The 103,635-nt window shown below is 36.6% G+C and overlaps 4 protein-coding genes, 1 long non-coding RNA gene and 1 pseudogene across 13 annotated transcripts; 3 read left to right on the top strand and 3 right to left on the bottom strand.

The window, feature by feature from the left end:
* Positions 1 to 5,327: 5,327 nt before the first annotated feature.
* On the top strand, positions 5,328 to 11,838 carry LOC131434197 (transient receptor potential cation channel subfamily A member 1-like). Its single transcript, XM_058600851.1, has 2 exons — positions 5,328 to 5,604; positions 11,587 to 11,838. The coding sequence occupies exons 1-2, from the start codon at positions 5,470 to 5,472 to the stop codon at positions 11,836 to 11,838; spliced, it is 387 nt and encodes a 128-aa protein (XP_058456834.1). The 5' UTR covers positions 5,328 to 5,469.
* A 4,723-nt stretch (positions 11,839 to 16,561) lies between these two features.
* Positions 16,562 to 35,117, top strand: LOC131434196 (transient receptor potential cation channel subfamily A member 1-like; annotated as a pseudogene).
* Positions 35,118 to 43,585: 8,468 nt separating this feature from the next.
* Positions 43,586 to 68,134, bottom strand: LOC131439131 (zinc finger protein on ecdysone puffs). Of its 3 annotated transcripts, none has more exons than XM_058609789.1 (6): positions 67,990 to 68,134; positions 65,560 to 65,865; positions 60,395 to 60,537; positions 46,182 to 46,729; positions 45,437 to 46,108; positions 43,586 to 45,310 (listed from the first exon to the last, which is right to left on the bottom strand). In XM_058609789.1, exons 2-6 carry the CDS (start codon positions 65,821 to 65,823, stop codon positions 45,024 to 45,026), a joined length of 1,914 nt encoding a protein of 637 aa, XP_058465772.1. In that variant the 5' UTR covers positions 65,824 to 65,865; positions 67,990 to 68,134; the 3' UTR covers positions 43,586 to 45,023. The 3 variants fall into 3 exon arrangements, with proteins under 3 accessions (XP_058465772.1, XP_058465773.1, XP_058465774.1); XM_058609790.1 differs by having other exon boundaries at positions 45,443 to 46,108; XM_058609791.1 differs by lacking the exon at positions 60,395 to 60,537 and adding an exon at positions 54,510 to 54,595.
* A 7,385-nt stretch (positions 68,135 to 75,519) lies between these two features.
* LOC131438255 (uncharacterized) lies at positions 75,520 to 78,273 on the bottom strand. 6 transcript variants are annotated; one of them, XM_058608129.1, is made up of 5 exons: positions 78,151 to 78,273; positions 77,170 to 78,086; positions 76,476 to 77,003; positions 76,116 to 76,420; positions 75,520 to 76,052 (listed from the first exon to the last, which is right to left on the bottom strand). In XM_058608129.1, exons 2-5 carry the CDS (start codon positions 77,735 to 77,737, stop codon positions 75,525 to 75,527), a joined length of 1,929 nt encoding a protein of 642 aa, XP_058464112.1. In that variant the 5' UTR covers positions 77,738 to 78,086; positions 78,151 to 78,273; the 3' UTR covers positions 75,520 to 75,524. The 6 variants fall into 6 exon arrangements, with proteins under 6 accessions (XP_058464112.1, XP_058464111.1, XP_058464110.1 ...); XM_058608128.1 differs by lacking the exon at positions 78,151 to 78,273 and having other exon boundaries at positions 77,170 to 77,783; positions 77,842 to 78,108; XM_058608127.1 differs by lacking the exon at positions 78,151 to 78,273 and having other exon boundaries at positions 77,170 to 78,108.
* A 4,750-nt stretch (positions 78,274 to 83,023) lies between these two features.
* LOC131435684 (uncharacterized) lies at positions 83,024 to 85,757 on the top strand. The gene is made up of 4 exons (XR_009230526.1): positions 83,024 to 83,123; positions 84,833 to 84,905; positions 84,974 to 85,221; positions 85,277 to 85,757. It is a non-coding gene; the product is annotated as an uncharacterized LOC131435684 (long non-coding RNA).
* Positions 84,369 to 101,745, bottom strand: LOC131435683 (uncharacterized protein CG5098). Of its 2 annotated transcripts, XM_058603826.1 has the most exons (10): positions 100,745 to 101,745; positions 90,334 to 90,488; positions 90,126 to 90,266; positions 89,771 to 90,063; positions 89,261 to 89,711; positions 89,106 to 89,196; positions 88,084 to 89,039; positions 87,077 to 88,015; positions 86,561 to 86,981; positions 84,369 to 85,013 (listed from the first exon to the last, which is right to left on the bottom strand). In XM_058603826.1, the coding sequence occupies exons 2-9, from the start codon at positions 90,397 to 90,399 to the stop codon at positions 86,595 to 86,597; spliced, it is 3,324 nt and encodes a 1,107-aa protein (XP_058459809.1). In that variant the 5' UTR covers positions 90,400 to 90,488; positions 100,745 to 101,745; the 3' UTR covers positions 84,369 to 85,013; positions 86,561 to 86,594. The 2 variants fall into 2 exon arrangements, with proteins under 2 accessions (XP_058459809.1, XP_058459808.1); XM_058603825.1 differs by lacking the exon at positions 84,369 to 85,013 and having other exon boundaries at positions 85,911 to 86,981.
* Between the last annotated feature and the right edge of the window lie 1,890 nt (positions 101,746 to 103,635).

The following is a 103,635-nucleotide window of genomic DNA, read 5'->3' as shown; positions in this document are numbered from 1 at the left end:
GTGCATTTATATGCAGGGTAGTTTAATTGGTAAAACAATTTCTTCGGTTAGAGGTTAGCTGCGGGTTCGAGTCCCTTCTCTGCGGTAGCATTTTCGCGGTTGTCATTGCATAATTGCATTCGCATATAAATTTTCCAATCTGCTTCCCCGATAGATACTGATCATATTTGAAACTAGCTCAAGACGGCTCTACGTCTTAACAAAGACTAAAACGGAAATGCATTGTGTATTCCTCCAAAATTTCATAACTCTCTGTCGCAAGGAATATTCTCATAATTCTGAAAAAATGGGTGTGCTTCCTGAATCTAAGAAAAGAAATAAGCCCGATGTAAGTGATTATCTTAGAATAACAGCGACTTCAAATCCTACATATCTAACGCTTGTATATTATGTTTGAGCTTGAGTGACTACCCCTGATTACTAATCCGTTACTGATCGGAATTAGCTGAAATTGTACATAGAATTTTTAGATGATCAGACCTGGGACTGGCAAATCATCCTTCAATGTATATCTTCTGGTAACCCCAGAACTCATTGATCAGTACCCCGAACGTAGATCGTCGAAACGAATGGGGAGGAATGTTAGTCCAACACTTGTTGCTAGAGGCCATATGTACTACTACGTACTCCACAAGTGTCATGGATTTATGGGCTTCCCGAGTAAACGCATCAAAAATATCCGATGCTGAAGTCCCGGAAAGTCTTGATCCACAGTTCTTTCCGTAGAAACTAAAAGATAATTTTAAACTCTATCACGGCTACCATTTCCTAACAACGATTGATTACTAAGGAGTGTATCGAAAATTAGTTAGCAACATTGATTATTGAATAAAAAAGCGAAAAAAAACATATTTTGACATCAGTTTTCGATATATTGCAGAAAAAATTACATTTTTATGCATTTCACTGATTATATTGAAGAAAATCCTAGTTTTTGTGAAATGCTCGCACTTTGGACTTGACATTCTTCATTGAATTCTGCACAGTTACTTTTGTGACTTTCCTGGTGGCAGCTGTCCAGTTTTTTTGAACTCCTGCATGTTTTGGGATACTGCACCTTCCTTCCGAGAGTGCCGCTTGACAATTGCCCAATACCTTTCAATTGGCCGAAGATCCGGGCAGTTCGGTGGGTTGATATCCTTTTCCACGAATTGTACATTATTTTTTGACAACCACTGTAGAACGGAGTTGGCGTAGTGAGCTGAAGTCAAATCCGGCCAGAAGAGAGGAGGAGCCTTATGCTTTCTGGTACATCGATTTCGTATAATATTGCGGTCCGGGCAGCGCTCGAGAGTCTTCCTTGGCGTAAGTTTCGTCGTCGATCAGGATGCATCCGTCTTTATTCTGTAGAATCTGGTTATACAGTTTTCGCGCTCTTGTTTTGGCCTGAACTTGCTGTACCAGGGACTTTTTCGGCACCTTCTGTTTCTTGCACGTTTTCAGGGAGTTCCGAACTTTGATCCGTTAAATCATCCTGATGCTTGTGTTGAACTGCTTGGCCAAATCCCGCGTCGACGCCGATGGGTTTTTCCTGATCCTTCATGTAAAGGGTCTTGCCGAACTTCTCGATAATATTTTTGACACTGGTGTGGTGCACTTTCACCCGTTTTGCAATTTCGTTGTACGTGACACCACTTTCTGAGCACCAAGTGTGCAGAATTTTCTTTCGCGTCTCTGGATCAATTCGACTCATCAATGAAACGATAAACCGTACCGAAACCAATCGATTGCGCTGCTGTTATTGACATGTAATCAAACATATCACCGCAAAACACGCTGCAAAAAATTAAGCCATTTCAGAATAATAACTGTTTGAATGTTGCTAACTACTTATCGATAAACTCCTTACAGTATAAACGAGTGAAGAGGATTTAGACAAAGAGTTGATTATCTAACTTGACATATTGAAATCATCCGAAAGCTTTATTTAACATATAAAGTATGTGTATTAGGTATTCTATAAATTATAAAAAACCATTTTGAATTACTAAACAAAAGTCAACCGATTTCACGTGCGTCGTAATTGTTCATTATATCCACTCTGTTATTACTATTAACCAATGGTTAATTGGTGTGATACGTGATACATCTCCTAACGGTTATGAGGAGCTAGGTGACAAAACAAACAAGTATTTTCCTACTATTTATTCAATATACCGGTCTATGTTATCTCTGCTATTAGCTTCTGTAACATTTAAAGACTAGCAATAACTTGAAATAAGAAAAAACAAGAAGCTCAGAAGCAAGATGGACATAGATAAGAATTCATTTTGTGGTAAAATCATGAGAAAATATTTTTGCAGAAAAATTGTTCGTTGAATGAAAAAATAATAAAGTAAAATAACCAAGCAACCAGGTGTAAAACGGTGGAAAATCTGATAACTGAAGTAAAAAAGAAAATCCTGCAATTGGTAAAGCTTTTTTCCCGACGAATTCACACGGTCTCTAAGGGCATGTTCAGAAGTGTTCTAGTTCTAGATGCATAATTCATGTCAGTTACAAAATTTAAATCTGAATTTTATAACAAGAAAAACTGGCAGCCCCAGCAGTGTTTTACTCGTGTTTTAAATATACAAAAAAATAGAACGGTCTCGTAGACCGTTTGACAGAAGAACTGGTCGAATAAATAAAACTAGAACGGCTTGCTGGGGACACGTTTGTTCCAGTTTCTGTTCTATTATAGATCTTCCATATAGAGGTCGTCAAATGGTGAGATAACTAAGTCCTCACAAGTTCCTATCTCATGTCTCCCCGTGTGTCTATGATGACATTTGGTCAACAGAACGGCGTCGACTGGGTTTATTATGAGTAGTACTACGTACCTCTGCGCAAAATATAAATTTGTTTTCCTTATAAGTTATCATTTTCAAAGTAATCTTTTACCTAAATATCAAGGTCGTCACAAGGTGAGCTTGGTCCTCACTGGTTCCTGTTTCATGCTTACACGTGTGTCTGTGGTGACAATTGGTCGATGGAATGCGTTGATGGCAGAATGAGAGGATGAGAAATGACATATAAATTCAAGTAATATAATATCATAGCATATCGCAACATTTCATTTTATTCATTCTATTGTTTATTATATAATTCATTGTACTATATTATATTGTTTTTTATTATTATTTTCATTATTATATTTATTGTTATTATTATTAATTTGTCATCAATAATAATAACATATATTATTTTTATAGATGTGGATATTATTATTGTTATTAGAAGAGAAATATTCTACTTCCTGCAGTATTGCGAAGATAGAAGAGCACAACTGACACTCTACATTAACTGTTATTTTATATATTGTTTTATAATATATTATATTATATTGTATGACATTGTATTATATTATATTAAATTAAAATATATTATTTTGTAATCTATTATATCATTTTATGTTATATTAATTTCTTTACACTATGTTTCATTGTATTTATCAATATAAAACATTTTGAACGGGGGCGTAAAGGGGAGGGAGCATCAGGGCATCGGACGAATTGATGACTGGACAAGGGATTGTGGATAGCCAGCCCAAGTCACTTGAAGGAAACTTGAAATGAGTCTGACGCGCCCTTCTCAAACAAACCATCAGGCGGGTTCAAGCATGTATAGCGATATACTTCATCAATGTACTGGATATTATGGTTGGAAGAGCATATTTTATTCCCGCGGAATACGAGTAAGTGACTCTACTTACATATCCGCCCAATCCTTTTTGTTCCCTTTTCGGTTACAGCTATAGTAATAAGGTGAATGGATGAGTCATATCGGAGCTACTGTAAGTCTACCCGCATCCACTGGCAAGTCCTTGAACTGATGGTGGCTTCACTTCACATCACATCACATTATAGATCTTCCATATAGAACTTTTAACTGCTGAAGGCTCTAACGCTTGTATTTTTTTTAAAGAAAAACGGTACATTTTCCGAAAAAATTTGAAACTGTGCCATTATGTTCTCACAAAGTGTGCCAGTTGACTAAAAGCAATTAGGTATTGAGTCACTGTCAAAACGAACACGTTTTGTTTTGCTGTCACATCACGTTCGAAAAACCAATTGCTGGTTTGTCAATTGGAAGCCAGTGTCATATACATTTAGTGAATTGAACATTTCGAAATTCTTGCCAAGTCAAGCACTGTTTAGAAAAAGAGTGCTGCTGTGTCCCATCAAATTCTTGTTGAAGCTTACGGGAACCTGCTCAATCGGTCGCGACTTGTAAACGTTGGTTTAAACAATTCGAAAGTGGTTCGATTTTGTTGTATGCATAGAACGCACAGGTCAGCTCAACAAATTTGAAGACACCGAATTGCAAGGATTATTGAACGAACACAATACCCAAACTCAAAAACAAAAGTCGTAGAGGTTGAACGTTAGTCGTCAAGAAATTACAAATCATATATACACCATGGTAAAGATTTAGAAGGTAGGAAAATGGATTCCACGTGAGCTGAATGATAGACAGCAGGAAAAGCGAAAAATCGCTAAGCGAAAGTTTGTTTTTTTAGATGATTTCTAACTCTTGCCATACCGCCACATTTATAAACTTGGCCCCTTCCGATTATGATTTGTTTGTCATCGATGTCCTTGCTGAGTAGCATTTTACTATTTATGAAAAAGTAAAAAAATGAGGAAATAAAAAAGAATTGTGAAGTATCTTAAACCTATTACTTACAATCAACATGTATTTCCATTTAAAGAAAACCCAGCATTATTAACTGCCACAACTGGAATATTCTGTTTATAGAGTCAGGATTTTTTTTTTGTTTACCACATTTTATCATTCCAACAGTCGGCCTCATATCTGCCGGGGTGAGTAATTATATGATAGCATGGGCCAGAGCATGATTGAGAGCAAAGTTAATCACTTTTTTAATACTATCTTTGAACTTTCTAATCATCGCGCGACGTTTCCAGTTCCCATGGCACTTTGATAATGGATAGAAATTTGACATTGCCGTGCATTCCTTCACCATTATTATATTCCTTTTTTCATAACTTTGATACTCTTGGTAATCAAACCCAGCTAGGACCAGCTGCTATTTTCTAAAAAAATAAGTTTTTCAATCTTGTATAACGTCAATGTTCTAAAGCAGTTGTTTTATATTTGGCAAGTATGTCGAAAATTCGCATTCATCAAAGGTTATAATCACAAAGTTTTTGTATCTGGAAACCATCAACCAATTAGATTCAATTATATATTGATTATCAATATTCTGACAAATAACAAGAACAACAAACCGGTCACCGGTCAGATTTTTCACGTTCAGTACAATTTCATCAGAAATATTTTTACCACTTTACTGATCTTCTTCAGTGTCGTGATGGCAGTCAAACAGATTGCTAGTATTATTATCTAGTGCACAATTTTATACATTTGGTGTGAAGGCATAATAAAGGTTTCGAGTTAGTGAATCGCCAGTATCAAATGAATTGAAGTGAAGTGACAAATGAAGAAGTAGGTGTGCTAGTTGTCATGTACGATAAAAAATCAATCATACAAATGATGCACAAAAATCTACGTTGGCATGGAGTTCCAGCAGCACTGAAAATACCTTCGAACTGGAGTCTTGTCTACAATAACCGATTCTATCCGGAGTTAGTTTTGCAGGTGAACATTCGAGATTAATTGGAAATATTAAAACAAATTTAAATACATTTTGCTAGAAACTTCAGTTCAGTTAGTGTGGATTGGTTTAGTTTTTAGAAGTTTTAGTTTAGTGGGTGTGTTTTATATAAATCTACCAACTCATTCAAATACATCATAAAACATTTAAACAATGGTTTCAGAGGATAACAGTAGTAGCCAGTTGTCGTGTCTTAGATTCACGATATGAATAGACTACTGAGTTCGATTCCCAGTTTATGATTCATGAATCGATTCAAGTTATGCGTGGCATTCTATCTTTTCCAATCAAAATATTTTATATCACGTGTGCCTAATGATATTCTCATTTTTAAATTGAAGATTCTATCTTGATAACTAACTTGATAAGAAATTCTACATCGATGAGTTCGACCAATATGAAACTAACTTTGATTGCTTCATTTAAACCATGTAGTTTTTACCGACTTTTCCCTAGAGCAACATTGATGGCCAGCAAATGTATTTTTTTTCAAATTCGTAGAAAACAATTAGCAAATAGATATGCCCTGAAGCAGAAATTTAACTTGCGTTCTCCAAATAGCCAGTAGGGTACGAAAAAAATAATGAAATTTACACGACATGTAAATCGATAGTACTATATGAAATAGACATTAGTTGAATCGGAAATCTGATTTAAAACCATGACCAATGTAAAATTAAACTAGAATTGTAAAATTAAACTAGAATTGATTTTTATTGATTTTTCAATAAACAAGACTGTACATATTCAAAAACGCTTAGTTTTGCTTTCAAAGCATATTGAAAAAGGAATAACTGTAGAGTAATTTTCCGTTCAATTGATGTAAGTTCAAAATATTTTTTTAACTGCCCACCTCCAGCTTTGGCTGTACGAAGACTCACTAGCAGAATTCGACACATTTCTGACGGAAACTACGAAACTGTTTCTGGTGCCAATCACAATTTCTCAATAATAAAGTGATAGCACACCCTACTAGCGATTGGGGGCGCGCATGTTCGAGTCCTGTACAATGGCATATCTTTTGCCAATCTTTTCTATGAATTTTTAAACAGTTTTTCCAGTTTTTAACAACCAATGCTACTTAAAATAAAGTCTGTAGTTTAGATAATTTTAAGTCGAACGGTGTATGATCAGAGCTGCTAAATGTCACTATCAACGAGCAACTTTGCACGACGAAGATTGGACAGTTGATGTCACTGGACTGCTGCCAACCAGGCTCTACCAATCATCATATATTGAGTGTCTGAGAGCCGATCTGTCATAACTTAAATTCTCTTGATATTATACTCACCAGGACGCTCATTGATTGCCGATGCGATTGATATTATCTTCATTTCTCTGCTTGATTACGATGTGACTGAAATTACGATGTGACTAAATATTAATCAAGCAGCATAAACATTGAATTAAATTCATGTACACCAATAAACTCAGAAATCCGATGACTTTTTGCAAAGAACAATGAACTTTATCAATTTATGCTTCACTTCATTCATTCAGCCTTCGCTTGTTATGTAGTTTTTGTAGTACAAGGTATTCGTTTTAAAATGCATGAATACACCATGAAATTTGGTCATAACATTTTTTGTTCGCATGAAGGCATTGAACATGTTTAGAGTACACTAGTATGGTACACATACCATTCGAATCAGTTCGTCGGAATCGTGAAATGTATGTGTGTGAAGTAAGTTCTTTGAAACTGGTAAATTTTTTTGTCTGGTGTGCATATCTTGTTGGTTGATTACCAAATAAAATACTTTCAATTATACAGGGCCCCGGTTCCGGTTTCCGAAGGCACCGGGAAAATAAAGACAAAAACCGCAAAAACTGGAAAAGTCTTCGATTTTTCGCAGATGACTAAACCGATGTACCACCGATGTTCAGGTTAAAATCAAAGGTCTTGTAGTGTCATGAATGATGAAAATTTTCCGAAATTATGGTTATATTCAAAGATGGCTTTTATCGTATCAAAAAACGCTCACTAGCAACTCTTCACACGATTCAATCAGTGCCATCAAAGAGAGACGGATATCATCGCAGAAACAAAAACAACCGGCATGGTTCATTTAACATAGAATAGACACCAGTGCGAGAGCGAATTTCTCCCGATGACCCGATGACAATCAAAGGTTAGCACGCTGCTGTGTGGATTCTCTCTAAAGCAACAAACGGTCGATTATTCTCGTTCCGCGATCCGATTGGCAGTTGATAATTGCAATAGAATCATTTTAATTTTGCCGCTTATTCTAACTATGTGTATATAAGCTTTGTATAAGTTGTGTCTATGAAAATGTATGTGAAAGCTCCACACAAGGGTTTTGAAATATTGCAACCTAGTATGCGAATCATCAAGTCGAATCATCGATTGGATTTACTGCGATAATTGTCAACTTGCGATTCTCTCTTGGTAAATTCCACACAGCACCGTTCATTACCAGACTGTAATTTTTTTAAAGGCCGAGAAATACTCAGAGTATGAAGTGGAGAGAAGAAATGTAGAAAAATCTTTCACGGTTCATGCATTGAGAAACACGAGTTCTTGTAGCATCTTCTACCGGATTGAAAATGTTGTATAGATATAGATAAATATCGAGTAGCTTCTGTCAAATTATCGGTAATCACCAACACTGGTTATATTACTTACAAATAGAATCCTAATTATTCAAAACTGAATTATTTTTAAAATTTTAAACTCAACTTAAATGCAAGGTCTTTTCTCATGCACTTTCCTCTAGTCACTTTCCTACTTAGTTCCTCAATGATCTATGACCCAAAAATTAAGCTTTCTTGGAAAAGCTGTTTTTGCTTTATCAGAAACAACATCTAAACATTGGAATCAATTTATTGTATTTTTTTGGATATCGTGGTTACCATCTAAAAAATCACGTTTTAGGGCAGGGCCGTATGATCTCAGATTTTCCACATATCAAGAAATATTTTAGAAAACGGTGCTCGACGACGACGATCCATTAAAATAAAATCCTTTAAGGTTTACAACATTGATCGAAAGCTTATTTCAAGCATACAAAGGAATTTCAAAAAGAGGAAACTAAATTACCCCCAGTCGAATTCGGTATTGATAAGCAAAACAGTTTCAAATTTAGTCACACAAGCTAAAGACTGTCCCAGAAAGTATGAACGCACTTTGATTTCGCTGTAAATAATTCACAAGTGTTAGATATTCAAATTTTATTCGATATACTGATAATATTAGACTACAACAACAGAATATTATTCTCAACATTTGCTACTTAGCCATTGTAGACTAGCTGGCGCACCTTCTTGCGAATGTTCCTCATTAAATTCCGTACAGACTTCTTGACGACAAGTTTTGACACTTTTTTCCAATCTTTTTCGAACTGTTGAATGGTTTCGGCCGAGACATGTTTCCTAAGATGTGCCTTCGTTAATGCCCAAAATTACTCAATTGGTCGAAGTTGTGAGCAATTTGGTGGATTCATATCTTTTGGGACGAAAGAGACATTTTTGGTAGTATACCATTCTACCGTTGATTTCGAGTAGTGGCAAGAAGCAAGATCTGGCCAGAAGACAACAGGATCCTTGTGGCTTCGAATCATGGGTAGAAGTCGTGTTTGTAAACATTCCTTGATGTATATTTCGCTGTTCATTGAAGCAGTGGTGATGAAGGGTTTCGAAATCTTACCGCAGCTACAAATTGCTTGCCAGACCATAGCTTTCTTACCAAATTTTTCGACTTCGATTGATGTCTCGGACTGGTTTAACACTTGCCCTTTTGCACCGTATAATATTGTGGTCCCGGCAAGGATTTGTAATCGAGTTTCACGTAGGTTTTGTCGTCCATGATTATGCAGTTCAAATTTCCATCGTATTGTACAGGTTTCGAAACCTCGGCCTGATCGATGCTTTTTGTTTCGGACTACGTTTTGGTTGTTTCTGCTTCTTATAGGTTCGAAGATTCAAACGTTCTTTAGCACCAAAAACATTTGACTTCGAAGTGCCCACTTTTTTGGCCACATCCTGAACTGAAACCTCCTTCTTTTGCTCGAACGCCTTCAGTATACGTTTATCCAACTGAGGGTTAGCAAGACCTTTTTTTCGACCCGTTTTCGGTTTATCCTCACCGAACTTCCTGATTGCATTTCGCACGCCTTTTCACTTACTCCTTACTATTTTTGCTATCTTTCTCAGTGACAGTCCGCGTTCTGTGCATCATTTGAAAAACAATTTTTCGACGTTGTTCTGCTGAAAGTCCACGCATTTCGAAACAAACTAATGAAAACGAATAAACAACTGTTAGAGAAGAGTGTAAATAACAGCCATAAAAATTGACAGATTCTGAACCATTGCGAAATGGCAGCGATTTTTCTTTGCGTCCATACTTTCTGGGACAGTCTTTAATAGGATCATATTTTTTTATTATTATTTTTATTGTTTGATTCCATCTGACTGTAGTCTACATAAAATTTTACCTTATATAATATCGATGAACTATTTTTAATCCGTGTGGATGTAAAAATGCGGATCATTGATGTAAACGGTTCGTAAAGTCCAAAGGTAGTACGATGGAAGCGAGGTACGAGGAAGGATCCATGGTGCAGAGATCTGTATGGCACTCGGATGCATAACGATGACAATAGATTAGGACTGTTCTCCATTCAAAAGCTTTGCAACAAATCCAGCCTGTTGGATACAACGACGTCGTTGAAAAGTTTCCACATTTAGCAGCTTGCAGCGAGCATCATACGGTGGTAGATTTATCGGGTCACGCCAATACAATTGAAGCATTCTCCAGTATTTGCCGAATGAGAGAGCAGTAGAGAGCTTCTAAATAGTACGGATCAGATTTTTTTTATATCTTCGTGATAAACCATAATTATCGATTAGCTTTTGCGATTACTGTCGATCGATGGAAATTAAACATAAGCTTTTGATCAAGTAGCACACCCAAATCGGTAAATTTGTGAGTTCTTGCAGAATTACACTATCAGTCTATCGATGACATTAGTCGAATCTTATTGGCTGTTTGGTACGATGGTAGTACATAATCATGCATTTCGAAATACTTACGAACGATTAAATAAATCTTTAAATCATCAGTATACGCTAATTTACATCCAGGCCTTAGAATTAGTAATATGTCGTTGAAATATAGAAAGAACAGTAACGGACCTAGGTTGCTTCCTTGGGGTACTCCGGACGAGTTAGAGAAACTGGAGGATTTAGTTGAGACAAGCTAGAGTTCTGCAAATCAAGTATGTTCCCAGCCAGGCCCGTGCACAGAAATCATTAGGGGGGGGAGGGGCTTAAAAAAAGGTGGGGGATCAAGGGGGCTGGGGATTCATGGGAGGGAGAAGGGTTCAAAAGGTGGGAAAGGTGCAAAAATTTAAAAGGAAAGTCAAGTTATTTGCACTTTTATATAAACAGTACTCTATTATTCATGGAACTTGCTGTTGACAAATCTTTCATTCCACCCCCCCCCCCCCCTGCGCATGGGCCTGATCCCAGCCAAATAGTTTACTTTAGCCATGTAATGATTCTAAACGCTAAAAATAGTTTGCGAGGTCTGCTGAATTACAATAGTCAAACTCAACCCTGCAAAGCCTATTCACTACGTAACTTAGAATATGAATTGCATCAAACATGCTTAGCTTACATACAACCAACTCGAACTTAAAATGATGGGTTGAATAAAGAACTAATTTCACTAAGCCCAACAACATTAGAAGAAACCGAAACCCTTAAATAACTGACGAATTGAAATCATTATCTAGTGATCAATATTGTATTTATTGGCTTTCAACGAAAAGTATTTTGATCAGAACTTTGAATTGAGGCTAACCTAATCAAACAATAAATTCGTTGATTTTCTTTGAACATGAAATACCATTTCAATATTTAGCAAATTTTTTTTCTCAGCCACAATGAATTTATCTGCGAATATCAACATCTAATCAATTCATACTTTGACTTCTTCATTTCCACAGGCAGCCCAGAATGGAGATTTGGAGGAATTCAAGCGACTGATTGATGGCGACCCCAGACGGCTGATGGTGAAGGATACCAGCGGGCGTACGCCAGCACACTTGGCGGCTGCCAAAGACGATGTCGCCATTCTCAGTTTCATTTATGACCACGGAGGTGACTTGAACGAACAAGATAGTTCCCTGAATTCGCCGCTCCATGAAGCCATCGAAAATGATTCATTGGACGCAATAGAATTTTTGTTAAAAATGTAAGTTGGTAAATGGTTTGCAATGATATAGATCAGGCGCGAACTCAGAAAGAAAGGGCTTGAACCCCTTACCAACCACTCCCATCCTCTCCCGCTACCCCGGTATACGCGCCTGGTATAATCGAGTATTACCACTCAGGTGGACACCTACAAGTTTTCAACGAAAAACAAACATTTATTTAAGTGATGTTTTAAATATAAACTTCAGGAAATGCGCCTCCTTTGTAATAGATTTTACCTGTTTCCAATTCCTTATTTGAAATATTAACACTAATAAAAAAATCGCGAATATTTGTGATCCCTTTTATGCTTTATGTAAATTCAATTTCTTCGGTGATGACACAATATTACATCTACTAACATGTAAATATAATTTTAGTGTCTGCATCGATGTAAACTGCAGCTAAAATAACTGTAAAATTTATTATATGATTTATCTTTACATGCTTTGAATTGTAAATTTAAATGAATTACGACGCTCTTTTTATATCTTTATAGACATAAATTTCCATGATTTTTTCTAAGTGAGTACATTTCTCTTTTGTATTATATGAACGATAGAAGATTTTGTTATGGGGGCATTAGGAGTTTTTTGGCATTGAAAATTCCTTTCACTATACGGAGCTGGATGTCAATAAAAATTTCGTCAAATTTTAGTGTCATAGTTTTAAACGCATATAACTAGGTCACTTGTAGATGCGTTTATATGATTTAGCTATTTCAATCAGTTCGAAAACATTTAACTTATGTCGTTTTCAGTTGAGAAAACTGAAACTGACTCAGGGTATTTTCATCAAACGAGCAGTTTTTACGAAACTGAGTTAGTTTCGCACTTAGCAAAGATTCAATTCATACGGCTCCCAATTGCCTACCTTTCGGATCGCTTTCGTTGCTTTTAATATTGGCAAATGACTGGCTGAGTAATTTCAAGTGATTTTGCAAGTTTTTCTTGCGTTTGCAAAGGGGTCCTCCGGCTAGTTCTTCGTTTTCCAAATCAAAATAGCCACTTCTATACCGTGCGAACCACGTCCGACAAGGCTACTCAGTATGACTGGAATTAAAATCAATTTACGTCATCTGTAAGAAAACGGCACGAACTTATTGATACACCCATTAATAACAAGAAATAACATGAAATTAACTAGAATGGAAATTACGGGGATAAGTAATACCTATATATTAAGTAAAGGCTATATACAAACAAAATTTTTCATCAGGCTGATTTTCTTCTGATTCTTCGCCACCGAGGAATATGACATTCATCAGTAAATTAATGACTAATGAACCGATTGACACATTATTCCATTGAAACGGACTGTGTAGTTTTGCGGCCTAACATTTTTTGTTTGTTTTGCTCTCGTTTGCTCCACCTTCTTGGTAGGAAACATTTAATGACGTAGTAGAGCAATTGCACCAGAAATCACTATTTTTTTAAATAATGTAATTGTATTTTATGATTTCGCTCTTATCTTGTACAAGCAATTCTTATGGCCATAAAAAACGTAGCCATTATTATTTAATATCGGATTGCAACATTTCGAATTGGTGTAGCCAATGTTTTGTGCACGTTATTTAAATGAAATGTTCAAGTTTTACCCATTCATCTTCATAACTGACGAGACAATCGAAGATGATCGAGAAAATTTAATGTTCGTGCACTTAGACCACCATTTCGCGAATGAATTGAACTTTTGGCTAAAATTTGGTATAATAACTATCGAATATTTTTTCATCGAGTAGTCAAATTTAACTAAAACAAAAGCCCAATTAAAAGTTTGACAGATGAAAAGTTATTTGGATTAATTGATTGCAATACAGCGAACGTAACAAGAACTTCTAGAACAACTTAATACTTTTGACAATGTATTGAAACCTCACTATCTTCTTTTACTGTAAGTATAAAATATATTACACAGAAGTAATTTTTACTCAAGATCTAAGATAATAATTTTTTGAGAGATTTGTTTTCAATGTCGGAAAATAACTGTCGAACTGCCAAAAATAACCATGCTATAGGGCAGGGTTATATTTCATAACGACAAACTGCTAACTGCTTGACTGTCAAATTTTAACTAAAAGTTAAAATAATTCGCGATATGGTCCACAGCCTTAGTGTTACTAAAAATACTTAGTAAGCGGTCTAGATAAATTTTGTTTTTCAAGAAGATGATATTTAAAGACCCTAGACGAGCGTGATAATGTACTATTTGTGTTGAAAATTATTTTTTTCATATTGTTCTTAGTATTGAAAGTCGTTCATGGGGTAGTATCATAAATTCTCAGTTATTAAAGATTCACAAGCGGCAATGAGATGCAATGATTCTCAAACTTCTTTACCGGATGAGCGATAGGAAAAATGAAGCATTTCACACCGCAATTGAATATTCATTATTTACACACAATGCATCCCTTCCCTACGACTTGGAATATGAGGAAGTGCCGGAATACAATAAAATTGACTTTGAAGAAGTCAAGTGTAGACTAAGTATAGTAAATTGGCGGAACATACTGAGTACAGAAGTAAATGTCGACGTCGAAGTAAACAAATTCTATCACATTATAAACAAAATATTAGCCGAAACTTTGCCCATGAAAAGAAGAAGAAAAAATCATAACAGCAAATTACCTGTATGGTTCAATTCACAACTAAAACATTTGAAAAATAGAAAACAAAAAGCACACAAAACTTACAAACAAGAAAAAAGTGACGCACATCTTCAAAATTACTTCAATCTATGCAATCAACTCAAAATAGCCATTAACACAGCACACGAAGAATACAACCGCAAAATTGAAAACGAAATAAAGACTTGCCCTAAGAACTTTTTTAACTACACAAAAACTAAACTAAAAGGCAACAATTTTCCATCTCAAATGCATCTCGACGAACATGTAGGGAAAAATAGTACAGAAATCTGAAATCATTTTGCAAATTTTTTCCAAGAAGTATATACATCTTATTCAGAAACTGACCGTGACCGTGAATACTTCTCTTTCATACCTACATTTTCCAACTCCATCTCTGTAAACTATCTATCAGAACATGAAATCTCGACAGCACTGAAAAACTTAGACGCCTCAAAAGGGCCTGGACCAGACAGTATACCACCAATATTTTTAAAAAATTTTCCTGAAGAACTTACACTACCACTACAACTACTGTTTAACTTATCACTTAATAAATGTACTTTTCCTAAAGCATGTAAATCTTCCTTCCTTGTACCAATATTTAAATCTGATGCAAAATCCAACATTCGAAACTACCGTGGAATAGCCATTATCTCATGCATTCCAAAATTATTTGAAAAAATTGTAAACGAAAAACTTTATCATCAACTTAAAAATGTAATAACAAACAAACAACATGGCTTTTTTAACTACAACAAACAACATGGCCACTCAACTACAACAAATCTCTTAGAATTCATGACATTCACTCTGACTGCAATGGACGCTGGCAACTACGTAGAAACTCTTTACACTGACTTTAGGAAAGCTTTCGACCGTATTGACATTAACATACTCTTCGGGAATGGCTCAAATCATACTTAAAAAATCGTGTACAGGTAGTCCGCTTCCAAAATATTCTGTCTGAACCAATTAATGTAACTTCTGGCGTACCTCAGGGTTCTCACTTAGGGCCTCTCCTTTTCATTTTACATATAAACGACATTTCCTTCATACTCAAACATCTGAAAGTGCTTATATATGCAGACGACATGAAACTTTTCATGGAAATTAAAAATATCAACGACACTGTAATATTCCAGAACGAAATCAATCTATTCCACATTTGGTGTTGCAAAAGTCTACTCCAACTCAATGTAAAAAAATTTAACTCAATAACTTCCAGTAGGAAAAATGAAACTATATCTATAAACATACATCTAGGAAATCAACTTGTAGAAAAATGTAAAATTGTACGAGATTAAGGCGTAATCTCAGACTCCAAGATCACTTTTGTGGAACACTACAATACCCATAATCAATAAAGCAAATAGCATGCTGGGCTTTATTAAATGCTTCAGTAATAACTTTCAGGACCCATACACAATTAAAATATTGTACAGTACATATGTCAGCCTTTTTTGGAATATTGCAGCCTAGTATGGAATCCATACAATATTATTCACGAAAAACGCATCGAATCTATTCAAAAACAATTTCTTTTATATGCACTTCGTAAATTAAACTGGACAGCATTTCCTCTACCATCATATGAAGCACGCTGCATGCTCATCAATATTCAAACACTAAAAGAACGCCGCGACCTTGCAATGCTTTATTTTATCAGCGACTTTATTTCTCAACGCATTCAATCACCTTCTTTATTATCGCAATTAAATTTTTATACCTAGCCGTTAATTACGAACCAGGAAATTATTTTTAGAAAGAAACACTAGAACAAATTATGCAAAATATAGCCCAATCAATCGAATAATGCGCCACTACAATCAATATTGCGAACAACTCCTCTGTCCAAAAATGAAATGAAATTCCAGCTTAGTCGAAGAAATAATGCGTAGTATCTAAGTAAACATTGTAAACCATTCAGTCAACATTTGCTTGACGAAATAAATAAATAAATAAATAAATAAAAGAAAATGGGGTTTCTTCGCAAAGTGATACAAATGAACAATTTTACTGAAAAGACTTTAGTTCCTCTAAGACGTATTTTTTCACAAATTTCCACTTCCACAATGCTAGACATTTACTTTTTTTCGAATATGTCTTTTCTCAGGTAAAGCTAAGCTGATGGAACATTAGTCTGGCTGCATTGACTGATTTTTGCAAATTTGTTTTGTGAATAAAAGAAAATGAGACTACGTAGACTTTGCATTAATCAGAATTATCACTTCTAAACCGTGCAAACCACATCTTGCACGTTTACTCAGCTATACAGTATGTTCACTATACGCTTGAAACTCGGTTCTCGGTTGAAAAGTCGGCTTTTACACAGACTGCGCAGCTTTTCTTTTTGATTTAGACATACATTCTTCCAAAATCAGCCATCTGCGGTTTTGAAAACAATTGAAAATATGAACACTGCTAATTTTGAACTTTGATCCCAGTACAATGATATTTTAACACGTCAATTTTCTACCCTCTTCCAGACCCGTCGCAACAAACATTCTGAACGAGAAAAATCTTGCTCCTATACACATGGCCACTGCCCTCAACAAAGTCAAGAGCTTGATGGTTATGGGCAAATATCGAGACACCATCGACATCCAACAGGGCGGGGAACATGGTCGCACCGCACTGCATCTTGCCGCCATTTACGATCACGAAGAATGTGCACGCATACTGGTAAGGGAATTTTAGGTCTCTAAGATTTTGAGAGAAAAAGCTGACACACTTCTAGTTTTATCGTGCTTTGCTATTAAATCATCGCGAATAATCACATAGATGTTATTCGCTTTATGAAGTCACACAGATAAAAATATTTTGTGAATTTACATTTATTTTCATGCACATATTTGGAGCAGGTAATTGAATGGAAAGTTACATTACAAAGCTAAGCAGTTTGTAAATATACAGTCTTGTTCTATGAAAAACTAAATGAATCCAAATGTAATTTTACATTAATCATGATTTTAAATTAGATTCTCGTTTCAACTGATGTCAATTTCATAGTACAATCGGTTTACATGTCGTGTAAGTTTCATTTTTTCTTTCTGTGGCAGTTATTCCCACAGTTCAATCAAAAAATGAATTTTCAATTTGATTTGAAAATTTCTTGCCGCAGATCACCGACTTTGATGCAAATCCTCGACGTCCATGCAACAACGGTTACTACCCAATCCACAAGGCAGCGAAGCACGCTAGTTCGAAAACGATGGAGGTGTTTCTGCAATGGGGTGAGTCCAAAGGCTGCACCCGTGAAGAGATGATGTCCTTCTACGACTCCGAAGGAAATGTTCCGCTTCACTCAGCAGTGCACGGAGGTGACATCAAAGCGGTTGAGCTCTGCCTGAAGTCGGGAGCCAAAATATCCACTCAACAGCACGACCTTTCCACCCCCGTGCATCTGGCAGCAGCGCAGGTACAGTATTTTAACTAGTCGCAAAAAAATCGTTTGTCGATATTCAATTAAATCTAATGAGTACCAATACATTTTTTTAATTTATTTTTTATTTTGTGTATTTTTATTAGGGCGCTGTCGGAATTGTTAAGTTAATGTTTTTGATGCAACCAATAGAGAAATGTATTAGTTTGCATTGTGTCGATATACGGAATATGACCCCATTACACTATGCAGCTATGTTTGATCATCCAGAAATAGTGGAATTTCTAGTTCAAGAGGGAGCTGACATCAATGCATTGGATAATGAAAAACGCTCTCCGTTGTTATTATCAGCTTCCAGGGGTGGATGGCGTTCCATTTTGGTTCTCGTCCGCCTTGGTGCAAATATAACTCTGAAAGATATAAATTTAAGAAACGTACTCCATTATATAATTATGAACGGTGGCCGGGTGGATGAGTTTGTCAACGAGGTCAATTCATTTCAGCCAAAAACAGCTTTCCAACAGTTGTTGAATGAAAAAGACAAAACAGGATGTTCTCCTCTGCATTATGCTAGTCGTGAAGGGCATATTCGTTCTGTGGAAAAGCTTATCGGACTCGGAGCTTGTATTAATCCGAAAGATAACAACAACGAAAGTCCAATACATTTTGCAGCCCGATACGGACGCTATAACACAGTTCGACAACTGTTGAATTCAAGAAAGGGAACTTATATCATAAATGAAAGTGACGGAGAAGGTCGTACTCCATTGCACATCGCATCCAAAGAAGGTCATACAAGAGTTGTTCAGCTTCTGTTGAATAGAGGAGCGCTTCTTCACAGGGACCACAATGGACGCAATCCACTGCATTTGGCTGCAATGTCCGGTTATACACAAACCGTGGAGTTACTGCATTCAGTGCACTCTCATCTGCTGGATCAAGTGGATAAAGAAGGGGTAAAACTTGAAAAACTAGCATCGTTTTCTATACAACAAAAAATATTATTCCAGAACACTGCCTTGCATCTAGCATCTATGGAAAACAAAGCAGATGTTGTAACTCTTTTGCTAAGTCTAGGTTGTAAATTACTGCACAATTGCGTCGATATGAGTGCGATAGATTACGCAATTTATTACAAGCATCCCGAAGCAGCACTGGCAATGACAACACACGAAACACGATCATCCGAGGTCATAGCACTCAGTTCTGACAAACATCCATCGGTAACGTTGGCACTGATTGCATCGATGCCGCAAGTCTTTGAAGCTATTCAAGACAACTGTATTACTGAGGCAACTTGCAAGAAAGATTCCATGAGCTTCTACGTAAGTCTTAGAGTTAGAATCGCTACATTTTAAATCACAATTAATTGAATTTACTGTTTATTGAACTTTTTCTACTTTAACAAACACGTTGCATTAGTCCTAAAATATCACGAATTTGCTTTAAAATTATATTATTGAGACAAGAAATAAACTTTCTAACTTTGCTGTACCAAGCATACGTCTCCATATAACTCGGCCCATGGCTGCACGTCCTGTAGATCGCCCTTCACTTGATCGATTAACCTTGCTCGCTGTGTTCCCCTTCTTTTTGTCCCTGCCGGATCAGATTCAAGAACCATTTTCACTGTCGTCCAACATCCTAATGTCATGTCCAGTCCATCGTAACCGTCCGATTTCAGCTGTTCCTAAGAAGGTTGGTTCTCCTAGCGGCTGTTACAATTCGTGTTTCATACGCCGTCTCCACGTTCCGTCTTCCATCTGCACTCCGCCCTAGATGGTCCTCAGTTTTTCGCATGTGTTACGATATATCCATATTTAAATTTCTAAACCCATATGTAAAAATGCCTTAAATTGAAGCGATTGTGCGTAATAATGTTTTTACGTGGAACAGTGAAGTGAGTTTCGAATGTTGCACTCTAATTGTATATGTCAAATGAAGTTTTTTGTATCTTCCAACCTTCCGGGCTAAGCCGTCCGATGTACTACTTGTATTCGGTTTTTGTTTTCCGAGTGCTCAAAGTATTCAGTGAGAGTGTCGATTTCGCGAAGTCGAATGAAGAAAACAGTGATTTAGAAAAAAAAATTTCATTAAGAAGTTTATATTTCGTTTATGCCTTTTCTCCAATACAACATCGTAGTTATACCTGCCAATATAGAAAAGACAACCGCGACTGAAATTTTTTTTGGTAGTAGTTTGCCATCTAGTGGCTAGTAGTCATTTCGGTATTAACGTTTTTTCGGTGACAGTGCGCCATATAGCTGCAAATTGCAGAACCATTTATGTTGGTTGAAAACGTTTTATTTCTCTAATTCAACTAAAAATTAGTTGAATGGAAATGAAGTGTGCCTTAGCTAAGAAATGATAGCACGTTAAATTGGTGAATTCAACTAAAAAAATAGTCATTTCAACAAATATTTTATTATTATTAAGGGAATGAGAATTAAAAAAACTAAATTAACAAAATAAGATTTTTTTAGTTGTCTCTAAAAATAACTAACTAAAATCAGAAAATCAACTAATTTTTTCGCCAAAATGCTGATTTCGGTCTTTCTGTGTACAAATACCATAGCTATTGGTGATAGACGACGATTGCAAGGTAGTTACAGCAGTCAAGCTTATCTCACTTTGTGTACATACCACTTCTTCCATCCATTCCTGCGGTAGAATCTCCTCTTCCCAAATCTTAGAAATCATCCAGTGCAGCGATTTAGGCAGTACCTCTCCTCCATGTTTAAGCAACTCGCCAGGGGACTGATCATTGCCCGTCGCTTTGTTGTTCCTCAGATTACTGATCTCCTCGCCTATCTCCGATAGATCAGATGCTGGAATAGATCAAGTCGTCGGCTGAGCGTGCACCCAGATTGATTCCTGTTTCGCCATTCAGCTGCTCGTTGTAGTACTGCTTCCACCTGTCGATCTCCTCACATTCGCTCGTGAAAATGTTACCCCTGGTATCTATGCACATTTCAGTCTGTGGCCTGTTGGTTCTTCGTCCAACTGCTGGCATTCGCCGTCAATCCAGACCTTTCCTCGATTCGATAACCTCGTACCTACTACGGTTGCAGCAGGCGGACTTTATATTCCTTCAGCCATATTCACTAAATCAGTGAAATTCAAGATTTATATACGAAATTAGAAACAAAACAAACCAAACTGTACTGTAACAAAGATGCAATATGTAAAATAGTATCACTTAAAATGTAAATTATACAGAGATGTAAAGAAAAAAGTAAATAAAGATTAATTTAACTGAACTGAAACTCAGCCATATTCATGAATCGTAGCACTAAATCCAGCTGATGCGCGTAGTCCTCGGCAGTACGATCGCTTCATAGCTGATCGATATTGAGTCTCGGCGTTCATGCCCGGCGAGTGTTGTGCACCGTCGATAGTTTTGAGCGCATATAATCCGCAACAATATAGTGGTCAGAATCTATATTGGCACTGCGGTAAGTGCAGACATCGATGACATCGATGAGAACGTGGTCGATTTGGTTTTCCGAATCAAGTGATCTCTAGTTGGCTTTGAGAAGGTCTTAGTTATAACGATTTGAAGAAAAACGGTACAATTCTTCGAAAACTATGAGTAAATTTATTACTTTTAATCTGTGAATTCATATTCTAGTATTTTTATCATATTTATTTCTGGAAATTCTCAAATATGTAAGAAAACTTATTTAACCAGACAAATAATATTGCGAGGTCTCAGTCTCAGAATAGAACTCTCAAAATTACGACGCAATGTAATTCGGTTCACGCTGTAAATTTTGTCTAACAATTTTATTTTAACTACAGATCAAATATTCCTTCAACATTTACCAAAAGTCCCAGGAAGAGACAGCTGAAATCAGGAGGACACACATCGACTCCAAATGGCGTGAGCCCCCCCTACACGTGGTGAATGTGAGTAGATTTTAACGTTACCCCTTCAGCTTTCTTCTAACAATTTTGACCAATGAAATATATAACTAATGTATCTGTTTTATGGTTTTATACCTAATGGAAAACGAGACTAAAATATTTCACCTCGAATGGGTGATTGGTCATCTAGATCGGATCGAACGAAAGACTGAAAAACTTTTGCAATTCTCAAATGATTTCAACCAAAATATATTCTTAAGACTATTGTTTCACAATTGATTTCGACTAGCTTCCCAAAACTAAATCAATCAAAAGACATTTAACGTTTGCTGTGCGGTATTATGCCGTCATCTTGTTGGAACCAGAAGATCATTTATCATTTATATGCATTTCCGGCAATTGAGTGTGCGAACATCCACCCATACCGATTGTCATGGATTACATTACCTGATCTGAAGAAAATTGCCCAATAATGTTTTCGAGTAAATCAGCCTAAACCAGTTTTTTCGTGAATAAGTGGATTACCGATACCCCAATGACGAGAGTAAAATTTGTGAAAAATACTCCATTGAACCTGAGCTCGAATTGTACATTTGAGGATAAACATTTTCTATCCTGTCGTTTACCCGACAGAAACGTAGTGACATTTCAAGATAATCCTTATTCGAAAACAGATAGTATGGTTTTGGAATTCCTTGTACACACTTAAAATTTCAAAATGCGGAACTGTTCTATTTTTTTTCTATTTTAAATCGGGTGAAATAACAAGGTGAATAGATATTCAGAAATGTTAGTGGTAACCTTCTCACGAATGTAAGGAGGTCAAAAAGTGGAAGTAGTACACTGATAAAAAAACACACGACAGACTCATGTGAAGATAAATTACAATTTGATTATCTTTTCATATCACACATTCCCCATGCTATTTCAACATGTAGTTCATGTGTAAAATCACTTGAACGCTAGTTTCATTGCTTCTACACTCAACTAAGATAGGGTAAGGGCTCCCTATTCCATCTCATTTGTAAGGACGTGACCTCGAAAACCTTTTAACCTACCGTTAGTGTGATTGGGTGGCAGCCAATCAGTGATAGAATGTGCGTATTGAATATCAAGGGCCGTTTCTTCAATTACAGCATCATCAACGTGCACTGCCCACATGAGACGAGACCCGGTGACGAGAAGGAAGCATTCTACGCGCAGCTGGAACGAACCTACGACAGCTGTCCACGGCGGGATGTAAAACTCGTCATCGGCGACATGAATGCAAGGGCGAGGATGCTGCAACACCGCACTAGAGTGAACGAGGAACGATATAGACAGGCGCGGAACAGACAGAACACGGTTTTACGGAAGAAAAAGCGCCACCAGGAAGACCAAGATCGCGATGCGATGGAACAGCTGTACCGCGCAAATGACACACGGAAGTTCTATGAGAAGGTGAACCGCTCACGTAGAGGCTACACGCCACAGGCCGAAATGTGCAGAGATACCAGTGGTAACCATCTCATGAACGAACGTGAGGTGATCGACAGGTGGAAGCAGTACTATGACGAGCATCTGAATGGCGAAGCACAAGATACAGAGAACTGTACAGAAATCAATCTGGGTGCACGCTCAGCCGACGACAGATTCCCAGCCCCTGATCTGTCGGAGATAAGTGAGGAGATCGGCAAGCTGAGGAACAACAAAGCCGCGTGCAATGACCAGTTGCCAGGCGAGCTGCTCAAACATGGAGGAGAGGCACTGGCTAGAGCGCTGCGTTGGATGATTTCTAGGATTTAAGGGGAGGAGATTCTACCGCAGGAATGGATGGATGGAGTGGTATGTCCCGTCTACAAAAAGGGCGATAAGCTAGACTGTTGCAATTACCGCGCAATCACATTGCTAAACGCCGCCTACAAGGTACTCTCCCAAATCCTTTGCCGTCGTCTATCACCAATAGCTAAGGAATTCGTAGGGCCGTACCAAGCGGGATTTACTGGAACCCGCGCCACTACGGATCACGAGACCTGGACTATGTTGGCAGAGGACCAACGCGCCCTCAGTGTTTTCGAAAGAAAGGTACTGAGGACCATCTATGGCGGAGTGCAGATGGAAGACGGAACGTGGAGACGGCGTATGAACCACGAATTGCAACAGCTGCTAGGAGAACCACCTATTGTACGGACAGTTAAAATCGGACATCTACGATAGGCTGGGCATGTGATAAGGATGTCGGACGACAGCCCAGTGAAAATGGTTCTTGAATCTGATCCGACTGGTACAAGAAGAAGTGGAGCGCAGCGAGTAAGGTGGATCGATCAAGTGGAGGGTGATCTCAGAAGCATTCGTGCCTTGAGTGGCTGACGACGAGCAGCCATGGACCGAGTTATGTGGAGACGTATGCTTGATACAGCAAAGGACACCCTAGGCCTATAGCTGATATCCGATCAACAAGGGATAACAAAATTGTATCTGGGGTTGTTTCGTTTTTTCTATCTAAATTAATCATAATCTTGGCCTCGTTAATAGTTGAAATAACAAAAATTATAACTCAATTTAACCTAGGTGATAACAAAATTGTTACAAACCTTGATATGTAAATATCAATATTATATCTAAATTTGTTACAAATTTAGTACGACTTTTCAACTGTTATTACCCATTTTTAAGGGGGAAAGGCTTTATCGTGACAATCTAAAAATAGATTTCGCGAAGTAAGATGAAATTGCATACCTTTAGGCGATTTGATTTACGATAAAAAAAAACATGAACAGTTAAGCGACTGGTTTCGAACCGGGAAGTTTTGAGTTGCCAACATACGCTACGGTTGCATCGGGGCATGAGAACCAACTGAGGTTGGGAGGATATATTGGCATCATATAATAACTAGTGTAAATCCATATTGCTACAAAAATAATCTATCGCTCTCCGCCTCTTTCGTCGTTCCCTTCCAGGAGGCATAATAATGACAAAGGGACTATTTTAGAACTATGAACAAGCTTTTTTTTGGTACTGAAGAATAGTTGTAAATGAACGGAAATGATTAAATTCACTGAAACAAAACTACCTTATAGAATCTGAGGAAATTACCTAATGAATGATAGTTTTTCATTTTTTTTCTTTGTACCAAGAGGGCCGACTTTCAATTCGAATCAGTTCGCTCGTTCAATTGAAGTAGTGAAGACACGTGTATGTGTGTCGATTGGCGGGTATATTTGATTAAAATGTGCACTTTATTTTCTCGGAGATGGCTGAATCGATTTTCGTAAATTTAGATTTGAATAAAAATTCGTTTGAAAGTCAGTGAAAAATCAGAAGTGTATAGAACATCGATTCGAATAGCAAGTTTTTATGGATGATGATCAACCAATTGCCTATTAGTCACATTAGTTTGCGATATCCGCAGCCAGAAGCCCCGCAAGTATTGTTCAAAAACCATCAAAATTGAACTTTCATTACGGTTTGATTGTTTGATATCTACCTAGATTAACTCACAGAAAAATGATTCAAATGGAAAGTCTCATAATGCGGGTCGGTTGCTTTAAACTCTACATTGCAAATTTCGAATCCCAGCTGATGGTTCCGGATTGGAAGAAATCAAAATACTACGAAATGCGACTATCATAAATTTATCAGATATGGATAGATTGAACATTTCAAATCGAAGGTATTATGGTGCAATAAATCGTTTTAATCTGATTCATGAATTTTAAAATGTTCATGCAATGATATAGATGACAACGGGCAAAATTCGATATCTGCAATTAGTAGATCTTATTAATTGATGACCTAACCAACTCATTTCGATTTTACTGGTTTTGAATCCAAAAATTGTGAAAATGATTCGATATCATATTGAAAAAAAAATAAATATAAAAAATATAAAATTGAAGAATTTAAGCATTCATTTTACTCCAAGCTTGTGAAAATCATCTCTTAGGAAACATTGCGGATTCAATGAACTGAGTCGAATGCTATATCACTATTTGAAATATTTATTAGTCGAGTTTTGAAGCTTTTGCCTTACCTTTCTTTGTTCATAAGAGAAAATGCGCAAAATCATCTTGAAAAATATTTATTTTCAATTTAAATTAATTTTTGAATAAAAACTTTACACAATTTAAGTAGGAATTACTTAGGAATGTTCTCAAATTTAAAATTTAGGCTATCATTTCAAAATCAAATATCAAATTACTGTTTTCAAAAGCATCTTCAGGTATGTGAAATTGGAAAAAAAGTTTGTTACTGCTCTTTATTGAAGCATAACATTTTTCGGGTTGAAAGTCAAAAACATGATCGACAAAAGTGTTTGAGCTCTTTCTTTTCAATTCTCTAGTATAGTTTTACCTGAAATGTAACGGCCCTTAATATAATATCTGGACTTGCTATAATCTTAATAAAATGTGAATGTTTGCTTCTGATTTGGAATCATATTTATAACATAATGAGATATAAATATTAAGATCACATATAATTTTGATAGAATCCTGTTATGCTCTGTTGATCGGGTAGGTAAGGTAAGGTAAGACCTTAAAAATTTGATTTAGCCACTAAAATCACTACGATTTTTTCATATTTCTGCTTAAATCGCCTTCACATTGGGAATTGATCCACATTCCTTGGAAATTAAAATAATATTTAAAAAATCAGCTAAAACACTTCTTATATGTTCACTACTCTGCTCCTAATTTATTCATCCTATTAATTAGCAATGGCGACAGCAATCAAAACAAAACATTGCACTATTACACTCTCAGGTTCAAAATATCCGATTTCTTCTTAGAAAAGGGCCTAATGCCAACCATGTGACAACACACGATATTTTTAAAAACAGTTTGGAATCATTTCGACGCTTAATTTGTTTTGAATAGTTTTCGTTACCTTTTGTTTTAAATTTAAAATTTTACTGTGCAGTTAATTTGGAGAACTTAAAAAAAAACAAAAAAAATGTTACTATTTAGGCGTTTGCCTTTCTCAAAACAAAATGCAGAACCAGATATGCCCTTTATACAGATTTATCTGTATTGTATAGATTTTTGCGTTCGCATACTGATTTAAATCAGAGTACAGCTTTTATACAGATTTTCTAAATTTAATAGAGATTTGTAAAGGATCAAAAAAAGTTAGACTTTTGTCTCTGAGTATCTATTAGTATTTGATTGCAGTACTTCTTTAAAAGTTAATTAATCAACGGATAAATCACATGTTAACATGGGAATCTTTTGTACAAATATTCGATGATAAACATTTATATTAAAATTTTAAACCAATTTGAACTGATTCATTTGATTAGTGAAAACAGACAGAGTAGATACATATTTTCTATGAAAATATCTGGCATCTCTGTACACAGCCGATGAAACACACGTTATGGTGACGTATAGCGGAAAGAAACCAGTGCTACTAGATTTGCCACAATGGTTATTTCATCAGTATTTAACACGCTCTTTCTGGTAATAATCGAAGCCGAAACAGTTTCATTGAAATATAGATATCAATAATATAATTAAACTAAAGTCACGGATACAAAAAAAAACTTGTTGATGATAATTTGAAGAAGAAAAAAAATTTGTTGTAACATTATGAGAAAACTTGGCAACTTTGCGAAACCAAATGAGATTAAAACAAAGCGCAATCAATTAATTAAACAACTGGCAAATGAACATTACTAATTATGAAGTCATCCAGCATTCAATAGTAGTATAATTGCGAGAAATAGTCATCATGTGTTGAGACGAATCGGTTACTAGATATTTAGAAACATGACGAACCTGTAAATCTTGAGACGGAAATGTGTCCTAAATTGAAAAATGAGTTTGTTTTAAATGAAAAAAACGATAATCGAATAATTTGAAACCATTTTTTCAAATGAAAAAAGTGACAATAGCTTGAAAAATCATTTTGAAACATTTCATAGTTTGGTTCAGGTACGTTGTAAGATATTATTCATGTTCAAAGTAGTGAGGTGAAAAGATGAGATGGAAATAGGAGCTCAGATGAAATAGGGAGCCGTTACCCTACGTATTTCCATTGAATGTAACATATTTTCCAATTGATTGTGTTTAAAACATGGTCTAAATGTCCCATCTTTCCCAAATAGATATATGTATGCAACGTATTCATATGAACAATCGTGATTTAATTGATATGTATATGTAAAATAAAGAGACAGTCATGCGAAATTCATATAGAATCTGGCGTCATGAGCATTTTTTGTCATGTTGAAATGAATGTGAAATTAATTGTACCATGAAGTTTTCACACTTATTTTATGCTCAAATAGAATTCATACGAATTTTATGTGTTGCACATATAGTCATACCGTTTTTGAAAAACATGAAAGTTCCCTTAAATTTTACTATGAAGAATTTTTAACTATTTCGTTATAATACTTACGTAATAGTGACAGATAGATACCAGTATTTCGAATGCTATTTGCATTCATCCTCAGTGTACCAGTTTAGAAGTCTGTCTGATACACTGAGGATGAATGCAAATACTGAATAATGTTGTACCACAGATAACAGATATCCGGACTCGCATGTGAAATGATGACTTAACCAATTTCAACAACTTTAGGATCGTTTGAATGCTAAAAAGGTCATTGATCCAGTTTGAATTTCAAATGATTTCCAGTTCTGGTTCCGGAGATATAATAGTATAAATGGGATAACCAACAGCTCGCAGTTCTTTTATTACCGCTCAATTTCGTCAGAGATGGCTAAACCGATTTCAACAAACTTTGGGTCGGTAGTAAGCTTACTATTGATTCATTGATCAAGTTCGGAGATCAAATGGTTTTCATTTGCGGTTGCGGAGATATAATGATAAAAGTGTCGTAACTGACTAACTGCTAGAGAAAAAATCGAGTATTTATGTGCCAATTCCTACCTCTAATAATTATATTACTATACTTAGCAAAGTAAACTACTGATATTTTCTATATATATTTTCATGTTGTGCTCTCCAAAGGCGATGGTTACGCATCGACGTGTTGAGTTGTTGGCCCATCCGTTGACCAAGAAATACTTACAGATGAAATGGAATACATACGGAAAATACTTTCACCTGGCAAATCTTTTATTTTATAGCGTTTTCCTGTGTTTCGTGGCACTTTTTACATCTCAACTTCTACGAAGCAGTGTGGTTCCCAACAACGTGAGTATCAAATTTATCAAAATTCCTGTATTTGACACTTGGCACAATCAAAGCAGACATCCTGCTGTAGGATCAAAATGTAAGGAAAATGATTAAAATGATTATTGCAATGTATCTGCACTATATTAAGGGTGTTTACCTGTGCGAGGGCGGTATTTCGAACGATCTTTCGAGAATTTTTGTTACGAGAACCAATTAAAACATTAGAATAAATTTAACTTTATTTTTAAGGTTGATGCTTTTATTATGATAATAAATTTTCCAATAGTATAACCCGAAGGCTTGTATTGATTGAGAATTATCTAAAACACAAACAAAAATCTAAAAAAAACTTATTTCCCTTTATGCTGTATGGATCGATAAAAAAGGCATCATCTCACTGCTATGTGGATAAAGCATTCAATCTCCAATACATGAATGTAAGAAAATTGCTTAATAGAATTAATATCTTAAAGATGCGAGGATGTAAAAGAAAATCGATGTTTCTAATTTTTTACATTTTACATACATTACGCTTCAAAATCATTCTAAAAACAATAACTTTTAGAGTGGAAATCATCTATTCTTTGTTCCATATATGTACTTACAACTTCGAGTGAGCATTCTTTTATTCTAATCTTTTTGTTTTCTTCTCGTAACTGAAATCGTAGAGTACAACATTCATCGAGGAAGAGATTCATCAAACCCTATACGTTCCCATTGCAACCCAGAATTCTACTAAGTCGTCAATAGAACAAGTCATGAAAATCAACATCAGCACATTGGTTTCTGGATTTGCAATCATTATCTACATATTGTGTAACGTAGTTCGCGAAATGTTGATAGAAACCCAGCAAAGGTGGCGCTATCTAACCGAACCGGTCAACTGGATCTCGTGGACTCTGTACATTTCCGCTCTAATCATGGTGTGGCCGATATTCAACAACGGAATATGCTACAGTGAAAATATTTCCGCTGCCTCGATAACAGTATTTTTGTCGTGGTTCAATCTTCTACTGTTTTTGCAACGATTCGATCAGGTTAGTATATGAAAGAAGTATTGCTTTTTTTTACATCGTTTATTTATACCCGGCTTTACCCTAGCAGTATTGCTTGTTACTACAAATATCAACCAAACATAACTCCAATAGAGGAGCTGAGTCGAATGTTAGACAGGTTCAATGATTCAACTTGTTTTGATTATAATAGATTTTTTATTATAGCATTTACTTTTTTACAAATCTTATTAACTTCTGCATGGAATTGTTGAATCCTACTAAAAATTTCTCGCTCCGCTCCACCAGAATTCTTAGTCCCTTCTCATGGTAGGCTTCGAATATAATCGTAGATCATCAGCAACTGATGAACCGAAGTTGACGTCGTTGAAATTGGAAACGATTTTCACTGTTAAACGACGATACCCAAATTTTGGTTAAATAACCGGTTACTCTTTCTGGATTCATAGTGATTAGTGACTGATTCATTATCTACTTAAACTTTGTTGTTGATTGTAAAAAATAGGTGACGAACATTACCAAAATTGCATGACAAAACTTTGGGCATTTTTTCATTTACCTTAAACATTGAGGTCAGCCCGGTGCGCAGAAATCATTCAAGGGGTGGGGGGAGGGATTCAAAAGGTGGAGAAGGCATAAAAATTTGAAAGAAAAGTGCGTCATCCACAATATTGACACTGTAAATTTTGAGAACGAAGTATAAATTGACAAGTTATTTGCACTTTTCTATAATAGGTTTTCTATTGTTCATGGAACATAATGTTGAAAAATCATTTATGGGCCAGATTGAGGCCATCGCTCTTTAGTCTTTTAGTTATGTAATACGCTAGTTACCTTTAAATTGCAGAGATGCACTTTAGTTGATTTTGATAGGTTCCGACCCAAATTTAGAACACTTTATCTTGGATCGTTTTGGTACAAAATGTCAATCGCGTAGATAATAACGTTAGAGAAGGTCTGTGCGTTGACACAATCATTGTCTAGAATTGCTTTCCAATCAATATGCATTAGAAATTCAGATTTGACCAGAGGGAACGGTGAGGCACTAATTATGGGTGCAACATCTGCTCTGCCCGGGTTGGTGGTTCAATGCATAGAGTGCTGGTCTTTCAAGGCAGTTGTCGTATGTTCGAACCCCGACCTAGAAGGATTCTTAATGTTACTAAGATTGTAATACTAACAATGCTATGATTTTGTACGCTATAAGTCGACTGCGAAGTCTGTTGAAACAGGAAAGCCAAATTTTTTAAAAGGAATGTAATACCAGGACTTTTTACATCTGCTCTGCTGGAGAAACATAGATCCATCATTCGGTCGTTGGCGCAATAAGTTAACACTGTAACCATCGAGTAAGGTCGTAATCAGTGGCATATCTCGAGAGTGGGGATGGGCTAAGGGGGCACTCGCCCCGGGTGCAACGTTTTAAGGGGGGCGGCAAACCAATCCTTAGGACCTTTTTTTTTTTTGCTCGACCAAGTCATCTAGCCGGAGTTGGAGTTCAGTTTTTTTTTTTGCTCACTAAACCAACTATGGGGGCGGCAAATCTTATTTTGACCCAGGCTCAACTTTTTTTGCGAACCTACTTTGTAAAACGAGGTTTTGGATAAAGTGAAAACGATTTCCGGTTTATTGATATTCCTTGAAACCCTTACAATATGGGTATTTTCGGAATGGATTTGATGTGTTGGTACAAGAAAATTAAGTTTTAGGTCGTACCGAAATCCAAAATGACTTTTGCATTATCGATATCACTTCAAAACCCTCCCGATATGGGTATGTTCAGAATGTATTTGTTGAATGAGTGTCGAAAAACATTGTTTGTAATCCAAAATGGTGACTTCTGGTTTAATTGATATTCCTTGAAAACCCAAGTCAGTTTTTAAGTAACCATCCTCACTTGAAAGTTTCACGCCACAATCGAAAGTTAAAAAAAACTGCACGAAACGACCGAAATTAGTTCTGCGCCTAATTCGTATTAGGACATTTGAATTAGTTGATTTTTACAACAAAATTTCCAAAATAACTGTGATATTAGTTAAAATTGAGAATTTACGTTGCTGAAAAAAAGTCTTATTTTTAGAGAATGTGTTTAGTTGGCGAATATCCTGGACACAAACCAGAAATATTTCAATCCAACACGAAATTCTCATTGACAACTAATTTTGTTATTAAAATCAGAAAATTTGTTTCTATTTATCTATCACCATCATTACTGAAGAACAGCACAAAGAAAACACAAATTAAATTGGATTTATTAACAAGTTTATTAGCCAGAAACTCATGAGAAGTGTCAAAACAAAACAATTCATTAAAAAGCTAAACGGACAGTCTTGTTGAAACTGCTTGCAAACTGTTTTGTCTTTCACATGTGTTACGATATATCCATATTTAAATTTCTAAACTGATATGTAAAAATTACGTTAACTCTTAGTGGAAAGTGTGTTTATTCAGAATTTTTGCGCGTTTGAAGCGATTGCGCGTAATAATGTTTTTACGCGGAACAGTGAAGAAAGTTTCGAAAGTTTGTTTTCCGAGTGCTCAATGTTTTCAGTGAGAGAATCGATTTCGCGAAGTCGAATGAAGAAAACAGCAATTTAGAAAAAAAATGTAGAAAGAAGTTTATGTCTTTTTCTCCAATACACCATCGTTATTATACCTGCCAATATAGAAAAGACAACCGCGACAGAATTTTTTTTCGGTTGTAGTGTGCCATCTAGTGGCTAGTAGTCATTACGGTGTTAACGTTTTTTCGGTGACAGTACGCCATATAGCTGCAAATTGCAGAAGCCAATTCAACCATTTATGTTGGTTAAAAACAACATTTTATTTCTCTAATTCAACTAAAAAACTAGTTGAATGGAAATGAAGTGTCCCTAGCTAAGAAATGAAAGCACGTTGAATTGGTGAATTCAACTAAAAAAAATAGCCAATATTTTAATAATAATGAATGGAATGAGAATTAACAAATCTAAATTATTAAGAGTAAGATTTTTTTAGTTGTCTCAAAAAATTACTAACTAGAATCAGAAAATCAACTAATTTTTTCGCCAAAATACTGATTTCGGTCTTTCCGTGTGGCATTTCACTTTCCTTATATTAGCATTTATCACATTTAAGATAATATGTAATCATCAATGCTCATTTTTAGGCTGTGAACCATTTCGCGGTTATTTGAACTTTTGGTGGAAATCTGACACTCGAGTGATTATTTTGTGTCGAGTAGTTAAATTTAACTGAAACTGCGGCCCATTTCAAAATTTGACGAACGGAAAGTTATTCGGGTTTATTTTCCACTGGAAATAATTTCAACTAAAGAATTAATATTAGAATTTTCATTGCAAGATTTTTTTCAGTGTTGGAAAATAACTCTCGGTTACTTTTTCAACAGAGCGTATAAGCAAGTGATGGTTTCTCTTTGTTTACTTTCTCTTCTAATAATTACCAAGCGGTTTCCACGTTTATCACTCAACTCTTTGCATGAAATGATACCAGAAACTTTCAAACAGAACAGTGATATCAAAGAAAATCTTATTAATCACATCACAATAATCGAAAGAGAGAGTGATTAAAGAGAAACTGTCACTTTCTTATACGCCCTAATGTAAAACCTGTGGTTTTACAGAAATATCTGTGAATATGTTAACTCTGCCACCGTATTGGTCCGACCTTGAACTCCTTCTGGATGCTGGGATCACCATGAAGTGCAGCGAGTTCATGATTCATCCTTCACCAGTTCGTAAGAATATTTTTGGATTAAATCAAATATTCAACAGTTGATTTGGGAAATTACAATGGTTTTGCGATGAAAGCGATTGAAGGATGAACTTTCTACACGCAAATTCAGATGACATAATTTCGAAGGTGTAGTCAAACGAAAATAGACTTTGTATTAAAAAGAAACAATAACTATTTTATTTTATTTCGCGTTGATTAGTATGCTTAGCAGTATCCAAATTTCGCAATGACCGGAATTTATTGATTTAAATTTGAACCAAATATAACTTCTTGCATTGACTATGGTTTTTATTTTCATACCTTCAGATTGGTATCTACGTGGTAATGTTCTTGGAAATTTTGCAAACACTCATCAAAGTGTTAGCAGTATTTTCAATTTTGATAATCGCCTTCGGTCTTGCTTTCTACATATTGCTGTCTAAGGTAAGTATAGTAATCGTAAAGATAGTTTTTTGTAATCTTATCTCCACACACTTTCAATTTTTGTATGTGAAATTTTGTTTGAAATTTCACGAATAAATATTTTATAGTAGTTAAACCCACAGGCAAATCCCTTTTCGTTCCCGTCGATTCCGATGTCATTGCTCCGAATCTTTTCGATGATGCTGGGCGAAATAGATTTTGTTAACACGTATGTGGAACCATTCTATAACTCGGAGCTGCCATTCCCTACACCTTCATTTGTGATACTCTGTAAGTAAATTTATTGTTCTAATCTTCTTTGCAAAGAAATACTGCTAATATCTCCATTTTATCTTCAACTACATAACGTATTCAGGTCTCTTTATGATACTGATGCCGATTTTGCTAATGAATTTGCTAATCGGTTTGGCGGTTGGTGATATCGAGTCAGTTCGTCGAAATGCTCAGTTGAAGCGATTGGCTATGCAGGTCGTTTTGCACACGGAGCTCGAAAGGAAACTGCCACAGATGTGGCTCGAGAGCGTTAATAAAATTGAACTTATTGAATACCCCAATATGAAGAACAGTAAGCTCGGATTCCTGGATTCCGTTCTACGGAAGTGGTTTTGTAATCCGTTTGACGATGACGGCAAAGGTAGGATAAAATAAATGCTTAAAATGTAATAAAAAATGTTAAATTTCTTTACTCTATTGTCCGAAGGTTTGGACTACGTATTAGACAATCAAGAGGATTTCATTGTGACCGCATTGGAAAAACAAAAGCGAAAGCTACGGGAGATTGAAACTTCACTACACGTTCAGCACCAATTACTACGACTAATAGTGCTGGTTTGTAATTAAAGACAATGCTCCTCCGTTTACCAGAAGAAGGCGCATCCAAACTGCACGCTAGTGTTGTTAACAGAAATTTTCCACTTATTTTTATTTTTCACTTCAGAAAATGGCAATCCCAACAGAGGAGGATGACATGGACGAAGGCGTGACTACCAGTGAACATAATGGACTACTTGTACTGCGAACCTCATCGCGTTGGTCATCACCGAAGATGAGGAGGAAACTACGAACAGTACTGCGATTTAGCAAATGTAATAGAAAGTGAAAATATTTCAAAGTGTACAGTCTACGGTATTATTCCAAAAAATATACAATCTATTCAAGTCCCAGAAACATTCGAATAACAATTGAGTTTTGAACAAATTGAGTTTTTGAACGTATTTCAAACAAATCAGTTTCCTTGACTAAATTTCAAAACAAGGGTGTACGGAATCAAACCGCATTACTTTCAAGTGACTGTAACTTTTTACCTATTTGATATTTTCGATTGAAATTTTGGATGAAACTAATTCAATGTTCAATGTTTACATTGTGTAAGTAACAATAGTAGTTTTGTAATCGTTGGAGTATTAAGAACAGCAGCGGCATAGCACTATTTCTCTCACGTTCCTTGAAACCCCGGATTTCTACGATATCTCGTGATTTGGATCGTTACAAGGAACGTTTAACTGTTGATCGGAACGAAAAAAGTGTCAAAAATGGATCTCCGTATAGTGAAAAGGATCAAAAGTAAGTAGTTCAAACTTTCAAGAGGATTCCAAACAGCTCTGTTAGAGATGTGGCGAAAAACTGCAGTTGAGTAATACTTCAGTGCAAAACGCAAAAAACACGAAAGAGTACACATGTGCAAAATTCAAAAGCAACCTAATCGCAATTAACGGCCGAATACGGTGGGAAAATCACGTACACGAAAGCTCAAAACCGAGATGTTTAAAAACCCGCATTGTCTCATTATGGATGACGAGACGTACGTGACAGCAGACTACCGGGACTCCTGTTTTTCACTGCTCATCATAAGTTTGATGTCCCAGAAGACGTTGGAAAGCAGAAGATGTCAAAGTTTGCCAAAAAGTACATGATTTTGCAAGCATTTTATTCGTTTGGAAAGCGGACTTCAATATCAACACCAAAACCGAGTATTCATGGTTTGACGGTCATCTGCAGCCGAATTCCGGTGACAAAAGAAATTTATCAAAGTTTTCTTGAAGAGAAGAAAATCTTCAAATGTCTTTCTCTTCACAAAATTCACTATTATTCTCAATGAATTTATCAATTATGCTCCTGTCACGAAATTTTTTAAAATATAAGAAATTGGAAGGAGTTTTCGCCTATTTTCTTAATTTAGAATTCCCATCAAGTTCAAGAAGAAATTTTTTTTATACTTGAAAAAATGAGCGAATAGTTTTCTCTTAAACATTTTTGCGAAAGAAATTCAGAATGCATTTTTTTTTTCTTTTAGAGATTAAATTCAGTAAAAATATTAAAATTTTTTTACGTAAGAGCAATGGAAGTATTCTTTGTGCAGTAAAATTGGCATACGAAAGAATGGTACTGCCGGCAAGAAAAAATTAAACAACTTCTTCGCCACCGTCGATTTTTTAAGGATTTTAGCAATCCGTTTGAAATACTGGATGGTAACTTTTAGTAGCTAATTCGAATGACTTAATATTTGGCAGAGGAGCTTTTTAACTTGTTAGATGAACACCCTAATGCGAAAATACTATAACAAAACCGTTCAATCTACAAGTTCTTACAACGTTGAGATAGTTTGACTCAGGTAATATTGTAGAACAATCAACTGTAGTGTTCACAAGATACAATATAGTAAATTTGCCTACTCTTTATAATAAAAATATTATGGGTTCTCATAAAGCAGCAGTCAAGCAAGTAATGATTGTAACAGAGGAGTATCAGTTGGAAGTATTTGTAAATATTTTTCTGTTTTGAGCCTCGACTTTCTTGTTGATTTTCCCTTTTCTGGTTTTTCTACCGTATTCGAAATAGAGACGATTGTTCACAAACACGACCTTATTTAATAAAACTTTACTTGTTTTCTTATCTCTATTTGAAGTTATAAAAAGGAGAAAATCTTAAAACGCTTTCTCTTTACAAAATTGTCTTTTCTTCTCGACGAATTCCGAACAATCGACGAGAAAGATATAAAGTTAATTGCTAAGAGAAAATGTAGTACAATAATTCTCCACTAGATGATTTTCGAATGTTTCCTCTAGGTGAATAGAACACAACATCCTATGATCCACAACAAAAGCGTTACAAATGAAATTTGGGTTCTTATTCATTAGGATAAATGAAGCATTTTGGCCTAGCGCTCATATTCCTGGATGTAATCGAAATGAAATACATCGAGTCCTAGTTCTTTAAAGATTATTCCATTCTTTTTCATATTAAATATGCATAAGTAATACATCCGCAACCCTTGGACAACTTAACAGCTCCCAACATCGAGAATATAAGTAAAAGTTTTGGTTCTCTGGTCCCACAATGGCGTCGTGAATGGAATAACATTTGAAAATTACGTATCTGATTTTCGACAATCTGCAGTTTAAATTTTTATATTTAAATAAGTAAAATAAATTCTAGCGTAAAATAAATTGCTATCGTTTCTTGACTTTAATAAAATAATTATGAAGATAAGTTACTATGGTTTAGTATAAGTATAATTTTTCTCTTTTCATCAATAGAAGGTTTAAAAGTAGTTCATCACATTTCAATGAACAATGAACGTGAAGTAATTTATTCTACTGAATCTTGAAGAACAATACTACTAATTTGCAAACCAAGATTAAATCTATGGTTCCCTTATCTTTATCCGAGTCGTTATAAGATCATCCGATGATAACAACCACTCCGACAAATGGCTACTAATTCTTTGCGTGTTCATCGATAGGACTAAGGCTGTGAACCATTTGGCGATCAATTTTAACTTTTGGTTAAAATCTGACACTCGAGCGGTTAATTTGATGTTGTCAAAAATAACCCTGCTCGAGAGCATGGTTATTTTTGACAGATCGATGGTTATTTTCCGACACGGAAAAAAATCTTGCAATGAAAATTCTAATATTAATTCTTTAGTTGAAATTATTTCCAGTGGAAAATAGACCCAAATAACTTTCCGTCCGTCAAATTTTGAAATGGGCCGTAGTTTTAGTTGAATTTAACTACTCGACAAAAAATAACCACTCAAGTGTCAGATTTCAACCAAAAGCTAAAATCAACCGAGAAATGGTTCACAACCTCAATACGTTAGGTACTCTTTAGTCACACACCACATTTCAAAAAACACTTCATTTCTAACTCTATCAATTACTTTTAATAGTCATCTTTTCAGAGAAAACGTTAGGGAGAGTGAATTAAAAGATAGACAAATTACAACATACGCATGTTTGTAGATTTATGACGGGTGTTATGGATGAGTTTGTTGCTATGCAGCGCTGTTTGGATAAATTGCAATATTTTCATTTCATTCATGCGTGAGTCACAATATGAAAATTACGCTCCTTTTGAATATATTTCTGGAACCATACACAGTAACCGTAAATAACGTAATGAAGTACTGGTTTCTCTTGTAAACTTTTTGTTTCGTAATCCATTGCACCCGTATTGTTTAGGTACACTAGCGCCGTCCTGAATTCAGTGGAACACATATGAAACAGGCTCATTTCTGTCAGGTTGTGTATGGGTTGTACCTCCGTTACCCTAGACGGGTACAAGAAAAATACATATGCTTGATGAGACTTCCCCGAATCTAGCTGGCGCTCGTTCTTAACTAAGATGAATGTATATAACTGAGGAAAATGCACTTAGTTGTTGGTAGACCGGAGCAGAGAGGACTCCTATTAAAAGGGTGGTAATAAACTTTTCAGCCAAATATTTAGACCTTCGAAATAGCTTCTCAATGCTGCCACTCTTCAAAAAATTTACGGTGTTAACAAATTTCAGGTGTTAAAAAAATTCTTCCTGAACTTGACGAGAATTCCAAATCCGGAATACAAGCAAAGACATGATATAGTTAGTCTCCTTCGTGACAACGCTCGGCCTCATATCGCAAATGTCGTATTTGAAATCGTTTGAATGGGACATTTTGCCGCGCACACCATTTTCTCCGGACATTGCTCCCTCTGATTACTGGTTGTTTCCCTCATTTTGTGCATTGTAAATTCACATATTTTCATGAAATGAAGAACTAAGTATGTAAATCACTGAAAACAGTATGAAATGAAAAACTTACACATTGGTAATGTATTTATTTAGGAGATAAATTATTTAGATTTTTTTCTAAACACAATTGAACAGAATAATATTGATTGAATCACCGACCTCGGTATTGAAGCTTGATTGATATTGATCTTCTGCACCTTCTATTATTCCACGAGTGTCTAATGCCGTTTTCGTTTATTTATCAGAGCAGCCCGAAAGCTGACCCAGAGTCGCATAAACAATGTTTGATATTTCATTTTTTTTTTACGTTTCGCATTCAGCTCATCACGTTTACGTTTGATATGTTTGTTTTAGCAACCTGAGGTCGCTCTAGATCGGACTCCAATCGCGTAGTTTCGCTCTGATAATTTTCTCGGGTCGCACCACGCATCCATGCAAGTTTGTTTTTTTTTCTTTTTTTCATAAGTTGTTGTTTAGGGCGCGTACCACGTGTTCGTTTTACTCGGAGTCAGACTCGCCCGCGTCTAGGTTCAAAAACGAAAACGGTATAAGACTTCCTACAGCAAGCTTCATGAACTGAACAATGTCAATTTGCAACATTACAAACAGGAATGTTCATTGTAAATATAACATGAGTTTTGTAAGTATACTTACGTTAAACAAAAACCAACAAATGATGCACAAAATCCAAGTCAACAAGTAAAATTTCAGCCATTTTGATTCAAAATTTTTTCATACAGTAAAATCACTTAAGCTCCAAGTATGTGTTCTATCACTTAAAGGTTATGGGCGACACATATAACTTGTACAGGGATCCCATATGTTATCAACAGTCAAATCATGCATTTACGAGAATAATCCCATGAAACTGAAAAAGTTTATAACTTCTGCCTGTGTTGTGCCGCTGGTCCTGGATCCGAACGCTTCGAATGCATACGACAACGACAGTAGTTGGAAATATGACCCAAAATGATTGCGTCGAACAATTTTGGCACAGACATACTGTCCTGTTGTGAACGACACTCGAACAAACATTTTGCTATTGCCGTTTTTGTTTTTAGCGCTGCACCGGTGTAGTGTAGCAGTGACTATATTCGCTCCAATTTGGGTTTAATTAAAGCATCCTTCTCTTCCCTACACAGGTGCAGTGCCAGCATTAAAATCGAAAATGCCATATGACTGCTATGCTTTCTATTTTTTTTTTTTTTCAAAGAACAAATTTATCATTTGATTGCATATCACCTTTACATTCGAGAAGAAATTTGTTGATAAGCTCTGAACGATGATTTTCTCGTTGAATACTCTATGCCAATTAGTAGATATATTCAAGCGGTATTGATAATACTAGCCCATGATTATTAACCATCAATAGCATAGTCAAAATGTCGAGTATTGGCAATAATATCACCTCATGTGAAAGCCACTAGTCATTTGGATTGACAATAATATTGATTTGTGTAGTCCACATACTGACAAGAAACAAGACAAGAGCGGACACTGTGTGCCTAAAAATTATATTATATTTTTGATACACGCTGGTGTAAGATTCTTGTCTACACAGGGGATGCAAAAAGCGAAACATCGCACAAAGAGGAAAGCGCACTTCTTCTCAGTGTCGAATAGACAGAACTTGAGTGTGTGCTTGTAGTTAAGGTACACGCAGAGAAAAAAATGGCAAATATAACCAAATTTAGGTTTTACGCAACGATTTTTTTTGTTAAAATAGTGACAAAAGAACATCTGGTTTAATATAGAAAATATTGCTGCTTGAAATTACAAAACATGATAATCAATCATACTCAGTGTGTTAGTTTGTGTCAAACGACATTTTGATAAAAACAACAAATATTTCAGTTGTGCGTTGCTGTCAATTTCTTGACAAACAAAATCACAGTGAATTCAATATGAAAAAATTGTTATGAATGAACGAACTTTAGATAAAGTTAAGAATTCTTGAGTTTTAAAATCACAATCATTCCAGTTGAAATAAATTACCTAAAATTTAGCTATTTCAACTAACGCTATTGTTTGTTGAAATCATACATTTTTGTTTGTTTTTAAGAATAAAATGATTTCTACCAAACTAATTTACAAGGTTATATTTTATACTACTTTTATTTCGATTTAAATTGGTTAAAAAATTTCTAAAAAACAATTATCTTTAATTGTGAAATTTTTAAGACATTTACTCGTTTCGTCATTCCCGTTGCTACACGATCGATTTATTCAGATACCGCAGTCAAGCCCTTTATTTTTAATTTTATAGCATCCAAACGATTCGGTGCTCCATCGGTCCGGTCAAAATAGAGAACCTGTATTAAACATTTTGTGTTATGTAATGTTTTGCAAATTTCTAACATATACTTAATTATCAATACATACACTTGAATTGTTGAAACCCCCCTAGGAAATGAGAGAAGCAGATCAAATTTTACTTATAAACGCGTACAAACTTTTTCCGCGGGAGACAAAAATGCTGTGGTTTATACGCGCGAGAAAAATTGTTCTGATTTATATGAAATAAAACTAACATTGTTCATTTAAACAGTAAACTTAGTTGTATCATTATACAAATAATATCATGGATAAATTGAACCTAGTTTTTTCTTGATATAAAGGTATAGCAGGATTGAGTCTACGAGGACATTACCGATAACATTAACCAACTTTTATTGACATGTAAAAAATAGTCAGTTTATTTCAACAATAAACTCAGCCGGATCAAACATATTTTTGGTTTGGTTAGATCAAAATTTTTATTCAAATCAAACAGAGATAATTGTTTTTGTTAAATGGAGAAATTGGTTTGTAACAATCATATTCTAGCTTAAAATGAATATAAATCAAATCTAAAAATCTATTATCTGTTTTGTTGTTTTAAACATGCTCAATTTCTCCGCGTGTAGCTGGCGCGAGTGAAACACATTCTCTTCGCATGAATCGCTCTCAAGCGCTCTCGCCTAAATACACCCAAGTGATCACTGGTGCGTGATAGTGAGTGAACACTTCTGTGATTTCATTTTTAAATTTATAGAAGGTAACGATGGCCTTACTATGACAATCTTTTTCGCAACAAGGAAAAACTAAACTTTAACGATAAATTACGCTTTTTCTGATTATGCGTGCCCCACGCTTCTCTTATGCGAACCATACACCAGAGTCCTCACCGGCGTGCAGTCTTCGGAGAAAATATCTTCATCCACCTCAGAGAATTTCAGAGCTATGCTCTAGCAATTTATGTCGTTTTCGCTTGAGAACACTGAAACTGACCCAGGGTAGTTTCATCAAACAAACACTTTTCACGAAACTGTGTTGGTTTCGCACTTAGCGACAAGGATCTTCGCAAACCTGACATAAAAACTAGGTTCAAAACTGACTCGATATTCAGTTCAACAACGTTGAAACTAGGTTCGAAACTGGCTTCGAACAAACGGTTTGACAGCAGTTAAGGTGGAAACTGGGTTAGGTTTCGCATCAGGCGAAAACGACATTAGTGTGATCGAATGCTAGAATTGAAAAAAAAATAAACACTCGCTCTCATGATGCGTGCATACTTTATATAACAGTGGTGTATATGTGTGAAAGAGAAGAGCTCTCGTTGATGTTCACGCCTATTCAGTACGTCGATCGATTCGAAATATTCCGATCGAATGTGCAATTTCCATTCTGCATTCCGTTCAAGTTGTTGGGTATGAACTCGAATATCATCCGTCCGAGTTGTTCAATTTTCGAACATTACTCGATCGACTTGCGTACGTATTACTTATGTTCAGTTTAGAATCGTTCCAATTTGTTTATACATGTGTGACGGCTTCATTTAATAAGAAATTCGAACTCGAACGTAAGTGTAGATTCGTTCGTATCACAATTCCATCGGATTGCAGAATCGGGGTGAATGAGATTGAATATCATCACATAAAATCAAAAATGATTACGCGAAACCAAAGAAAGTTTTTTTTACAATTTCTAATTAACAGTTTATGTAACTGGCCCTTATTACCGTTCTCACTTCCACTTTCACATTCACTTCACTTACATGTCACTTCACTTGATTTTCCCTATGACCAGTATCGCGCATAGTGAAGTGATCAGTGTAGTGGAAAAAAACTATTTTTTTCGACAGAATGTTGGTGGCGTGATGTTCATAATGACATCAAGTTCATCCAAGTAATTACTTTTGTCTCTGAAGCGACTTCTTTAGTAAGGACTTAAATTCACTTCAATCGATTTTCACCGTAAAGTGATACCGATAATAAGGGTCGCAATCACTTCACTTGTTTTCACCGTGTAGTGATACCGGTAATAAAGGCCACTGATTCTAATATTCAACCAAATAATTGAAATTATACGAGTTCCCCATAGCAGGCTGTGTGAAATTCAATCGTTATCCTAAGAACGGTGAAACTTCAGTTCAGGTAAAATTAGTTTTGCGTTGGATTACCAATAGCTCGAAAAAATTGAATACAGAGATAATTTTCAAATGGGACTAAATTCACCACGACAGCTAGTACACGTATAAACAGTAAACGGATTTCACAATCTATGACGAAAAAAACATTTACAAGTTTGTTTTAAACTCAGATTTTTTTATTCGGATTTATTTTTGTCAATCACTAGAAGAAAATTCTCGGTTTCACAATTATGCACAGCTACAACTGGTACCTGTTTGTATGCTTCTACGTAATGTCATTGTTTGCTATAGTTTCAATTTCCGGCGATACATATCTAGATTTAGGTTTCACTTTGCTAGCAACGAATTACTTTGAAATATTTTCCAACGTATTCGAGCGGCATCTCACTCAAGACGATGCTTCTAGTTTCGCTCTGAGTCTCAACATATTGATCACTACGAACATTGCTGGCGGTACTTTCCATTACGGTTCCATTTGATCCGCAACGAAAAGCTCGCGACATTCAGCGTTTGTGTTACCTAAGGGTTACATTGGATGATTCAGCTTCACGTAATCGGTCGTCGAACCGGTTGCGACATAGACTCATTTCTCTTGAATTTACGATTTAGTACGCTGTTGAGCTTAATTTGTCGTGCTGTTTGTTCAAAGTGATACAACTAGTTTCCCTATTCGAAATTCGCTGAGAGAATCGTTAAGTCTGATGCTCAATATTGTTGAGTGTTTATGCTGTAACTACACAAAGAGAAGCAATTATTTTGTTTGTGGAGGTTCCAATATGCCTCACAACAATGCTACTACATTTTCTGGTGGAATACAATTACATTTGAATTTTTTTTTTCATATTTTAGGTAGATTACTTAACGATACCGAGAATTTAATGTATAACTTTTAATTTGCTTTTTGCTTACATTTGAGAGAATATAATATGTTTCATTAAATATTGCGTTTAGCTGGCAAATCAGCATAAACGTACACAAGTATCCATAAATTACTAGTAAATATGTGAAAATGTGCACTCGTCTTCCTGGAGTATCGAGGACAAAAAGAATCATTTTGTGTTTATTTTTCTGCACGAATGCAAATTGTCTGTGCATACGTGAATTAGTACGGGAAGCCTAGACGACACAGAAGCCTTCGAGTGCACATTTGCTAGAAATATTCGCTTTTTGCCTTGAATAGATTATTTTTTTTTTTGTAGGTTTCGTTTTTATTAAACATTTGTTCTATATTTTAAAGCATGCGTCATCATTTCTCCTGCATTTTGTGTTAGAACGTATTGAGGAAATTATGTTTAGAATAATACAAAAACCAGTATACAGAAGTGCTGTCCTCTTGCTATGATAAGGTGTAAAGGATGAAGTCAAATGCAAACTAACACACAATGTGTTTTTATGAAAACAGAATCATAAAAAGTTATATTTGCGTCATAGCATTACGTGATGAAATAGTAGAGTTGATTAGCATGAAAATAGAGTAAGTAATAATTTGTTATTTCATTGCAGTGAATTAATCGCTCGAAATACACTTTCGATTGGCGTCAAATGCAGAAATTGATGATAAATCTGAGTTTAATTTTTTCTGCATATTTTTTTTAGTAGCGTCCACCATAACGGCCGGGGCGACCGCCACGTCCCCGCCGATTATTCTTGGCAGGAGTTTTCTCTTCCGCCTTTTCTGGTTTTGCTTCTGCTTTGGAGGAATCGTCAGTCTTGCTGGCGGCCTCACCGGAGGAAGCGGTAGACTTATCATCGGCAGAAGCAGTTGTTTCGGCTTTGTTTGCTTCGGCGTTTTCCGTCTCCATCGGTTCTAGCTGAGATTCGCTAAGACCGTTGGCTTCCTCACTTTTACTGTCATCGGCCATGCTGGCATCGCCAGACTCTGTGAATGAACAAAAAGAAATTTTGTTGGTTAGTATCAAAAATTTCCAAACAAAACAAACAATCGAAAAGAACACAAATGATGACACAAGAAGCGAATCCTCCAAACACACTTAAAAAATCTAACCTTCACCTGTAGCCTCTGATGGATCATACAGCTCCGAGTCCTTCTTGTCAGCATCGCCATTCTCATCAGTTTTCTTGTCGTCAGCAGCCAATTTTTGTTTCTTGGCGGCTTCAGCCTCTTCCAATGCGACGGCGGCACGCTTTTGAGAAATACGCACTTCCATGGCCTTTTCATTCAAGAAACGAATGAAGGCACGGTAATGAGAGTGCGTGCGTGCGTGAATCTCACCAGTAGCGTCATTATCAAAGTACTTGTGACAGATGCGACACTCGTGACACTCGAGCTTGCCGATCAAGCTCAACCCGAGCGCACGATTCTTGTTGTACCGTGGCAATTTGCTGTCGATTTCCGGAGCAATTTCATCGCCAACCTTGTAGTCAAGAATACAGTCGGCGCTCTCTTCATCCTTAATAACTTCGTCCTCTGGAGTATCATCTTCAGCTTTGGATTCATCCGCCGCCGCACCCTCTCCTGTGGTTGACTTATCAGCAGCTGCGTCCGTATCCGGCTTGGCAGCTTCACCATTCTCGCCAGATGTAGTCGCAGTTGCCGAGGCTTTTTCAGCTTTTTTCGCTGCCGAAGCGGCAGCCTCTTTGTCCTTCTTTTTATTTTTCGGGGCCGTTTCTTCACGAATGTCTAGCAATTCATCATTAGCAGTGGAGATAACCAATTCTGAAAACAATAACGAAACCATTAACTGTGCTCTTCTATTTGCGTATAACAGATACGACAAGACGATACATACGTTTTGCTTTCTTCTCGATGTCAAGTCGACTTGGTTTAGTCTTGCAATTCTTCATGTGAACCACAGACAGCAAATGGTCATCATACTCGGTGCGGTTGTGGAACTCTAGTTCGCAATCGTCGCACTTGGGATGCAAGAACTTTTTCAAATCCAAGTGCTTCTCCGAGCGACGATGTGCGATGATGTGGCCATAGAAGAAGAGTTCACACATCGGGCAATACTCGCGCATTTTGGAGTAATTCTTAGCCTTGCCCATGCGCTTCAACCGATCGATTTCAATCGTCTTCAGTTGCTCGGCGATTCTGGCCTCTTGGCGAAGCAGAGTTGCACGCATGCGGTAGCTTTCCTCGATGCTCTCCTTCATCACCCGATGGGTGCGGCCGGTGACGTGATTCTCGAACGAGGTCGCATCGTACATGTGCTTGTCGCACATGTGACAGTACAAGTACTCGTTCGAAACGTCGGCGTAAGGCGACGATTTGTTCTGTTTGTTGTTTCCACCAGCATTGTTCGAGTTGCCTTTCTTATTTGCTCCCTGCTTGTTGTTGCTGGCGACGAGAAGTAGGGAATGTTTGATAGGAGATAAAATTATCACATTTACGTCGAATTTATAGAGAAACAAACGACAATTATCCATGATTCGCTTTTCATCGTTCTCAGCTTTTTCTAACTAGATTTAAAGCAGTGATTGGTATATGTACAGTACAAGAGATTATGGCAAAGGGCATTCATTTAAAGAAAACTTTCTTTTTCCGAACTCGCAGCTGCAGTACAAAAAAAAACACATGTATAAAAATTAATACCTTGCTTCAAAATGAAGCATTCTCCTTTTATTACCTGGGAAGTTTTTAATGAGTTTAATCAAATCGTGACTAGTTTCAACAAACTTCACTAACAAATAATACATAAAGCATTTCAGAAAAAAATATGTCTGACCCTTGTGCAAATAAAATTTATGAAATTTTGGGTAAAATTAGTTTATCGTAGCTCGGCTAAAGACCTAATGGTTAAACCCGAGGTGAAATAAATTTATATACAATAGTTTAGACTGTAACGTTTACATGTGTAAAATTTCGTCAGAATCTACCAAGTGATTATCTGAGATGGCTCCCAAGCAAGAAGTGCTTCGGCATAAAATTCTGGACTCGGTCGCAAAAAACCCAGCGGCGAACTGGTAACGGAAGAAAAACGAAGACACACAACCCCGTGAACGCAAGGAAAAAGAGGTATTACTGCAAGCGCAATCCGAACCGTTCGATTCCGAACGTGGCCAAGACGACCAATTCTTCCTTCTGGTTTACACAACATACAATGAAATGAGTCGGACTTTTTCAAAATCTTCAAGGCACGGAAGGCGCCCAACCGAACTGATAAGCAGATTAAGGTGGCCAAATCCCGCGCTAGGAAGTTGCACCGTGAGAGGTTGATGAAGCGAACGCCAAACAAGGCCTGAAGTTTTTCGTCGACGTAAATCCTGCCTGGGTGTTCGGGAGAAGTTCCGGATGAAAAGTTCGACAAATTTGCCAAAAAATGCTTGGCGAGGCAAACGATTTGTGGTTGCGGCAAATTCAGCACCGGCATCATCAACCCCCAATAGTATACAGAATAACGTTTGTTGTCCTTTCTCTGGTCTCACGAAGGTGACAATCTGTTTTAGCGAGATTTGGCATCGTACCGTTACACGGAACCGATTCAAAAGCCCAGTTTTACGCTCTCAGTTGATAGCTCGTTAAAAATGTACAGTATAATAATTTCCCTAAAAGAGAGATAAAACTTACAAAACCTTTCTATTTATAGGCACTATGCGCAAAAAAATCATTTATAGTGATAATTGCCATGGTAATGAAGGATAGTTAAAAAGAACATATCTCTTCTGCAGACGAGTAATTCATTCTCGGTAGGAATGCTCTTTTGAAGTAGTTTTATATGTAAGTGATCTGATCTGCACTTTTCTGCGTCTTTTGATAAATTATTAATAATGCGAAAAACATGAAAATTGGCACTTAATTGAACTGAAATGATAGGGGCATAGTATTTTCGAGGAAGATGTGTTGCTTTAAATGATGAATAACTTTGTATAACATGATAAACTCATCGGACTTTAATACATAGATTACTTACAAAAACTGCTACGGGACCTTTTTCAGAAAATACTTCATTTCAAGCATTCTGCTTAAGTTGCTGGAATAGAACCTTCTGCAAATTTGTTTGAAATAAATTTCTGAACAACTTTTCGGAAGTTAATTAGCCCCTATGTTGACCCTGAGCTAAAATAATATTTTTATCCTACTTCTAGAGGAATCACGGCTTTTTTTTTTTTTGAGCAACTTTATTGAAGATACTGACCTCGTGAACCAGGTTTTTAATGTGTTAGCAATTAGAAGCGTAAAATTGGACTTTTTAACCACTGTACAGTGATGTAGTGGTAAAAGCCAACACCGAACACCTTGTATCGAAGAAGGCGAATCCGCCAAACTTCACAAAGCAGAGAAGGTCTTCAAAAACGACAAGGTTTTAAAAATAGAATGGATGAATGTGTAAAACAGATAACGAAAGTATTGCACAGAATTTGATGGTTGCTCAACTGCCAGTACTTGCAAATCAGTCCCATATGGGAAATCGGCATGTCGAGAAAAAGACGATCAAAATTTTATTTCCGATTTTTTTTTATTTATTGTGCTAAAAGCAAAGCCTTGGTATTACACTGTGGAATTTGACCTGTTTCAACAGACTCCGCAGCCGATTCAGAGTGTACAGAACCATTGCTTGGCTGGTGCTACGGTTCTACTGTCACTACGAATCCTTTCAGGTCAGGGCTCGAACATTTGCTGTGTTACCTAATGCTAAATCATGGTATTATTACATGAAATATCAGTAATACACTTTTGCTATTGCAATATTGCAACAAATGAAATGATTGAAATTTGCACTGAATGGGAATGACATGCGGGTACTTTGTATATTGAGGATAGATTTTATTCCTCATGCTAACTCAAAATTGACAATATGGGACTAATATGCGAGTATGGGGGGGGGCAGTTAAGTTCAAGGTGCATTTACCCTAGAATAGAAGGTTTAAAAAACCAACTTTGGAAAAACATAGCTATTGTTTATTTATTCCCCAAGTTTTAGAAATATTCGAACGAAAATTAATTTTTTGATATCAATTTTGTCAGCAGTATTTTGTTTAGTACGGTCCTTCGGCCAACTAGGGACATGCCCAAAAGAGAGCATGCTACGAGAAAATACGCATTATTTAGTCCGGATAGTTGATTCAGAGATGTTGATGACTTAGTATGTATACAAAATTTAAGTTAGTAGTGCCAAGTTGTATGCAGAATTGCCAGGTTATTTTTTCAAAAATCTGTCAAAACTCATAAAACAATTATCTGGATTTCTCCGGGTCTACTATATACAAGGAAATTTTTGCCGGGCTTCATTTTCAGTGATAAAAAAGGTCTCCTCACCTATCGTTCAGAGACCACAACCGTAAAGATCTAGCGAGATCTGACAAAATCTGGCAATGCTGGCTGTATGGCCTATTTTCATGAAAATGTTTGTCTGTCATTAATCCTAGAACGTTCTATCTATTTACGGTTCACGCGTAAATATCGCACACTGCCTTTGCATAGCGTGGTTGTTCGATTACTGCTTCATTTGACAATTGTCATGGAAGAATTACAAGCGTCTTTAGTTTTCTACCGCATTACAAAGTGGCAAGGCCAATAAGTTGTCGAAGTTCTCTAAAAGTTCTTAGTTTGGCAAGCTATTTGTAGTTGTGTTTTGAAGTGACAAACCTACCTAGATTCAACATCATTGAACTAAAATTCTGGATCATTATTAAGAAACTATTTGTCCCAGGTTGGCGGTTCAATGCATAGGGCACTGGTCTTACAAGCCAGTTGCGGTATGTTCGAGCCCCGACCTGGAAGGATTCGTAGTGTCAGTAGGATCGTAGCACTAGCCATACAATGGTTCTGTACACTATGAATCGGCTGCGAAGTCTGTTGAAACAGAAGGTCAAATTCCTCTACAGGAATGTAATACCAAGGCTTTGCTTTAGATAAACTACCCAGAGTTCTTCGAATTTGCAATGGAATTATTTGAAACCGACAAAGATCGATGTTGTTGGGGCAGTATGAGTATTGTGAAGATCAAATAATGCACTGAAGAAAAAACTGACTGCTTATGGGGTATGATATCAGATGTAACAGTTCGCGGTAAGTGATACTGAAGATTGTGGAATAGATATTCGCTTGTGTTTTTCAATACAACGATATAACCATATACTTTTGGATGGGAAGATTTGATTAAAGTGATTTCGTATCACCGATACCATAGAAGAATTCGGCGCTCTGCACGTCGAGTAAATCTGTCAATAACTTTAGCAATAAAACCGCTGCGACGTTGCAACTGAGACAGCAATTTGTTTTCAACTGCCATTAGCATTAGCCACTGAAGCCTCTCCTGCAAGTTCTCACAGAGCCAAACGAGACTAATACCGTTTACGTTTATTGATCAGAGCAGCAAGAGAGCTGGCCCAGAGTCGCCCAAAGAACTTTTGAGATGTTCGTTTTAGCAACCTGGGGTCGCTCTAGATCGTACTCCAATCGCGTAGTTCCCCTCTGAAAATTTGCTCGGGTCGCTTCACGACATCCATGCGAGTTTGTTTGTTTTTTCTTTTTTTTATGAGTTGTTGTTTAGGGCGCGTACCACGTGTTCGTTTTATTCGGAGTCAGAGTCACCCGCGTGTAGGTTCAAAAACGAAAACGATATAAGATAACAACGAACCTCAGAGCTGAGCTGAGTAATTCCTTCTCTTCTTGAATCTGTACAGTAGCTCAAGTGCACGAAAAAGACTAACACAGCGACAAAGTTTATGTTGGATGTATATGAGATGAATTTCGGTGTACAAAGCAAAGTGCTCGAGTTTAGTGCGCCACGCATTGGCTACGGTAATGCGATAGGAAAAGATCGTAAGACTGTCATTGACTAGTAAAATCAAGTAGCTTAGGGTGAATTTGTGCATATTGTGCTGTGGACAAAATCGTTCTTTATTTCATATTCATTAACGAAGATATAAAAAATATAATGCGAATGGGGGACGCGGTTAATTCCTTCAATTTGGCCGGTTGTGCAGTGCACGTGGTGCACATGAGGACGGCACGCCACTGCCCATCAAAATTACAATATGTATAAAATGAGACAATTTCGTAGAACTTCGTAACTTTTTGTATAACATAAAGCTTGCTTCATTTAGAATTGGAACAAACTTTTGCTCATATTGTGGCGCTCCTGGTAGACGGATTTGGAAGTTCTTGGCGCCCACGTGTCGGGAATTTTGTCAGCTTCACGTATGATTTTTGACATTCCGCAAATCGACTGTACTTTGTGAACAATCAACATGGAAGCCGAAAGAAGGGGAAAAATTGTGCACAGTTATTTGGAAAATCCATTGTGGTCTGCATCTAGGCTAGCTAAACAGCTGAAATTGCCCAGAAATACCGTATGGCGCGTTATCAAACGGTATAAGGAAACATTTGCGACGATTTGGAAGCCTCAAGCCAATCGTCGGAGTGGAGCTGTCACGACCGGAAACTGCGTGGTAAGATTTTGAAGACGGTTAAGAGGAATCCTAATCTGTCGGACCGTGATTTGGCCAGAAAATTCGGTGCTGCCCATAGTACCGTGAGGAGAACTCGACTCCGGGAAGGAATCAAGTCGTATCGAGCTAGCAAATAGCCAAATCGCACCATAAAACAGAATAGCGTAGTCAAAATTCGTGCTCGAAAACTATATGACCAGGTGCTGACCAAGTTCGACGGGTGTCTTCTGATGGACGATGAAACCTATGTCAAGGCTGACTTCGGGCAAATCCTAGGTAAACAAATTTTACTTGGCAACGGCTCGGGGGATGTTCCAGCCAAATTTAAATTTGTTTTTGCCGACAAATTTTCAAGAAAATTTATGATTTGGCAGGGCATTTGAAGCTGTGACCAAAAAACGAATGTTTTCGTTACAAATAAGACAATGACATCGAAACTATAACAAAAAGAATGTCTCCAAAAACGAATTTTGCCGTTCATTCGATCCCACGACCATCCCGTAATGTTTTGGCCAGATTTGGCAAGCTGTCATTACAGCAAAGTCGTTCAAGAATGGTATGCAGAGAAAAGGGTCCAGTTTGTTCCGAAAAACCTTAACCCACCCAACTGCCCCAGTTCCGCCCTATTGAGAAATACTGGGCAATCATGAAGAGAAGACTCAAGACAAAGGGAAAGGTTGTCAAAGACATCAATCAGATGACGACCTGGCAGAATAAGATAGCTAAAACGATGGACGAACAAGGTGTGCATCACCTAATGAGCCGTGTTACAGGAAAAAATCGAGAATTCCTTCGAAACCGTGACGAATAATTTTATCCGTACTATTTCTTAAAAGTATGAAGAAAACGCTACATTTGTATAAAAAAAGATCTTGGCTTCAATAATAAATAACTGAAATACAGACAATTGTCTTTGTTCCAATTCTATCTGAAGCAAGCTTTGGTTTGTTATATAACTGTAAAATTTATTAAAAATAATAAAAATTAATTTTAATCAAATTTGTGCATTATTTTTGGGGTATATGATAAGTTTCAAATTTTCTGAGGTTACACAAAACAATTGTAATTTATCCTATTCTCCCACCCCCTTTTTTACAACGGACGGATAATTTGAACAGAGCGGCGAAAATTCTCATACCTCACTGATCAACTCTGTTTTGTAAAATTTTGTGAGAATATGGGAACCGTTTTTGCAATGAGATTCTGTTCCTCATTCGGGGTTTAGTAATATGTGGTCCAAATTGATGTGCTATTTTCTGAGATTTCTTTTAAATAATTTAATGATGATTTTATGCATGCCAGGCAAAAGATGCGTCTCAGATTGCAACCCTAGTAGCACATCATACTAGTAGTTCAATTCGGCCTAATAGTAAAATTATTACCTACATTTGGCACAGATCAGGTCAATTTCTATCAGACCTATGTCTTCTGTTGTTCCAATTGCGACATGAGAAAAGGGAGTGTTTCAGAGTAATCGAAAATTCGGTTACTCATCGGTTTAAACTAAAATGCAGATTAGTGGAAGACTGAAAGTATTTTTAACTTCTAAAAAAATTATTGGAATTATTTCAAACAATAATAATGTCAACCATTTGACACTAATATGAATTTAAAATTTATTACACACTTTGAAAAATATGAAAGTGAAAATGATTTACACTGTTCCCGGTTAAGATGCAATTGTAAAAACAATGTTTTCTCTACACTCTGCTGCTTCTGTCCCACGACTGTTCACGAATAAGCTGAGAACAAACGAGTTCAACACAACCTATTGAACTTGCCTAATATTTAGCAACAATGTTCCGTTTATATTGGATATAACACTCCAAAAGAAAACATACTTTATTCAACCAGTCGATAAACTGCAATAATCGAAATCAATCATTGACCCATTTATGCGTATATGAAAATATAGACAAGGTATTCTCCACTCTCATTTGTTTCTCATTTTCATGCTCAACCAGCATGAACTGGCACGACCCGTAGCTGCAATTGTTGTACCGCGTTTGGTGAGATTTTTCATCTACATGCGACTGATTTGCAATTATAGGTATATAATGCAGCGAAAAATATTGATTTAATATGAGAAACTTGAGAGTCAAGCTTGTAGTTGTTTTGACTATGGATTCCTTTCCTTATATACAAGAATGGTGTTATAAATGATGCTACATTTTCCATTCCATTGATGTGGAGTGAAATGGAAGTAAAGTTCATCCTTCTCTGAACAGTATGTATCATAGTAAGTTTTATGTGATTGGCCAATTGTATGGAATGACTTTTGAATTTTGGATACTATATTTATGATGAGTGTATCAAAAAATCCGATGCTGTGAAGTTATATGGATGTGGTGGGGGCTGGCTGGATCCCGAGAAATTATCTAATTCAGAACCAAAATTTAGACATCGCAATTAATTAAACAAAACAAAACAGTCATCGAAACATGTGACAAGAAAAGTAAATATAAAACGCTTAAAAACGTGTTTCGAAAATAATTGAAAAAGCGGGCGACCGAAGCAAACAGATGGAGTGTAAAAGCGTTGATATGGTGAGAACAACATCGAACTTAAAGCCAAATACAAATATAGTGCAGAAACGAACGGTATGAGAGGATGAGAAATATGTGTCATTTTTTATACACAGTCGCGCTTTTACTTTTTTCGTTTTTTTTTCACCTAGAAGAACAAAATAATGATGGATACAACTTTTATCTTACATGTATTACCTGTTCTTATTTTTATTACTACTATTACTAGACTGAATTGGATTTCGTCTTTGATATCCAAGATTTAACCTTGAAATATAGTCATTCTGAAAAGGACAAACCGATAAAAGAGAAATATAGGACACAAATTAATAAGAATTTGGTTTAGAAGTTGCATCGAAGAAGAAAGGAAGTAAACAAACATTTACTACTGCAAAATGGAGGAGCATATTTTGACGAAGACAAAAGGAAATAATAAGTTTGAAAAACGCCAGTAGTGGAAATAAAATCCACTAATTGGAATCGAATTTTAGAGATTATTGAATTTTCTGATCTTTTTTTTTCTATGTGAACTGGAATATTGAACCGAACGAATAAAAACTTTCGAAAGCAGAAACAAACCGCGGTCCTACTACTTGATTTTGCAAGGTTTTGCATTCAATTTTAACTGGAATCCAATATATGTCTAGCTGCAGTTGAACAGGCGAGCGATGATCTTTTTCTGACATATGAATAAAACAAAAAGTACTACATACCTGAAATAAAATCAATGTATGAAATGTTCTTGCACAGCACACGAATGTATTTTTATTATTCGTTTCTATTCAAACTTTCAAAATCAAAATTGTACGAAACGGTTTCTAAAAACTCAGTAGTAAAATTTGTCAACGTGCATTGGAAAATTCCATGAGCCGGTGCGTATGAAAACACCATGCCGGAAATCAAACTTTTCACCATAGGTTTTAAGTTACTTGCTGGCCCACAAATTTTTCAACGGATTTAAATTCTACGATGTTTTAAAGTATTATAACATATTTTTTCCCATTTTTTTTAACCAGAACATTGAAAAAAAAATTATTTTTTTCTAGAAGTGAATAGAAAGAAAAGAAACATTTTTTGTTGGTAGTGTCTATATACAATAAGCTTAAGTTTATTGTACTATCTACGATCTGTGAAAGTTTCATTCAAATGTTTATTTGTTAAAGAATGGTATGAACTAGTTGAAAAATTGACGAAAAACTTCATTTCACAATAACCTTCATCAAAATTACATTTTTCAACGTTTCTTCCAAAAAGTTATTTTAATGATCAAATAGAAGCAAATTATCAACACTTGAACAAAACAATAATATAATTTTTTTTGCGATTTTACGAATTCTGGCCGAAAAAGAATGTCACGCTATGGTTCCCCAACATTAAACTCTAAATTTGCTAATGTACAGAACCCCCACTGAAACCAATCACAATGTCATTCTATTCGACCCCTTCATATATACTCAGGTCTCTTTTTACGCGGGGGATAAGTAGTACGTAACCGCAAAAAGAACCGCTTGGCTTCTGTAATCCGCGTAAAAAAACCTCGAAACTAAATATTTTTTTCGGTACCAAATATCTTAGAAATGCATGAAACGTCGAGATCTGGTGTAATCTAAACCAATTTTTTTTATATCGACATTTTGGGACTTTAGAATGGTCTCAAATTCTATCGTATCTTCGAAAATTCGCGTAGAAAAAATCTCAAAATCGAAGAAATTTTTTGTATGCCAAATGTCCAAAGCTGGTGTAATGTAAAAAAAAATTCGAAAAGAAAAATTTTTTTGATGGCGTAATAACAAAAAAAAATTTTTTTTTGAAAAAACAACTTCAGGACTTGGTAACTTTTAGGTAACTTCGGAAATTAGCGTAAATTATGCGGTACGTATACCCCGCGTAGAAAATAACTTCTGTGTAACATTAATCTCACATTTCGTCTTCGAATCAGCGAGTTGACATTAGTAGCTCAACATAAACTGCTAATGCACCAATAAGACGAAGACGAAACATAAAATATTGAAAAAACTCATGAGTGCTTAACACAAATCGAATACCTTTCCGGTACCAAAACTCCCAAATTAAATTTTCGTATATTTTCCGATGAATTGTTGGAAATATATACGTGTGACATCAATGGAGATAATAGATTCGCCTTTTATAGTTTGTTGTATTACTAAGATTGAGATTTCTACAGAATCAAAATTTCTAACCTATATTATTTATTTTTGAAGAATTTATTCGAACACGGGAGCCTTTTTAGGCAACCTTGTATACAAATGTGATTAAAAATGCACCCCTAGGAATTTTTATAACCCCAAAAGTTTGTCACAGACAAACAAAACTTTAAAAAAAACTATAGTAGCTCTTGATTAAGTGTGTCAGTTTATCAGATTCTCTTTCGTTTTGAATGATAAGCTTTCTAACTAATTTGCTGCTTACTCCTTCAAACCCATCGTCTCTGTTAGAGAAAGGTAATGAACCAGCATAGCGTCTTAGATCCTTAGCAAGCGGAATAAAGCACCGCGCGCTATTAATTGAGATTTCATAATTTCGTTTTTGGCTTGATAAGACGTAGAGCAACCTTGAGCTATTTTTAGATTTGATCGTCATCTAACGAGGAAAACAGATTGGAAAAATGGCATGCGAATACAACTATGCAATGAAAAACGCGTAAAAAAATACTACCGCAGAAACGGGTCGCAAACCGGTAGCTAGCTCGTATCCGGGGAAATTGTCTTGTCAATTAAACTACCCCGCATGTGAAAACACATGAATAAACAGCCTAATTGACTAAAAGAACCGAACATGCTTCGCTGTGCTCGGACGCAATGGAATTCATTTATAGTCATGTCTCTATGGCAACCCCTCCGCCATAAATCATATTTATTGACAGTTCAGCGGTACTGTTTACAAACAAGTTTAAACAAAATCGAGGAACACATCTCAAACAATCATCTTTACACTTCACAACTAGCCACTTTTATTCAATAAATCTCTGAAACGAATCGTTAACAAATGTTTTGAAACTCTATTTAGGCGACAACAGACAAACAAACAAAAAAGTCTGTTTACAAACAGTACCGTTGAATTGTCAAAATGTGTTCATCCGATTGAGGTTAGCAGTGACGGTAAAAAACCTAATAATAACCTAATGATTGAACTCCGTGACACCCGAACACAGCGGTTCTTTTAGTTAATTAGGTTGTTTTTTATGCGTTTTCACATGCAGGGTAGCTCATTGACAAAACGATTTCCCCGGATATGAGCTAGCGGATTCTAGTCCCGTCTCTGCGGTAGTTTTTTCACAATTTTCATTACCTAGCTGTATTCGTATGTAATTTCTCCAATCTGTTTCCTCGTTAAATGCTGACGAGATTTCATTGTTTTATAATTGAAAATACACAGCTTTATTCATTCTAATCGATGCGTAGAAATATTTCTAATCAGTAGGCAAAATAATGTAACTAATTGAAACAAAATTGACTAAGTTGTAAGTTTTAACAAGCTGACCACATTTCTGAAATATACCACAAAAATACTGTGTGAATTTCTAATAGGCACAAAATTTGGCTCCACATTTAAACCGTTCCAACTAAAATCGTATCAAACTTTTACCGAAGAAAACCGAAACAACAACTCATAACCCCTAACATTTTTATTCAAAACTTGATATTGAAACAAACCCACGACGCTTCAGAACAAATTGGCTTAAGTGGTACGTCACCATTTATGTTAGGAGATTTGAGCCTTGCAAGCGTTTGCTAAACTTAGGTTTTGATAAGAAATTTTCTCTTAAAAACGAGAATCAAAAGTAATAAATTTGCTCATAATTTGCAAACTTCTTTCTAGAAGTAGTCGTTATTGAGACAGTTTCAACAAATTAAAAAATTTAATTACCCTAGTTATTTAAGGATGCCTTTGTCATATCATCAATTTTGTCATAAATATTTCTGTGGGGTTTTTCAGAATGCTTTCCAGTAAATCGAATAACAATGCTTGTCCACAGACTAGCAAAACCTACCAATTGAACCAATTTTCGAGCCCAATTTAAATTGTTTCACCATTTTTGCGTTGGCGCTCTTAATGACGGTTCGAAATTTAATACACACTTCACCCTGAAATCCCGGAACCGGTCATCAGATCCGAATAAAATTCAACATCAGTACTTCCGTTTGAGTTTGTGAAAATCATTTTCATTTTCTCAAAGGTCGGTGACTGAGGAAATGAAGCGGAATCCGTTTTGGATTTTCGATCTCTTTTTTCGGTACTTCCGAAGCTAAGAGCCTGTATAACTGAAGTCGGTTCGTTTGACCACCAACGAACCAGACATGCACAATTGAAGAATAATATTGGTTAATTCTAAGGATATTGATCGTTTTTTCAGTCATTTGAAATTGAGATTTTCCTACTAATGAGCATCTAATTCACAATAAGTTTGTGGAAATCGGTTCAGCCATGTTTAAGAAAATTAAGTGCATATTTTTTGTTCATACAGATATTCTGCGATCAAGACGAATTGATTCGAATAGTACATGTACATGATACTCGGCGGTCCTCTGGAAATGGGTTCGAATGTCGGTTTTTACAATGATTGTATAGTTTTGCTATATGAGAAGGGTAAACATGTAATCCGAAATATTGGCAATTCCTTGAGCTTTACATTAGATTTGACTGGTCGTTTGGAATAACAATGACAACAAATGTTTTTTTTTTTTAAATTGTCGTCATCTTCCCTCTAGCAATTGTTTGTTCCATTCAGAATAACTTATTGTTTGAAGTTTTTTATTCAGTGTATACTTTTTTGAAGTGTTCAATTGATTTTCAACAACTTGGAGGTCGTTTTTGTAGGATCCAAAGTTTCCGAGTTAAAACTATCTTAATATATTGTATGCAAAAATACAGGCCGCCCATGAAAATAAAAACAATGAAGAGTTAAACTTGTCTCTCGGCATAACACAAAATTTTTGTCATACTGAAAACGTATGTAAAGTTTCATCTCAATCGTAGCATATGATGTTTGATGACTTCCCACCGATTTCTGCAATCGCTCGGTTATCAATGTTATCACAGGAATTTGATTCGCGTTTCGTTCGCCCAAAATGCGCTGTGCACATTCTTATCTCGATACTATTATAATCAAACCAGTATAAGTTATAAACGTTAAACGTTCATAAATAAGTGAATAATTTTCTGATTCAAACAAAATAAATTTTCATAATTAACGATTGATTTTAAACATCTAATATCCATTACCACAATAAAATGGCACGAATGTCCCCTGATAATATTTTCATATAGACTAGGTCAATGATTGATTGATTGATTGGTAAATGTAATAAGTAATTCCCGAGGCCCTCCCTTCAAAGTGGTTATTTAGTAATGACTAAACGTCGTCGGCGGATAGACCGATATATGAAATCTGCCCTTTGCGTACTGTACATACATAGCAAATCACTATCTATCTATTTTCTATCGTGGGATTGTTGCTGCTCTTGTCTACAACCACCATCTAATTACGGAAAATTGAATGATCCTCTTGAGAAATAACTATTAAGTTATATAAAAACTAATGAATATTATGAAATGGTCTTACAATGCCGCGGTAGTATTGATTTTTGAAGTACGAATCACGTAACAAATGCAACAACAATCGCCCCGAGACGGGATTTGCACTTTCTACCATAGTTGTGTTCACTAAATACGAACGATTCATTAACCTAAAACTATCAATAATCAATACATTTGCTTGCTCTCTTCTCTTGCAGAAGTGGTTCGTATGCAGTTTTCTTTGTTCGGTTTAGGTAGACAAAATGCAGGCATTCGAATTTGTGATTAGAGATTGGAAAGCGGGTGCAGCAACTGCTTGACGATTTTGCATCTGTCTGTGACGTAGATTCTGGTGAAACTATAGTAACGGAACATTTGGTTACTCGTCGCATACGCGGTTCGGAAAATGCCTGCTATAAAAAAGCACTTCTTCGCAGGTATTTTTGGTACCGTAGTAGTTAGTCTGCTTGAATATCATTGGAAGAGAAAAGCTGAATCGGAAAAGAAGTGTTTTTTTGTTTGGAAAATTATTGAAAATCTCTTACCTCTCTTTCTTGCTCGAATCTTTAGCATCTTTTTTATTATGGGAATTTTTGGCCAGAACATTCTTGGAACGGGTGAATGCATCCGGTTTACGAATGCCACCTTTATAGGGGCCGTTAGTGTTACGGTTTTTGCCGTACCGATTCTGAATGGAAGAGAGAGAGAAAACATCGGAGAGAAGAGAATAGAAGAGATGTTTTATGGAAATCGTTTTGTATGTTTTTTCTGTTGGCTTGCATTGTGTTCGTATTGGTTTAACATCTATTGGTTTTCGCTAAGACGCCTGAATGATGTAGTGGAAAGTTGAAGTTGGAACATCTAGAATTGTTTCCAGGAACACAATGCCGAGTTTGTTTTCTTTTTACGAAAGTTTCCAAAAGAGTAGAAGTAATTAAAAGTTTGTTCTTGTTGAACGGATACATAAAAAAATATTAGAAACATTTGTACTATTAGTATTTAATTATCATTAGAAAAACGTGATGGATGCGTAACTGAACTATAGCTAGCTTAGCCTACTTGAATGTATCTGTATTCTGAGGGAGGAGCTAATAAAATGTACAAAAACAAAAACCTTTTTTCCCTTTATTTTTTTGTTGTGAAAAATTCAGTTAAAATGGAGATATTAAATGAAAGATCAGAAAATTGAATATCTTGGTTTTGCCAAAAAATAAACTCAAAGCAACAAACGAAATTGGAAGATTCGACCTAACAATCGGATGTAGCTGCACATGGATTTCACGTATCTTATTACTATGCAGAGCCAATTTTTTCTCATCTTTTCTATTTGTAAAGAAAACTTTCAGTATCCAATTAGAAATAAAACGGGAAAACATCTGGTATTCGATCGACAATCCATACAAGAATAAAATCCAATTCAATACCCAAGTGGAAACAAGTGAAAATGACGACTTTATACAAACTTCGCAGGTACTAGAAAACGAGAAAATAATGCACGACGATGTACTACTTGACTCGACTCAGGATCACCCTATCAGATATTGGAAAGAGCTACAAGCAAGGGAGAAGACGAGAAACATTAATATCGGCTAAGGAAGGAGCTAAGCACGATGTTACTGAGAATACGTTGTTTCTGAAGGACATTTTTCAAAGAATACGAAATTCTGGAAGAATGAAACAAACTAAAAAAAATAGAATCAACGGAAGGATGGAAGCAGACCCGACGAAGACTAATTAAAGTTTGAAGCCCTTGAAATGCTTGCTTGTTTTTGCCAACTTGGAAGGCATCCAACCGAAAGGAAAGGCAAAACATAAAGGTCACAGTCCTCACAACAAATTTATACCGCCAGTGATCACCAAACCAGAGTTGAATGGTTATGGACGACGAGCAGCCATACATCATAGATTGACCATGATACATCAGCGAATAGTTTATTGTTTGGCAGGCGATCTGTGAATCAGTTTTTGTAATGACTGAACCCAAAGAAACAAATTGAGAAATCAAATGATTGAAAACTCACTGAAGAGATGTTTTTTTTGTGGAATACACCTAAAAACAGAGTTTGAATCTGTGTTCTTAAGCTTTCCGGGCATACGCGTAAACTATTTGCTGAGCTGTGTTAGACAACAGAAACGAGTGGGACCAATCAACAGTTACCAGCGTAATAATATTGTTCAGAATATGTTTGTCGACAGACGGAAAGAAGGAAAGACTCAGGTCGTCGAAGTATCCGGCTATTTCAATCGGAATATGTCGCAATCATCTACAACCGCACATCGAACTAAGAAACGTGCCAGATTGTTGAGACAAGCAGGTGCCACCAAATCGTAACGATTAGCAAAACAAGTCGGCCAGCGTGCGGTTCGCTGAAGATGTACAAGTTTGAGTACAAGTAAGAACAAGCTTTCAGCACTGTTCCAGTAGCTTGAAGGTCGACATTGACATCGGGACCAAGACCATTAGTTAGGATTTTTTTGGGGGAAGGATTAATCTGTTCTGGTTTAGATGGATTTGGCATTCTGCCATTACGGAAAAAATACCACGGAGAACGAACATCGTCCAGGTTACCCAAGGACAACAAGTCAGAGCTCCGCCAAATAGTAAAATATTAGGCTATCGTCCAGTGTAGCATAGAGATAACGTGAAAAACAGTTTTATTCAATTTTTATTAACTTTACGTGACCGATTGAAAAGCTTTTTTGTTTGCCAAAATAATTTATGATAATTGGATCTCGTTGTAACCCGTTTTGCTTAGAGGAGCGAAGAGTAAAAAATAAAAATAACAATTATCAGGGAGATGTTGAAATACGCACTGATGTTGAAATGCGCACTGATAAATTATGATGAGAAATGTGACCAAAGAGGCTGTACAAATTTGATGATGGAAGAAATAAAGCGAAAGACCAACGAATTCAAATTTACTAAAAAGAAAGTTTGAGTGAATATTTTTTTCTCGTAATTCTGTATTCCTCAAGTTTGATCGATTCACACACAATCTTGTTCGGTCATAATTAATGTCAGTTTGAAAATTCAAATCTACAACAAAAACAGAAAGACCCAGCAGCATTTGACTCGTGTTTCAAAAAAATATATATACAGAACAGTAGCGTATAAAACAGAGTCTTGCATTACATATCTTTTGCGGAACTCGGCCTTTCAGTTTCAAAAGACTTTGCAGCTGATTCATAGCGTACAGAATCAGTGCATGATTAGTACTGCAATCCTACTGACACTAAGAATTCAAAAGCAGCGTACACTAGTTCTAACAGTAGAACTGTTAAAATAAAGAAAACCGAGCGACTTGCTGGGGATACACTTTCAATTCTATTATTAATTTTCCATAAAGAATTCCTCAATTCTTAAGTATGCGCTTAAAGAAGTCTAGTCCTTCTTAACCAGTCTTGAGTCAAATAAGAACGCCCACGTGAATCGCTTGTCACTTACGTAAATGAACTAGCCAAAACTATCCAGCAACCAGGTTCACTGTGCTGGTAAGCATTGCCAGGAAACACGGAAAAAGAATCAAAGAAACAAAAAAAAACTGTAAAACCTCAGTACTATTGGAAAGTAAATTCACAGTAATAGTACAACTACTCAGAATCACACTTGTCATCTACATCATCAACTTTAAGCGATTCAACAAGGCGTCTAACTGTGTGTACATTATGTTTAAACGTGAAAGCGATGCACTTGCATTCGCTTCGGTTAACAACGAGGTGCACAGCGTTGAGTGTGACAACATTAAATGCAAAATCCCTGTGCAAATGGTGGACAATCCCATAGAAACACGCGTGCATAACCTTCCCCCGCAGGCCACCGATAAGTTCGTTCGGGAGAATATGTCGCAGTACGGTGAAATCCTTTCCATCGAAAGGGAAATATGGTGGAATTTTTTCCCCGGCATCCGGAATGGCGTACGAGTTGTGCGTATGCAACTACGTAAGGCAATTCCATCTTACATCATTTGTGGTCAAGGTCTGACATATCCGTGTAAAACGTTGATTACCTATGAAAATCAGTTGGTTATATGTCAGTTTTGTGAACAACCTGCACACTACGGTAAACCTTGCACTGAAACTGCGAAAAAGACATCTTCAACCAAAGACAAGGTCAACCGTTCAACAACGAAAACTAGTGAGCGCAGTACTCATGTTCCACCATCAAACTAACCAGCAACTGCAACCAATGTACAACAAGGCGCATCTAAAGCAACTAGCAACGAGCTCAAGACTACGAACAACAAGGAAAACGAAACGAAGACGGACAGCAACAACGATACAACCGATGAGGCAATGGATGACGAGACGAGCCACGAACAAAGTGCCCCTCAACCCTCGCAGGAGAAAAATGGAAGCTCTTCTCCTCCTAGAAAAAGAGTGACAACGAGCAAGCAAGTGTTATAGATTGGTACAAGTTGTTCAAAGAGGACCGAGAACTCGTTGACGACGAACCACTACGTCCAGGATGGCCATCAACATCAACTGAGGATGAATAGTCAATAGAATCAAGGAATTAGTGTTTGAAAATCGACGATTAACAGTCGAAGACCTAACTGGAATTGTTGGATTTTCAGGAGAATCAGTAAAAACCATTTCGAAAGATCATTTGGGCCTGAAAAAAGTCCACTCATTGATTCCTCGTGATTTTTTCGCCAAAAAATCAACCAATATCGTTCCGCAACCACCGTATTCGCCTGATATAGCTCAGTGCGATTTCTAGCTATCCAGCAAACTCAAACGAACGCTCCGGGGAAGGAAACCGTGTTGAGTCAGTTGAAAACATCAAACGTGAATCGCTATCCGCATTTAAGGCTATTCCGGAAATTGACTTTAACAACTGGTTCGAGGATTGGAAAAAAACGTAGCGACACAAGCGTATTGGAGCCGGAGGGATTACTTCGAAGGGGACATAGATTTGGAGTAAATAAAGAATTTAGAAATTACGAACAAAGTCTTACTATTTTTTGCCCACTGTAGTACAGTAATAACAACCTGAAGTCCAACGATGATCAGACGTTGTTTGGATCTAAAAATCATGTTTTAAACTGACCGGAACTACAGTTCAATGGCGTAGAAATTTGATTGAAACCAATATGACAGGTTGGGAGAGTAAATGTCAAGAACCTTTGGAACAGGAATTTGTTTTTAGAAGATCGAAAACTGCATTAGTCTGACTGCTGATAAAAACCTACTTGTCATACCAATATGCGAACATAATCAACTACAATCAACAGAGTATAATAAGCCATTATGCGGTGAAACCAAACCGGATACAAGTTTTGAAAAATGAGCAAAAACTGCAGGAAAAAATGTATTCTTATTTGTATGAAAAATGTTTCTTTTCTCGTGAAATCCATGTGATGATCATCTTGATCGGTTCGAATCTCCATTTACAAACTTCGTTAAAATACATCTTCAAGTAAAATTTATCCACAAAATTTGCGATAGCAATAGCTAAACTAGGAATAGAAACAAAAACATACAAATTAACCGAAGAATGAAACCTCTATCGAACAAAAGCAACTAGTATCAAGCAGCGTTGTCCTCGCGAGAACCTGAACCACATCATGCTTGAAGAATGGTAATACTTTGCCCTCCCCCTTCTTATTAATTGATCCCTCGCGGAGACACCACTACCTCTCTCTACCCATTGGAAGTACTTGGAAGGTTATTTATGCCAACAGTCATCACTGGTACACGTACTACTTACCCGTATGAAGTTGAATCCATTCATATCGTCGAATCGGGACGATTGGACGCCGTCCAGGAGTGACGGCGGAGCCTGGTTAGAGTTTTGATTGCGGAGTAAATTATTGATCAGACTGTTTGCTAACGTGAGGGCGTCATTGTTACCGCGGCCCCCGCCCACACCCGTGTCCCAAGGATTGATTCGGCCTGCACCGTAGTTGTTGCCGAAATTGCCACCACCACCACCACCACCTCCATTGCGACGGTTGTTGTTGCGGTAAGCCATTGTTGCACTTGGATAGCTTTTTGTTTCAAACTTTGGGAGTTTCTGTTGAGATAGGAAAGAAAAACGACAACGGATTATAATTCGTTCATTGTCAAATCATTTAGAATTGCTGTCCAGACACCGGTGTGTTTTACACACAAGTTAAAAAAATCGGTAGTTTTAATATGAAACTATGTATCATACATCTTATGTTCCTAACTGATTCTTGAACAGGATCATGCGCAATAGCACCACGTTATGCAGACTATTAACTAATTCTAATCAAGAGCCGGTTTACTGGAACGATTGATTCGAAAATCCAATCAGTAATCAGCCTATGAAAGAACTTTTCAACAAACTTTAACGTTCAACTTCTTGGGTGAAACATGGAGATTTGTGGCAACAAATTGTTCTATGCGAACTCTCACATACGTCTTTTTCTTCTCTATAAGCCGTTTTAAAATTGCTTCGTTTGTCAAACGCTCCGTTGAAACTGGATGTCAACATATTTTGGTACTCATGCGTTAGTCGGGCACAAGAATAAAAAATACGGCGTCGTCGCACCGTTTGATGCATGTGCTACCCGTATCTTGCTGGTAAATATTCCTAGACTGGACAAACGACGCGGTGACAGATTTTTATGGAAGATCGTCGGCTACGCCAATGCTTGGCTTCGGTTATGAGGCTGCGCCACATTGACCGGTTATTCGTGAGACTGATTCACATTGAATACATTCACATGAGGACACGAATGTCGCGATAGTGTCAATTCACATAGAATATATTAGACTAGTGCAAAGCCGCAATTGACACTTTTTTTGTTTCCGTACACATTATTCATCAACAATAAAAAAAAGACAAATAATATTTAATCTGTACTGAAAAGGTTTCAGTACAGCACCTAATTACCAAACTTTGTTGTTTAATGCTTTGTCGTCTTTCCAGCTATTTACATTCATAAATTTTTCCTGGAATAATTAACACATCTAATCACTATATAAGCTGGAAATCTATTTCCAATAAATATTGAAACAACAACCACGGAAACCACCGGACTTGCCTTCATCGACATGGATTCTTATTCTATTCTCCTTACATGTCGTCTTCGACTCATCAGTACGTAGCAGTTTATCCTATTCCCTTGCTTCGGTGAGAAACTTTTATCTAGACAGAAGAGGGAGGAAGACGCGCGCACACACACACGAGTCATACCGGCCGGTTTTCTATTGCCTATTTACCTATACACCCACAAGAAGAAGAAATCGCCAAACTCATACAGCGCTAGCTGACGCACAATTATTTTATATTCGCTACTGAAGAGAATAATTTTGAAAACTTTTTATACAATCAATATAATTTAGGACAGCAACATCTTTCAATTCAACTTCTTCAAAAGAAAACCTAATACTTAGAGAAGTTTCAACTAATATGCTTTTGAGCTCTGAAACCTTTTACCTGTACTCAGGTAGGGTAATAAGTTAACTCAATGAAATGGATGGATCAATGGCTTTATTTTATAAAGAAAGCCGATGAAAAACCTATCACTAGTCGATTATACCTATATTTTATGATTAAACGAGATGGCACATACACAGTAACGCGGTCAATTTCCAAACGGCTCTATTGAATCTTTCTTCGCTTTTATTTGACGGAACTGTACAGACTGAGCAGCAAGAGAAAAAAAAACTTTCTTCTAGACGAATGGTTTTCAGTGATCTAAATACAGTTGTGATTCATTCAAGTATCAAATGACTTATAGCAAACAAGCCTACCTATGCCGAGAAAAAAAGATTCTATAACATTCATGCAAAGAAGTATAAAACGAAGTCAAAAATCGATTTTTTTTATGCTTCTGCTTAAACGTTAAAGTGGGATTACGCCCTCTTTGAGCATTTTTATTTCCGGAACCTAAACAATTTCGTATCACATCGAGAAAATCACGAAATTCGACATCTTCTCTACTCAGTATTGACTAAAACTACCAAGCAATAGTATTGCTGAAACGTCATCAGTTTTTTATGATGGAAGAAAATTTCTCGCAAATGGAGGCCATCGTTGTAAATTTCGATCGACCGGGTGACTTTACCCGAGCTACTTTTCCGACCCGCACGGGTAGTTAACAAACCTTTTTACAAATCACCGATGCTTCGACGCGTAGAAAAAGTGTTTATAGATGTTATTACTTACTTCTTGACGAAGAAAATTCACTAGAAAAAACTGAGACACTTTCTTTGAAATTTACTTTGAGAGAAAAGTACTTGACACCGTGAAAGAACAAAATCAATTGAAGCCGGAATGAAGCTTGCAAGTATACCGGAGCCGGTTGCAAATACACGATCAATAAAAAGAAGCCAAATACAAGTTGACAATACACTGACAAAAACTGGCACGACACTGCTAAGAAACAACACTTTTTTTTCGAAAGTATTTCTCTAAATTAAATTTATGTTTTTAGTCGCGCAAAGAAATCAAATGCGGTCCATCTGTACTTTAAAAGTTTAGCACATCAAAAATAAAGTGTACCATCATATGACATGTGCAGGTATCATCACATTTATATCTTAAGTTTGGAAATGTTGATATCGAATGCTTTAAACATGAGACTAAAATGTGTAAATTTAAGTCTGTTGAAACAGAAGGTCAAATATCACTACAGGAATGTAATATCAAGGCTTTGCTTTGGATTCAAGCTACCAAGCGAATTGGATTGACGGTATTGACGATACTTTAGATTGACAATTAAATTGTTACGTGTAGAGTGGCACCAACTCGTGGACAACTTGACAGCTCCCATACATCGAGAATATAAGTAAAAGTTTAGGTTCTCTGGTTCCACAATGGCGTCGTAAATAGAATAACATTTGGAAATAGCGTAGGGTTATAGAGGTATTTTGGCCCACTTTAGGATTGATTTTATTTTGGCCCACTATATAAAAATATCCACCAAATGTTGTAATATCTTTAAAAACCCCTTCCGCAATAGGTAATTTAATGTGATTAGCTTCAAATTGATGCAAAATGAGTTACTTAACATCGATAAAATCCGATGAAATCGATAAAGTTTGATAGGTGGGCCAAAATATATGAAGTGGCCAAAATACCTTTGTTACCCTATCTGTTTTTCGAAAATCTGCGGTTTAAATTTTTATATTTAAATAAGTAAAATAAATTTTGCTAGCATTTCTTGACATTTATAAAATATTTATGATGAAAAGTTAGTTAGTGGTTAAGTATAAGTATCATTTTTCTCTTTTCGTCAAAAGAAGGTTAAAAAGTAGTACATCACATTTCAATAAACAATGAACGTGAAATAAGGTTGCGTTTCCATTGATACGACTAAATACGTTAGGTACACTTTAGTCACAAACCACATTTCAAAAAACATTTCATTTGTAACTCTATCAATTACTATTTATAGTTGTCTTTTAAGACCAAAGAGAAGACGTTGGGTAGAGTGATTTAAAAGATAGAAAGATTACAAAATACGCAAGTTTGGAGATTTATGACGTGTGATATTGATAAGTTTGTTGCTATGCAGCGCTGTTAGAAAAATTCACAATTCATTCAGGAATTCTTGCGTGAGTCACAATATGAAAATTACGCTCCTTTTAAATATAATGCTGGACCCATACACAGTGACCGTAAATAACGTAATGAAGTACTGGTTACTCTTGTAATATTTTTGTTTCGTGATTCATTGCACCCGTATTGTTTAGGTACACTAGCGCCGTCCTGAAAACAGTGGAGCATATATGAAACAAGCTCATTTCTGTCAGGTTGTGTATGGGTTGAGTGGCACAAAACGGCTCATCAAGAGGAAACTGTTTAATACGTGCAATGAAATTTTCTCTCAATGTTCCAATACTAGGTTGAAATATTTAAAACTCTAAACGTTTGATATTTTCGAAAAATACAGACACAAGTTTTCAAGCCAATTGGTTTGACGGTATTGACAATATTTCAAGCAAGCATCTGATCAAAATGAATTCATAGCTTTTTGATTGAAAACACTTTTTGATTGATATAACATTTATCTAAGTGCTTTCAAATGATAAATAATTGCTGTTATAAGGGGAGAAACTTTTCAGAATGAATAATTATCTCCATTGGCGACAGTGATCGCGAGGAATGTGTTATTTATAGCAGGGAGCAACCGGAATAAGAAATATTTTTCAGGAAAAAGAAGCCAGATGTCAGGTGCTGTCGTAGAGTGCGCCGTCAGTGTCCTTTTCTGTGTCGGAACCCTTCCGTTCCGGGCAGCAAAGGCAGTGACAGACCGACTTCAGTGAAAATTTAAAAAAATGAGTGACGACCGACACTGAACAGGATCGGATATGTGTGAATAGTCCTTTATGCGAATTCGAAAAAAAAATAATGCAATTATTTCGGTTGGGGGGGGAGGGGTTTGGGGCTAGTTATGTTTCTATTACTATCGAGATTTGTTATGCCCCGTTTACAATACTGCTGGCTGCCAGCACACTACCAGCATAATGTAAACGCTTGCCAGCATGAAAATTTATGAACGTTCTCAATTTCATGCTGGCAAGCGATGCTGGTGAAGAAATTCAAGAAAGCGACGGAATGAAAATATTGAACATCTCGTTAGTATGTAATGTTTTTCTCAGTTGAAAGCATTCGTTAGTATGAAGAGGTTCAATATCAAAACTAGGAATGATGATTTAAATATTTAAAAGTCTTATTTCATTGTCTTAAATCATTTTTTAAAATTTTACCAGCAAAAAACTCCCATCAATAGTGTAAACATTGCCAGCTGCTGGCGTGCCAGTATGCTAACACCACAGCATGCTGGCAACCAGCAATAGTGTAAACGCTACATTAACGATTGCGGCCGATTATAAAAATTTGAGAAGACCAGTAATTTTAAAATGAATCAGTAAATTTTCACGGAAATTTGTATTTGGTTCAACTATCAGTACGAAGGCCAAAGAATCTCAATCATATTTTGCCCGCTGGCAGCCGTTATTGTAGCGTTTACACTATTGCTGGTTGCCAGCATGCTGGTACCAGTATACTGGCACGCCAGCAGCTGACAATGTTTACACTATTGCTGGCAATTTCTTACTGGTAAAATTTTAAAAAATGATTAAAAACAATGAAATATGTCTTTTAAATATTTTAATCATCATTCCTAGTTTTGAGATTGAACCTCTTCATATGAACGAATAGCGGCCCTTACACGAGTCATTAAAAATGTCATTACTAAAATATAATATCATTTTAATGAACGTGTAATGGTGCACTAATGCCGAGAATTCTAACAAATTTGAAATACATCATTACTTAGTCATCATTTAAAATGACATTTTCAATGCTCGTGTAAGGGCCGCTAATGCTTTCAACTGAGAAAAAACATGACATAAGCGGCCCTTACACGAGTCATTAAAAATGTCATTAATAAAAAATAATATCATTTTGATGAACGTGTAATGGTGCACTAATGACGAGATTTCTAACATATTTGAAATATATCATTACTTAGTCATCATTTAAAATTACATTTTTAATGCTCGTGTAAGGGCCGCTATACGTACGAGATGTTCAATATTTTCATTCCGTCGCCATCTTGAATTTCTTCACCAGCATGCTGGCAACAACCAGCAGCTGGCAAGCGTTTACATTATGCTGGTAGCGTGCTGGACCCAGTACACTGGCACCAGCATGCTGGCAGCCAGCAGAAGTGTAAACGGGGCATTAGCCAGCCGTCTGGCAGCCAAGCCAATGCGGGTCTTAGAAATAATAGCGAACCTTACACGATCATTAAAAGTGTCATTACTAATAAATAATGTCATTTAAATGAACGTGTAAGGTGCAGTAATGATGAGTTCTCCATGCAAATTTGAAATTTCATTAGCGGCCCTTACACGAGCATTACTTTTGTCATTTTTAATGATGACTAAGTAATGATGTATTTCAAATTTGATAGAAATCTCGTCATTACTGCACCATTACACGTTCATTAAAATGATATTATTTTTTAGTAATGACATTTTTAATGTCTCGTGTAAGGGCCGCTATTACTTAGTGACCATTAAAAATGACATTAAAGGACTATTCACACATTTCAGTTCCGTGACGGTTCAGTGAAAGTGCCTTCAGTGCGCCGTCAGTGTTCTTTTTTTATCGGAACCCTTCCCTTCCGTTTCCGTGCTGTTTCCGTTCCGGCACAGCCAATGAAATGACATACCGACTTCAGTGAAAATAAAAATATATCGGTGACGACGAATTTGAGTTTGCCGGACGGACGCTACACTGACGGCGAGCTGCACTGAAACGGCACGGTGCCGGATAGGTGTAAATGCGCGCATAGAAAACGAATGAAATAATATCAGTATCCGTGCACGGTGTCGTGCCGGCACTGAACCGGACCGGATATGTGTGAATAGTCCTTAATAATTCTCGTGTAAGGGCCGCTAATATAACACAGTAAGTAAAGGGTGCTTATTTAAGAGCTTTAAATTTGATTTAAAACACATGCAAAGACATCATATTAACAAGATATCCAGCTCTCGCATTTCCCGAACAAATCATTGGCAACAACATTTTTTGCGAGCGTGGCGCCCTCGGGCGAATTCGCATCAAATCTCGTACACAGAAGTAGGGAAGAGAAATGTCAAATTCGTGCGCGCCAAAATAGCAGCACTGCGCACACATACAATTGACATGATATGTTGAATGTGACACCGTGCGATGGCGTTGCTGAACTGAAGATTGATTTCGCTCCAAGCTGACAGGGTCTCACACATGCCAAATTTTGAAAAAAAAAAAACATTTTTTTTTATTTGTCGGATAATTTCTTGGTATTCAACATTTGAACAGGATTTCGGGCATATGGTCGCCACGACTATTTTACACAAAGGTCATTCTGGAGGTCCAATTTTCGACCAGTTTTTCAAACACTTGAGGACGTATTTCAGCAATGACATGTTGAATATTGGCTTCCAACGCATTAAACTTTGCTGGTTTATCCACATAAACCAACGACTTCACGTATAAAAAACCTATTTTAATCCACCTAGTGGTGTAATGATGCCTTTCTCATATTACTCATTACATCATAAATATAATCGTGAAATTCGCAAAAACAACTGTTTATTGAATAGAAATAGGATAATTTGTTCGGATCTAATCTCACAAACTCTATAAAACCTGTTTACCCTGTAGTTCCGGAACCGAAAGTAGTATCCACAACAAATTAAGGAATTCCGTATGAAACTGTAAGACTTTTCTTTTGAACCTATAAGTTTGTGAAAATCTATTTGGCCATCTCCAAGAAAAGTGAGTGAGATCCTTTTTGTAGTTTTTGATCACTATTTCCAATTCTCCCGAAACCGGATTCAGATAAACGGAATAGCCGAAGTTGGTTCGTTTACTACCAACAAATATGACCTACAAATTGGAACAGTTTTGAACGTAGTTAAACCTATACTTACTATCTCATGTTATATTTCGATTAAACCAATTAAACGAAATCTAACAAACGAAACGAATTTGCGTTTTTGTTACTTCTGCATATGTAAGTCAAGCTATGCAGTTTAGGATTACTATTATTATTATTATTATTATTATTATTATTATTATTATTATTATTATTATTATTATTATTATTATTATTATTATTATTATTATTATTATTATTATTATTATTATTATTATTATTATTATTATTATTAATATTATTATTATTATTATTATTATTATTATTATTATTATTATTATTATTATTGAAATCACTACACAACGTGTACGAAATAGAACAAAGCACGCCTTGTTCATTTTGTGTTTTCTTCTTCTTTCGGTGTTGTACATATTGTCACTCTATATGGCGATTTGAAAACTTTGACACTCATCGCCCTGCAACTGCGGAACCGGAAGTCGGATCCGGAAGAAATTTCACACTAGGTTTAAAGATAGTATGAACTTTAATTCAAATCAAGATTTTTGAAAATCGGTTCAAGCATCGCAGAGAAATCGAAGTGAATTTAGTTTTAGGAGTTTTTCTTCTCCACTTTCGGTGCTCTCGGAACAGAAAAAGAGGGAAACAGTAGTGCCGAATTAAGTTTTCATGCCGACAAACTAACAAGCTCTGCAAACTGATAAAGTGTTCCAGAATTTTTTAGGAAATTATAAGACCTTTCATTTGAATCTTAGTTTGCAGAAATCGGTTGAGTTGTTCCAGAGATAATTGAGTGTAAACTTTTTCTCAAATTTACACATATTATCATATAACTCCGGAACCGGAAGTCACATTCAAATGAAATTCAATAGCAAGCTATGGGACCATAAAACCTTTTATTTGAACCTTAGTTTGTGAAAATCGGTTCAGCCATTTCTGAAAAAAGTGAGTGCATATTTTTTTTACTCTTTTGGTACATATCATCCTATATCGCCGGAACCGGAAGTCGGATCGGAATGAAATTCAATAGCAGGCTATGGGACTATGAGACCTTTCATTTGAATCTTTGTTTGTGAAACCCGGTTTAGCCATCTCTGAGAAAAGTGAGTGCATATTTTTGTTACATACACACACACAGACATTTGCTCAGTTCGACGAGCTGAGTCGAATGGTATATAACATTCGGCCCTCCGGGCTTCGGTTAAAAAGTCGATGTTCACAGTGATTGCATAGCCTTTCTATATGAGAAAGGCAAAAAGCGTTTTTCAATAAGTCAATTGTTTCGGCCGCAATATAAGTGGCACCATTGGCAACAAAAATTCATTGATCATGGTTCTGTATCGATTTCCTTTCACGGTAACGCGTCGTTCTTCCTCATTTTCAAAGAAATAAGGACAGATGATTCCACCAGCCCATAGACCGCACCAAACAGTATATTTATTGGGATGCATAGGTATTGTCGCTGAAGTTGAGGTCTGAAAACGCAACCAGCGATAATTGTTTTTATCACGTTCATTGGCCAATCCATAACGTCGCTACTAGTGCATCACTACATGAATAAAGCGCGGTGCTTGCGACATCATATATTCCACATCGAACGTGATAATAATGATTGTCGCTGGAAGTATTTTCCAGTTTTCTACTGCAACGAGAATAATTCTTGAACGACGTGTGGATTATTTTTGCTCCAAATACGACAATTTTGCTTGTTGACGTATCCATTCAACCAAAAATGCGCCTCATCACTGAAGAGAATTTTGCGCTACAAACAATTTTACTAGAACACTGATTTAGAAAATAAATTTCCACGATTTGGAAGCGTTGTTCTGGAGTTAACCGATTCATGGTGATTTGCCAAACAATACTGAGTAGAGACGTCACTTTACACTGTCAAACCAACTTTCAGACAATACAGTAATCCATATTGAAAAAATAAACCTCCTAAAAACCCCTTCATCTCCGGAACCAGAAGCGACAGCCATTTGATCTTCGAGCTTGATCCCCAATTCAATAGTAGTTTTCAAACGAACCTAAGCGTGGTAAAATCGGCTCAGTCATATCCGAGAAAATTGAGCGGTGAAAAATCTTTGAAAAATGCACACACAGACATTCTTCTACCTCGTCGAAAAATTATTTAACACTACGGGTCTCCGAGGCTTTGTTCGAAAGTCGATTTTTCCAGCAATTTTATTGCCGTCTTATCTTTTATCCTAAAGCACAAAAACGTATCGTATTGAGAACTAAAATTACAAGGAATTTAAGAAAATAAAACAACGGTACATTTATCAAGTTTTATTACCCTTTAATTCTAACTCGAATCTGAACTTTTTTCCGATTTCAAATTAATTGTCTCAGACAAAGACTCCTCTTGCTCGGGAGAACTGTGCAATATAGGTTTGTTTACCCTAGCTATAAAAATATTCTGTAAGGTATCATTATTGAAAGCAGACCGTTCGGAGGTGAGTAGCAAAGCTAAAGCGCTGAATGCTCGTTCTATGGATACCTGGTTGGACGGAATTGTATATATAAGGGTGGCGATGTCGTACAGCTCTGGATGAGTCAATCTTCTATCAGTCCAATATTTCCACACGTCCAGCGAATGTGGTTGGCGTGGACTTACATCGAGCATTATAAGTTGTTCTTCTAAACTACATTCTTTCTGACTCGTCGATGAACTTGCCGCAGATAGAGCTCCTCCGAACATATCTGTGAGAAAATCGTCCAGCTCATCTTCCTCTCCTGCGTTTGTGTTGTTGTTCGGTGAATCAGAAAGTGGAGTTTCGTTTATTCTACTGCTTATATCGCATAGCTTTTTGTGTGTAGTTTTTATGAATTGCTAAGGATAAATAGAAAAAAAAAATAAGAGAAGTTTTGTGGACAATCAATTTGCGTTACTAACCCGTATCTCAACTCTCTCATTAAGTGTAAACACATTGGACTTATGGAAGTTGAACCGTGGATCCAGTAATAGTGCTGATTTGAGCGGCATGTTCTCTTTCAACGTGTTGAGTCTCGTTGTTAGTGTGTTGCTCAATTCTACGGCTAACGGATTCGACACTAAATTAACTTTCCGAATAGTATCGAGCCAAGCGAGATAAAAGTCGGACAATCCAACATGTTTTTCTTGAATTTTTGTTGTTGCGGAAAACACAGGTTCGAAAGCTTCCGTGAAGTCATGAATGAATTGCCAGTTTTTCGACAAATCTAAATAAAAAATTATTAAACATTGATTGTAATTGAATTTACTGCTCAGGTTTACCTAATTCCGAATGTTTTTTGCCCATTTCCACGTAAAATGAAAAATTCTTGCTAAAATGCTGAATCATAAGAAAAGCTCCACCCCAGCGAGTCTTAGCATATAATGGTGGTAGCACATGGGAACCATTTCCGAAATCGTTTTTATATGACATTTTCCTACAGGCTTTCGCAACTTTTGTTATTTCGCGAATTTCGGTATCCTTACTTTTAGTTACGTCCGTTACGGAAAGTTGCATTGTATGAACGGCACATGTGATCAAATTAACTGAATTTTTGAATGCATTGAGAATATTCGACAAAATATTCGATTCTTCTTGATCTTCTTCCAATCCATCCGCGTTTTCTGATTCCATTATTAAATTATTTGGGAACGTTTTCTGCAAATCCTTGACGGTAGACAACATGTTTGCACCATTATCGCATGTGATAGAAAACACATTTTCTATTCCGATATTGTAGTCCTTGAGAATTTCCAAAATTTGGGACCTTAAGTACTTTCCTGTATGCTTTCCATCAAGCTGAACCATTCCTAGAGAAAATATTTCAAATTTTAGAAACAAAAAATTCTAAAAGAAATACAAGACAAAATACAAATTTCTATTATTCAATTGACGCATGTAAATGTGTCGCTTTTTAGATGATAACATAACATTTTTGTAGAACGTTACTATAGTTACTTACTTGACTTGACTTACCCAGAGTTCTAACGACTGGAACGTCATTTTCAGCATATTGTGCATTTATACTCAAGATATTGAAGCCACATCGTGTTGCTGAATCAATTTTCAACGAAATAAGTTTATTTTGTACTTCTGCTGAGATTATTCTGCGAATTTTCGACGCGGTTATTGCAATGTTCCTTAATATCGTAGAAGATGTAATCGATGGTATGTGCAGAGCCTCACAATATGGGTCTACTAACATTTTCATTGCTTCCCAATTCATTGATTCTATAGGGAGCCCATGATTCGTTACCAACTTTGAGCAAGCTGCCTCAAGAGTACGTTGATTCATTGTTACTGAATGCTTTTTCGGTGCCTTAATTTTTTTCATTGGCTGTTCGTCCTCATCGAAAAACCCATACTTCAGCGCTAAGTCTGTATGCCTTGTACGAAAATGTCGCACCATATTTCCTGGATCGAACCTTAGCTGTATGTATTTGCAAACATCTGAACTTATTCTGCAAGCAGTTTGCGTGTCATTTTTTTCTACATAGTCATCTACCATACTACAAAATGCTCGCTTCACTTTTGTTAGTTCCATTTTTTCAATCAAACGCTCACCGACAACACATGAAACTACTTAAGAACTGCGGGTTCCGTAAAATTTAATTCATTCAATCGAAACCAAATGTACCAATCACCTACCTATCAGTTGACTGTGGTAAACTTCACATTCAATACCACTCGCTGACGTACTGCACAGAGAGCACTCAGGTCATCATTCGTTGCACTGTCAATTGAAACTCAATTAAAACGTCGTGAGTTACTTCCTTGAAATTACAAAATTATTTAATATCTTCCTCAACTGACCGAGAGAGCCCCTGTCAAATGAGCTCCTGGTGAACCAGTTGGTTCAAGATAATAGATGAACGGTAAACCACTCTTGATAGCTGAAATGACAATCAGAATGTACTTAAGTTTACTAGTTTTTCTTTCAATTTTAGATATGAATACTTTGAAATACAAAAAAAAAATTGGAAAACATTGATTTACACTTGCTAATGATAATTGGACACCCAAGCAGAGATGCCAGGTAAAAATTTCAAATATCTGCAGACAGGGTCTGTAAACTGAAGTATGACACGCAAAACTGACTTGGTGAGCAAAAAAAAAAAAAAAAAAGGTCGCGGAAATTTTAAAAGTCTGTAAATATAGACGAAAGTCTGTGAGAATTTCAAAAATCTGCAAAAGTCTGCGAGAATTTTAAAAGTCTGTAAAAGTCTGCACAACAAAAAATGTCTGCAGCACTATACCCCAAATCTGCAGATTTACAGACAAATCTGCAGACCTGGCATCTCTGCACCCAAGTGCAAACAGCCAGTGGCTGTCAGCCACCCTTTGTTTAGTATACCCAGGGATGCCAGGTCCTTTTTTTCAAAAATCTGTGATCAAGCCAAAAACCTGTCTGTGAAAATCTGTGCCCGTTTCACATACCATAATAGCAGATCGAGGTCTCACTACCAACACACTCTGTACCTTTTTCCTCTACCGCTCTGTACTTTTTGGTGCTAAACTGTGCTCGATTTCAAAAATCAGTGAAAATCTGTGATTTATTCCAGAATCTGTGAAAACCAGATATCATTTTCAAAAATCTGTGAAAATCTGTGTCATTTTTAAAATCTGTGCAGAAAATTGAAAATCTGTGAAACACAGATTAATCTGTGAACCTGGCATCCTTGATTATACCGGCCGGAAAAATTTTGTCGTTTTTTATGTTCATGCCTATAGCTGCCCTTACACGTGCCAATATTATTGTCAATCCAAAGTATTGTCAATACCGTCAATCCAATTGACTTGGTAACTTGAGTCCGCATTTTTTGAACAAATCAAGCGTTTGAAGCTTCAAATATTGCAACTGAACATTGAAACATTGAGAGAAGAGTTCATTGCACATATTTGACAGTTTCTTCTCTGGAGAGAAAGTATTGTCGGATTGATGAGCTGTTTTGATTTTTTGACAATATTTTCATTAATCCAATTAAGTTTCCATTACACGATCAAAAGTATTGTCAATACTCCTTGTATTGACAATAATATTGTCACATGTAAGGGCCGCTTATTAGCGACCCTTACACGAGCATTAAAAATGTCATTTTAAATGATGACTAACTAATGATGTAATTCAAATTTGTTTGAAATTTCGTCATTAGTGCACCATTACACGTTCATTAAAATGATATTATTTTTTATTAATGACATTTTTAATGACTCGTGTAAGGGCCGCTATTCACTCGGACTTACTTGCCAACCAGAGATGCCAGATATTTTCATAGTAAATCTGTATTGATTCGAATAAATATCTGTATTTATCTGTATTTGCTAATAAAATGAAATTTCTACAATACAATTATGTTAAAAGGTGTTATACCAATAGATTATGGTTATTGAGTGGTAGATTAAATTTCATATCTTATATTATATTCATCGACGAAATTTAATAGTTTTTTTCCTATCAACAACAATTGAATTATGGTGCCAAATACTTGTCTAATTTGAAAATGTTCACTTCATAAGTTGAGATGGATTCCCAAAACCCAATATGCAACGTCAATTCAGGTAATACAACTGTCAGTCTGGCAATAGTGTTTCATGATGCCAAGACTTGTCTAACTTTTAAGCTCAATTTTAATATAAATGGATTTCAGTGTTCTTCATTAAATATCTGCACAAAAATATATATTTCAAAAAGTGATTTGTACGTTGATTCCTAAACGTTTATCTCGTCATTGCAATCAAATACTCATAGATAGTTTAATTTTTTCCTTAATACTTTTGGTGAAATCTGTATAAATCTGTATTAAATTAAAGAAATCTGTACTCTGTATTAAATCTGTATGCGCATGTAAAAATCATGGCATGGCATCTCTGCTGCCAACATCTGAGGCCAGGGATGCCATTTATACAGCTTTTCCGGTACTAAATATATTTGAAAATTTTATACAGATTCAACCAAAAGTAGAAATGTATTTTTTCTTTTGAGCTGAGGTGCACAGATTTTCACAGTTTTCTGAAATCGATCACAGACTGGCAATGAGCACCAAAAAGTCTTTAATCTGCTAGGGAAAACTGAGCGAAAATAAATATCCGACAAAGCGGTTGGAAGCATCCGCACTTAGATTTTTTCCCGAGTTTCGCAAAAGTTTGCCAAGATTTGAACAGCCGAGTACTCGGCAATCTTTAAAACAACTGAAATTCTCGGTATTTTGCTTTTCCGAGATTTTCGGTTTCGATAAAACTATGAATTACCGAGATCTTCGTCGCTTTTGGAAATAAATTACCGAAATCATTGGTGTTCAAGCATTTGAACTAATGCCGAGATTTTAAACTATTAAAATAAAATTTTGAATATAAAATACACATTCCAATTAAAACTCGTTATCATTGATTTATTTATTTCAACATTATGTTAGCTGTTGAACTAATAGACTTGGAAATGTAAAATAAGAAAAAAATTGTCCCATGAAGAAAATATTGCCAAACAAACACGCCGTATAATGGATGCACTTCAATGTTATTTACAGTAGAGAACATAATTCGATTTTCCGAAAAAAACATCCGATTCCGACTACAACGAAAGTAATGGCTCAATAAAACATTGAATATTTCAAGAAATAAATCATACCGGAGTCCGATCAATTTCATGCAGTAGATTAGCGTTGCGGGGGTCTTTATCCCGTAAGAATGCTCTGGGGGATTTCTTGTCATTTAACAAATTTGTTCCTAATAGCACGAAACATATCGCTATATTCGGATTCAATTTTTATTGGCAATTAATTCCACATATGAACACATACACTTATTTACATCACTCAGTTTTGAAAAATGGCTACTTTGATGAATCACCGAATTTTCGGTTGTCCAAGATTTCAGTAAGTTTATATCATTAATTTGCTGATTTCGGCAAAACGATCAATTGCTGGTAAACACGGCAATTTACAAAACCGAATATCAGTATAACATTTTGAATTGCCGAGAAATTGGAAATAATAAACCGAGAATTTTGGAAAAAGCTATCTTAGCCGAAATTTCAGTAAAATATCGCTTTGACGTCGGCTTTCAGCATTTTTTTTTCGCCGAGATCAACATTCGGTTTTAAGTGTGTCGAGACCTTTTTTCTGCTCACCAAAATGATTTTGATTAGCTATTATGTTACGGAAAACGTGCATAGATTTAGCACAGACTGTTTTTTGGTTTCATCACAGATTTTGGAAAAAATGACCATGTGAAGCCATGTTACTGTGGTGACATTCGCTTAAAAAAATAAACCATTGATTTTACAGTATAAACAATTGATTCACAATTAGATCTATGAGATACAGTACATTTTATTGTATCTTGACCAAAAAAAATTCATTTCCAACGATTTAATATATTGTTTCTACGATTCACAATTGAATTTATTGTACACGTGGTGTTTGAAACAATATGCAAACTGTACATTTGATTGTTTTCCAGGAAAATATGTATGAGATAATCTTACGATTTGAATTGTTACGATACTTATGTCGTTTTCGCTTGATGCCAAACCTAACCCAGTTTCCACTCTTACTGCTGTCAAATTGTTTGTTTGAAGCCAGTTTTGAACCTAGTTTCAACGTTGTTGAACTGAAAATCGAGTCAGTTTCGAACCTAGTTTGCTGATGGTTTGCTCAAACCCCTGTTGCTAAATGCGAAATCAACACATTTTCGTGAAGTGTTTGTTTGATGAAACTACCCTGGGTCAGTTTCAGTTTTCTCAAGTGAAGACGACATTAACAACCTATACATTCTATTGTAGAAAGTATGTGCACAATTTATTGAATAGTATATAACAATAAGGGAGAGTGGTCGGTTACCGGCACCCTTTTCTTTTAAGCTTATAACTTCTGACTAAGTGCACATTATGCGGACATATATACATCAATGGAAAGCTAAACTTCCTTACTAACAACTGAATAAGAAACTAAGTTAATTCAATCGATAGAAAAATTTTTATTATCAATTTAAAAAAGTGATAAATTTTGGTCATTTCAAAAAAGATGTTCGGTTACCGGCAACCCAAGAAATTTCACTAAAAATGTAAAAATATAAGTAAAGACTGCAGTTCTTCAAAGAAAAAACAGATTTTTTTTTTCTTTTTGGAAACGTTTTGGACAAAAGTTTTCATTGTCTGATTATACCTTGGCTCTCTTGGTCGATGATTCGGATGGTGGCACCTTTGGTGTTGATTTGGCCAGTCTTCCACGTTTTTTTTTAACCGGAGCATCTGCTATATGAGCAGCTAGATGTCTCGACAGCAGCCTGCATATCACTAACAATTTTTCCCGATTTGTCGAAAAAAAAATGGAGTGCCGGTAACCGAAATCGGTAGACATATTGAAAATGATAAAACAAATCTTTGGTCGCGAAAATTTCCATAGCATCCGGTATTAAATCACGAAATAGATCGATTTCACCTCATAAATATTCAATCCACTCACCTTTTCGATTGATGCTTTTCAATAAAAGTCATAAAAAAATTTGTTGATTTTCACGCAATTAAATTTGTTTTGAGCGCTGCAAAAAGTACAAGCTTATGTGTGCTTTGGTATTCGGCACAAAAAGAACGTGTTACCAAATACAAATTATAATACGGAGTACTCCGACAAATTTTCAAGGACACATTTTGCATCGTGCGGTACATTGTCATGATACACTGTCAGAGTGACAATGTACTTTAACGAATTTCCTATAAAACTAGCAACACTGTAGAGTAAGAACAAGTTCACTATAGTTACTGTTTATTATAGTGAAAAATATGTAAACACAAGCGAGGTCAGAAGAACTATGGCATATTGTCTTTCGCTAAAATTTTTATACTTGTTGAAAATGTTCTTCATCTCTGTTTCGTATCTAGAATACTTTTGCAAAATTTATTTTATTGGTATATGCTTCAAATCTCTATAACGGTATGTACGATCAGGATAATACAATGTGGTTTAATCACATTAGATTACTTTAAAACAATTTGCGTATCGTCAGGTTTTGTAATTTTAGTATTTTTCTGCACGTTAACGGGAACTAGTTTATTTCCCGATACGCTCATTCTTCTGGCCTCGGTTTATTAGCCGGCGATATTTAGACTGATTGTTGCTGTTTAATACAGCAACGATAAACAAACAAGTTTTTTTTGCACCGTAGCAACTAGCATAAAGCGTTGCCAGAAACGATCTTCTTTCACATTTTCACACTATCGCAACGAAAGGGAGATATTTGCTAGGCTTACTTGTTCATGCTGTGAACCAAACATTGGCGATTCGTTTATATGGGACTTAGGGGTATTATTATTTGTATTTGGTGTTACTATTACACACACATGACATTTACGGGAATGACGCTATCTGCTTTCTGTCAAAAGTTACGGTGGGGTGCCGGCAACCGAACATCTTCCCCTATATTAAAATAGTTTCCAATGGTCAAAGCAAAATTGTGGAAGGTTTTGTAACAATAAATCTATTGTATGGGTTACCACTGGTAATCGTCCAAATGCAATGATCAAAACAATGAGGACGAATGACCATTTTTTTTTCAAACAGCGGTTAGGTGAAATGCGCAGCTAACGGAAACGGATATCTAATGGAAAGAAGCTGTTTGTAATAACAAGCTATATCAACCTCACGAAACATTTTTGCGTCCGGATTGGGTATACATTTCAATAATGAAAACCTTAAAATAATATAAACCACCGGCATAGTCCGGCATAGATTGTCCGAGTCTTACTTAAAACTGTTTGATGGTAGGTGTTTCGTGATTAAAAGAAACTAATTTCAAAATGACGAAAGTTGAGTTCCTCGCATCATCCGGAATACCGCAGGGAAGTCACCTCGGACCGTTATTAGTTTTACAGTACTTCGATGATGTCAATTGCGAGGAACTCAGAATAGCGAAAATTGAGTTACTCGCATCATCCGGAATACTGCAGGGAAGTCATCTCGGACCGTTAATATTTTTACAGTGCTTCGATAATGTCAATTTTGCTCTGGAAGACTCTCGCTTATCGTTTGCTGATGATGTGAAGATCTACTACTACATCATTCTCAACTTACCTTATTATACCAAAATAAATAAAACAAAGGATAAAGGAGTAAATAAAATGAAAAAAAAACCTTTTTTTCTTCTCATAGTTTTATTGATTTTGCTGGTTACTAAAATTTTTACGAGAATTTAATATAGATTTTTCTCCAGGATAGACATTATTCAATAATGTATACTACACATGTGTTTTTTTTTTGATACAGTTTATCATTTTATTTAATCACATGCATCCAACAAGTAATCAACTTGTTTCTTTTTCTTCCAAAGTAAATTGGTTTCGTTCAATATATGTCGATATTGTTGCATTTTTATTTTCAGAAGAAAACATCCTAGCCTAGTCAAAAGTATATTCAATTACTCCAAGATATTACTAATTCTATTAAATAAATTATTTTGCTCACAATTATTCCGGATAGATATCGTCATGAAAAGTACTTCATCAATCACGATCACGCCAAATATCTTTTATATTCGTGGGTTTCTAAGTTAAAATTAATTAAAATATCATACATTAGCTGAATATATTTACAAGCTAAAAATGTACATTTATAATTGAATTGTGACTTTTCTTTTTGTTTTCCAGATACATTTGTAAACATCACTTTTGTATATCTTTCCAGTGACCTGAGGCCCGCACCGCGCGTCTTAAAAGAAGGGTGAGAACCAAACAAACAAAACGTTTCTGAGATACTCTCAAAATAATAAACAATACGTTGCCAACCAGGAAAAAAACTCTCTTGTTCGCCAATGAACTTAACACAAACCTAATACAAAACAAACCATCTAAAAAAGAACGTGTTACTATTACACACACATGACATTTACCGGAATGACGCTATCTGCTTTCTGTCAAAAGTTACGGTGGGGTCCCGGCAACCGAACATCTTCCCCTATATTAAAATATTTTCCAATGGTCAAAGGAAAATTGTGGAAGGTCTTGTAACAATAAATCTATTGTATGGGTAACCACTGGTAAGCGTCCAAATGCAAAACAATGATGACGAATGACCAATTTTTTTTCAAACAGCAATTATGTGAAATGCGCAGCTAACGGAAACGGATATCTAATGGAAAGAAGCTGTTTGTAATAACAAGCTATATCAACCTCACAAAACATTTTTGCGTCCGGATTGGGTATACATTTCAATAATGAAAGCCTTAAAATAATATAAACCACCGGTATAGTCCCGTTAACGTTGACGAAAATTGACTGATTGTCCTAGTCTTACTTAAAACTGTTTGATGGTAGGTGTTTCGTGATGTAAAGAAACTAATTTCAAAATGGCGAAAGTTGAGTTCCTCGCATCATCCGGAATACCGCAGGGAAGTCACCTCGGACCGTAAATAGTTTTACAGTATTTCGATGATGTCAATTGCGAGGAACTCAAAATAGCGAAAGTTGAGTTACTCGCAACATCCGGAATACTGCAGGGAAGTCATCTCGGACCGTTAATATTTTTACAGTGCTTCGATAATGTCAATTTTGCTCTGGAAGACTCTCGCTTATCGTTTGCTGATGATGTGAAGATCTACTACTACATCATTCTCAACTTACCTTATTGTACCAAAATAAATAAAACAAAGGATAAAGGAGTAAATAAAATGAAAAAAAAAAACCTTTTTTTCTTCTCATAGTTTTATTGATTTTGCTGGTTACTAAAATTTTTACGAGAATTTAATATAGATTTTTCTCCAGGATAGACATTATTCAATAATGTATACTACACATGTGTTTTCTTTTGATACAGTTTATCATTTTATTTAATCACATGCATCCAACAAGTAATCAACTTGTTTCTTTTTCTTCCAAAGTAAATTGGTTTCATTCAATATATGTCGATATTGTTGCATTTTTATTTTCAGAAGAAAACGTCCTAGCCTAGTCAAAAGTATATTCAATTACTCCAAGATATTACTAATTCTATTAAATAAATTATTTTGCTCACAATTATTCCGGATAGATATCGTCATGAAAAGTACTTCATCAATCACGATCACGCCAAATATCTTTTATATTCGTGGGTTTCTAAGTTAAAATTAATTAAAATATCATACATTAGCTGACTATATTTACAAGCTAAAAATGTACATTTATAATTGAATTGTGACTTTTCTTTTTGTTTTCCAGATACATTTGTAAACATCACTTTTGTATATCTTTCCAGTGACCTGAGGCCCGCACCGCGCGTCTTAAAAGAAGGGTGAGAACCAAACAAACAAAACATTTCTGAGATACTCTCAAAATAATAAGCAATACGTTGCCAACCAGGAAAAAAACTCTCTCTTGTTCGCCAATGAACTTAACACAAACCTAATACAAAACAAACCATCTAACGTCCAGCGGCTCAGGAGTTCGTGTTGGAGTGCTGAGCACAACACGACTTGAACTCATCACCCAATTTCCAGTTATTCTTCCGTGCGCAAACCACGTGTGCTTCTTCGTTGCAACCTCGGTGCAAGCAGCTCACCATGGCTCCGTACAGCGAGCAAAGACGACACTGATGCCGACAGCAGTTCCAAATAGCTGCTTCGAGACCGACGATCCGAGTACCGACGATGTGCACTCCCGGAGCCCAAACCAAACATTCCTCGTGCATCCAAACCTCATAGGAATCATCGCCGGCCTTTATCATACCGTAGAACATATCCTCTATCGGTCCTGGGGCAACTGAGTTCGTTGTTTCACTGGTGCCGGGTGTGACGTCATTGATTTTTCTTTTTTTCGACTTCGGCTACAAGAAAAAGGGAAAATTTCGATCATACCGTATCATTCAAGCACAAAATCAAAAGATTATTTAAAAAGCAAATACATAAAATCAAAGCTTACCGGACACACCATTTTAGACGATTCCCCCGAGGCCGTCAGTTTCGAGGCGAGACTGTCTCGTGTCCGCTTAATATTAAAGAAATCTTCATCCGTTTGACTCTGCTCGAACTCGCTTGACTTGGTACTAATGATATACGGTCCGAACAGATCCCCTAGACGGGTTTTGTGCGGTCCCACCTTGCAGAACACACACATCCAACTGGTGTCGGTAGTGTCCGCATCGTACTTGGTGCTTAGAGTGCTCACATGCAGGCCTCGAATTTTGCTTCTCTCCGTACTGTTCATACTAGTCGTGAATTTCTTAGTCTTGTTCTGTGCCTTCTCGGTGTCGTCCTCGTTGATTGGGGTGTTTATCACCACATGACTGCCGTCGGATTTAACCTGCACAAAAGGTCCTTTGTGTTTACCATTGGGATCAATGAGACCACTACAGTCGCTCGTCTTAAGCTTGACATTTTTGCTAGCCGTAGAACCTGAACCATTTCCTTTTTTTCCATTACCCTTCGCCGACGATTTCTTGTTGAACTTAGAGCTAAACGAGGCAGCCCTTTCCTCAGCGGCAGCAAAACTTGTTCCCTTGTTTTGGTTAGGTTTTTTCTTTAATATTTTTTTCTTTTTATTCGGAGATGCTCCGGAATTGCCGGAAGCTTTTCCAGAAACAGTTTTTTTCGTTGCCGGCGTAAGAACTTTTTTCTGCGTTCCACTGGTACTAGGTTCGGGTGAATCTTCGGTAGCTTCAGCGGAAGAAATTCGGAGATCTGTAATAGCAGATTCTTCGGTTTTTTCAGATAATTGTACCAAAATATCCGTGGGTTCGCTGCTTTGCTTTGACGGTGACGACAGCTTCTTCTCGGTGGTGGTGGTGGTGGGCGATGTCTTCGAACATGATGGTGAAGTTTCTTCGATTCCGGCAAACATTTCCTCTAACTTGTTTTCAATCTGTAAAACGTAAGAGAAAAAAACTTATTAAAACCTAATCGAATGACCAGTTTTGGGGGTGTCCAAACCTCTTCGTAACTTTCATCTGCTTCGTTTCTAGATAACTGCGATTTATCACTTTCTGCAGTTAAGGAACCCTTGGCTGGCGGCAGAGGCTGACTATCCATTGGACCATTCATGCTGCCACTTTCGTTGTCATTTTTCATAAGCTCAGCAATTGCATCCGTCGTCGGTTTCGGTGCGGTTGGAGCTGGAGCAGTGTCGATTTCAGTACTGGATATCATTGCTGCTATTTTATCGATTGTCTCACAATCATCCGAGTTCGATTCACTGTCCTTTCGAGCCGATTCCATAGCGGCCGCAGCAGCCGACAGCACACTAGAGATTACCGAGCTCACTGTGGGCGGTTTAACCGATGCACCAACACGGTCGCTATTGCTTTCGCTCAAATTTTGCAGGTGTATCCGCGTACTATCGGACAGATCTGTAATATGGGGGCTATGACTATTATCACTCGCAAGTCCCTGGCTGAGACTGCTAATTCCTTCGAGAGTAAGTGTGGCAATATCATTCCGAACCGCAATGTTAGGCCTCATCGGATCTATTCCCTCGATTCGATCGCATTTATCTGCACAATTATCACCGCCGACGAGAAAATCATGCATCCGCTCCAGCTCACCCGAGTCCATCTTATTGGTTCGATCGGGCTTTCGTCGTCTTCGGGATTTGCTTGAATTAGAATCGGCCGAATCTTCACTCGAAGTTATGCTTTGATTAGGAGACGTTCGGTCGTTGTTGATCGCCTCGGTGGCTACTGGCGGCGTTGCTGGTGTGACCAGCGTTGAACTACTACTACTGCTACAACTACTAGCTTTTATGTCGGCCGTTTTGACCCCCACAGGTGTAGATGGCACATTCGCAGAAATCGTCGGGAAAGATTTGTCCACACTTGAATTGACCATTGGTGGGCTACGACTCCGCACGGGGCTTTGAGCCGGAGGAGCTGGCAGTCGCATTGATGAGTCTATAAATAAAAAAAAAATGCTCTTAATACTGTGAGTGACTGGCTGACATCGAGATGCGAACCTACCTTGTTTGGGTGAAACAGAAACTGCAGTACTTTGCATTGCATGCATTATTATATCTTTGACCAAGTCTGATGAATCAGTGTTCGGAGGGGCCTGCAAAAAATAAAGTGTTTAAATGTATTTTTGTTTTTACAATTCAAAACTTATTTTTACTCACATTATCCTTGCCATTTCTTCCGCTGACTTCGTTATTAATTTGCTTGGTATCTTTGATATGCAATCCACCAGGGAGCATCGAGGACAAATCGCCAACCATTCCTCCCATCGTTGAGGAAGGAGCAGCCGTACCTCCTGCAGGACCAGCAAGTGACCTGTTGTTAATACTATTACCGCCACCACCACCACCAACGCAAGCGTTATTGTTGTTGCCACTGCTGTTGCTACTCATCATGTTGTAATATCCATTACCACCGGCACTGCCAGATCCTAGCACTAGACTGTTGCTTCCGCTGTTACCGAGAAAACTGCACGATGTCGGTGTGTTTCCGCTAGCACTGTTAACACCGGCTGAGCTCCCCATCAAACCGTGCCCGGAACGATCCTTCAGAGCAGCAGTCGACTGTATAACACCTCCAGATTGGTTCGCCGATGGAGAACGATTGTGATTCCTAGTTTTAAGAGAAGGCAATTAGTTAAACTATTAAATGTTCTAAATTAAGCAACTTACATGTTCAAATGATGCGGCGGTTGCTGCTGTTGCGAACCATGTCCTGGAACCATTTTCGGATGAAAATGGTCGTTTTGATCTGGCATCAAGGGTCCACCGAGGACGGGTGGAATGATGCCAGGTGGCATCGATGAAGGGTGCTGTTGTTGACCATGTGGACCTGGCGGTTGATGATTACTTCCCTTCGGGGATGGTGTGCTACGAGAGGCCGATGACAGAGACAGATCAACGGATCCTAGTGGCATACCGGAGCCTCTTCCGAATGTTGGCAGCATGGGATTGATTTCTAGATTCTAAACCGAAAGATACGATACATTGGTTCAAAATTCTTCATGTTACAATGCAGTTAGCTTACCGTTTTGTGATTTGCAGTCATGAAATTGTAAAGCTGATCCTGGTGAGTAGGTGGCGTATGCCATGTTAAGGGAGATCTCGCCAGAGATCGTTCACTGGACATGTGGGCCAATTGTGGTTGCCGAGGTATATACGAGGGCACCTGAAAAAACATCGGGGACTCATTTTCGCACACTTCACCAATGAAAAAATAAATGGGAAATGTTTACCTGTAACGGATTCCAAGTAGAATTCGGCTGGCCTAGTCGTCCATGGGGTGGATTGTGTCCGGACATTTTCAATGGGTTCCACTATTTACGAGTAGGAAAATTCATTCGGACTTACTGCTAACGGTCTTAATACGCGAAACACACACGAACACTTCCTACAAAGACAGTGAAAAATTAGACTTGATTAGAAACACAATAACACGTTCAGTCTCAGGACTTCTGGTTGTTTTTTTTCTGACTTTAATTCTTATGAGATCTAAGATGGCCACTAGTCTAGAGTTAATTTATTAACAGCATTGAATTAATCGACATCTCTTTTCACCTCTGAGTAATGAAATATTATTCTCCGAACTACGTTCAATGAAAAAGCTTAAAGGAAGCTACTTCCTAAATATATCATTTTTGCAATCTTCATAAAATTTTGCATAAATTATTCTTTGACATCAAGACGATGCGAGCAGCTGTTTTCGAGATATTTTGAAAACAAAATTGAAGAAAAATCAACTTTGGCGGATGGGGGTGGGAGTCAATTTATACTTCGTATTGACAAAGTCGGACCATACCGAGATCGATCGATCGTTCGCTTATAAAAGTAAAAAGATGAAAATTATTATGTTATCTGGATCGATCTTGGAGTGGACAGGACTAATACTGCTTGAAATTGACAATAGATCCTTAGGTGGTTTCGAGCATTCTTATGCCTGGAATTGGTCACCAATTTGAATTATCTTGATCTAGTTGGGATATTAATATATAATAGGATTTGGGATATTAATGGGAATATTAATATATAACAGTCGTCCTGAACTGGTGAACTTAATTCAAAAAGGAGGACTATTATTATCAGGAATAGGAGTAAATTGATATCTTATGAACCGTTTAGGAACTTTCAAACCTTTCCGATCCGGTTCGGTATCGGTAATGTTACAAATTGCAATGACGGTGAAACTGATTAATCAGGTGTAAATACACTCTCAAATCGGGAAAGGTTTGAATGTACTTAGATTTCTCCAACTTGGACACAGATGTCACCTTCTAACTAAGAGTGTGAGATGTGTGTTTCTGGAAGAGAACGGTTCACGTGGACCATTTCATCCAATTTCCTGGATGCGTGCTCAACACTCGAAGGCCCAAAACTTAGTATAGACCTAAATTGCTCAAAAGCAGTCAAAATGATTTTAAGAAAAAAAAACTGTGACAAAATAACTAAAAGCTAGTACAGTGTGCCTTAGTGCATATATCGTTAAATAAAGAATTAAAAAAGTTCACAGAATTTTAAGCAATCCTTCCATTGTTTACATATAATGTCTTTCCTGGGCAATCTAGTGTTAAATGCGCATCCTTACATTATATAATTTAACAAGCTTACTAACACCTGATTTTATTTTATTGTCGTGAATACGACTTACTTTACTATGGGGTGCCTTTTCAAAATTAGCTATATGGAAGAATGGGCAGAACTTAATCGTGAATATCTCGACTTGTATTAAAGGCAGCAACATAATTCTTTCACCATTTCATCAAAAATATGATCAGGAATTTAGGATAATATTTTGAACAGTGTGAGATGACCACAAACAACTCAAATATTAAGTTTTCTCAAATTTTGAAAACAACGCGGAAAACTCTTTACTTTTGCTTGACTTTCTCGCGCAAGGACGACGATTTTGAGGTAGTCAGGCACATATCTTCAACTGACTGCTTATAAAAGGGGAACCGTGGTCGAAATTTGATTATTTCTTCTTGTGCTTTGGATGCAAGCAGACGTCGTGGGACCAGCAGCTTCGGAGAGTGCACCTTCTGCGTGGTTAAAAACCTCAAACGCTTAGGTCGCAACTCTCATTTGGACTTCAGTCGTCAGGTGGAGCAGTCGGCAATGAAAGCAGACTTTTTGCGTGGTATAAAGCCTCAAACGCTTAGGTCGTGCTCTCATTTGGACTTCAATCGTCAGGTGGAGCAGTCGTCAATGAAAGCAGAACTTCTGTTCTTGGTTCTAAATTTAGTCTTGAACTCAGGTTCAGTTCCTTATTCTAGAATTCTATTCGGTTCTTTTTAGAACCATAATAATACTCTCAAAGAATTATGCGAAATTTTATTTTACTGTACTCTATACGGCCCATTTTTATTATAAAGAACTATCTAGTTATTTCATTATATTTAATTGCGTTTCAGAATGTTTAATGTAACTAATCTGTAATTTAGTCTAGGCGCAGTTTTATTTGTCAGTTTTATTCGTATTCACGACATCCAGTTATGTCTCTGACATTACACACCCGTACTTTTTCATTTTCTTGACGAAAAACGAGCCTGTTGAAATAAAGGGTTATCATCGAAGATTGAAGACCAAGAAAAAGACACTAGAATGTTCATTGGTTGGTAAACGACTGGACAATGCGCAATTCAGGCCCCAATGTGGTTCTTAGCCTCTTGTCCAGTAACTGCTATCCCTACCTCCCCGCGGTGCCGGCTGGGGTACGAGCAACCATAGGAAAGATCGGGTAACCAACCCCGGTGGGACCTTGGTCGTATGCTGCCAGGGAAGGGGGGGGCCTTGCCTTCTCTTTACAGAGAGCGAGCCTACCCGAGCATCTGTTCCCCATGTTGGGGCGGCTCGAAACAGCGTCTGTTCTCCATGCTAGAAGCGGCTGATTACCGTCCTTGTGTCAGTGTGGGACTCTAAACAGTGCTGACACGATGGCCCTCCGGCGAGACAGGAGGTTGGTGCAGGCCTAACAAGCCGCCCGAAAAAAACACTTGTTACGAATAATCAGGATATAAATACAACTCGGAATAATCGGCAAAGACCTACACGACGAAATAAGGACTACGATTGGAAGCTTGGCACATAGAACTGCAAATCGCTTGGCTTCCCAGGATACGACCGAATGCTGCATGATGAGCTTCAAATCCGCGGCTTCGATGTCGTAGCACTGCAGGAACTTTGTTGGACGGGACAGAAGGTGTGGAAAATTGGGCATCGAGCGGCTACTTTCTACCAGAGCTGTGGCACAACCAACGTTCTAGGAACGGGATTCGTACTGTTGGGCAAGATGCACCAGCGCGTGATTGGGTGGCAGCCAATCAGTGATAGAATGTGCGTATTGAAGATCAAGGGCCATTTCTTCAATTACAGCATCATCAACGTGCACTGCCCACATGAGACGAGACCCGATGACGAGAAGGAAGAATTCAACGCGCAGCTGGAACGAACCTACGACAGCTGTCCACGGCGGGATGTAAAACTCTTCATCGGCGACATGAATGCTCAGGTAGGCCGGGAGGCAATGTACAGGCCCGTGATCGGGCTGGAGAGCCTGCACGCGGTAACAAACGACAACGGTCAACGATGCGTAAACTTTGCAGCCTCCCGAGGAATGGTAGTTCGGTTGAGTGTGATTTAATGATGGGAAGATAGCTGAGCTGAGCTGAGTAGATCGCCCGTAGTTGCACATTACTAAAAAGTAATGACACTTTTAATGACCGTGTAAGGTCTACGAGTTCAGTAATGGCACGAGTAATGATGGAATTCCGGATTTTCCATCATTACCCACATTATTTCTTCTTCTTATTGTTTTGTGGAAGTGCTTAATATCTTTAGAACTGTACGCGAAAAAATGACAAAGTATAGATTTAAATTGTTAATATTTCATTAACCTTAACGTTTCAATGGCAAATCAAATTTATTTTCAGCTAAACGAGAATAAAAATACAAATACTCATCATTATTAATGAACGTGTAATGCTAAAAAGTAATTATGTACAGTAATGCAGTAATGACGAGCGTTTGAGCAGAAGTGTCATTACTTAGTAATGACACTTTTAATGATCGTGTAAAGGCCACTAATAACGACGCTGGCTACGACCAAAGGCTGTGCTACTGAGGGAAAGAAAGGAATGTTAGTCCGATACTCGTTGTTTCTAAAGACTGCGGGTACCACTGTATCTCCACGAGCATCACGGGATAGGAGATATGTTAGTAGGGAGGAAAAGAGATCCAGATATGTTTTGGTAAACAATATGATCTCAACAAAACCTGATTTTCGATTCTCAGGAGAAATATAATAAGTAAGAAAAATATAAAATATCTCCAAAGAACGATCTCACCAGTATTCCTTTTCTCCTGCTAGCCGTGCTGTCAACAACGCGAGATGAAACACGACCACTGAAAGAATAAAATAAAAACACTCGCGAATGAGTCCGCTGCAGACCAACCCTAGACCTTCAGTCTGAATGACACGATTGGCACATTGTCGCAAAGCTGATTTACCGGTAGCGACACCTGCCAATGAAAAATGGAACTAAGAAAAGGAGGATTCTTTCGGAAATTTTCATATCGGCAGTAGTGATTTGCAACATTTTTATCGTTTATTCAATAGTACAAATAGATATCAGCAATAAAAGTACACTCGGAGTAGAAAAAAATCGATTTCAAAGTGATTACTACTACTACTTCTTTTAGTGTGAACTACGATTAAACATGGAAAATCTTCAGAAATGTGTGAAATTGGGTAAGGTTAGGTTTTTTCGGATCAACATTTTTTTATTCAGAAATTAGTGTAATGTTGATTTCTCGGGTACTAGAATGTATGGCGATCGAGTACCATTTATTTTGGATACTTTTTTGTTATTTACAGGCATTTGAAAAATGGTATCAAACCAAGTTTAATGCTCCATTCTGAATAAACGGTAGATTTCGCATAATGAATTAAGATCAACATTATCACCTCAAAGTAAAAACTTTTTCTTCAACTTCTACTATGATTTTTCAATCGAATTTGCCCGTTTTCATAAGAAATCGTTGAAAAGGTGGAGTAATTAAAATTTTTCTTACCGATTTGACAGCTCTTGCTGAAAGTATCATCTCTAAGCAAGCAGCGCCTCTACATTTCAGTTTTGCAACAATGTGCCAATCGACTTGTAAACTTTCACACATTCCATAGAAATCCGACAACATCGACAATGACATGCAGACGGCGCTTCGATCGCTTAACAGGTTAACATCGTTGAATTTTGGGGCGGTAAATTATCAGTTTCCGCCGCTTGAGCATCTTTAGTTTCGCGGATCAATATTATTCAATGAATAGCACTCTCACTACTAGAAACACACTTGCTACACCTGCACTATCACTCAAAATAACTGTTTCAACCTAATTTTTAACTATACGTATCAAACAACACATTGAAATTATCCTTTTTTGAGAACAGCACCAGGACACCGCATCGGACTCCCAGTGATGGCAACTCTCCTCCGTGATTTAATGATGGGAAGATATGACAGAATGTGGATAGTCCCACGACAAAAGGCCCTAACTGCAAATGAGAGCCTCTCTTTGTTTACTTTCTCTTTTGATTATTACGGGTCCATTATTGCAAATTCTCTAAAGTTTCCAATATAAATCGAAAGCTTGTAGTTTTACCTTGAAAGTTTTGCGAAGAGTTAAGCGTCAAATATAAAATCAGCTCGGTAAATCGTGAAAGAAAAAGTAAACAAAGAGAAACTGTCATTTGCAGTTAGACCCTTTTGTCGTGGGACGGTCGAAGTAACAGATAGTATGATTGAACATTTTGTTCTCAAGCTTTGCGCAATTACTGTGAATAGTACAATGCATATTTGCGACTAATCTAGATTATATTTATATCGACCAGTGTCTGTTGAAAGTGCACAGCAGCTAGCTTCCAGGGACAACGAGATGCCACATTATCGGGAAATAATTGAGAAAAAATACCACTAGCTACATCGAGATATGATTTAGAAAAAATACCATCAGCAGCTTCATTCGTCTCGTTAGAGGACAACGAAATTACGTTTCTATCGGAACTATTAGTGGACGCTAACCAGTTCGGAAACGGCTTTTGCTCTCAAGTCTTAGGAAAACTTTTTAACGACTCGAAGAGGTTAATAAACACATATTATTTTCAGTACATTTACGGCATTAAGACCAAACTTAATGCTGTAAACTTCTCAATACTTCAGGTTGTCATAATGTATGTGTTTGTACAATTCATGAAAATGTTAACCTAATGTTTCACAGTTAAAAAAAATATTCCTTTCAAATGGATTGTGAAGCGCCTTTGGAAAACGAAGAAGAAAAAGTTAAACGTTAAAACGTTCTAGTGCTGGACCCGACTATATTCCATCCGTGGTGATAAGAAATCTTTTTTTGCGTTCTGGAATTTTTCCTGAAATATAGAAGAAATCGTACGTGAACAAGAATATGGTATCCAACTGCCGTGGAATTGCTGCTTTGTGAGCTGTATCGAAGCTGTTTGAAATTATAGTTCTGGATTTATAACACAAAGTTTCTCTGACTACATATTTTAAACTCAGCATGGATTCATGCCAAAGTGTTCAACTTCCACAAATTTAGTAACCTACACTTCCTTCACCATACCTTTTTTACAAGCACGACTACTAGTAGATTCTATATACACCGATTTCGTTGCTGCGTTCGACAAAATCAATCATCACAAAACGATTTCCAAGTTAAGTAGACTGGGATTAAACGGATCATTTTTGAATTGGCTTCGATCATATCTAACTGGTCATCATATGGTAGTGAAAACAGGAGACTATATAACCTCACCATTTGCTGTTACCTCTGGAGTTCCTCAAGGAAGTCACCTTGGACCGTTTATAATTTTATTCTATCTCAAAGATTCAAATTTTTCGATCAAGTGTATGAAACTATCGTTCGTGTTGCATCAACAAAATTGTTTTAAATGCCACTGAATGCTCCGTCATCTCTTTTAGTCCAAAAAGTCTGTATATAAGTTCGACTATCATATTTCGCAAACTATTCTCGAACGCGCATCGTCTGTTAAGGACATGGGTGTTCTGCTGGACTCCAAGTTGAATTTTAAGGAGCATATAGAGTTTACTATCTCCAAAGCCTCTAAATTATTAGGATATATTTTCCGCGTTCCTAAAAAAAAAATCTCTGATGCACTTTGCTTATAAAGACTGTCCCTGAAAGTATGGCAAAGCAAAGTCAATTCCGTACAGACTTCTTGGCGACAAGTTTTGACACTTTTTTCCAATCTTTTTCGAACTGTTGAATGGTTTCGGCTGCCGATACATGTTTCCTAAGATATGCCTTCGTTAATGCCCAGAATTCCTCATTTTTTGATGCGAAAGTGACATTTTTGGTAGTATACCATTCTACCGTTGATTTCGAGTAGTGGCAAGAAGTAAGATCTGGCCAGAAGACAACAGGATCATTGTGGTTTCGAATCACACACTTGCCCTTCTCGCATCGTATAATATTGTGGTCCCGGCAAGGATTTGTAATCTAGTTTCACGTAGGTTTCGTCGTCCATGATTATGCAGCTCAAATTTCAGGCAAGAATCGTATTGTACAGCTTTCGAACCCTCGGCCTGATCGATGCTTCTTGTTTCGGACTACGTTTTGGTTGTTTCTGCTTCTTATAGGTTCGAAGATTCAAACGTTCTTTAACACGAAGAACATTTGACTTCGGAGTGTCCACTTTTTTGGTCACATACCGAACTGAAACCTTCTTCTTTTGCTCGAACGCCTTCAGTATAAATGTGTCTCATTTGGATGATTGTAATCTGTTGATGCAAAAGATGAGGAGGTTTTATGCCTACTGGAGAGCAAGTTTGACAGAAACTAACTCCAGTGAGCTTTCCCCTGCTGCAAAAAAAGAATAAAAGACGAGGAGGAAAAGAAAGACATTCAGAGTAAAATCCGACACCAGGAGAAGGCGCTGTCTCAGAAAACAAAAGCTCATCAGGAGGCGATAAATAGTTGTTCAGTTTCAAGTTTGAAAAGAGTGAATCTTACCGAGAAGGAAGAGCTTGCCGAGCAAGAAGATTTTGAAACAAAAAAAAATGTCTTCACTGAAATCTGTTTAACTTCTTACAAAATCACAATTGCAGCCATTTTATGTTTACTTTAACATTTTCCACACATCAGAGAGTATAAATTAACTAAGCACATCGAAAAATATGAAGAATAAAAATAAAATCGTTTCCATGGGGTTTCTCAAAATGACGTTGTATGCGGACTTATTTATTGTGTTCATATGCCAAATTTATGCAGATTTTTAAATTATATTTAAGTGGATTCTCAAGTTCTGCAGGAAGTATCACCTGCATAAAAATAGTTGTCTAACGCTTCACTCGAACAACGACACTGAACTACTGATAGATGCAATCTAGAAATCTTAACAAAAGCAGTTGATAATTTTGTAGCATATTTAACAGGAAAACTAGAAAAACTTGGCTGTATAAAAAAAAACAATCTCAATTTTTGAAAAGCACATAATCTTCATTAACTGAAGGAGAAATAGTTCGTTCTTCAAGATGCTGTTCAAAGTCATCATAGGGACAATGATCAAGTAGCAATTCTTCCAGTTGTAATATATTATAAAGAAACAGACACGATTAAAAATTTGAGTCTCGTTATAATATCAAAAGTCATGAAGTATAACAAAATAGCTGTTTCTAAAAGTGGAGTGGCATTTATTCGTAACTTCGAACGGTAGAGGACCATGTGATGAAACCGGTGGAACATTGAAACGAATGGCAACAAGAGCTAGCTTGGCAAGAGAACATGAACATCCAATAACAAATGCGAAAGCTTCATACGATTGGGCTTCTAAAAGGAATCAAGATAATTTCACAGCAATCTCGTTTTGTTATATGTGACAAGAGTAATATGACGATGGTGCTGTAGAATGGAAAGAAAGATATTCATCAACAAACAAAGTGTTTTAAGGTACACAAAAATATCATTGCTTCATTCCAGTAACAGAAAATAAGATTGCTGTGCAATTATTTTCAACAGACACAGAAATGAGCTATCATATTATATATAAATCCGCAAAAAATAAAACTTAATGGTTAGTTAAAGTTAAAGTCTATTATTATTATCATATTCAAAATATGAAAACTGTGCCGATTGGAAATAATAAGGTTGGTTTGCAAAACGACAATTGACTTATTATTTTTTGCAAATTATATCTTCGATTTTGTACTTTGCAACTTGAACACAGTCCGCATTGGTATTGCTTATGGAAAACCGCACCTAATTTATAAAAAAATGTATATTTTCATAAACCAACCATTCATTATTCTGAACACAACAATATCTTGAAAACAGCTACTCACATCGTCTTGATGTCAAAGAACAAATTATTCAAAATTTGGTAATGGAGAACCCAGACTAATTTAAAAAAAAGACGTATTTTCATGAAATATCCATTTTGTCGATTTAATGACTGCATTTAGAAAATAGCATCCTATTGTCGGGATCCTACATTGAACATATCTGGGAGAATAATATTTCATTTATACATTTATAAAAACATCGTTTTTCGAAAATTGTTAAAAAGTTTTTCCTTGGGAAATTTTTTTTGTTTATCATCTCTCCAACTTGCTAAATCGTTCATTAGTTTCCTTGTAACTTGACGTTTTTAAAATTTTGAAAATTAATTTTTATTTTCGATTTCATGAAAAATCTGAAGGTTTTCTTAGATTTTCTTCTAAGACATATTTTTTATAGAAGCTATCGATTTCTAGTTTTGATTGTTTCAAAATAATGTGACTAAAAACACATTTCGCCTCTTTTTTTTAGTCTTGAGTGAAAAAAATCTCTAGACCAGTGAAATTTACTTCATTTGCTATACCGATCACACATGCAAAGTTTCATGAAATCGAAGGGAGTTGTGCCAACAGCCAGCTGATTCCTTGCTCTATGCAGAAAACAAAGTTGTGTTCCTCATTTAAAAAAAACCATCACGTCTCAAAGGTAGTTATTGGATTTAATCTGAATTCGATTTTTGGTTCCAAAGCCACGGGTTGAGAAGTGCTATTTGTTAAAAATTTCCATTTCACTCCAAACGCACGAAAGGTCACGCAATGGAATGACATGCTGATTCTTCGAAGATTTCCACATTGTGAAAATGGCATCATTTCATCACTAAATTTCGCTTTCCTTGTTTCTTATATTAAAATTATTTTACTCTTATTTAACTTTCTTATAAATAAGATTTTCACTATTTAAATAGAAGTACAATTATCCTCATTTTTTCAGACAAACTTTTAAACCACATTATTTATAATCTAATGTTTTTTCTCATTCGAAAGATTAAATAGATCATTTTTCATTGGAATCACAAAATCAATGAATTTCCTAAAACGTGAATATTTTCAATATTTTTCCCGTTATTTGACATAAAATTATGCATTTAAATTCTAGATACTGTTGTCTTCTCAACAGGCATAAAAACAATTCCCAAATATAAAAGCACACACCAGAATATTTCTGACCAATTTAAAAAATTCTTAATTTTCACAGGTTCCCATTTTTTATTGGTAACAAAGCTTCTGGTAGTTTGTCAAATAAATAATTAAGGTGACGCATTATCATCTGGGATGGGTTCTACTTACCGAATATGTCACAAATCCTCAGTCTACTTGTATTGAAATTCTACAGTACGCAAGGAATGCTTCTTAATTCCACAGTTCAATAGATATTGATCATCATCGGATCCTAGATGCGGTCATGATACACACATTTGTGACATGTCAGATTCAAATGATATCGTGGCGTTGTCATGGGTGAATGACAAAAACTATTTCCCGTGAATCAACTAAACTGCACCTAAGCAATGGAATCGAATTGCATCTCGTTTCTTCTCACACTAATCGAGTCGAACACTGGAACACCGGTACTTTGTATTTACGAGCATCGGACGGTTCCGAACGCTTCTACCTCGGAACAAAATCACAGTACGAAAATCGATCTTTCATTCATGGTGTCACCAAAATCATCCACATTTATCCGACCATGCAACGATTGAAAATCGGGGGCGCAGAACGAAAACACTCCGAAACTGAGCAAAACTTTTGCCAGCCCGACCACTGCTGGCAGAACCGATTCCGGTTCGGTAAAATGTACAATTTTTCGAACCAACCAAAGCAGCACTACTTATGTATTTTCTTTTCTTTTCGCGATGCTGTTGCAGATTACGAAAAATTAAATTGCCTCTGCACAGAAGCTTTGCACTTTACCTTTTTTGACGGCAATCGCGACTCAATGAACAAATGTAATAAAACTACAGGATAGTTTTGTCGTCTCCTCTTTTGTTCAATATGGCGTTCCCGTTTTTGACCGCAACACAACACGCACACGCACGAACTGAAACACAACTACACGCAAACTTCGACCACAGAACGCTTCATCAAAACTGTCAAACTTGAAACTCTTCACGCAACGAAATCTAAATGTTAATTTTTGGGAATTTCATCTTAACAATGTTTCATTTGAACGAATTTCCGATTGATTATGATAACCAAATCATTGAACACGATTAACCACCAACGAATCATACCATTTTTTAGGAAACACTTCTTTCAGGCGACACTCGTTGAAGGATCGGCAGAAAATTTCATTGAGTAAACCTTTAATCAACACTTTACACTCTAATTTTATGTCATCCAGTCGATAAAGAAGAATTTATGCGTAAAAAGCCCAGTGCTAAATTTATATATGTTGGCATTATATTGTTAAATAAAACATCTCAAAATAAGAAAAAAATCTTTTTCTTTATAACGGCCAACAAACCATTTACCAACGTTTACTTTGAAGAGGAATTCCGGATGGTTCGGTGCTCGATGGAAATTATTCATAATAGTAAACTAAAAACCTTTTTTAATCCACCTAGTGGTGTAATGATGCCTTTCTCATATCTCTCATATCCTCAAATACACGCAGAGAAATAGAACACATTAGATTCTAATATATTGAGTCTTTAAGTCAACTTCGAACAATTGTTTGAATCAAATAAAATTATGTTTGAATTAAAATGAGTGCATTCTTGTAAAATAATTTTGTTTGATTCTTGAAAAACAAAAAAGGTTTGCCCATCAACTATCAGCTTGTGAGGAATTCTGGCAACCGTCAGAAGGCTGGCTGCATTCCGGCTGCTGTTAAAATTGTCCAAGCGAAATTGCGTCATCTCGCCGTACGTGTCTTGTTTATTTCCTTCCTTTTTCTTTTTTTATTTTTTTTATTCGACTTCATTTGATATTCGTCAATCCCGCATGTACGTACAAAAAACGAATCTTGAGACGAGGTAAATAAGATTGAATTTGGGTATGTTTGTTAGTGATAAAGTAATGTTATTGGCAATAACATTTTCCATGATTAGTATATATGAAGGGCAATAACTTATTGCCTTTCATATGTATCTTTTATTGAAAAAATATAACCAAGACGCTTAAAATGTAGAACCGATTCAAAACGGTTCTGCCAATCTTGTATGACAAGAATCCAACAGAAAAGAACCGGTAATAACCGCTAGGCGAAATTCTCTGCCGGAAACGGTTGTTGCATTGTTGCCAGACTTTCGCCATCTGGGGGGAAATCTGTCCGCCGCGTACAAGTGGGTAGTATAACCTATAGAGTGAAACAGTTCTCAGATCGATAGGATCATCTCGGAGAAAACGAAGTGTGTTCAACGAAGTGTGTTCAACTATTGCAGGTACTTCTTAAACCGGTATTCGGGAACCTGTACATTCGTAGTCGGTTCGAGAAAAGTTACTGGGATCCCTTTTTGAGTCTATAGGTACAATCTCCGGTCGTTAATCGAAAATCGGGAACCAGAGAAGCCGACATTAATTTTTTTGGCCGTCTACAGACAGTGACTATCGTTTAGAATAGTTTTGAGGCAAGATTAGAATTTGTTTTGCGTGTTTTACTTACCGCTTTTAGTGACGGTATAAATATTTAGTAATCTTCACCTTGTAATTCCGCAACCGGATGTCGGATCCGAATGAAATAAATGAATGAACGTAAAAATAATAAAAACGGTTATGTGCCCTAGCACAAAATTTGGCTAACCCCTAAATGACCAAACCTGCATCGGCCAGAAATAGTCGAAAACACGTTTTCGTTCGGCACGTCAAAAAAGACATTGCACTTCGTTGCAAAACAAAAAGTGTTCTGTAAGTAGCAGAAACTTTACGTCTGCTTAGCGGTTCAAATTGAACTGCCGAGTTTAGCACTAAGCAGTTCAATTTGAACTACTCTGCACTGATGAGTCAAAGACGAAACGTAAAAATAATAGAAATATCAGGTTTGTAGATTTTACCGTGAGTCTGCAGATTTCTGATGTACTGTCGATATATTTTCGTCTGCAGATTTTTTACAAATTTTCTATAATTTTTGCAGATATGCAGGTTTCCGAAGTCTTTTACAGAAAGTACAGAAAGCTGACAAAATCTGCAGATCCGGCATTTGACTCGTCATATATGTCAGGATAGATATTTCTCACTCT

Source organism: Malaya genurostris, chromosome 3 (genome assembly GCF_030247185.1).
Source record: "Malaya genurostris strain Urasoe2022 chromosome 3, Malgen_1.1, whole genome shotgun sequence".
Classification (NCBI taxonomy): domain Eukaryota; kingdom Metazoa; phylum Arthropoda; class Insecta; order Diptera; family Culicidae; genus Malaya; species Malaya genurostris.
Note: the sequence above shows the minus strand (reverse complement) of the source record. Positions and strands in the feature narration are given on the sequence as shown.

What these genes read in the sequence shown, in the direction of transcription:
- LOC131439131 (XM_058609789.1), bottom strand. Translation starts at nt 65,823, where the DNA reads ATGGCTTACCGCAACAACAACCGTCGCAATGGAGGTGGTGGTGGTGGT. An exon ending in ATGGATTCAACTTCATACGG is followed by an intron (nt 60,538 to 65,559) that starts GTAAGTAGTACG and finishes TCTTCCATTCAG; the next exon opens with AATCGGTACGGCAAAAACCG. An exon ending in GATTCGAGCAAGAAAGAGAG is followed by an intron (nt 46,730 to 60,394) that starts GTAAGAGATTTT and finishes TCTCGTCGCCAG; the next exon opens with CAACAACAAGCAGGGAGCAA.
- LOC131434197 (XM_058600851.1), top strand. Translation starts at nt 5,470, where the DNA reads ATGTACGATAAAAAATCAATCATACAAATGATGCACAAAAATCTACGT. An exon ending in ATCCGGAGTTAGTTTTGCAG is followed by an intron (nt 5,605 to 11,586) that starts GTGAACATTCGA and finishes TCATTTCCACAG; the next exon opens with GCAGCCCAGAATGGAGATTT.
- LOC131438255 (XM_058608129.1), bottom strand. Translation starts at nt 77,737, where the DNA reads ATGGAACTAACAAAAGTGAAGCGAGCATTTTGTAGTATGGTAGATGAC. An exon ending in TCCAGTCGTTAGAACTCTGG is followed by an intron (nt 77,004 to 77,169) that starts GTAAGTCAAGTC and finishes TATTTTCTCTAG; the next exon opens with GAATGGTTCAGCTTGATGGA. An exon ending in ATGAGAGAGTTGAGATACGG is followed by an intron (nt 76,053 to 76,115) that starts GTTAGTAACGCA and finishes ATTTATCCTTAG; the next exon opens with CAATTCATAAAAACTACACA.
- LOC131435683 (XM_058603826.1), bottom strand. Translation starts at nt 90,399, where the DNA reads ATGTCCGGACACAATCCACCCCATGGACGACTAGGCCAGCCGAATTCT. An exon ending in TGACTGCAAATCACAAAACG is followed by an intron (nt 90,064 to 90,125) that starts GTAAGCTAACTG and finishes CTTTCGGTTTAG; the next exon opens with AATCTAGAAATCAATCCCAT. An exon ending in CGTCTAAAATGGTGTGTCCG is followed by an intron (nt 86,982 to 87,076) that starts GTAAGCTTTGAT and finishes TTTTTCTTGTAG; the next exon opens with CCGAAGTCGAAAAAAAGAAA.